Source organism: Anas platyrhynchos, chromosome 8, assembly GCF_047663525.1.
Source record: "Anas platyrhynchos isolate ZD024472 breed Pekin duck chromosome 8, IASCAAS_PekinDuck_T2T, whole genome shotgun sequence".
NCBI lineage: Eukaryota > Metazoa > Chordata > Aves > Anseriformes > Anatidae > Anas > Anas platyrhynchos.
Genome location: NC_092594.1, coordinates 891391 through 1035569, shown reverse-complemented (window position 1 = coordinate 1035569; position 144179 = coordinate 891391). Strand labels below are relative to the sequence as shown.

Sequence of the window (144179 nt, the reverse complement as noted above, 5' to 3'; positions counted from 1 at the left end):
CTGGGAATTTGTAAAGGAAAAGGGGAAACACAATGCAGGCTGGAAAAGTAATTAACTACATAAAAATGAACCAAACCCATCATCTCTATCATTGCTTCCGTTTTAGACAGTATTTATTTTAGGTAGAGACAGCATGATATGGAGAAAAAAAGAGCAAATATTAGCATAGTAAAATCAGTTCTAGGGGAAGATTAATAAAATCTCTGTATCTATCTCCAGACCTCACCTCTGTGACAGGATTAATTTAAACATTACAGCTTAGCAGTGCTATTTGCTTGATGACAACAATCACAGATGTCTCCAGGGCTAAATATAGTAGTAGAACTAGTTATTTTCATTTATTTACTGAAATCATAATAAAACTATGTTTTTATTAACTTTTTATTTATTTATTTATTTATTTTTCCTACAGGGAAGCTCACATAAGTTTCTCTAACCAGTTCTTGTATACAGGTGCTTTGGAATTCTTTGAAGGAACTTAACATAACAAAGCATATCTACTGTTGACATTGTTTCGTTTGGTTTGCTTACAGACATGAGACAGATAGCAGCATAAAAGCTAGCACATCTTTAATAATTAACTTGACTGCCCAATTAGGAAATCTCTTTCACAAGACTGCTACTAATACTTTGTATTGTACTATTTTAGAGACTAGAAATCACCCATTAGATTATATAGTTATACAAATTCTGTAATCTACCCAAAGTGCAGCTGGGTACCAGAGCCATAATGCATAGCTGCACACACAAAAGCCTTGAATTAATTCAATGTGTAGCATTTCAGCTCAATATATCCTAATGCAGATTTGAATTTTCAGGGAAATAAAACTTGATTTTCAAAGTAATGCCTGGCTGCTTGACATGTCGATACATTTTTTTTAAAAGTATTCATATTTAGAGTTTAGAGTGTATTTTAATTAACATTGCATCTGTATTCACTGCAGCTTTATTTTTCTCCAGGGTTTGCAATTGTTATTAAAAACAACAACCACAACAACAAAAACACAAAAACGACAAGGTATTCTGACAAACCCATCTGCAAGAAGTCCTAAGGTGCAGGAGAAAGAACAGTTAGAAAAGCTCAGGTGCACAGTCTGCATTGTTTCTTGGCTTAGATGCATGAAGGACTTTACACATTTATGTAAAAAACACAGCATCATTATTGAACAGCTGTGAGACTATCACTAGAGACACAAATTTCAGCAAGGAATATCCTCCAAGATTACAAACATCCTTAGATTTTGTTCTTAGAAGAGAACAGTCATTCTGGGCACTTTTCTAACTGTGCATCTGAAATAAGGAGCCTAGTATTCCAAATAAAGAGTAGAAATGTACCTTTCCTCCTCTTTTTGAAAACAAAAACAAAAACAGAAACATAATTATTTTGTTTATGAATAATAAAGAAAAAAAATGTTTTTGAATATAAGAGAAATTTCCAAATCATATGGCAAATTCAAGGTTAGAATGGGATGATTAGAATGATGATGCCAGACAGATCATTGAGCTTTACTTTAAATTTTGAAAATATAATCTACTACACAGTAAATAAATTTAAGACCAAATGTACTAAGTAGATCTGGATAATTCATTGTTGAGAATATTCTGAGGTGGTGATATTTTGTAATTGCTTCTAAGGCATGTAATTAACTGTGCCAGTTACAAAATGGTACATTAATCAGTCCCCAGATACGAGGTCTGTGCCACCAGCCAGCAGAGCTACCATATGTTGATGAGATGGGCAGCCAAGCAGTAACTGGAAGACATAAATTAAAAATATGTGGATAAGGAGGAGATATGTGTATAAGGAGAAAGGATTTAAAGGCAACATGGAAGAAATAGGCACAGAAATAACATGAGATAATAGTATTGCTTATGGACACGTTTGTGCACATAGGGAATGGATATGGTCATTGAATTCTGAGTCTGGTTAATACAGATCCTGTTTTCTTGTTTTATAGTGAAATTGCCACAATTCAAGTATTCTTTCTGAGATTCCAGTCAACAAACATGGGAAAATCCCAATGCAAGGAAAGGATTATTGCTACATATGTGGTGCCTTTGATATTAACCAGTTAGACAAGCGGAACCATAAATCTCCAGATTTTAGAAATATGAACCATTACAGCCTGAGCCAATTCTTCTCACACCAAAAATGAGTCTTTTGCTGTAGTTGAAACTGCAGTGGACTCATGATTTATTTATTCATTAAAGAGGTAGAGCATTCTTCTAAGCTGGTTGCACATGTGCCTATGAGGGAAGAAAGCTGAATTTCATGCAAGGGTTCTCTCTACCAAGTCTGCATTAAGGTGTGCTCTCAGGTAGACAGAATTAAGTATCAGTTTCTTGGCCGCTGGCAGTACAACATTGACACAACTATTAGAGAAGAATTTAATAACTATTAAAATTTTACTTGCAGAACAGACGGGCTGTCCAACCAGTTACAAACCCTGTCAGCTTAAAAATTTTAATACAATGTCTTAATATAAAGGGTGCTGTAATGAGAGAAGTAAAAGAAATGTTCTTGTTATAATTTAAAGGATTGAAGTTGAAATTCTAGGGAGGAAAATCCCCAAAGGATAATATCTTTAAAAGAATTGTATTACATCAAATTACCACACAGATTATAAAATTACATTATTATTTTTGAAAAGGAAATTACAGTTGATGCAGGGAGCCTTTTTGAAATACTCAACCTTTGCGCAGAGTTTTGCTGTGATAAAGTAAATATATCCCACTTCTTTTAAGGTGACTTGTAAGGAAAAAAAGGTATGGGTCTCCTTTTTTTCCATTAAGTATGTATAATTCAATGGAAATGCTGAAATTGTAAAGAAGGTTGAGGATTGCATATGTTTTCTTACTTGAATCCACCCCCCCCCCCCCCCCCCCGTTTTTTTTCCGTTTTTGTTTGTTTGTTTTGTTTTATCCTGTATTTTGGGGGCTGTGCATTATTTACACCTTTTTATCAGCACCCTATAATCTATTTGGTTGGATGATTCTTGCTTAATTTCAGCAGTGCAGTAGGGGGTCACTGAATCACAGACTTGTAAGGAACCTCTGGGAATCATCAAGTCCAGGCCCCTCCTTGAGGTAGGATGGTAGAACTATTACTAGGTTGGTCAGGTTAACCCTGCTTTGTGTTGCTGAGAATACCTCCAGGTGAGCAACCTGTCCCTGTGTGGCATTACCTGCCTAGAAAAAAATTTCCAAGTAACTGTTCTCCAGCTTGTTTTTCTGCTTTCAATCTCATGTTAAGCTTGAGCTTTTGAAGGGGAAAAATTCTTGCTGCTTAAATTTCAATTCTGTTGATCTGCTACCAAAAAGCCAACAAAATATTGTTTTGGTTTGGTTTTCTTTCAGTGAATATCACAATATAATCAAGGAAGAAAACATTATTCGTAATAACTCTGTTATTTTATACAGACCTCAAACATTATTTATTTATTTATTTATTTATTTATTTATTTATTTATTTAGGGAATAAATAAAGTGAGGTTTGGGGGTTGGGGAGAGGAAAATGAACAGATTTTCGGGATCCTTTAAACATTGAAAACAAGCTTTTGTTTCCTTATATGCAAGAGACATTCTTGATCAAATCTTTTATTTTATGTTTTCAAGTAATAGATGAGATAATTAAATAGTTGTTAAGAAAAACAAAACAAACAAACAAAAAACTTCCAAATTGGTATGAATATCTGTTTATCACTTTATATTTAGAGTGAAATAGCTGAAAATAGTAATACAGAAGTCCTATAATCTAGTACCAATTAGCTCTTTGGAATCTTTTTACATCTTCAAAGAGCAATGTATAAACTAATCCTAGCTGTATCCCATGGGTACAGTGTTCTTATGGGAACTGATTACTGGTGGCCTAAGGACTCCTGCTTGCAGTATGTGTTCTCTCCCCAAACTTAAGTACTTCAACAAAGGACTGTAGCTACCCGAGTTTTTTCATGACAATGAATGCAAGTGTATTAAGGCATCTGAATGACTTCAGAGACCCTCCCCCCCCCCCCTTACCTGTCTTCACAACAACCTAATCTCAATGATATTTATGGCTTTGTAGTACTCTGGGTTTAAATTAATTTCATATGTTAGAATCCCTACCATCTCAACATGGAGTTTAAGATAATTTCGTTTTACAAATTCTCAATCATTTTATATCCATAAAGACAAATCAAGAGAACCTTCTACTCAAGACTCAAATCTTTTAACACATTAGAACCAAGATGAGCTTCACCAAATGGTGGCAAGTCACTCAGGTGCTTGTTTTGCAGCTGAGTTAAGTCTCTGGCCAGGAGTTTCTGTCACTGGTTTCGTTTTCTTGAAGCTGAGACCCCCATATAATCTGAAATCTCCTGTGAGTTTCCCCCACAGAGAACCTAACGGTCAATCTGTAACTAATGTCAACTCTGAACATTCAACGAAACATGATAAACAGATGATTTCTACATATGAAGCCTGTAAATCCAAATAACTGTTTAAATGATTTAGTGACTGATATTTAAAAAAAAATCAGCTCCCTGTCTAATAACAAATGTGACTTTATTATGAATACTGTAGTGTACCTTTGAGCAATGAAATTATTACTCATGCAAACAGCTTGTAAACTTGCAGTTCTTTCAAAAAGAGAATTTTGAGAACAGGTACATTGGAAACTAGTTGCATGTATTTATTTTTTGTTGTTATCTGAGGGTTCTTATTTATAATAACAAGCAAATTCTATTTGACTGGTGAAACAGAATGAGAAATACAGGTCTGGATAATACATTCATCTAGTTTGTCAGGCTGAAGGCTGATATGAAGGTCAGTCATATGTGTTTTTTCATCTATAAAATTACTATTATTACTATAAAGTCTGTAATCTAATTTGGAAAGAAAAAGGGTTTTCAGATTTCTGGTTATAACTTAAAGGTTTTAAAATAAGTATGTGTTTTTGTTTGTTTGTTTGTTTTAAGTGATAGAAACAATGTTTTATATATTAGTGTCCTTGCACCATTTTTGATCAAAGTCATCAGAGCCAGCTCCATTTTTGCCTTCAGTGTAAATGCTGACAGAATCAGAGCATGCTGTCCTACATGAGCTTGTCCCTGGTTTGGAGAGATTACAAGGGTAGTGGGATAGAAATCTCACTATATCTGGTTGATGCTTTTATTCTCTCCACCGAGAATGGAATAGGCCAAGATAGTCAAGGCATGTAGATTCAATGCCAAAACTGGAATGAGTCATCAATAAAATTAATTGTTCAAGGAATCTAAAATAGCATGTATGTATATAGAAGAAGCAGATTAATTTAGCAGTTAGCAGTGTAGGAGATTAGGTCTGATTTATGTATTTTCATTTTGGGTTCAGAACTGTAAGTATAAATAGTTAACCTGGGAATATATTTCTTCAGAAGGGTGTGTGTAGGGGGGAAGCTCTCCAAAATGGTGTCTAGATTTATTTTATTTTATTTTATTTTATTTTATTTTATTTTATTTTATTTTATTTTATTTTATTTTATTTTGAGAGCTTCTTTTGGAGAAGGTCTCCAAAATGGTGTCTGGATGTTTTTCTGGATAAAACCAGGTTTTCATGGAAAATAGGTACAGGTTTTCAAGGAAATAGATACAGGTATATCATCCACTGGACAATGTTGCTTACTCACAAAAGCTCAGTTTGTGGTGGTTGTGGCTAGAACTAGTTGGGTGCTAGTTGGGTGCTATTTGTAATTTGATCCAGATGGTGGATTGAGGTATTCTGAGTCTGGGTAACATCAACTGTTATTTCCAGTTCTATGTCTGTGGTTGTCTCCCTGTACAGATATGTGACTACTATGCCAATAAGAAATTAATAATTTCTAGGCTACTAGTTCCTTATGCATTTTGTTGCAGAGTTCACTTTGAGCATTGTATTAACTCCTCTGTGGCTAATGCAGAAGAGAGTAAGGTATACAGAAAGGAAGGAGTGCATATAGGCATCCATCTTCAATGAAGATGTTTCTTGTTATGTGGACATTTTTAATCTTAAATGTATTTCAGTGAAAAATGAAAATGACAAATGTTTCTAAAACATGCCCACATCTGGTCTGATCTCAGCAAGTCCTTCGATTCCTCAAGTCCATCTGCTGCTGCATGGTGACGAAGCACTTTTTAGCTATGCACAGACCGCATGAGTTCTTATATACGTGAGCTGAGAAGCAAATCTGAGATACTGATAAAAGTTGGTTCTTTACTGAAGGGAGGAATATTTAGTCAAATTAGCATATTTCCTTAGGTGTGCATTTTTGAATTTATGAAGTTCAGTTCTGTAAAAAGCAAAACTATCTTCTTCCATTCATACCCTTAGGCCTCAGTAGTTACGTTATCTTCCATTATGAAAGGTTGGAAGCCAAGTATTCATAGTAAAAAATGCTGTAATGCCAAAAGAAGCAATGGATATGTTCACTATAATCAGTATTGGGGACAAATTTAATATATGGACTTTATAATGCTGAAGGGGATTAGGTTAGTCTAGGATCCTGACTCCTCAATGACTGACACGAGCTGCTTCAGAGTATAAAAACAGCGGCTGGTACTTCTGTGAGACAGTATCTTCAAGAAAAGTTTTCCTCTTTGATCACAGTGGCTAGACATTTTAAAGTTGCTTCCAGTGGCCTAGTGTTTAGATGTTTTGTTGCATCTTTCCAAGAACAGAATATCTTGAACATCTATGAGATATTCAGATACAATTCAAATGTGGTCTCAAAAAAGAATCTATGTTTTGTAAATATGGTCAACTTCTACAATAATCACTGAATACCAGTGCCAGTATTAATGAGAAAAACAGAAGGTGTCAAAATGATCTAGAAAGCTTTTAGGCCTACTAGTCTCTTTAGCAAATTAACAGTTTTAAAACAGAACCTTTTCTGATGCTCATGCAGTTAACACAGTATGTTATATGATGCTGGTCTTGTCAGAGAAATATAAGGATTTCATTATAACAGAACCACTTTTACTGAGAATATCTGATATTTTCTGATTGCTTAATAACTCAGATTTCTTCTGATTTTCAATCCTGTAACAAGAATTACAAGTGAAATGACATGTTTCTCATGTGTTATTTTTTTTTTTTCCTCTTTCTTTTGATTACTATGCAGCTGCTTCAGAAATTGTTTGTCTGCAATGGCACATTTGTTTTCCATCTGAGTGTTCCCTTAAATTGCATTTCATCCCTCATTTATATTTCTCATCTACATAATGTTAATGATAATGTTGCACACACTGATGCATTTTCTCTTGTTATCATCCACATGACTCTTTCTGATTTCATTTGACACTATATTAAGGTAGACCACAGTCTTGTTAACAGTAATAAGGACCAGAGATGGTTGAGTGCTGCTCTGAATGAAGACAAATGACCAGAGGGAAATGTAACGAATATCTACACTGCAAAGCAAAAGGTCTGTCTTAATGGCCTGAAATCAACTTGTGAGGATAAGATGTTTTCACTAACATATCATTGAGATGGATTTGATTGATTCAGCCAATAGCTTGCTAAAGGTACTTGTTTATTGTAGAGAATATATTTAGGCATAACATTTGTCCCTTCAAAACTTTGAAATAAATAAAAAAAACCTACCAGCGCATCCTACGAGAACAGATAGACATAGAAACATAGAACATAGAAAGTGGGCAGTTCAGAGAATTGTTTACAGTGAAACTGGCTGTGAAATCACAATAAGATTTTCTCTAGTCTAATATTTATGTGTTGCATAACTTAAAATGTCATCTGCTAGATAGCACAATACACTTTCCAGTTGCAACAAGCATTTATACAAACACTATATTACACACAAAGAAAAAAAGAATGATAATGATTTTATCATGGTTAATGGAGCTATAGATTTCAGCATGATTGTTCAGCATTTCTGTACAGAGTTTTTTTTTTTAAGTTACTAAGACAGGTGATGATTTGGAAGGAATACTAGTAGCAAATAAATTTAATGCTTGAGAGATGGTTGGAAAAAATACTTTAAATCCAAGGCAGCATTAAAAAAGGTGGGAATTCTCAAATATTTATTTTATACTTCTGCTAAAATACAAAAGCATCACTGACTTTATATTTTCAAATATATTTTCCTTATTATATTATTACTATGTTGTGTGTTTAGCAAGTGATATCACTGTCTACATGGACAATTTCATCCAACATTTTTACACAGAAGACTCGAGAGAGGTGTAGCATTAATGTATCAAGTGTTTTTATTCTGTGCCTCAAGAACTTTCTTAAGAAAGTTGGGCCACATATTTTCCAAGAATTCAATGGCAACACAGGATATCATTGCTGTGACTCATTTTTGACAACTTGTATGTGTTGGCCAAGGATTGATACAACCAAGAAGCAGACTTAAAAAACAAAACAAAGCAAAACAACAACAAAACAGTTTGTTTAGTTTTGTGTTAACAGAAAGAAGATATACTGAAAATCTCTTTGTATATCTTTCAGGATGGGCAAATCACTTTAGGCAACAAAGTCTAGTTGGATGACTTCCTATGGCACACACACATTGACTGTACTTGCTATTAGATTAAATGGATTCTTGTATCATGTATAAGTGCAAATACCAGAAATTTTAAGACCCCACTACTGGAACTTCCTGTCAGTTTGAAAGTGAACAGGGAACTGATTCACATTCAGATGCTGAGAATGTCAGTAATTTAAAACAAATGGTGTTAAAGGTGGAACATCTACTCATGTTCAGCTCAGTCACAACATTACTTTCTAGGATTGCTATGGTAGTGTAGCACGATGAAGTGTATACACACTACTAGAGTTCAGGTTATCTGTGACTAGTGGTTATAAGACCCTATTGGTCCAAAGCAGCTTGTGTGTGCTATGTTATATGCAAAGAGACAACACACTAAAAAGAGAAGTGCAGTAAGGGATTGATAGTACTGAACAAGAAACTCTTGATTGATCTGAAAATAAAGACATTGTATAAAAAGTAGAAGCGCGCTTGAGAAGGAGCAGAGAGGAATGGCATAAATATGTGCAACAGACCCAGGAAATATGAAGTCACAAGTTTAATTGCATCTGGAACTTAAGGACAATGAGAATTTCTTAATAATTCCATTAAAAAAGAAAGAGGAAAAAAGAAAATATAAATCTGATGCTGAACAGAGAATGGGAGGAGTAGCAGATAACAGGGAGTAGACTCATGCATTTTTATGTCATTCCATATAAAAGTGAATTATGAAGTTCAGTTTTTCGTTTTATTTAACAGGGGAAAAGCAGACCAGAAGCAGAAAAGAACCTTTTGTTGTTGTTGCTGTTGATACTTTAGACAGTGGGGTGGGTTTGGCGTGAAGGCTGTAAAACAGAATTCAACAATAAGTGAAGTCCTACTCCTGGAAGAAGACATTCCCTGTGCAATACAGATAGTCTCATTGTCTGTGCGTTAGCAAGGCAGAAAAAGATCAGCACTTAAAATGAGTCGTAAACTCAATATTGGCTCGGAATGAGAGGCTGTTTCAAGAAAGAGGTTGTCGTATATAAATCCTATGATATAATTATTCTCTGTTGTTACAGCTGAGATTTCAGCTGTCTAATTCTCTAATTCTAGCACCTCCTTTTTTTTTTTTTTTTTTTTTTTTTTTTTTTTTTTTTTTTTCTTCAAAAAGAGGTGTGGATTAACTGAAGAGATAACCAGAAAAAAAATAAAGAGAAACGTAACAAGATCAGGAACATTTCCTATAAGGAAATCACTTAAACATTGGTAGATATTCAAACCTCAGAAGAACCCAAAGTAATAGACACAAATGTTTTTGAGTATGGTGCAAGCAAATCTTTAAAAATACTTACATAAATTACATAAATTAAACTATTATGTTAATTTCCATTGCAAAAATAAATAAATAAATAAATACAGGTCTCAATCCTAGTAGAAATCACCTAAATCTGACATGTTGACAGAAAAACAACCACAGATACAGACAGTACTGAGTGAACACTGCTCAGACTGTGAATAACAGATGAGCATGACAAGCTCAGGGACAACAAGGACTTCACAACAATTGTCACTCTGCTGCACAACATGGACAACAAACTTCATGGAGGCAGTTGGAAATGAGCTCGTGTTCCCACCCCAGCAAGTTTTTCACTGCTGTAGCACACGCTGTGTCTGCACACAGGCTGGCAGCGTGTCAGCTCCTGCCTTAGGATGAGAAGAAAAATCTCTGATTAAATGTAGAGATGCCAGGAAGCAGGCAATTCTCTGTCCATTCTGTCAGCACAGGTCTGCAATTTAATGACATAAATTCCTACCCTGCAAATTTCTGTTAAAAAGGTATTTAGAGAATCTTTGCTTTCCCACTCAACTATCTCCCCATTAACACTCTTTGCTCATGCCCAAATGTGTCCCTTTTGCAATCAGGCAGGACCCATTAAATGTGTGGAAAGAGGGAGAAAAGAAGGGCCCCTGCATGCCAAAATGGATCTGCTCAGGGAGAGGAAAGTCTCTAAAAACAGCATTTCTATGCCCCAAAATTCAGTCCCACCTGCCTCTTCAGAGAGACTTTGGACTTGGCCTGTCTTTATTTCTGACCCTCTCTGAAGTTAATTTCTTCAGGTTCCCCATTCCCATTCCCCTGTTATCCCCTGATTTTGAGGTATCACCTATGCTTTTTTCCATAAAAATGAGAAACATAAGCTTGTATAGATGATTTTTCCTTAAAAAAAAAAAAAACAGAACTCACTATTTTATTTTTATTTTATTTTATTTTATTTTATTTTATTTTATTTTATTTTATTTTATTTTATTTTATTTTATTTTATTTTTCTATAAAATCAATCATAATGCTAGTCAGATCAGAAGCTCTGGAAACCTTCACAAGTTTTCCTGGCAGGTCATAACTCAAAATAATTTATATTAGCAACAATTTATGATGATTATTACAGAATCATAGAATGGTTTGGGTTGGAAGGGACCTTAAAGATCATCTAATTCCAACCCTCTATGTTTAACATTTCTATAGAGTTGTGTTCTAATTTTTACTGACCCTGATCCAGTGGGAAAGTGTCAGCCACTAATGAGGAAATTTTCTTATGAAATATTTGTTGCTTTTAATCAGAAACAATAAATGGTTGTATTTCAGTTCATGGCTAACAGTTTCTATTCTGCAACTCCTTGATAAACTGATGCAAAAGAAAATCAATAGTAGCAAGATAGGAAGTATAAAGAATGGTGTTCATAAATGTCTTAATAAACAGAAGATTGCCAGTTACATTCAAATTATTCCTCTAATTGATGTAGATTTGAGAATGGGAAATCTCTATACAACTCCTGTGGTTTGTGTCATAGTGAAAATAAGGGTGAGCTTTGTAAAAAATTTAAATAAATTTTGATATTTTTGTTGTGTTTATGCATCAGATGCTACTGTGAATTCATTTTAAAAATGGTCCATGTAACATACTACATTCAGAGACCTATTCATAAAGTAACTGCCACGCTATTTCAAATTTTGCTAAATATCCCCCTGTTCCTGCTAATGATTCTGAGCAAGCAGGCTGCTTTACCCAGAGAATAAATATCAGAGACCTTAACTACCCAATGCTGTTCTGCTGTTTATCATTTGAAGTGATTTTTATTCCCCCTTCCCCCCTCCGGGACCACAGTCTTTGAAAATTTATTCTCCTTAGTCTACCTTTAAATCTCTAAATAAAACAGGTGATGTAGAGAGCTGCTTGCTGATTCTCCTTGGTACATAGCATTCCTTTGTTTGCTGAACACATCTGAAACGCTGAACTGCTGTTTGGGAATGTACATTTTTAGCAGATTTTCTTCTCCAAAACCTTAGGCCAGTAATGAGCAAGTAGTGGAGTAAATAAGCAGGTACTTGACTAGCCAGTAAGTGCAGCTACTGGTCTTTATGCTAGGGATGATTACACTGTTTCCAGCAAGTGTCGATTTTGAAAGTTATTGAGGGGGATTTGGACTTCCAGGCCACTGCAAAATGATCACTGAACAGTCATTTGCTGGAGACAGTCACTGTTATTATGACACTAATCCCACATCCCTTGAAAGCACTGAAGGATTGGTATTGATTTTTCAGTAGAATTTGCAAAGGGCCTGTGCACCTGACAGCAACTGGACCGTATCATTAGACTATCCAAGGGACTTTTCATCAAATATATTTCCAAAGGTAATGCTAATAGGAGAACTCTTAACCTCTGAATCAGAAGAAATATGTGCGAGGGGTTAGTATTTTAATGGAAAAAAACTCCAAGAAACAGCTGCTAAAAGGCTGTTTGAAGTTATGGATCATAAATTAATCCTCTGATTTGTTAAGGAAGCACAGTGACAGTTTCCTAATTAATTGATCTGATTGTTCCGAAGGGTGCTGGATTCCTTGTATTCACAAGAGTCTCTGAATAGGAAAAACCTAATTCCTGGCTCTAAAAGAGAGTGGACTCCCAACAAAAAGAAAAGCTCCTTTACTTGTGGCACCTGTGGCAGCTGATGACACAGCATGCCAAGTTGATAATCACAGACTGATTAAAGAAAGCATTCCCAGGGTTCTATAATGAGAATCAAGTGAAAACATCAGAAAACAGTTTTGAGTTTTAGAACTTTCCTTTCCTAATACAATCTGGTAGTTATCTTGACCACCTTCTAGCTATTAAGTTTACTCAAATGCTAGTCACCTATTGTAACTGCTACTGAAAAAACGCTGATGAATAACTTCTACAAATTTGTGATATTTCTTGGCAAGTGAAAAATGTTAACATGAAAAAGCTGACAAATTTTTATGAGTCTAGAAATGCATTTCTGAAGAAAAGGATCAAAGTTTTCCCAGAAGTTTGCCTTTAAGAAGTCAAAAAGTTTAAAGATATTTACTTAAACCAGAAAGCTTTGCATGTGTTTTGCTTGTAAATAAAGGATAGTATAGCACAAAAGAAGTTTATTTAAACTATGCATACAAATTTGTATGAATGCCAGTTGGATTCAATTTATTCTGAGTTAATTTGAATTAACTTGATGGGTCTTTTGACACAAGCTGTACTGACTAATTGTTGCTTATTTGGGTAAGCTGTATCACTGAGCATGGCAATCAAAAGCTCAGCCAGATGTTCATATTTTCTTTGATTGCCCACAGACTTACGTTTGAAGAAAAGTCAATCAGCAAAATGATTCTTCTTAGCATCTGTCAAGGTATGGATCGCATTACTGTAATGGCATTTGAAATAAGCAGAATGTCTCTGATTCCCCTTTCACTTACCTTGGCATCAGCCTTCAGCAGTTCTCTGAAGTCTTGGTTTAATATTATCATAAAACATGGAAATAATGTGATATTAGACCAGATTTCTTTATCTTTATAAGTAGCTGATATCAGTACAGTGAAGAGTGAATATACTTTTATTCTTGTATGTACTCCTTGTGAATCACTCCTATAAAAGTATCTTTTATATGTTTTACACCGGTATGTATTTATGATGAGTTACTAACTATGTTTTCCAAACATCAACTAAAATCTTTTAATAAGCTGAAAAAAATGAAATGTATTACATCATTGTGTAGGAAACCTAAGCTTGCTGAAGTAGTTTCTTTAGATTTACATTGAAAGTTTTGGAGAAATATACACCAAGCTTTATATTTATAACACAAGCAATATTTTCAATTCAATAATGTTTTCATGAGAGCATACTAGAGAATTGTGTTTTTGTTTGTTTGTTTTTTCCTCCTTCTTGCATATTTTTTTCAGTAATTCTGAAAGCACCTAACCAATGTAGATTTTGCATTTTTAGGAGGGATACAGCTCAAAGCTATCTTAACTTTTTTCTTCTTTCCTTCCTAGGTGCTTAAAATGTGTGCTTGCATTTTCTGAATAACTAGATTCTAGTTCATTAAGAGTAAGATTTTTTTTTTTCTGCAGTTCATGTAAGAACAGTTGTAATATGTAACACGTAACAGGAATTCATGTTTTACAAATGTGTTAATGTAAATTATGCATGGTCTGGAGTCCTCTCCTGCTCTGTCATGTTTTAATTTACAATCCCTACCTGCCTTTCTGGCAGCCAGATACTTTAAGCAAGAATTATCATTTCGTGTCTCTCTTCAGGATAACCTTCACCTAAGACAATTCATAGCTAAGGGAAATGAGAGTCCAGAGCATACCATATCCATTAATTTATTGCTTGTCTATGGGTAGAACTGGTGCAGATCTCTTACTTTGTTGTATGTGTTACACCGAAATGTCCTAAAAGTGTGAATTTAGAAGAATCCTTGTCATGATCCTTAAAGTTGAGGGACGGTGGACAGATGATTGCTTATTCTCAAACATCTCTCTTAAAAGCTGTGATGAAATGTCATTTGATTTCAGAAGTGCAAAAGCAGACCTGTGAACAATAACTGGACTGTGTGCTTTTTCTTCCGTTTGAGTAATGAATTCTGTACTTCTATTTCACACTGTTTAATGGTGTCATGTCAAAAAGATGAATTTAACACGACAGGTCAAGATAATAGGGGAAGGATTCTGGAAGCATTATAATGGGTTATGAGCTCCAGCAGCAATTAATTTTGGGGTTGAGTTTACTGAAGGAAGCTCCCAGGCTATCACAAAACCCTGAATGTAGCTTAGTTTTCAATCAAAGCTTTCAGAGGAAGAGATTACATGAAACAGGAGCTACCACATTCACCACAAAACTGATTAATCTGATTCATGTCTCCATGGAGGACTTTTCAGTGGAAACGTCTTTAAACTGTTTCAAAACTAATGACACAACTTCCTGTTGAGTTTATGCAGAGTTGTTTAAATACTTGTTAGTATTTGCATACCTGCTGTCAGAGGTCACACAGCTACGGAGGCTTTGCAGAAGTGTGCAGCCTTTTCTACCACAGAAAGACCTAGGTAAAGGATTAATCTTAAAATTACTAATTACTCCTTTTTTTTTTTTTTTTTTTTTTTTCCACCTTTACTTTTAAAAAAGGTTTCTTGTGTTCATAGACAAGCCACAGATAGATGCTAACTCATGGGCTGCATGTCATTTGTTTGACGTGATAGGGGAGAAAACACAAGTGTGAGAGGTGCCACTGACCTCTGTGTGCCATGGGCAGCAAAGTAAGACTTGAAGGGAGGAAAAGAACCCTGCGAAATAACATCAGGATCACGGGTAAGAGGGAATTGGGGTGCATCTCTTTTACTCACACACCCCTGCACGCGCGGGGGCTCAGAAATTACCTCACAAGCCTTAAAGCTGTCGCCCCTGAGGCGAGCCCAGCCCCTTGCCGTGAAGCGGTGCAGACGAGGAGCCGGTAGGCGCCCTCTGGCGGCGGCTAACGGCCCTAACGGCCCCGGCTAACGGTCCTAACGGTCCCAACGGTCCCGCGGTTTTTACCTCCACGTAAAGTGAATTTTTTAGGAGTTCTATCCGAGTTACCGAAGCCTTGCTGTGAACAGGCTTTGCAAAAGTACCTCGGTGTCTTTGCTTCCTCAGAGTTGTGTGTCTCGTTAGGGTTAAACGTATCATTTCAGATACCATCGCAGCTGAGTTCTGCTTGGGTACTGTGTATCCAAATTTGCTGTATATCTATATGAAGTATTTATCGTTGTGCATATTAAGAAGGTTTTAACTAACTGCATGTGTATGTTTCAGCCTTCAGCTTGGCTTTCAGATTTGTGATTTTGCTTTCATTTTACTTTTATAGTAGATAATTCTAACTTACTCATTAAATTTAATGAGTAATCACAGTGGCTAGCTGCTGTTTCTCCATGGTACGCTTGTGCATACAGTCATCAGAAAGATTATGCAAAACATGAGAAATGAATGCACACATGCAGAACTCATAATGATTTGAAATAGTAAAGAATCATTTAATCGGGAAATTTTTCAGGTTCATGTGTACTTTTTCTTTTTTTTTTTTTTTTTTTAATTATAATTTACTGCTTTCTCCAGGGAAATTTTCACACAAAGATGCGACACTAGATCAAATGTGGTTCCTCAAGATATTACGGCTTTGTTTTGAAGCTGATGTGGTTCCATGTGGTTAAATGGACCAACTTTTAGGAGGAGGTTTCACAGTCATCAGCATGAACCCTGTTGTTTTCATCTGACTTTGTTGCAGAGACAGTTCTCAGATAGAGTAGCCCTGCCTGACCCACCTGCATCTCTGGTAAAACACAGGCAATGAAAAAGGCTGCTTAATTTCTGTTCCTAATGTAGATATGTGGATTACTCAGATTAGTTTTATGCTTTATGTGTCTGGTAGCACGTTAATGTCGCTCTGCGTAGATTTCCAAGTCTTCTCTTCCTCCCTTATTTTCCTCTCTTCCAAGTACCTGACCTTAAAAGTTAAGCCTCTCGTCCTCCATTTTAGATGCCCTGTGCTTTTCAGTAACACCATAAAATTGGCTGCTCCATGGGAATAAAGAGCTCTGACGAGGGAAAAAGCTGAGGGAATGCTAGAGGTGAACTTAGAAAGGGAAGGAGAGGAAAGCAAGGGACAGACAGGCTCCTGCAGACATTTGTGACACCATGTTTCCCACAGAGGTCTGTGATGGTTGCTACTCCTTTTAGGTGTGGTTGTTATGTATCAGTTTTGCTGCTACCTCCTAACTAGGTGGCAGGTGCACCTTTCTGCTTCATAATGACTGCGAGAAGCAAACCTTGACCGCTGCTGTACACCAGAAATCACATAAGATGCTCCCAGATAGGGCCATGATTTCTCACCCTGTAACCCAGGTTTGAGGAGAGGAGGGAGCCAAGTCCTGCTAACATCATTCATTCTGTTGTACATGGAGAACTATTTTTGCTTGGTTTTGTTGTACCTTTTATATAGACCCTTATTTAACTGTCAATACTGTACTCCTGTCCCCTTGTGACAATATTTGAGAGAAGGAAGCTCTTATGTCAGTAAAAATAATTCTAAACCTTTCTACTTTTCATGCACTTACCTTAGCTGTTTTAATGAATGGTGCCTGCTACAGAAGTCATTCAAGTCAGTGCTAATGATCTGCGTGACTTCACTTGCCTTTCTGTATAAGATTCTGAGTAAAGTAACAAATAGTAAATCAGTATGTTGGTTTCAGAAACAGTAACTATTAGAATGGTGTCTGTGATCCTGAGCTCTGTTGACAATCTCAACGTTTAGTAAATATTTCCCAGTTAAAAACTCAGGTTTGTGGCTCTACTCTATATTTATTTTGCTCTGGGAGGTACAGAGTTTGGAGGCTGGGCCCCTGCAAGCCACGCACACAGCATCAGGGCCTAGTGCTGTTACAGAACTTGCTGTGCTGTGACTTGAGTATCTCTGTGTATGAAGTATTTTAGAGTGAGATGGGAACTGAACAGGAGTCTTTGGTGTTCTTACCTTGTCACTGGGATGGCCTTGGGGCTCTGGACAGCTTTGTTGTTCCAGCCCTGTGGACTTGGAAAGATTCTTTTAATTATCTGTTACCTCCTCACTACAGTGAAAACACAGCAGAAGATCTAGTTTAGAGAACTGAGACTAGAGCAAAAATGTTTTTCTTCTTGCAAAGAATTTTGCTGACCATCACATAAGGCACATAGCGAACACAGAATCAGTAGATGGCTTTGCATGCTGTAAAATAATTCTGACGAGTACTTACATTTTTCATCTTTGATGTATGCAGAGGGAGACATGATAAATGTTCCAGCAGCTATTCTGTTTACTGTATCATTTGAAGAGTGCTTAATTTCCCATTTTCTTGTTATCTGTTGAGGGCTTGTTGACAGTGTTTATGGCAGATATTTTTTGTTTCAGAATCATGGAGGAGGTTGAGTCTCCATGCTGAGTCTTCAGTTGCTCTGAAAATACGAGCTGAGTATGAGAAAAAGTGGTAACATTAGTCACTTGGGTGTATAAGGACTGAGAATCAGAAAATTGGAAGCTACTACCCTTATTAGATTGTAATATCTCATGAAATATATATTAGACGTTGAAAGGCAAAGAAGTGGTCAGCATTATCCACCATAATGCAAATTAACAAAAAGTGATGAAAGGAAATCTGATAACAGGATTGAGGTTTTTACTGGAGAATGAGCTCTGGTCTGAACAGAACAAATGGCATGAATAAATGATGGCATGGCACAACCAGGAGAGGGAAAACATACATTGACTGCTTATTTGCATACTTTATCATAACCAATTGACTGGTCCTTGATTTCTTGGTCATCTGCAATTTATAGAAATTATGTTTTAGTAGTGCATAATGTAATTGAGGCAAATTGGATCAACCAAATTTTAATTTTCATCTGTGGTTTAATCACTGGACTAGTTCGGTTTTGTTATGCTTCAGCAAGATTTAGCTATGATGTCATTGTGATGTTTTTGTTTAAAATAAATAAATAAATAAATCTTAGACCATACCAGGAATCAGTGAAGACAGTTAGATCCCAGTCCTGATGCTGAATCCTTAATCCTGTCTGTCTTACTGAAGTTAGCTGTGTTTTGATGAGGATAATGTCTCTCCACCTTTGGGAAACTGGAAACAAAGTCAGGGTCTGGCAAAAGTCTTGACAGAACCTAGACAAAATATGTCCATGGTAGTATTGTGGGCTTTGGTGGCAAAAGTCTTGACAGAACCTAGACAAAATATGTCCATGGTAGTATTGTGGGCTTTGGCTTCATCCTGTCATTAGAACAGAGCCTTCATTCTCATAGCTGAGAAGAAAAAAAAAGCCCAATTTTGGCTAAAGCAGCACATCTGCATGTCTATATGTTTGCAGCCTTCTTCACTGTAATAATCTTTGATGTCCTTACTGAAAAAAAAAAAAAAAAAGGAAAAAGAAAGAGTGTATAGCTTTAGAGCAGCCTACTTCTTTGCAGTATTCTTGGCATTGCTTTTTACCAAATCAACAATGAGACTTTTTGATAATTTATATGCCTAGAAATGGAGCACAAATATTAATGGTTTGGGGTAAATATAGTAGATATGACATTCAATATCCTGTCTTTTTCATTTTCAAGTTATTTTTGGTGTCTCATATCATAGTGGATGTTCATTCACAAGAAAATGTGTGTGTATAATAGAAAATCAGTTGCTATCATGGCATCTCCTACTAGTCATTAGCACATGAAGCTCTATTTTGTAATTAACAAGGTTGTCTCTGGGGGGAGGAGTCTTAAGTAAATAATTGTGCTCGCTTTTTAAGAGAGATTATAGCTTTTTATTTCACAAGATGATTATTGGTCTTAGGCATAATGACTGCCTGTTTAGAGTGAAAAGATTAATTGAATTTTAGGAAGTTTTACAGGAGATGTGCTGATCATGATGAGTTGATATTTTCCTATTCTGGATAAGGAAGAAGAAAGAGAGAGAAAGAGAAGCAGCTTTACGTCTAAATACAGGACAGTTTATACTTCTACAGGCATGGCTTGTCTTTTAGATCTCCATCATGTGTCAATGTTATGCTGGACAGAACATTGCCCCCGTCCGTAATTTTGTTTGTTGGCTTGAGGGTGCTGTGTGTCTACTTGCTGCATTTCCATGCAACATTACAGTGACATACTTGTTTGCAGTGAGGAAAATGTATGCCGTCTCCACTATGGCTTTTCTCTGTTTAAAGAGAGGCTCAAAGCAGCCTAAAGCAATACGTTCCAGTCTGGTCTGCGGTAGCATGAAACCTCAAGATCACAGAACATCCAATTTCTGTTTAGTTAGCTTCTAGAGGTAAAGTCCAGCTGTCATGTATTTCTGTGATTAAACAGGTTTTTCACTTGAAGTGTGAAAAAAATTGATCCTTATTTTCTTATAGGCTTGCTTGAAAACGGAATTTAACTTGTGTAGTCCCAGGTGACATAAGTCATGTCTCTACCTTGGACTCCTCACCAGTTCTGCTTGAGCTAGCTAAAAGAAAGTACAGGAGATGTGTTGCAGTATGTTCTAGGTCATGGTCTAGTTCTTGTCTTCTGTTTCCCATCAATAAATAGGGTCATTGGTCTACCGTGTGGGAGCCTATAGGGATAAGAATAAGATGATGAAGCACTCAGACACTGTAGCTTGCAAGACAGTGTCTGGGTAAAGAAGTTCAGGATTCGGTCTTGCATAAGACTTTTGATAGTACTGCATGGATTTGTAGCTGCAGCGGTCAGCATTAAGTAAATGTGAAGTTAGATAGATCAGCCCCTGCTGTGTACTGCCAATAAATAGCAGGATCAGTATCTCCTCTGGTAACATTTCTTGTCCTAGCACTATTGCTCGGTACCTGGCAGGATATGCAGTAAGATTGTTTTTTTTGAGGCTGGATGGTCTGGAAGCAGAGTGAAGTTACAGTAACGAGAGTGGGTGAGGTCTGGACAATGAAAAGAAAAAGAATGGCCAATCCAGGTAGACAAGACTTGATTTTATTAATAAAATTTGTATTTTCCTCTTTGAGGTGACAGTTACAAACTTTGGTTCAAAAATAAAAGAAAATATGAACAGCAAGAAGTTGACCTTTGAAATCTCACTTTTACATGTATAAACGTGCATGAGAAAGAACCAGTTGGAAATGAGCCAGCAGAAGCTAGTACTATTTAATTTAACAATTTATAAGAAATAGAAACAAACATTTATTTTCAAGTCTTACATATATTATGAAAAATAATTACAAAAGGATTTGTGTTGCAAAGTTAAAATGTAATTTCTACTTACAGCTACCTGAATAAAATATTCAGAGGGAAGGCCAAACCAACTTTTTGGGTGAGATTTAAGAGCTAATGGTAGCAGTTCGGGTCAAAGACAGCTTTGTAGGAAGCAGTCCCCTATGTGTTGCTTAGCAACTATGTAGAATCACATGACCTAGACATATTGCATCCCTGGTCCTCAGTTGAAATAACAGGAAAAAATAATTCATATTAATGGGACAGGCAAATATTGTATAGGACCATTCTGTGGAACTTCTAGTATCCAGTTCAAGAAGCAAACATCCATTATTGCTTACATAAAAATCTAAGTAAACACTGCAAGAAATCCATAAATAACTGTTTTGAATCCAGTTTTAATACTTATGCAGACCAAATAAGCACAATGGAAACAAAATCAGATGAGAAACGTTAAGAAAAAAAAAAAAAAAAAAGAAAGCTATATGAATGATTTAATTGATACAGATTTTAACAGAAATTTTTTGTTTATTTTTTTTTCTTACTTGTTTCCCCTACCCAAAAATATAAACTTGTTTATTTTAGGTATATACAGGATTCTTCTGAAATTCTGGAATTAGAAAAGAAAAAAACGTCTGAGGTATAGCACCATGGAACACAGCACCTTTGAGAGTGCTTTCATTATTGAAATTCATCATCACGGAGTAATATCAGCAGAAAAGGGATTTGAGTGTGCTGCTCAAGATCTTCCAGTTTTGCCACCTTAAGTTTTTTTGGCGACTTCAAATAACAAAGCTCTTCAACAAAAATATATACAAAGGGATTTTATTATTAATCAAAAATGGAATTGGCTTCACTGGCAATTACATCTTTATTTTTTCAGAATACATACACGGTATTGACAATGTAGTTTTGTAATTATAAAATAAGAGCCAGATGCAATTCAGAGACACATGCAAGTTTTGGAAATGGACAGAGAAATAACAGTATAGTACTGTACATAGAATAATTACAGTTTATTAAACACTTTCATAACACCTCTGTTGTAATCGAAGGAGCACCATGTCTTTTTTTTTTTTTTTTTTTTTTACAGCACCAAAAGAATTCAAAGGGTGGTGTTGATAAAGTGAGCTCTATGTTGTCTGTCTGTGCCACAGCATTCTTGCAAAGTTAGTTTAAGTCATGTGATTCTGGCCCTACGAGGGCAACAATAACTTTCTAGATGAGACACACATATACAGCAAGACATTTTCTATGCCATCCTTATTCAAAACTTGCATGTGGCAGGAAGTGGGTTGGTAGCACCAAAGTGCAACATTTTTGTTGATTTGATCTTTGTCTTAAGTTTAACCAAGGAAGCAGACAGGACCAACCTCAAATCCAAACTTTTGGTTCTGATCACCAAAGTCATTGATCATCACATCAACTATAGGCACTTGGTCTATTTTGGGTGTGTTGATTTCAATCACGGTCTTTCCTTTCTTGACTGTTAAAAAAAAAAAAGTAAAAAAAAAAAAAAAAGCAAATGGTTATATATCAGAGGAGTAAACATGCTGTAGCTCTCCACACTGTACCTCTGTAGTGTGGAATTAATAAACGATTACCTTTCATGCATCAGATGATACAAACTGTAAAGTTTATATTTTCATAGGATTTTATTTATAACGTAAATATATTTTCCTCATGGACTGCCCCCTCTTGTTATGCTAGTTTGCTTTTAATATTGTGGTCATACTAGCAAATAGTCTAGTTTCAGCACATTGGTGCTGACAGCCTGTATTCATGCCAGGTTTGTTCCATTTCTGTTGCTTGGCTTACAAAAATAATAATGACTTTTGTTCATATATAAAAATTGAATAAGTGAACTGCAATTAAAAACTACTAAAAGGTAGTCTATTAAAAATAAAGCCTTTAGAAAGCTTTTTGTCAGGGGAAAGCTGTAAAATAAATGAATGTTTGATTTCTATTTTAATCAAAAGGTTGGTTTTGTAAAGAATATTCTGAACGTCTACTTACTGCACAGCCATCATGAAGCGCTTTGATGTACGGATTGTTGTCGTAAGGCATCTCTTCATCATTTGATCCTAAGAACCTTAGTGCTTTGTCATAGCTGTCAGAAGATGCATCATGCCAAGCTACGGACTGATGACAATTGTAAGTGAAGTTTTGTCTGGCAGAGGCACTCAGTAGTTTAAGGAATGTCATTTGGACCATATTAATGGAATTGCCTTCAACATCCAAATAGGAAAGCTGGAAAATAGAAGAATTCACATGAACATTTATTTGTTCCCTTTGTTAAAATGCAAAACAAAATTATTTTTGACAGAAGAACCACATAACTGTCCTTAATAAAAAGTAAACCGACACATATCATTTTATGGGGTTTTTAAGTTCAATGAAGCTATGACTCTGTAGTTCATGTCATAGCAATATATTTAGGACGAAGAACTATATATTTTAGCTTTGTTCTAATGGGCAAGACAGAGAACTACCCCTATATAGCGAAAAACAGCAGAATCTCTTTGGGAATCTGTTTTTAGTTAATTATAAATTTATGTCAGCCTGCAGGCTCATTTTTGCATATTCAGTATATTTCCAGTTATTTAGACTGAAGCACGGGATTTGTGCTGCAGCTGCTTTACTTAGGTTCAGTGGTAATGTGTGGTCTGCCAGAAGCCAGATCACACTGTCAGCTGGGTGGGTGAGTACCGGGATTGTTGTGTGTTTGCTGCACAGTGGCAGGTGCCTGCTGTCCAGTGGCAAGAGGCCATGTAACTGCTACAATATCTAGGGCAAAAGAGCTGGAGCTGAGAAGTATTAAGTTTCTTATTGTTTATATTTGATCCTGCCATTGATTTTGAAGGATTTTTGATACTTGATTTGTGAAAAACTGGATGCTGTAATGGCCACTTACAAGTTTGCCCCGCTTAAATTCACTAAACCAAGATCCTGGATTCTCCTTTGGCCATGATGAAATTCTAACCTGTGTGGTAAAACAGTGGAAATATAGATATTTAGAACATATGTTAACAGATAAGTTTTTAAATTACCTGGGACAAATTTCACATAAGATAGTAAAGAATGGTTCTTTCTGAGTTCTCAGCCTCTGTAAAAACACTAAAATAGGATGTTTTTCTGGTATAGAATGCCTTCAGATTAGTGACTTTAAATGGAATCCAAGGTGATAGCTTATAAAGAGGGAGAATTCTGTTTAAAGGAGACACTGTTGTCATCTGATAAGATTCAGGTAAATTGTTAGTGTAAATTGTTCCTGTGAAGAGTGTCTACAGTAGAGTTTTCACTGGTGTTGATTCTGATAGATCTATCTCATTTGGATAAGCTTTTAGAAAGCCTTCCTCTATACCATATACCACTCAGGGGTAATTTATACCAATGACAGAGGACACTGTTTATATACAGCGTTCTACATATACTTATAAATGAATAGATATAAATGAACTCACAAAAGAAACATAGTAAGAGTTTAACTTTTATGTGACAAACTCTAGATTATGCATTTCAACCTGTCACCCAGCTAGGCTACATTATGTAATGCAGCGGAAGGTTAGCAAACAGGTGCACAAAAGCTCTATTTAAGCAAAAGAGTAGAAATGCTGTTTGTCAACTCAGTGTACCATTTTACTGCTTCATTCAAATTTATGCAAATTTAAATGTAATCAGAAAGACAGTTATATGAAAATGTGACAATGTAATTATCCTGTTTAGTTCAACATTGCAATAGTATAGTAGGATATGTCAACAGCCAACTGAAAACACAGATTGGTACTTACTCCTTCAGATTTCTTATCTGGGTAGATGCAAGTTTCCCCACCTGCTGTGAAATTGCAGTACACTTTGAAGGAGTCTCCAGAACAGCCCTGGTTAGGATCAATCCAGTATTCCCCTAAAACATAAAGAGAAGATTTGCCTTTGATCATAAAAATGGTATTTGGAAGATTGTAGTCAGATTTTACTACCTAATAGCCCTCCAGAGAATATGGTGAAGTTATCTGAATGATGTGAAAGCAACCTGTTCTTTTCAAAGAATCACAGAATGGTTGAAGTTCGAAGGGACCTTTGGAGGTCATCTGATCCAAACCCCTGTTCAAGCAGGCTGCCCAGGAACGCATCCAGGTGGCTTTATAATATCTCTAAGGAGGGACACTCCACAATCTTCCTGAGCAAGTCACCTTCAGTATTGGTCAGTCATCATCACAGGAAAGAAGTGCTTCGTGATTCTTTGATGGAACCTCCTACATTTGTGGTTTGTTGCTGCTGCTGTTTATGGAATATAACACCAGGATCAAAGTCTACTTTTATCTAACTCCTTTTGTTTCCTTCCTTCCCTTTCATTCCTTCTGTTCCCTTCCTTCTTTTCCCTTTCCTTCTCTCTCTCTGCTTCTCTCTTATTAACTGTTTTTGTCTCAAGCCACAGGTTTTCTGATTTTTGCCCTTTCAATTCTCATCTAGCCAGGTGGAAGGGGGCAGTGAGCAATCTGCTGTGTGGTTCATAGCTGCTTGCAAGGGTTAAACCACAACAGATTGGTATGATTGAGGATTCCGGCCCTAGAATGCTAGGGCAAGTAAAGGCTGGGGATGAAAGAGAGGTGCAGTCAATCTGAGGTCCATTTAAAATCAGCACATTTTAAAATCCACTATTCTAATTATAACGATGATTTCTGTGATGTGGATCCTTATCTCCAGATAGTTTCACAGCAGGAAAGCAAAGATTTTCTGACACTAATGTTCTAATCGACTTTCAGGCAAATAGTAGAGGTTTTGAAGAGGCATGACAAATCCTTTTACTGGTTCTGTATTCTGAATACAGAGCATAGAAAAATCATTTATCATATTTTTAAAATTCTATTTATTCAGGCTGTATTTATTGAAAACAGTCTTTCCTACATGCAAGCCTTGCCCATGCAGAATTTTGTATTTTAATGACTGCATTTACTTTTATTTTAACCAGAATAAAATTCCTTTGATTTGAAGAAAGCTCCAAACAATAAGCAAATACTGTTAAATGAAGAAGACAAACGTGTTTTATAAAAACCATTCATTATTACAGAGGTATTGAATTGTAAAATATTTACTTTTTATATAGCGCACACACTGCTTAACTACTCCTCAAGGCAACCATCTGTTTTTATCTATCTAGAGTGAAAACAACAGAGTATTATTAAGCTGTCAAAATCTATTTTTTCTCCCATTTAAAAACAGAAAAATATTGCTCTGAACTGGGAAAAAATATCCATTGCAATAGAAAAAAAGTATGAAAGCTTGAAAATTGTGTGAAGGTTGGCTTTCATTGAAAACTTTTCCAAAGGGGGTAAATTCAGTTATAAAAAAAAGAAAACAGAATATAATGAAAAACAGTCCTTCAGAGCACAGTGAATTCACACTATTCTGCATTTTTTTATGCTAGTGCTTAGTAGCATTAAACAGTACTAGAGAAACTTGAATGTCCATTTGCTGAATGACATGGAACTAACAGAGGCCATTCTGGACTGAATTATTGTTTCTAAGGATAAAAGAGTAGTAACTTCTTGAGAGTATAATATCTGTGCTGCTTCCTATATTATACTAAGCAGTTGCTAAAATAATTGTCATTTCTTTTAAAAACTAGAATCTATGCAGTATGTCAGTATGCTGACATTTGTGATTTTACTTTCATTGATCTAAATGGCATCAATCTTTTATTCCTCTCCCGTTTAGATAATTCTGGAAATGCAAGGCCTACCTTCCTGAACAATCTTTTTTTTTTTTTTTTCTGGTTTTGTATTTAAAGAATAACGGCTGTTACCAACAGAACATATCTATACTCACATTTTATAAACAGAACCCTTTTATACCTGCAAAAATGGATTTAGTGACACTGTATTTATTGAGCAACTATATTAACCATCTATCAATAATTAATAATTCTGCCAAAGTATCATAGCAGATCATAACTTCAGCCTTGTTTGCCTTCATCATGCAATATTAACATACCGTCTGGGAAGTCTGGGTGGCAGAGTTGCAAGTCTTTGCAAGTTCGGGCTGGGTTGTTCTGAGTGCCCATTGGATACTTCATGTGTTCAATGTCTTGTTTCAGTGAATTCAATGAACCAAATATCTCTTCCATGCCATCGGAATAATCCAGAATGTTATCACCAGCATCAGACACCATATAATCAGGAGATCTTCTAGTCTTTTTAGGTGACTGGATTGGCAGTGGCTGGATTACCTCACCTGGAGGACCCTGAATGGAAAACATATGTTTACCGTTTCTGTTGGTTTTCCAGATGTGTAAATACACAGAGGAAGACGAAAGAACATGACATGAAGATGCTTTGAACAGAGCTTCTACAATTTATTTATTTTACTTATTTCATTCATATTTATGCCAAAACAGATCGTGGCAGACCAAAACATTGTTTTGCTCTAAACTCATCCCACTCCATTGCTGTTTGGGGAAGAGTATGTTGCCCTCATGCAAGTGAAGAACTCATTTGTGATTGCCTTTTCATCCCCAGCAATTACCTGAAGCAGAGGCATAGCCTATAGCGAACAAAACTGTGGGTGTTCCCTATGATAAAATTTTAAAATTCCACTTGGGGTCTATAAAGCAGTACTTCATTTCAGAAAATTGAAACAATTCATTCAGATTTTGACTGTTTTCATTTTAGATTTTTATGCTATGGAGAAGAAGTAGTAGAAACAGGAGAGTATTAACAGCAGGAAACTGAAATCATTCTGTTTTCTGTGCTTCCATATGATACATTAAATCATCATTGCATTTTTTATTATTTCTAATGGATTTTTTTCAGAGCAGACAATGTATTTATATGTGTGGTGGATTTCTGTTTCCTGACAAATTTATTTTCAAACAATCATTAATATGTTCCTTATCTGCAAGTTCACAAGTGTTGTTTTCAAAGCCTGTCAAAACAGGTCATGTCAGTACAATGTGCTTTTATGTCAAGTAAGAGTTCTTACTGGAGGACCAGGTGGACCAGGTAAACCACTGTCACCCTTTTGACCAGCAGGGCCCTATAAAGGAATGAAAGAAATGTAATATTAACCATATTACATAATGTTAAAAAATAACACATGGAAATTAAGTACAAAGACAGAAAATATGGAGGAGAATTACTCACACTGGATCCTTTGGAACCTTTTGGACCTTGAGGACCCTATGGGGAAGAACATAGGCACATAGTTGGAGTATCTTCCACACAACATGTGAGTGTTTTGAACAGGAGGACTGGATGAAGTAACTTACAGGTAAACCAGGAGGACCAGGGGGTCCAAGTGGACCAGCAGGACCAGAAATTCCCTAAGAAAGAATAAGAGAATAAGTCCAGAAATACATTTTACATAGTAGACTGGATTCAGAAATGCATATGTATCAAAAAGGTAGTCCTAGTAAGTGTCCAGCCCTGGTGAGTTTTAATTTAGGCTATTCGCTAGTGTCCAAAATAGTCTTTGAAATATGATCTGACAGTTTGAGTTGCATATATTTGTTCTCATGCTCCAACATTTATAGTCACAACTCTGTTCACGTTCAGATCATCTTTGAAGCCTCAATTTTTACATAGAGGCTTAAAACATGACTTTATAACTAGGAGAAGAGAGGCTATTCTGGGTAGTACATAACAAGATTGGTGCTGTTAGTGTTATCTCATCCCTAACTTAGGTGTATGTTTCCTCCTCCTGAAATGCTCTATGACCTGGTTTTAAGTTGTATAGCTTCACTGTGTTTGTCCATTGTCTAGGAAAGCTTTAACCTCTAGGAGGAAAGTCTGGTGTTAAGTGTTTATAGTAACTTTATATGTCTCTTTCAAAAAAGACATGCATATAACTTGAATGAAAGCACATGTTTTACTTACTGCGTCACCCTTGGCTCCAGGAGACCCCTGTGGGCCAGGAAGACCCCTATCACCCTTTTCACCCTGTTCTCCTGGAGGTCCAATCAGGCCAATCAAACCAGGATGTCCCTAAACAAGATAGAAGAAAGAGTGAGAACTCAATATATATAAAGTAGATGTGCTTTGCAAACACACAAATTAAAACTTTCAAATGACATCACAGTTGCTAGTTATCAATTAACTTGAAAAAATTACTCTGTGAGCATATTAAATGTTAGTTGGCTTTTTAAGATTATTTGCAAGCTGTGAATGCTTATTCAGTGAAAGAGATCAAAGTGCACCATAGTCCTTTCTGAAACGGATGCAGAAATAATAATACCTATAGATACAGATTACATACCACCTTTTATATTTTGATACTTATAAGCATATTACAGAGTTGCACATTGGATTCCACAGGTAATAGAGCTGTATAAACAGCTGACCTAACCATATAAACAAAAATCATAATTCACAAGATATATTCATATCCTTTTCTCTATACGGTTCTTCCCTGATGAACAAGCAATCAATAAATTGTTGGGACTCTATTAGAAAATGGTATTCCAGATCTCTCGATCCATTATTTCAAAAAGAAAATATAGCTGAAAAATATTTGCATTTTGTTGTTATAAAATTAAATTCTCTAATAATTTTAATTTCCATTTATTTATTTATTTATTGTGAAACCAAAGGTTCTCTTTACATCAGTTTTTGGAGTTTTCATTGAAAGGAAAAAAATTTGTATGGTCATTAGATTACCATACAGGCAGTAATGTTTTTCTTTCTACATATCTCCAGGATATCAGATGTTACTGAAAACTTCACAATTACCACGAAAGCTATGGAAAGCTGATTGATAGATAGCTAAGGTTGTCTTGCTTTCTGATACAAAACAACAACAAGTAAAACAACAAACAAACAAACAAAACACCACAGCATTTCTTTCTCCTAATTTTATAGTCCTTTAGACTGGGCCAAAACAACAAAGGTACAAACAATGAATAAAAATATAGACATTCTCATATACCTTCTCTCCTTTAGAACCTGGATCTCCTTTCAGGCCAGGTAAGCCAGGTGGACCCTAAATAAAACAAGGGAAGAAATGTAAAAGTAAGTTTTTACATACTGCACAAATCATGTTTTCTTGAAATATTTTAAAGGCAGAGTAATTCAAACTGTGGAGGCATTCAGTGGTTGATGGCTGTGATTTAGGGCTCAAGATAATATTGATGTGTATGTTTAAAAAGGCATAAAGATGCTGCTGTAGCATTTAAATTTCTCTATAATTAAAAATCTATAAAGAAGGAAAAGGTCAATTAAATTTTTGAACTGCACTGAAAGCATTCAGTAAGCTATATGATATTCAAACATTTCAACTGAATTTTTGTTGATTAGCTTAATTTTGCTTGTGTTTACATGATATGCTTTATTTTTACTTCCACCTTAGTTGATGTACCTATCCAGACAGTAGTATGTATCTTCTCCAGTTTCTTATTTTAGCCCTTTATATCATAAGACAGTATAAAATATCCCTTGTTTTCTACCAGTTTACTACAGCTCAAAAATATTATTGCAGAATAAAAATCAGATTGTTTATAGTAACTGCTCCTCAACATTTTTTTTTGTTGGAGAACTACTTCATAGTTTGATTCCATACTTAAGGTATGGAATCATACCTTAAGAGGCTGAGAGTCTGATTAACAGGAAAAAAAAAAAAAAAGATTAAAAGTGAGAGTAATCCAGTTGACATTGGTGGTTTTATTTCTTTCAGATTTACAAGGGTTTTGACTTAACTGGTCCTGAGAAGGTAGACATGCTGTGGAACTATCAACATACTTAAATTAATCAATGATAATGGATCTGTAGACTACAAACTCTTCTAAAACACATGCTTAAGTAGAGTTCATCTATTTCCCCAATCATATGAGAATATTCGGCTACATAGTATGCACTTGTAGGGTATCCTGGAAGGATAGAAATGAATAAAATATTCACAGAGCAGTATTTCAGTAGGCTTTCAGAAGTTCAGAATTTCTACCAGTCATTAGTTTGAATTAATGTTTTGAATATGATGTTCAGAATTGCAATCAGTATTTCTGACGTTTTAGCCTCAGCTAACTTAAGGGGTCTTAATATTTTCCTGTCTCTAATAGCAATCCAACCTATGACCATATTAGATTTTTAATTCCTTGACACTGTTTAGGAATTTTAATTCAATATTCTAAAAACTTTTTATGTGGTGGAATATAAGAGAAACATTATGCCCTATTTTGCTACAACCATTTTCTAATTTTTAAAAAGTTAGACCCCTTGGAAGTTAGAAGATACCTAGAAAAAAATTAAAACTGATGACATAAAATTATAAGAGAATTATAAAATTTTATAAAATTTATAAAATTCACATAAAATTATAAGAGAATTTGATAGACAGTGTGTCATAAGCATGTACTTATATATATATATATTTATAGATCTTATAAATGATACAATAATATTGAATTTTGAATATTCTTGAATTACTGCTATACAGACACCATTCCAAGATATTTTCTGAGGTTCATATGAATAGCAATGATAGCTTTCTACAATTTGAACAGAATGAGGTGAAAAATTCAGGCTATGCAACGTATATGCAAGTACCAAAAAGATATTCATTTCTCAGAGGCTATTAATCTCACACTGAACATGTATGCATTAGGAGCTGAGCGCTAAACTAAGTCAGTATCTCATCACTATTAGTCTCCTGCTGGCAGTGGACATCTGTGAAGTTATGATATGGATAGCAGTAATAAGTGACCTTTTCAACCTGGCACAAACTCAAAAGTGCCATAACACTTCATGTACAAAATATTATTCAGTGTGTATCCTTTCCATCTCTACTTCAGAATATCATTAGATGCAAAAGCCCAGACAAATACATAATTCATGAATAAAAGGTGAAATTTTAAAGCCTCTGGAATACAGAATCAGGCATTCTCACCTGCAGTGTATTGTGCTCTACTGTAAATCTACTCTCATGCTCTTCTCCTGATAGCAAACTGCTGGGGAGGAAGGAGACCTCATCTCAACAACATTTATGTTATAAATTTTACTTACTTAAAAAAAAAAAAAAAGTTTAAGTTGCAGCAGTACATCTAAAAAAGTTCTTGCTGAGCTGACAAGAAGCCAGTGCATTTGGGATAGATAATACGCTCAGCTTCATATTTGAATTGAATGTTAAAAGGGAGATTTTGATTTTGATGATGTATTTGGAGGCTTTTGGTGACTGACGTGAGAAATGGATGTTTCTTACTGCCGAATAATGTTTTATTGGACTCTAACTTCTTACTGGGGAATGCTCTCTGGAAAGATTTTCAGTTTGTGTATATGGCATAAGAGCAAAAACTTTCAGTGTTACTGCTACCCAAAGACCTGTATCCTCTTAAGGCCATACAGGAAAAGAAACATGGGATTTCCTTCACATTTCATACACACAACCTTTCCTTTTGCCTTTAAGAATCATATCATATCTGAAATAGAGGATAGGCCCTTAACACCTAGTATCCTAAGGTAATCTTATTATCCATGTTAGCATAGTTAATCTTCAAAATAACAAAGAGTATATTTTACTAAAATTTAGTAAAATTTAATGTGATAGCACTGCTCGCAGACTGTAAGATGTCTTCAGAGCGTAACTTTATTTTTTTTCCACCTAACTTTAACAGTTTATGTTTTGTTTTGAAGTTACTTATTCCCTGTGTGTCATTCAACTGTGATAATATAGGTAAATTCTACTTCAGTGAATTTGGAGAGAAAGAGAGATAAGAACTTTTCACTAAATTGGATCACCTTTGTTTGACCTGTGAAGAAATAAAATGCTGGCCATATAGTTTGGATCTGAATTTCTACACATAATGATATCAATATTTTGTAATTCAAAATATTTTTTGAATATCATCAATATTTTGTAATTTGTGCTCACAGTGCTTTTTTTTTTTTTTTTAGTTTTGTAGAAAAATGTACTAAAATAGCAAGTGAAAATAGAAATAATGATATAATTTTATAGTATGTTATGTCATCTAAAAGCTTTCCTTGCTTTAATCATATTAATAACACATAGCAAAATATACTTGGCTAGTTTGCCATACAATGTTCAAGGCAACCTAACAAGAAGGTATTTTGTCCAAGTTTTACAGCAATTAGGTCAGTGCGTAGAAGTAATTTACAAAGCTACCAATAACTTGCCTTACAGTATAAACAGTTCTCTAAAAACATCTCAATATGCTTTTTAGGACTAACAGGTTGCTATCAAATTTATTAACCAGAAATCATATAAACTCAATTCTAGCTGAAATAACAGAAAAATTCCTCATGAAAGGTGACTTTGATTTTATCTAACAGCATGGTTAAAATTGGAGTTGCATTATTTTGCTCATAGGAACAGCCAATGCAGATAACTATTTTGTCTGATATCTTCCTATTTGATCTATACTGCTTATGTATCAGCAACGATATTTTATGAGTCTCACAGCTGCACCACTCAGTACCTTCTGCTACATTATAAAACAATGTTAATGTAAAGAGCATTAATATAAATGCTTGAGAGCATAAAGAAAACGAGAATGGCCAACAAAGTGTATGTCATTCTACTGGCATTGCTGTAAGCAAAGGGGGTTGAATCCAAGAGAAATGGGGTATCCAGCTCTAGCCAATGCTCTAGAAACCGGGAGCTTGGTTCATTCAGACTCTTTTAAATGCTTTGCTCATGAATTTTATTTCCTGGGTCTGCCACAATGAAAAACAGACTGGATGCTGCTGTTCATTTTTATAAAACTAGCATGTTTTCTTCTTAGGTAGAAGTATCTTTTTGGCCTTACTTCAGAATTAATCTTTTTCTTTCTCTAAAGAATAGATATGATCTAATCTTTTCCCTAGGAATAATGCTTTCATACACTGGCAGTCGTTAAAATCAATGGATGTATAGAATTTATCACTGTTAAGGAAACAAAATGATTTAATATATTAAGCTTTGCTGATGTGGACACTAAAGTAGATTTTTTTGATAGTAAGCTTCACTGGTTTTATTCTGAATTCTACTGCGGGGATTTCAGGAATTTGGTTTTATACTGCCTTATTTCACTCTTTAGCTGGTATAAATCAATATAGCTACCTACTGAAGTAGAGCACTAGAATGAAGGAAGTCATATGCATCAGTTTCTAACACGACAGAAGAATAGAAACTTTGTGCTAAGAACTGACTTATAAATTATTTTTTCTGTAATATACACAGACATCTTAATGATGTCCTTTAAAAGTTTCCTTTTCTGTTCTGATACTGAATGGAAAGGTACTCACCAGAGGCCCAGGAGGGCCATCCTGACCTGGTGCTCCAGGTAGACCTTGCTCTCCCTAGAGAGAACATAATATTTGTGTTACTGGAGAATATACGAGAAATACAACATTTAAAATATTATTATATGTTCAGTTTACTCACCACAGGGCCAGGAATACCTCGAAGACCTTCCGGGCCAGGTTTTCCTGCAGGTCCCTGAGGACCAACTGGACCCGTTTTTCCAGGAGCCCCTTCTGCACCAGGTTCACCCTAGAAAGAACATAAGCAAGAGGTCAGAAAGGAAAATTGGACTAAGATTGGCACAGTAGCTGCAAAGTGAGAACAAAGTTTCCTCAATCCATTTTTCAAAAGATATTCCAAAACAGTGTTCCAAAACATTTTTCTGAATGAAATTATGATAGCCTCATATAAGCAGGGGGGTTTCAGCAAAGCATGCTTATCCTTCTTTTCCACAGGGGTGAGCTAAGTTGGGCCTGTACTGGTCAGAGTCCACCATGGGCTCTGTTATGTACTGCTACTAATTCTGGATCCTAATTTGGATTTTACAGTTTACATATTATTACTTCAATAAGTTTCACACTCAGTGAATGATAAGCAACTTACTTTTCATTTATATATAATTTATATTTTCATGCTCCTACTAAAAAAATAAAATGTATGTGTTACCTTTGCACCTTTTTCACCTTGTCTGCCTTCAGCGCCAGTTGCTCCAGGAGGTCCCTGTGAAAGATAAAGACTGAGCTCATAATCTGTTTTCTAAGATATTTCTACAGTGAAAAAGGGCCATTTCCACTGTATTAATGAGTAATAAATGCTAAAAAATACCCACAAAATTATATTTCTTTCTAAAAGAATATGTATCACCTAATATCTCTGACAGGTAAGGTTAAAAACAAAGAAATATCTCGGAAAAAAATCAAAACAGGTTATAAAAGTAAAAGTATAAGAACAATGCTTCTTATACATATACAATTACAGTTTCAAATTTGCTTTGCATTGTATTATATCTATTCACTGTAATCTATCCACTGATTTCAAAAATCTTGCATTATACAATGCCCAGAATGGCACATACTTCTTTATTCTCAAAGTCAGTTATACGCCTTTTAAATGTGTTTGGAGAGCCAAAAGTTGATACATGCCTCAATATTATCCAGTAAATGTGAAAGAGAAAAAAATAAATCACATGACTAGTGGTTGTAAGGAATGAATAAAATACACAGCAAACAAGCAGTTCCTGGTAGTAGGTTTCCTGCTATTGCTCTACAAAAGCTCTATTTTACTAAGAAAGTAGAACTTGGTACTGAAGGAGGATGTAATAATGGGTTACATGTAAGTTTCAGGTGAAGGCCATAAGACAGGAGTTGCTGGACAGTAGTCCAGCAGCACTGTGTCTACCTATTGCTGATGTCACCCATCTTTAATTTTCTTAAGGTTTCAATGAAAAATAAAAAAGCATTTTTTTTTTCTGCCAGAACATCACAGTTTAATTTTCAGGTTGGGGGATTAATACTCATAGCCTCAATTACGAAAAGAGGCAGTATCTAGAATCTAATGTACTGTTCTTAAAATGGCTCTCTTACATATACTTAGTTTAGAAAGATGCACTCAAGGTTATGGACCAAATATTTTCCTACAAGGTTAATTTTTAGCCTGGGAAATGTTTTTACTACAAATAGTTATTTCTTGCCATCCAATGAACAGCTTAAAGCAAAGGGATAGAAAAGGGACCATAATCAAACACAAAGTGATTTTCTGAATTTATAAACTAACCCTCTAAGAATAATCTATTCATTAATTCAACAGTTTGTAATGTAGAAATATTAAAAAAATGTTCTAAGCTAAGCAACAGAAAAAAAGGAAAGCCAGCTATTTCCATTTACTTAGTCCTTTTAATTTCATAATAGACAAAAAAAAAAAAAAAAAGTGAACTCAAGGCTTTGGATCTCAGTTTGATCTAATAGCTTTATTTATTTATTTATTTATTTATTTTTGGCTCAATTTAGACCAAAGCTTTTATAACCTGTTATAAATCACTGCCCACTATTATTTCCACATACCTTGAACAACTCCACCAGTTTTTCTTTCTACACATATTTCTTCTTTTTACATACGTTATTCCAGAAGAAAAATTTGCATCAACATTGTTACAATAATAAGTCTCTGATGTGTAGGTTGTGATAGGTTGGGTGGATCACAATTTGCCGTGATAATTTGAAAAACGATTATCAGGTTATAAAAAAAAAACACACAGGAATATTTTAGAAGTAGAGTGTATCTTTCTTACATGAATTAATTTACATGACCATTGTCTTTACTTCTAGGAAATTCCTTTAACTCAAGTTCACGTATCAGTTATAACCTATCTTGCCTAAGAAACTAAAAAAAAGTGTGATAGTTTGTACTTAAGAAACGTCTCTACATAATCTAGAAACGCAGCTGCAGCTTGAATTAACAGAGTTCAAAACACTGTGATCACTAAATTGCGAATACAATGAATCATGATTGCTAAACAAAGAGGGTACATTCATTATCAAACAGTGCCAGTGCTGCACCAAGCGCAAAGCAGCTAAATGAACTGCACTTTCTAACAGGCTGTGATTGCTGGCATGGCACAGATGGTGCTTCTACATTGAAACACTGCTAATTGTTATTTAATTTACCTTCCTACACTTGAGTTGTTGGAGTGTCTGGTAAATTTAAGGTGACAAAAGATCTCGATAGCAATAATTTACATCAATGCATGGCTCCCCAACCTCACCACCCAGCTACCATAGTGATTGTTACACTTTAGTTTGGATGTATTGCCTTATACAGAACTGAGAAGACAAAAGAATTTATATAAAAACAAACCTGTTCACAATTTTTGTTACTTGAACCTACTGGACATTTCTGTCTGTTCTTCCATATCTATGATTTTCATTAAAATAATTTCAACTTTTTTTTTTTTTTTTTTTATAGCTATCTGTCCTCTAACCGAAACCATGATTTCCAACACAGAAAAACATGATCACATTTCATCAGTCTGCTAAGATAGCAACCTAGTCTGCCATATTTTTAGGTATTTCATGTATTTTCAATCACAAAATGGCTTAATTTTTAAGTGGTGTGTGCATTCTGCTGAGAGAGTATGATATTATAGAACAAATATATGCAGAACTTCATAGAAATGCTTATTATTTTTTCTAAATTCTTCAACATAGTACATAAAGGGAACTAACCAAATAAGTTTCTAGTTCTCCAATTTTAGGAGTTGGTTATGGTGCAGTATTGACATCTGTTCCTTTATTGAAAGCAGGCAGTGCATGCTCCACATTAGAATAACGATGTATCTAAGACTTGAAATTCTTTAAATTCTAACTTCTTAGAGTAATATATGAACCTTAGGTGTATGTGATCTAGACATATAATTGAGTCTAATAAAATGGCCAAGCAGCTAATTACACAGCTGAATGGCCTAGCACACCGAAAGGCTGAGAGAAACGTAAGCAAAGCCTTCCTGTGTCGACTTTTATCAACTGGGTATGTTATTTGTTGTAAGAATGGATAAGAAAATGAATATTGTTTTATGGTGCCTTTTCCTCATGCTGTTTTTGTCATTTGTCAGATAGAAATCAAAGCATTCAAACTATGCTACCCATACTATGTTACCCAGTACTCTACAGCAAAACAAAAAAAGTGCGAAGAGTAGGTGCAAAGAATTAAGTTCCAGAAAAAAAAATAACAGCATCATGTTAACTGTAGAGTGATTTAGGTTTTGTGTCTACATTTCTAGACAAGCAGACATTGGATCAGGAAATATAGACCTACGGAAGCCTTTTCAGATGTTCCACTTTTCAGAGATGAGAACTCACTTATCTCCCACATTGAAAGCAGAAACTGAAAAACATTCTACCTCTCCAGAAATTCAGTCTTCATACATTGTGCTGTTGGCCAATGCTGATGCTGTTATCAGCAACAAGAATACAGCAGAGAACTCTTACTGCAATTTGTGAATTCCTTGGCTGATTCAGATTGCTCCAGGAACACAGTTAACTTTAATGCAGTTTTTGCCTTCAGAGCACTTAACAACACTTTCAGAATTACCCCATCCTTCTGTGGGGCAAGTTTCAGTCTTCTTTTTTTGGCAGACAGAGAAATTCAGACAGCAATACTACAAATGCTTAACACACATAATCGGAAAACAGTTGGAAAAGGGGTTCCTAGTACCAAACCTATAATAGACTACTTGTCTGTTCAGCTTGGAAGGTAATATGCATATATGCAAATGCCTCGAGTTTTCTAGAGAATCTAGGCTGACTTCCATCAGTGGAGAACTTAAGAGATTTGATGGTGTGTCTGACTTCAATAATAATTATGGCATGCTTTTACTTCAACACTACTTTCATTCACATTCTGCAATCGGTATTCCAGTAGCTGACTATTTTTAACTAATAAAGATCAGTAAATGTTTCTGAGTACATCCCTTTTATTTTAGATCTATATCCTTTGAGGTTATATATATATATATACAAGACAACATTTTTAAACCAAAGAATATACATTTTCTCCAAATACTTCCAACATTTACTCCTGAACTTTCATTGTTAGAACTATCTCTTCTTAGAAGTTATAAACCAAGATAGAACCTACATAGAAGAAAACCTGTCTTGACTATCCAGTTAAAGCGAGGTGTGTATATATGTAGCTATATTTTTTTTCTTGTGCATTCAAAATATTGAGTAAAGCCTTTTGTTTCATTGACAAGATGCTCCTTAAAAGAATTACTATTTCGGAATTCTCCTATCATTACAGTTAATGGGAGTTTTATCGCTGAATTCAAAATCAGAGTTTAGTCAATACTAAAGTAGTTCCTGAAAGTCTGATCAAATTAAAATGTATTTTAAAATCTGTCACTATTTTGTTGCATTGATCCTCTCTTCTGTTGAACTGGAGAATATGGCCTTTTGGTTGTTAATGATAAAATCGATTTGGTTGAGTGTTTCCCTTGATGGATTTATGATCTAATTTTCTAAACAGTATGTGCACAAATCCATGGTAGATTTGCATGCACAATTGCTATAGTTACTTGCACCATAACTAGTTAGATGTATAAAACCTTCTGAACATGTATTTATCTGATTTGGTCATAGCACCTTCATTAAAATGGTGTGTCCTTCAAATCTGGATGAAAGGACACTGCCTGAGGTTTTTTTTGAAACTGATTCTACCATGCTGTTGTGAAATGAGTTCATCTGATTCGTGTCAATATGGAACAATGCTAGGGCCACAAGGTATGCTGGATGTGACCTTCTGTCTTACATACCCTTGTATAACCACAAGTCTAAGCAAAACAGAGTGGTTAATGTATACAGTTCTTGTATCTTGCAAAGGAATAGTCCAGCAATTTGTGTCAATAAGAGAACAAAGGGGTTTCAGAATAACTGCTAACTATTATGACTATTGCATGGAACATGATATCTGGCCAAGAGATTAAGGTGAAGGGGAAACCTGAAGGATGACTAAAAGACAAAGCTTGCAGGGGACGCTGCACAAGTTTCTGACATCTGGCCAAGATGGACAAAGGAGAAGGACAAGAAAAAAAGCCTGGGAGGAAGACTACGAGCCTTCAGCACAAGAGACCCCCAGAGGGACCACCAGAGACTGATACGCATGCACCAGTAGGAGGGTTTGGATTCTGGGAACTAATTATAATAACCCTGCCTTTTCTAGAAGTAATAATGAATATGTAGTAGCCTAGGAGCATAAAAACCAGCTGCCTGATGTAACTTGTGTGTGTCTTGGTGGAGCAGAGACTCCCGGTGCACCCAGCGCTGTTTGCTTACCTCTATTCATTTAATAAATTGTAAACTTTGATTGCAATCCTATTTGGGACTTAGCCATTTATTACACTACTGATGAAAAATAATGAAGAACATTTTTTACTGTTCATTCTGCTAGCAAAGTATGAAGCCTTCAGTTATTCACTGTTTATCTCTAATATGACATCAATACCATACAGACTCTCTACAAGCTTGAAATGTTCGGGTAGTCAAGTAATGTAGAATGTGATTCTAAAAACTTCAGAATTTTCTTCAGAATACAGGAGTGAGATTACTTGGCAATATTTAGATGGAATCATAGAACAGTTTGGGTTGGAAGAGACCTCAAAGATCATATAATTCCAACCCCCCTGCCATGGGCAGGAACACCTACCACTATAGCAGGTATCTTACCGTACATTTTTCTTTTTTTTCTTCACAGTATTCATAAATTGGAATTGTGTCAAAGCCCAGGTGACAGATGCATTTGCATTTCTGAAGTGTTTTTTACCTAGCTAGAAATAGCAATATATCCTATCTACTAGGAATGAACTACTGCCTTCCATATAATAAAGTAGGAAGTTCTAATCTGATGTAGAACAAACATACTAATTGAATTATGGCTCAACTGAATATTAGCAGTTCTAGTGATAAGGTTGTTAATGCTACCAAAATAATTTATAATATTTTAAATGTTTTGCAAGCTTGTGGAGCAAATAGATTATTGTGTAAAATAGATAAAACTAATTAGGCATGTCAGTTCACTCAAGCCCATTAAATAGAGCAATTTAACACATTTTGTTAAATAGCTCTCAGCTTACATTTAATGATGCTCCCCCTATCTTTTTTTAAAGTGTAAAAACTGCATCTAATTGCTGCCTGAGAGAGATCTAAAGGTTGATACATCTACTACAGTTCTGTAAGTATAACATTATTTAGTGGTTTTGATTAACTGTATTTGTAAAGCCTGTGAAGCTTCAAAGATTTTAGAAATAATGAAATAGCTTCATAAGCTATAGAAATGTCTGCTTGTTAATTCTGCATGTGGAGGGGATGACATAGATTTGTGCAGAAGTTGTGTTCAAATTATTTTATTTCATAAGTGAAAGACACCAAAACAGGCACTTTCTTTCTGTTCTCTGCCAGCAGTCATATGTCTAAAGATGATGTCTAATATTACTCTCATTGTCACACTCCTATTAGCAAACCAGGAAAAATGCTAGTTTCTTACCCTTGCAGACACTGAATTCACTTGGGTGAAAAAAAACATGTTATTATAGACAAGTATAGACACTTCCCCATGTGTTTTTGTTCTGCTTGATGTTGGCAAATAAGGGCATTTGTGCTGATGGATATATACCTCTCGTGATTTGTCATGATCTAAATGCAGCTCTAAATGTAACAAAATTTACTTCTGACAATGCTTCTAGACCACCTTAAATTTACTTAATATTACAAGTAAACAAGTAGCTGAAGTACTCTAGAACATGTCTCAGAAAGGGAAATGTACAGGAGACAATGAGAAATGACTTACCCTCTTTCCAGGTGGACCAGGTGGGCCGGCTTCACCTGAAGGACCTGGTGGACCCTGCAGTGGAAAGTGGTAGGCTTAGTGGTAACGAAAGATAAAAGTTATAGTCCTTCTTAAATTCAACATACGTCTGCAATATGTTGATCCCCTTCAATAGACAGAAAGTCTGTTGAAGTTTATGTAGTCCATAAATATACATACAGAAATGATACTTGCTTAATCAGCAAATACTTTCTTAGGGTAGTTTTTGGAGATTTTAAAAGGTTTTGTTAGTGTACAAAATGCAACCACTCTTTTCTTTTCCTGCTTAAAACAAATCATTTCAGCCCAGAATGTGGCTGCACAGAAGTAGCATATGATCTTAGACTACTGCCTACCTCTATTAAGAAGTGTTTCTTGTGTTTTCAGGTGCTCAAGTTGCTACTTTTGCTACAGTTTTCACTAACATCTGTAAAATAAATGCCCCTATGTGGTCTTCTATTGAAAATCTTTTGTGCACTGATAAGCCATTTGCCTACTTCATTTAGGTTAACCTGTAATAATCTTTTAAATATTTTGGGGTTGCTGAACAGTTTTTTTTTCTTCATGAACACAACACTCTAAAAGTACTTATTCTTGAGTAAGACATACAGATGCTCATCCTGAAGTTTGCAGGTTAAACCCCAGTTTATAACTTAGTTGCAACCATATGTCCAATGTACTAACATTTTTCTTTCAAGCTGTACTGTATTGTACTGTATTTCCCTGATAACTAGAAATTCCAGAGCTGTTAAGAGACTTTCCAAAATGGAAGCCCTAGCTTTTTGCAACAGAAAATGAAATTCATAATGCTTTAACATAGAAATCTCCAGAAAGGTAAGAGCTTTTATGATTAATATGGGTATTACTCAGATAGCTTTAACATGAAATACAGCAGAAATTCCTAGATTTTGCTTCATTTCAACAAGTGGGCTAATGAAGACTATTTTGCTGCAGCATTACTTTCTTATGCTCAGAGTTGCTCTATTTTTAGTGCTTCTCAGCAGCTCCAGCACAAATTCTTAACACATCGTTTGTTTCTACTTCTAAAAGAAATTGACCTCTTGCTTTTGATTGTGTGTATTATATAGATACTTCTATCTCTACAAGGAAAGAATGAGATATTTTTTCAGTACGATACAAAAAAAGGAATCCATTTAGAAAATATTTTTTAAGAGCATGAATTTATAGAAACCACTGATTCAGCAAAAAGTACTTTCTTAGCGTAGGAGAGAACATGCAGCCAAAACAAAATGAATGAAACAACTCACAGGTTGACCAGGATCACCATCTTCACCCTTCTCTCCACCAACACCATCTTGACCCTACAGAAATCATGTGAAAATAAACAAAAGACAAAATTCAGACAAAATAAGTAATTTACTTTCATATATCAAGATAAGAATACAGTTTTTCTATAAGGAATTTTTCTAAGGACAGTCATTTTCAAAACTTTTTAAAGATTTCCAAACCTTTTGTTAGATTTAAGAAATATATGAACAGCCAGAACAACTGCTCTGACAAGAAAGACCTCATTCTCAAACAGAGAAGAGGTGAGAGTAACTAGAATTCAGTGAAAACTAAGACCAGGACCTAAAACTGTTCTTAAAATATACTTACAGCTGGACCAGGTTCCCCAGGGGGACCAGGATCTCCAGGAAAACCAACCGGACCCTAAATAAGTCAGGAAAAAAAAAACACACAGGAATATGTCATCCATTGAGAAGCAGACAGCAGTCAATAGAAATGTTTTGTGAAGAATATAATGAAGTTAATTCAAATGTAGAATTTAATTTGTAGCTCTGTATTTAGCAGAACTTCAGCAGTGCTTCACAATGCTTTCTGTTAAAATTATTAAGCTTACTTACTGGGTTACCCTTAGGGCCATCATCACCTGGAGGTCCTTTAGCACCTGGTGGTCCGGCTGCTCCGGGTGGACCAGCCTCACCTTTTTCTCCCCTTTCACCTTTTGGACCCTGTAGAAATCATGTGAACACAAAAAATATTGTCTAGGAATTGAATGCCTAAAAACACATTAGTGGCAAAACTGTTTTTCAGATCTGGACAATGTTATTCAATAAATGGTTTGCATGTGAATGGGAAATCAGGCCCTCAGCCTCAGATTGGAAAACCTGTGTATCTCAGGTCTGACTGCCAACATCTGCACCCAGATGCGAGTCTGAACCTATTCTGCATCAGTGAACTGTTTCCAGAGAGATAAATACGTATATAAAAGTTAATACTTTGGGAAGAACAAATAGGTACTCTTTTACGAAATCTTCACAGCTTTATTGTCTAATTGTTAGTTGTGGAGGAATCGTTAAGTGAGGCAGGACATGTGGATGTTGAGCAGTTTGGAGGCAGGACATGTGGATGTTGAGCAGTTTGGAGACAATGGGCTAGTGAAGCACCGAACTCAACTCACATGAGCCTTGGCACGTATGCAGCTGGCTGAGAGCCAATCAGGCTCAAGGACACGATGCCCTTGGGCCATCGGGAAAGTCCCTAAGGCGGGACAGGTAGCCAAAAGAAGGAGGACCAGACTGAAAAGCCCGGGAAGTGTTAACCAATCCTGAGCTTAGTTTCTGCAATATGTATGAGTTGATTATGTTCAAACTAGATAAAAGACGACTGAGCTATCCATTAGAGTTGAAGTTCACTGTTCACTCATATTGATGTGCTGGGTCTTCCTTCCGTCGGCAACAAATTGGCGCCCGAACAGGGACAATTCTGAACGGGATTTGGACACTGCTGGCAGTGATCCAGGGCCACGGTTGGACGGAATAAAGGAGAAGCCGGTCCTGCAACGCAGCCCAGGAGGTGAAAAGCACAAGAATCCCCGCACCCGCGCCGGGAAGGTGAAAAGGACGTGGAGTCCCCCGCACCCGGGAGTGGATCCCGCCGGTTGCGCGTCGCCGAGATCTGCAGGTCGGAAGGTGGAAGGGAGTCCCCGCACCCGGGATGAGCCTATTTAGGGTCCCACCGGAAAAGCGCCGCCGAGGTCTTTGCAAAGGCTGCAATCGACGTATATAAAGGTATGAAAAGATAAGCGGCGTATTATTTGCTCAAATGCTTTTTAGAAAAGCGGAGCATTTTAGATACAGATTGTAGAAAAAGATTTGCCAGGGTTATTAGTATATGGGATAGCTAAAGGTTGTTTTACAAGTCCTGATACAGTTTTTTGAACAAACAGAGTGGCGTAAATTTGGAAATAAATTGTTTGATGATGTTAGGAACGATGTTAAGTTTACTGGGAGATTTGATGAGGCCATGGAGAATAGTGGCTAATGCATTAGCCACACATAAAGATGAACAAAGAGTTGCCGCTGCTGCAACAGAGTGGTCAGGACCACCAAGAAGGGTTAATAATGTTAATCCACAGCAAATAAATATGGAAGGAACAGATTGCCCGTTGCCACCTTCCGTTAGAACTTCTACTATTGCACAGGGGGCCTCGGGAAAATTGGAGGTGCCTGTGACAATGTCCTCTGATACAGAGGAGGAGCTTTCATTACCAGCAGCTCCAACCGCTCCAATAGAAAGTGAGGAAGGAGCAAGTGAAAGGACCAGTGCTAACTCATTTCTATCAAATATAAATCCCTTCACAACGGGGGAGCAGGGAAGAGAAGGTCTGCAGCCATCGAAGGCCTTTGCTGTTACGCCCCCTGTTGACCTGAACGTGCCTTTTGACCCAGGCCCTATTGGCCTTGAAAAGGAGCGATGGAGGCAAATAGCAAATGAGGCAGTGCGTGGAGGAAATGATGAAACGGCAGCACAGTTAACACAAGCTTTTCCGGTAGTATACTCGCCACCAGATGCACAGGGGAATGTGACCATTAATACGACAAATTTATACTGGAAACTATTAACTCAATTACGATCTACAGTAAATGATTCTGGTTTAAAGGGGGAACCTACTCGGCAAATGTTAGATTATATTTGGGGAACTAATATATTGCTCCCTGGGGACATACGTGGTATAATGAAGCTGATCCTAACACAACATCAACAGCTTCTTTTTAATGTGCATTGGCAAAGTGCTTGTCAAGAGGCAGTAGCTGTGATAAGGGCACCTGGAGATCCGTTGTATGGTGTCACGTTGGAGGAATTGATGGGACTCGGACCATATTATAGATTAGAGACACAAGCGTTGCTGGGTCCAGACAAAGCCAAAGAATCAATGAGATTGGCTCGAAGAGCCTTGGACCAAATTAGAGAGCCAGGGGGGATACCATCCTATATGGGCATCAAGCAAGGAAGGGAGGAACCATTTGGGTTGTTTATTGATCGAGTAGCAAACGCAATACAAGCGGCTGGGGTACCTGATTATCTAAAGGGCACTATTCTAAAGCAGTGTGCAATTCAAAACTGCAACCCTTCAACTCGTAGTATATTAGCTACGTTACCGGGAACTTGGACAATTGAGGAGGGTTTAGAAAGGATGGCTCAGGTACCCGTGGGTCCGCAGGCTATGTTGGTAGATGTAATAAAACAACTAGGGAATAGCATGAAAGAACAGGCACAGGTATTCAGACAGACTGCACAGCAATCGCAGAATCAAGTATTCGCTGCCCTTGCTCCTTTGCAAACGCCCGGAGGCCGTCCTACTGGCCGAGGGTCTTCACTGCAACCGCGTTGTTTTCGCTGTGGGATCACCGGACATAGGAAATGAGAGTGCAAAACGAGATCAGTGTGGTGTCATCTGTCGGTATGGTGCGTCGGGAAACAGCCAGAGCAGCAGGAAGGACCGCCCCGCGATGACACAAAAAGCGGCCTTTACCACAGCGGCCGGAACAACACCGTTTACCTCCGACCAGTCACCAGAGGGAGTCTCGGCTTGGATTTGGCAACAGCAGTAGATGTAACGCTATTGGACTCTAAACCCACCAGGGTAGGAACAGGAGTTATGGGACCAGTTACTGTCAATGGTGATCCTGTAGGAGCTTTATTGATCGGAAGATCGTCTGCTACCTTGAATGGATTACAAATATTGGTTGGACTTATAGATAAAGACTATTGTGGGGAAATACAGATTATAGTTTCTGCAATGTTTCCTCCAATGCATGTGCCACGGAATACAAAGATAGCTCAATTAATTCCGTTGCCACACCTTGCGGCATCTCTACCACCGATGGTCAATAAGGACCGAGGACTTGGAGCATTTGGCTCCACAGGAAAAATAGCGTTATTAACGCTTGGCATGCAGCAGAGACCACGACAAAAAATCACAGTATGTTTAAAGGATGAGAAACTGCAAACTGAGGCATTGTTGGACACTGGCGCAGATGTGACAATAATCAGTGCGCAAAGTTGGCCACCACATTGGCCTACATTCGAATCAAGTCTACAACAGAAAAATGACTTAACACTGACCTTAAAACAAATGGGACTCATACTTGCACCGGAAAAGGTTCAGGAGACAAGTCCCTGGAAGTTTTTGGTTTGGAAAATTACAGATTCCACCATTCAGCCTCAAAAACTTACAATCCAATCAAATATCAAAACTCTTAATGATGCTCAAAAACTGCTGGGAGATTTACAATGGATCAGGCCAGTAGTCGGGATTCCGAATGAACTGTTAAATCCCCTTCGGCCGTTATTAAAAGGAACTGATCCTGCTTCAAAAGTGACACTATCAGAAAAACAACAAGAAATACTACAACAAATTGCATCTTTGATCACAACGAGTGTCACGCATCGACGTGTATCTGACAAGCCACTCGATCTTACCATTCTATGTGGCTCAAAATGCCTGATGGGTGCCATAACACAGCAAAAAATAAAAACGGGGGAGAAGGGAGGAGAAACTGTGGTATTAGAATGGATAGCTCCTCCGTTACAACCTCGATGAACAATTCAAGAAAAAATTGCAACATTAGCAGAATTAGTAAAGAAGGGGAGGAATCGAATATTGCAAGTGGATGGGGTTCCTCCAAATATTATCTGGTTACCCATGAAGCCAGGCGATTTGGAATGGTATATACAAAACTCTGAAGAGTTACAAGCTGCACTACTACAGGATGGCGCTACTATAGTAGCAAAAACGTTACAATCAACTGCTCTGACATGGATGGAAAACCAGAGATGGATAACTAAGCCAAAACGATCGTCTATCCCACTTAAGAATGCAGTGACAGTTTTCACTGACGCAGGAAAACGTTCTGGAACTGCTGCAGTGACTTGGAAGGATGAGCATGGTTGGAAACATCAAATTTTACAAGCCCAAGATAAAGACTCATTACAGGCACTAGAACTTCTTGTAGTAGTATGGGCATTTATAAAATGGAGAGATGTTCCGTTAAATGTGGTATCCGATTCCTTATATGTAGTAGGCATAGCAAATCGTATAGAAGACTCAGCCTTGAGAGACTTAAAAAATGAACGGCTGTCAGAATTAATAATCAGTCTACAGATCGCCATAGCTCAAAGAAGTGAACTGTATGCAGTAATACACATAAGGAGTCATCAGTGGGAAGAAGGCCTGGGAGAAGGCAACGCTCGAGCGGACCGACTAGTCGCCGCAACAGCCACTGAAGCACCACTGTCACCCTTTTGCAGAGCTCGGGAGGCTCATGCTATTTTTCACCAGAACGCTAAAGGACTTGCGCGGGCTTACAAACTGTCTAGAGCTGATGCGCAGGCGACAGTAAAAGCTTGCCCAACGTGTAGTCACTACAATTCGGGTGTGGGAATCGGAATCAGAACAAACCCGAGAGGGATTAAAACCAACGAAGTGTGGCAAATGGACGTCACTCATGTCACAGCATTTGGCAGATTGAGATATCTGCATGTAACGATAGACACTTCTAGTCACATGATTTGGGCTACACCGCAGCCTGGGGAAAAAGTTCGGGATGTACGACGTCATCTTGCCAGTTGTTTTGCAGTAATGGGAGTACCACAAACCATAAAGACAGATAATGGTCCAGCCTATGTTAGTGGGCCACTTAAGCGATTTATGGAACTGTGGGACATTAAGCATATAACTGGTATTCCACATTCACCAACTGGTCAAGCTATAGTAGAAAGAGCTAATGGAACAGTTAAGCAGTATTTGGAAAAGTTTAAAGACATTACAGATATTAGAGAGAGGGTGGATAAAACCTTATTTGTTCTCAATCATTTGTGTGTATTTGGAGATGATGAGGAACCACCCGTGACACGTCACTACATTAAGTCTGAAAATGATAATAAATGTATTATGAGAGTACTGTACCGAGATACGAAAACGGGACAATGGCTGGGGCCTGCTGATGTGATTTATATGGGGCGAGGTTATGTGTGTATCTCTTCCCCTACAGGGCCAACCTGGGTGCCTAGTCGGTGTGTTAAACCAGCCATTGAAGAAAAGTCATCAAGTACGAATAACAGCAACCATGGCTGATCTAACGGCACAAGGGATTCTGGTTGCGTTATCTTTGACAATGACGGTTGGACGTAATAGTGCCATCCTAAGCAAAATCGATCCTCAAACCAATATGTGGGTCACTTGGGCAAATTAAACCAGACAAAGTTCATTTTGCCTATTCCTCGCTTCTGCGTCTGATCCTTTTGTTGATGAGTTGATTATGTTTGAAATGGTTAAGGGATCATACGCAAAAAATTGTAGTACAAGATAGTTGGTTTGAAGGTTGGTTTAAATCTGTTTTTGGGAACATGGGTGGATGGTTTTTTCTTCGTCAAAGAGGAACTTCGTTTTCTACTTACAGTTATATTGATTATAGTTGCTGCAAAATAAAAACGGGGGAATTGTGGAGGAATCGTTAAGTGAGGAAGGACATGTGAATGTTGAGCAGTTGGGAGACAATGGGCTGGTGAAGCACCGAACTCAACTCACATGAGCCTTGGCACGTATGCAGCTGGCTGAGAGCCAATCAGGCTCAAGGACACGATGCCCTTGGGCCATCGGGAAAGTCCCTAAGGCGGGACAGGTAGCCAAAAGAAGGAGGACCAGACTGAAAAGCCCGGGAAGTGTTAACCAATCCTGAGCTTAGTTTCTGCAATATGTATGAGTTGATTATGTTCAAACTAGATAAAAGACGACTGAGCTATCCATTAAAGTTGAAGTTCACTGTTCACTCATATTGATGTGCTGGGTCTTCCTTCCGTCGGCAACAGTTAGTACAAGATGTGGCTATAATTATAAGGATACAAACTGCATTTCAAGTTCTTCACTGAAAATTTAAAGACAACATACACAATTAATCTGATTAAATGCTTTCTAAAGCAAGCACTACCAGATACCTTTGTTAACCATGATACAGGTTAGTAAGACAAAATCAAAGTACTCACGGATGTTCCAGATTCTCCAGGAGGTCCAGGGTTACCAGCTTCTCCAGGTTCACCCTGTACATGTGTAAAGATAAATTAATGAGTCATCAGGTAGAATATTTCTATGAATTTATTCTGTTACTACATACTGTTGCATGCTTATTCATGTTAACAGCTTATAGGAACTGTCTTTTATTGAGACTACCTAAAGGCAGTTGTTACATGTGTTTTTGCAGAACTGGAATCTGAAATTTTTGAAAGAATCTGTCAAACTAAGCTTTTAGTGAGACAGGAAGACAAACTTTCCCTGTGGGCTTTGGAAGTTCTTCCCTTTTATTATCCCATACATTACAAATTTCCTGTTTGTCTTCTTCTTTTCTAGTCACAAAAAAGCCAAAGAAGTATATTGACTATGTATATATGTATATTTTCCCTTTAAGATATATTTTTGCCTGGAAGTAAGTCCCTACAAATAAGAAAATACTATTTGGAGATTAATTTCAATTGAGTAGAGACATTATTGCTGAAGCTACTGTTAAAATAAATAATTACATAAAGAAAATCTATTAGGATAAAGTAATAGCATAATCGTTAGTAAAACTTTTACCACAGGCCATAAAATTTTTTTTTTTTTTTTTTGAGCCAATACAAAATATTATACATGTAAAAGATTCTTTGTCATGGTTCATTTTCAAATTTAGTTATGACTGATTATTTTCTAGCTCAGTGGACTGATAAATAAACCTTTATATAAACTACTCTGTTAGTAGAATGTTTAGCTAATAGTGTCACAGATACACAAATCTGTGAAAGGATAACAGAACTTGCTTTCCAATTGTCATGGAGTGCTGCGGTAACAAATAGATTTTTATTCCAGAGGATTTTTTTCAATTTGTGGTTGTTAATAGGGGATTTTTCCCCTCATTTTCTCATTAAACTTGTGTATCCTTCATATCCTGTATGACCTGCATGCCCCTGTGACAGTTCAATTAATGCAGTGTGCATCTTTCTCATTTCTATGCAATGGAAAAGTATAAATCATAAAACATGAAATTTAAACAAACCTCATACTGTAGATACCATTTTTTTTTTTCTTATAGAAGCTAACGTCAACGTGATGACCTCACTAGGACCAAAACTTGGCCAAATGTAAATATTAAGTTAGATAAATGAAATAAGATATGACTACCCAGGTGAATTCCAGAATAAGGTAATTAACAGATTATCAGAATTTTAGGGGCAATATTAACATACCCTTTAGAAAGGACACTTCTAAAGGGTAAAGTTGCCTTTAGAAACTGTGGTATGTTTAATTAGACACACTTAATTTTACAGTGATCTTAATGAATGATCCCTCTTAGTACTTAAAATTGTTTATGTGATAAAGCATATTTTAAAATATGTCTGGTGGATGGATACTTCAGGTCAATAAGCACTGAGTATTCTTTGTAAGAAAATTCATAATCTTCATTTCCTTATTATTTTCTGAACAGTAGTTTTGCTTTCAACTGACGTAAACATCCAAGGCCCAGCTTTGCAAAGTTTTGAGCAATTTACTGGATATTTAGAATATCTTTATGTTAGGCTTTTGATATCAAATTAGAGATCAGCGTGTGCTGGTACATTCTGTTTTTCCCCTTTTTCTTAATTATAAGCAGAACAAAGAGAATAATGGCTGGGCGGAAGCTGGTTTTAGGTGGTTCTGGTTGAGTGTAAGTCTCAAAACTTCTAGACTGCTCCATGGAGGATACAGGCATTAATAATGCAAGGCTACATGCATGTTTGTGCTTCAGATTTCTTTGAACATTTAAACCTTCGTGTGTACAGCAGGTGAACAAACAAGCTAGCTAAAAATACATGGCACTAAATGTGTCAAAAAGTGTTTATAATTTGACAGAAGGGGTCTTTGTATTAATGATAAAAGATCTTCTGCTACTCCTCAACAATGACAGGAAGGATGCCAAAATATTTTTCCAATCAGCACTGCATTATATTATCTACAGTATGATATATCTCCTGAGGGGGGGCACAGGCCAAAGTATGCCGACATAATAAATAATAACAACAACAATAATAATAATACATTGGGGGAAAAAAGTATGTGGGAAGAGGAGGAAAAGGGAAAAGGCTTTGGTTTTGTTTAAAAGCGTGAACAGTCCTCCTATTGCAGTAACACAATGTGATAAAAACAAAACTCCTCCTGACAAAAACAACTCTCCATTATTTCTCAGCTTGCAGAACTCATTAAATGGAACTGAAATTAAGAGGAAAGGAGTCTTAACTAGGAAAACAAACAGTCATATGCTACAACTCGAGAAGGAGGAAGGAAGTAATTAGAAGAAATAAAACCTCCAAAATAATATATGTGGAAGCTTCTCTGTATGAATGCAGACAACACAGGAAATAAGCAAGAGGAAATAAAAATGACAACTAGGGATACACAAATCTGAATGTCATGTTGAATTAAATTTAGTGGGATGATTGTTGGGATTCTAAATCTGTTTCCAGATTTTCAACTAGCTTAAATCATCTTCAAACCTTTAACTTTATTGGAACTATATCTATTTCTATGGGGAACAAACACATATTGATGTGACTTTTGCTTCACCTCACAGATATGTTTACCACAGTATCTTATATTCTTAACCTTCCAGGTAGAAGGCTACATGATATTCTAAGCCACAGCAGTATAAAATAATACTGTTGAAGCCAATTATGTTACTTTAAACTGTGTAACCAAGGAAATCACCATAGCCTTATACTTACTAATCATTCCAAAAACTACATCTTCTCCCCCAAAGCTCTTGCCTAATACTTAAATAATTTTGTGATGTAAAATGTGAAAGAAAAAAAAAACAAACAACAAAACAAACAACAATAGTAAATCAGCCATTAGAAGTATTGGTTGATTACTATTAATAATTATTAATGAAAGATATTTTGGAACTGTAACATATCTGTATAGCACCAAAGAAGAATCAAAATATATATTCCTATTCCAACGTTTTCTCCTTCTAGGTATGACATAATCAACATTCTCACCTTTTCACCAACACCTCCAACAGAGCCAATTGAGCCTGGTGGGCCTTGGGGACCCTGCAATGATACAAGATGTTATTTCAAGTACAGTTACCCCAAATATATTGCTTATTACTGAATTTCAAAAGGAATTTAAAGAGAAAAATAGATTAATTCTTACATCAGCTCCATTAGGACCTTGGGGACCTCTTGGACCTGGAGGACCAGGTGGACCCTGTATCAAAGAGACAATTTGGTATATTTAAAATCATAGAATAAAAGTCCAGTGGGGCTTCTTTGGCCAACTATAAATCATATCTTCAATCTGTAAGAGACTTTTAATCTTCACAGTGCTACAACAACAGCAGGGCTAGATTGCAGCCCACTGCATGAGTTCACAAAAATATCCAAGATACATAGTACATGAGCTGAAAATGATATAATGATTGTGAATCATGAGGACTTGTTTCCCTGTGCATTACCTACATATCCCTTCCACTGCACAAAGACCTCAGAGTAGCTTATCTGTCTGGTAGCACCCATATGGCCGTAGTGTACCATGGTGACTACAGATGGGCAGTAAAAAAGCAGGCAGCCTTGGCATAAGGTGTTGGAGGCACACACAAAATGTAGATAGCTTGCAATTCTGTCAAGACCAGCACAGAAGGCATTGTGACAACAGCATAAACAGTTGAAGAATGTAGTCTCAAGATGACCCAGAGAAACAAAACCAAATAATGTTTACCATCTTTTGTCATACAATTACAGTCCAATGGAAAATGTGCCATTGATCCCTGATGCTATGGTACAATGCCCTGAAGTTCCTATTTCAGAAAAGCAGTTCCAAATTCTTCAGTGCAGTGGTGTCTTTTCTCTTTCTTTCCTGACCCTGCTTGCCACTATCCTGTCAGGCAAACTTGGTTGCTTTGCTACCTACTTTTCAGAGTATTTTCTGAAGTTATATAAATCTTTATCTTAGAGTTAAGATGGATGCAGGAAAGCAAAATAAATCCCAGAGGCAGTTCAAAATGCACAAATGTTTCATGCTCAGGCAACAAATTCAGGAGTAAATTATCAAATTGTGAGCTACAGAGAAAATACAATAATATAAAGATGATACTCATTGCCCCCAGAGTGACCGATGGGGACAAAGTCTTACCATTGGGCCCACATCACCATTTTCACCTTTTTCACCTGGTGGGCCAGGCAGACCCTAAAACACAGGGAAGATATATGAAAACTATTAGTGGGTTATCTGGAATGATGAGATATAAATCAATATAAAACAATATATATATACATGTGAAACTTGGGCAGGGAAGGGGGGAACAAAAGAAAACCAAACCAAAACAAACCTATTTGTAATAAATAAATAAAATTAATTTTTCATATTACAGCAAATGTATATGTAGTCCTGGGATGTATAAACAAGGTGAATCAGAAAATTAAAAAAAAAAAAATAATGGACACACATAAATGCTAGGGTGGCTGACTTGAAAAACAGTGTCATCATTATCCAAAACCCAAGTGGGCGTTTGGATAATTTGATTTATGCTATGATACATATATATGTCAACAAAACATGATCAATGCAGCACAGTGAAGTGGCATGCAAAGATGTCTAAGCTACCTCAGTATTGGAAGCCGTAAAACTGCTTTAGCAAGGTGTCCACTGGAGGTAATGAATCCTGCTGAGAGGCATTGCATTGCGTTATGCAAACATTCTTACAAGCAAAGTGTCCAAGTTTGTCTAGTAACAAACATCAAGAGAAGGAAACTGTAGATGATGCTAATACTGATACCTAGCATAATGTTCCCCCAGCTAGAAACACTATCACCACTAAGCTGGGCAATCCTAAATGTAGGTTACTTGGCTTCTGCATCAAGCCAAGGAGTCCAATAGCATTGTAGTGATTTACGTTATATTAAGGTCTGGTTTTAAGTTTCATCTCCAGTGTTCTGCTACTTCCAAAGTATGTATCAAAATATTACCCACCAGATTGGAAAGGGCAACTTGTCATCTTAGCTACAAAGCTGTATAAAAATTAGGAAGTACGAACATAGCCAACACCATATCTATTTCTCAGCTGCCCTCCTACTTTGACACAATCTGAACAACAGAAAGACTTGTTAAAATTCAGAGGTATACCTTTTCTAAAAATGATGTATGTCTCTGTTGTCTATTACAGTGAAAACTTGGCTGACCTGTCAGTGCCTTGTGGTTGTTGTGAAAACTTATTTATTATTAAACATTCAACATGAAAAAGCCAATGTTAACTCATCAGATACTGCTGTTTTTTTGTTTGTTTGTTGTTTGTTTATCTATCTATCTATATGTATGTAGGTATATCCATTGCTTGTTTTAAAAGTTGCAATCTCAGGTACTGATTCTTCTAATTGTTTCTGTAAATATTAAATTTAAAGCACATTTTACACTGCTTGCAGAGGCCATATTTATGAAACCTCAAAGGCAATTAAACATTCAATTGATATTTATGTCTTTGAAAATATTATCAAAAGCCATTCAATGAACACTTAATTGTAACACTGAAAATTTCCTACTGATTTCACTGAATTGCTATTTCATTCATTATTGGACATGGCATTTTGGGAGTCTTTTCAGTTCCTTTTGGCAAGATGTTGTTGAGGTGCTTGCTATTTTTATATTTCAATATTTAAGTAAAATTGCCATAAACTGTGAGGTAACTTAAATATGTTAGTAGAGTTTTTCAGATTTTCTTGATTTTCTACTCCTTTTGTCAGAAATACCCTTCTTTAAAAATACTATAAAATATATTTTGAACAGCAACGAAATTCATAATTAAGGTAATAAATATTCAAAATAACACATTTTCACTTTTATGAACAAAAATACTTTTCCTTAATGACCAATTTAAGTATTATCACTAGAATTTAATTGAAATAAGTGTAATAGAATTACCATGGAATATTATATATAAGAAAGAAAAAATTACTCCTCGATAGTTCATTATTACCATGAGAACTGCATTACTTGATAAAAGAAATTCCTAATTTCTCAGTGATACTTCATACAATTAGCATTTTGGTCCACATACATAAAAGACAATCAGAATCAGAAAAATAATTCCTCTCTTTAAGCTAATTTATTTTTATCAGGTTTCTCAAAGTCAGTGCGTGCATTCTGAGGGCAGACTTTGCATCATGGCTGCAAAGTGGGTGGGTACCAATTACCCTGCTTGCGTAATGGAAGTTAAGGTTGACACTTAACGATACTTCAGACTTTTAGTTTTGGTAGCTAATACTGAGCTAGTGCTGATTTTTGGAGATGCTGAACATCAACTTTTTCTAACAAAAGCCAGCAACATGAGCAATAAAGATGGAGGCTGCCTGATGTAAATCTAGTGCAGTGCTCATGATGGATTTTTGCTGTGTTTTCAAAAAAAAAAATCATGCTTCACTCCACTAAATTAGATATAATGCTAATTTTGTTGTGTTCCAGATGGGAAAGTGGCATATCTGTCTTAATGCTGGTATTACAGGTCTAAAGACAGTGCAGTTGGAGTGGGCTCTCAGGTGTCATAGCAAGATTTGTATCATGGACAGTGCCAAACTGATTCCAGTCTACTTCTGACTATTGTTTTTTTCACACTGATTAACCAAAAATGACTTAAATAGAAAAGCCCGTCTGAACTTTTTAGAAAGAACCTTTGTATCTCCCCAATGAGTTGTAAGTCTCTTAGATTTAAAGTTGCTATCTTTTATAATTTTCCATCTCAGTTCCTTTTGTATAAAGTAGGGTAGGTAATTATCTAAAATACGTTGGCGCAAATTTTGAGGGGTATGACTAACCTTAAGAGGAGTTACTCTTGACATTTTTTAGGGTAGCACAGATCAGAGTATGGAATTAGAGAGTCATTGAGATTGGAAAAGCCCTCTAAGATCATCTAGTCTAACCTTTTACCTAGCACTACCAAGTCCACCGTTAAACCATGCCAGTAAGCACCACATCTACACATTTTTTGAATACCTTCAGGGATGGTGACTCAACTACTACCCTGGCCAGCATGTTCCAATGCTTCACAACCCTTTTGGTGAAGAATTTTTTCCTAAATGTTTTCTTAATTTTCCTGAATATAGCTCAGACTTTCATCAAAAAAGAAAACTTCATCCTGCTATAGAGAAAACCAAAAATGTACAGCTGTGGGATCAAATCTGACAAGAAACAGTAAACTTACTGAGCTTTTTCATGCAGTCTCGAAGCCTGGTTTCTAAACTGAGCACCCGCTGGTGTAGTTCCTCATAGTCATAAGCACCAATCTCTTCTTGAATCCCAGTGAGTACAGTAGACAGATTCCTAATTTCTTCCTTGAACTGGGTGATTAGTTTGGCATCAGTTTTGTATTGTTCCAGAACTGGGATCAGTGGCAGGAGCTCATCCATCTTTTCTTTCAACTCCTGTTAAAGGTAATCAAATGCGTATTAGAGCAGTTTAAAGGAATTAAATCCTCTTATTCCCTGTTATGTAATATTTATGCCTGATTATTAAAATGACTCAAAAATGACTATTGATTTTAGTTAGAGCTATTATTTCAGTGTACTGTGAAAGTCTTAGAAATCTCAGAATTAATGGCAGTAAGCAGTAGACAAAATGTGTGAGATGATAGTTTATTTCTACTGAGGTATATGATTACCTTCCAGTGATCTGAACCAGACCTGTTGAGGGTCTGACTTTCCATCCAGAGGATATAAACCCCCATGGACTGTATCTTCCTGAGAAAAGGCGATTAGACCTGAACACCTGGTGACAGTCAAAAACATCACACCTGATCTATAGTGGGTAAGCTGTTCATTTTTATTTCACTCCTTAGAAATACTGAGTTCATTTTTTCCTAAATATCTGTTGGACCCTGTTTAGTTCTGATCTGGACACAGTGATATATACCTCTTTCTTCTGAAGTGAAAAATCCATGGTTCTTAAACTGTTTTGTACTTGTGGTACTTCTACATCACTAGGTGCCTTTGAACTTCCTCAGGCGTTCTTTGTTCTGGACTGTAGCAAATCATTTTATTGCTATGTGCAATTGGTATTTTGTCACCACTCCTGTTCCTAAATATCAATTAAGGAAAGCAAGGCTCCACTTGGGAATTCTTGGTTGCCCCTTTCTCAGACTTTTGTCATGTACATTGAGAATTTCTCTTTGTAACTTATAAAGACTGCTTATATTTTGTTTTTGTAATAATTCTTTTAAATGCAGTAAACTTAATCTTTACTAAATTAGTCTAGATTTAGGTTATTTTTTTCTTTCTTTTTATTTTTATTTTATTATTATTTTTTTTCTGTAGATAACCTCAATAATCCTTGCAATCAAAAGGTTTTGCTTTATGAAAAGCTTGTAGGTTTGCCCTTGATTTGCATATCTGTTTATATTTTGAGAAAACAGCAGGACTTCTGTGAGCAAATGCCAGAGGCATGAGGAGATGCAAGCCTGGACAAAACAAGAAAAAGGGTGGAAATAGAGACTTGTTAGGCACTAATATTAGGTGATAGTAGAGACTGAGAATGGATGAGGACACACAGGGAGAGGCTATTGAAGAGATTAGAAAATGGAGTCCTGAAGGAATAGATGGAATAGTCAGCAGATTAAAAGGGAAAGCAGAAGAGAACTAAATGGATGCCCAAGCACAAAGAAGAGGTGCAGAAGCAAATGTGGTCATTAGTTAGTATAGTCAATGAGATGCACGGAGATACGTACAGTTTGTTACATCACTCGTATAAATGGATGCAATAAGCATGGTAAAACATTTTCAAAATAAATAACATAATGTCAAACAGAATGCTTTTCTACTGAGGAGATGTGAAAGAAGCTGATAGTCAGGGTTGGCATTAGATTTGCTTGAAGATCTGCCTCTGAGTTTTTACCTCTCAAACGTGTTCTAGAACAGCTTGAGAGTTTTACGTCTCTTCAGTGCTCAGCTCATCCATGCAGTTTTAACAATGGTTTTCATATTGGAATTATTATTTGCTCAAAATAAAGGCCTATATGTGGAGTTGGAAAGAATAGTTTGCATGCAGGTTATCTTAATATCTAGGAAGTGGCATTTTAAATTACAAAGAGATATGTTGTTATAAATGGATTAGAAACCATCAGAAGTTTTCTTTGTATCTTTGGCTCTGTTCTCAAAGGGTCTTCCAATTATAGAATATTAGCAGAATTATTGAGGTGGACAGGAAGAAATGAAGAGTTTTTGTCTACAGTTAAAACTATTTTTTATTTGACTATCCTTATTAAAAATTCATCTTGAGCCTAATATATCTGTAAAAAACAAACAGTTGTGTCTTTCTTGATAACGAGACTAGGTTTTGTGATGTGGAATGCACAAAAAGCCAAAAGTTTATATTTGATTTTGAAATGATGAACTTAGGCTTTGGTTCTAGGGGCAGTAAGCAGTCAAAAATCATGGGTAAATCATGGATGGAAAAACAAAACTCAGCAAGATGATGAGTTTAGGAGAATTAGTGGAGGTAACTTATTCCTGACAGAATTTATGTCAGATGAGGTATCATTTGAGCAAACTGCTGTAACTTTTTTGGGGGGGACCAAATATCTTTTGCCTGGCATGAATGCTGATTTGACAGAAATATGACCATATTCTCAAGTGTGACCTGGATCAAATTTGTTCTATTTGGCTCTCAGAAACATGGAACCATAGCATAAAACATCCCGCTTCAGTAAATGATATAAAGATGTTTTTGGCGTTTTCATGAAAAACAAAACAAAACCAAAACCATAGTGTTTGCTGACGTTCCTAACTTGTTGCTGTGATCCGTGGCACAGGAACTAAATTGTACTGCAAAATGAATGGGTGGTAGGCATATTCTGGTGCTTTGCACCTGCTGGTGTGAGGGGTTTTGTTATATCAAGAAGTTCCTGTGTCTCAGGTAAGATAAAGCACTGGAATTTTAGTAGGCTGAATTTCAGAAAGCCAGCAGCATGTTGTGTGATGTTGACCTTCTAAATTCCTCTATCATTTGATTGGCTGGAAATCTGCTTTATGCTCCTGGCAAACTATCAAACTGAGGTTAAATGTCTGACCAATATAAATGCTGAATATTTAAAAGGTTAGAATACTGCAGGAGTCTGCTACCTTTGACATCACATATCAGACAGTCAAATTTTGATATTTTGTTCAAGAAAAACTATTATGAGGATAAAGAATATATAATGGCATTATAGAAATGTGTTGTAGCAATGAGTGATAAAAGGAAAAATTGCAGAGCTTTACTACCTGAAAATTACTAGAAGAATGTGTTCAGCCTCCTATATGAAGAGTGATGACAAAGAATAATGTTTGGTAGTCAGATCATTAAAGTATTTAATTCCTGATGCTATTAAGTCCAGAATATTCAGTGTCTCTGGAAAATAAATTAGCTATGTAATTGTTTAGGTATGTAACTTTAATGCTGATTAGAAAAGTATGTCCATTTTGTGTTTCATGAAGGGTTTAAATATAAATTTTGTTAATGTAAGCTTTGTAATATATTTTTTAGATTCTACCTTGCTGTCTTGCAACCTGAAATACTGTTTATCAGACTTGATATTTGAAGAACTTAACTATGTTTTTGTAAATTTTTCTCCTTAAAAGTACTTCAAATAGGTGTTTTGTTTTTTTTTTTTTTTCCTCTCAGAATACACAAAGCTGTTTTGTAATCTTTGCAACTCTCCTTCCTCACAAAAAGATTGGCTTGTGTTTTTTTCTTGTCATTAAAATTCCTTAGAAGTCTTTTTTTAATCATACAGATGCGACTGGGAATGATTGCCCTCCTCCCCTATCCCAAACTCAGAATAGCAAACCTTCAGACACGAAATTAGATCTTAATTCTACTGGATAAAAATTACAACAACCTGATTTATTATAGGCTTTCTTCCCTTCAACTGCAGTGAATGTCAGGCAGCAGTAAAAGTGCAGAACTCTCTAGTTACTTGCTATTAATTCCATTGGATCTGCCCATTTATCACTGGAGCTTGAATGAATATAAATTTCTCAGTATGACATGCACAATGATACAGGAAAAACAGGAATCTGTTTCTAGTGACATATCTCCAATATCTTAATAATTAATGGTTACTTCCTAGTACAATTAAATTGAACAGAGCAAAAGATTATTATCATAAAGGAAATCTTATTACGCTTTTCATTTTAATGTTGCTCTTGTATGAACATTTCAAGCTGAGATCTTAGCAGTCCATGCATTGCTGCTTAGTACATCGCTTCCAGCAGGCTTTCAAAGTTATTGTTAAAATAAAACCTACTTGAAAATGCTTTGTCATTAATGTCTTCCGATCATCTTCAATTTGCCGAAACTTGGCCTTCAGCCCTTTCATTTGTGTTTCCATTTTTAAAACATACTGGAAATCCCTCTGAGTCCGTAGATTTAAAACTTCAATAGATTGGGACATATTCTGAACCTGTTAAAGAAGAACACTCTCTAAATGCACTTTTTGTTGCTTTACTTTTTTTTTTTTTTTTTTTTCCCTGCTCAGATAGTTAAATGTCAGGCAATAAAATGTACTTATGTCAAGGCTTTAGCTGTGAGCCATTTATACCACAGTATAGGTTTTAAATTCCATAACTGCATGACAGTACAAAAATTGGGGAACAGCGCTAACAGAGGGCTAGCGGGACTGAGATCTTAGAGCCACAGAGTATTTGGATAGTTTCTTTGAGGTAGAGAGGGGGATCCTTTCAGCACCATTTTCAATGGGCTGGAAAAATGCTGTTAATTGTTAGAGGCTACTTTGTCTTTTGTAGTAGATGCTGCCTGTTCTTCAGGATGCTCCATGCACCATGTGTTTCCTCCTCCACTTGAGGAACAGGACTAAGATTAGGAGAAAATTTCTGGGCTGTTACGAAGAGTGTGATTTTCATACCTAGTAGGCATTGGTATAATAATTCACTATAAGGAATACATGAGACTGTCCAGAGATAAGCTGGGATGGGGCCATCATTAAATTGGGATTTGCTTGTGGTTTTACAAGTATAAAATTAGAAACTTCAGCCAATTGTTTTAATAGTAGAAAATCATTTTTTATAGATAAGTGACTGTTCAGGAAACTGTAGTACTGCAAGTGACCTCATTTAGCACTTTCACTAAAATGAGGCAAGGACTTTTCATCTGGAGTTAATTATATATCTATATAATATATATGGATATATATATCTATATATAGATAATTATAATTATCTAGCAGTGCCTATTATAAAAGCAATGTTTTTCCCAGTCATAAACATGACACATTTTGCAAATGCAGTTATTATTTGACAGTAAGTGTTCCGTCCACTAAAACGGGAAAAAAGTGGACTATGAAAAAAAAAAAAAAGAATATTAAGTGCTGTATTGAAGTTTTGTCTCAAAAAAAAAAATTGACCTTCCTAATAAACCACAAAAGTAGCAGTACTCCTGTTGTCTGCAAGAGCATGTAAAATTTAAACTAATATTTGTATTTGAAATTAATATGTTGTAACCTACAGACTGCGGGGATTCAGAAAAATATATACTTAAAATAGTACAAATCAGCTTTTGGACGGTTACCATTGGCAGTTCCTAGAAGTATTTTTAAGTGAAAAAGTAACGTTTTTATTTCTTCTTTGCTTTCCAACTGTTGAGCAAGCAAGTAGTTCTTCGGTTTTGTGGTGACACACATGGTCCACAGGTCTGTAGGTATTTTTGTTGACACATAAAGCCACAGGTTTTTCTCTGTGACTTCATTTTGTACCTGTTCTCAAGCTGCATCTGCTGAGTACCATGAAATCTGTAGGAATGGTGAGTAAGAGGGCAGGCTTGTTGTTAAAGATGAAAAACATTAATTAGGCTTAAAAATTACTGGCTGTTTGGCGGTCATAGCTAACACGTTTACTGAATTAGGTCTTATCCTGAATTTTGATCGTTCCTACCTCCTGTCATAGATGGTAAGTGGAAAGCCAACTAATTGAGTTTGGCTGGGATTTTTATCAGTTTTGGAACAATATGAAGGTGGTGTGAACCCCATTCTAGGAGACTCTACCCTCACCAACGTATTTAGCTTGGAAAAATTCTGATGTTTTATTTCCTTGGGACCCTGAGATGGAAAAATAGCTCATTAAAACCTGTTAATATATTCTGTGGAGGAGAGGGCAAGGAGAAATAACTGAAGATGGGTATCAGGAGCAAACATGACTGCCTGTCCTCCCATCTCCTTTACATTTCTACTTTCTACATTTCTACTTTTCTCCTTTACATTTTACATAAGTTGAAAAACTTTCTTCTGAGAAAGGGATTGTTTTTGGGAAGTTTCTAAAACTACTTAGTTACATGTCATGCTATGGACTCTGTCAAAAACTGAAATTAAGTCCCTCCTGAAGTTCATGGAGGTTTATGAAGGGAACATCTGCTGGATTTAGCATTGGAGTGATTTTTCTATAGCTGAAAAAATACTGAAAATTGTATGCTGAAAAATGCATTTTTTTGGGGGGGGTCTACATTTTATGTTGCTTTCTGCTGTTGCTGTTCAAATGCTCTGTCTCAGTCCCTCAGGGTATGAACTACTAGCTGTTACACAGTAACTATAAACTTGGTTACCTACACAGGGAATGCAGAATAATAGTTTGTGTTTTCATGGTTGCAGTGTTTTTTTCGGTTCATACAAAATAACAGTTTACCAATTTTAATATATAAACAAGAGTGGATAATAGTGGGAATAAGAATTGGGTTGTTTAGACAAAATTTGCACCACCGGAGAATGAAATAAATAGTATTAACTGAGGAAATAAGAAATAAAAATAACTTAGAATTGTTTCTCATCTGTACGGTCTGCTTTGATGGTGCTGTCATGTCTGTATCTCATTATTTGCTGATAAGAGACAAGGAATGACCTTCAAGAGACTTACATGTTTGAAGCAGGAGCTGTAGTTTAAATCCCACAACAACGAGGAAGTTTAAGGTGGGATTTGTAACTGTTTTGACACAGGGAAAGTCAGTCCTGTATGTGTGTAAGAAAGGGTTTGGGGAATGAGCAAGAGAAAACGCAACTTCAGTTTGCTAGATAAGTGGCTTGGGTTGACAGAGGTGTGCTATGAGGGAAACAGACAAATTACGATAAGTGGTGAAAACACAGGTAGGGGATATACCCTGAAGGAATGTTTTTATAGATAACGCTTCAGGGCACCATTATATATTAAACTTAGAGAGGCAGGAGTGGATTTCCAGGGAAGTTCAGTGATCAAAAGGAGAAATTCATTGGGAAGACTTACCTTCTCTAGCAGCTGTCTAAGTTGTCTGCTCTTGGCATCTCTTGAACATAGGTTTTGTTCAGGTGCAACAACAGTACAAATGCAACGGCCATCAGGATCCTGGGCTGAACTATAAACTTGCCACCCTTCCTTGGGGCTAATCTGAGTCTGTAACACAACAACAACAATAAAAATAAAGGGAACAGAATAGATTTAATTGCTGTTTGAAAACACCACCTATTTTTCTTTATTGTTTGCATTATATATTTGCAGTGAGGTTCCTCCTAGTCATCACTCATTATCCTCTTAACTAATTAGGCTAGTGATTTTGCACAGTTTTGCCATGTTGCACATCTGCAGCAGAGTCTCTGAGCATTGTTTCCAGTGTGGGTGAGAGCAGTTTCCTGTTAGTGATTCAGCACAAGTGGTTGATGTAATTCTTTGCAGAGGGACGGTAAGGCTTTTCATTAACAGAGAACAAATATGTCCTTTCAGCTTGAATGACTTTTACTTTAGACTAATGGAAACAACAAAGACAGAAAAGAACAAATACAAAATCCCAAAGAGAAAGCACAGTCTGTGTGACTCACGCAATAGGGAATTGGCTGGGAAGCGGTTCTGGAGGTGTGTTAGCAGGTTTGCAGCACAGAAAACTCTTCTTGGTTGACTTCAGCTACACGTACACCAAAGGGAAGACAGGGGCAGTACTGAAAAGTACTAGGTTAGTTTAGATGATCGGGGGTGATGGCAGGCATGGCACAGGGCAGGAAAGGCATCACACTGTCCTTTACTGGCACAGAATTTTAGGAATTCCGAACCTGTTCTTTTTCAGCAACCACCACCACAAACAAGAGCAAAGTAAAAAACTGTATTTCAGAGCAGGCCAACACTACACTGCCTTTAAAACTCATGTGATACCTTGCAAGAGTAGGTAACTGTCTGCTTAATGGGATTTATAGAAATGCACAAGATCAGAACGAGACAAAGCACCATAATCAGATGATCGAACAAATTCAGGTGAGGGAATGAAAACTAATTGGCACCAGAAATATTTTGACTGTTTTCAGGCTGTAATTTCAAGCTAATATTCTGCATTATTCTTTTCTAATAATACTATATTGGCTGCTGAATTTTACAGTGCAGTTGCTAATGGATGACACTGAAATATTTTTGGTCTGGATAAAGTTGGAATAAATTAATTTTATTCTGAAATTCTACTCGGTGTCAGCACAAAGAGTGATTGTTAAAATTGGCAAGCTTTGATATTGATGCTTAGTGAGGAGTAAGTTGCATAGTTCCGTGCCTCAGAAAAGGTGCAGTATCTCTGTAGACTGAGGTCAGACGGGAAGGTAGCAATATTTTTCTGAGTATCAGCGCAATGTTAGAGAAGAGCATAGACTTTTTGTCCCCCACAGTGTCTATTTTGAAGAAGTCATTGAAGACAGCAGTGACCTCTTTTACTGTGGAGTTAACTAAAACAATTCAGAACTGTATTGTTCCCTTGTTTTGGAAGGAAGAATAAGGTATCATAGCGTAGATGACTAAACAGAGGACAGTCAAACCTGGGTTTGACAGAAAGGCATATCCAAAGGTCAGTGCTAAATTGTTGTGCTCTTGCAGCCTTAATTTTTAGGGCACAGGTGATCTAGTTTAACACATGGAGAAGAATAAAATCTAACCAAACTTACAACTGGAGAGATAATTTAAATTAGATTTGAGCAGCTACTAAAATGGCAAGCTAGAACAATTGAAACCTTATAGCTGGTGACCCTTTGAAGAGTAAGCTCTGTTCACAAGTTTCCATGCTGCTCTGTAGAAAGGCTGCCCAGTGTGCCCATACAAGAGCAACCTCTTGTTGAAGTTCAGGAGCCTAAAGCTTGCAATTATAATTCCTACAGAACAGAAATACTCCGTATAGTTTATGAATAAACTGTGATATTTGCGATACCTGCTATTTTTGGTTGATAGCAACAGATTTTACTGCATTCAAGTGAATAGAGTTCTCTGCAGTTGAGAATGGATGCGATAGCAGGATTGTGCATGGTCTGTAGTAAAGCAATTACAGTCCACGCTGTGTTGTCAAAGGTATTTGTATATGCTAACAATATGTATTGGTGTGTTTTGTCTGAGAAAATAATGTTTATTGATTAATTTGGCTGATATTTTCTTATGGCACTTAACGTATATCTTGATTTAAAAAAAAATAAAAAATGCAGTAGCTATTTGGGAAAATATTTTTCACAGTGAAAGACCTTCAGGCATAATATGAATGCGTTGTGATGGGCTGCCCATGCAGAAATGAGTGCTGAGACACCAGCTCCAGTGTGGGCTACATTTTTTTTTCTGGTATTCTTTGTTACCTGTGTGCATGCTATTGGGGTACCTTTGTTAACTAGGATGGGTAATACGAATAATTACAGAGAAAAATAAGCATGTGCAGGTAGGTGCACTTAGCTTTTTTTTTCTCTCTCTCTTTTTTTTTTTTTTTTTAATTTTCTTTGTCATTTAATGCCTATCTCAAGCAGAAACTGCTGTGCCACATGGAAAGAGCTAGAATGCATCAAAACCTTTTGAAAGCTGCTGAATCTAGTCTCCAAACGCAGGCTTACTGCTGACAGGCCTTAGTCAACAAACGAGAAAAGAAATAACGAGTGGTGAACAGCAGCAATGAAGACAAATCATTCTAGTTCTTGGAAATCTGGGGAAAACAGAAGAGTCTCTACAAAGAGCCATATTAATCTGCCTTGGCAGGCTGCTGAGTTACAGTCACTTTACTTACCTTACAAAGATTAATTTTTTTCACTTGCACTCACATTCTGATAAAGCTGCTATAGCTGCCTCCATTGTTACTAGTAATTGGGCAAATGGAAACACGTATACTCAGTATCAGTGCTTAAATAGAACAATACTTGTCAGTCGTAGGATTTTGGTCCTGGGAGTGAAACGTTGCTGAAGAGGGGGGTCTTTCCCCTGACCCTACATTTCTTCCAGCAAGGGGAGGAGAAAATGTTAATAAAGATGGGGAGGTTTTGCTCTTTTTTCCTGGTGCAAGATGTGCAATTTTTGAGCTGTGTATAGGAGAGAACTTCTGGAGAACCGCTTGCGCAGCACTGTTCACTAGAGAAGCTGCCAGGGGATGACACTAACTTGACAGCTAACTTTAATTGACTGCTGCCAATTAAAAAACAGGTAGTGATGACCACAGCATCGCTGAGCACCTGGGCCATAAAGTCTCAGCTAGAAGCTGAAGTTTAGAAAAAGGCAGCAGAGTTGTGGTGCTAGTTCTATAACAACACGCCACCTGATTGAAGATGGTATTTTTTCCACTTGGCAGATGTTGCCAAGCTCAGATAATCGGGTTTTTGTGCTTGTGTCCCCAGCTCTCCAGGCACTCCTGCTAGCCCTCTTGAAACCCAAAATGTGCATATAACTCCAATGTTTGAGTTTGAAGAGCATTACTAAAATAATACTCAGGAGGCATTTGTAACATCAGTGTTCCGATGAAGCCAAGGGAGGCATGGCAGTTTACACTACCTGGAATTTGAAAATGACAATATATATAATCATATATTAGTGTGTAAATATACATATGCCTACATGTTGCAACAACAAGTGTGCACCTCTTTGCCACTCAATTGCAACCTTAAACTTGGATTTAAATTAGATAGGGAACCTTATTTCTTATAATATCACATTGCCACAAGAACTAGCAAACTGTATTGTAGGTCAGTGGGCATAAACTCCATTTATAGAAAACAAACTGGAGCTTTTCCTTGTCTTTTCACCTTGATGCTCTAAAACTTATAAGAATTGTTTCTTACAATATAATTAAATTTAAAGTAGTGGTATTTAAAGTCTAAACGAAGTGACTTTCTGCAGTAATGCTTTTCCTGTGTGCATATATTCAATTAATTAAATGTTGATTAGTTAATGCATTTTTATTTACAACTGAAAAATTAAGTTCTGTATATTGTGCTCTACTGTACAAACAGTTAACTATATCTTTTACATAACACACTATCATACAAACATCTGACTGCAGTTATAATAAAATTGTTTTACTAACCATCTAGAAAAAATGTGTTCTAGTTTAACTTACAGATAACTTATAACTAGGATAGTGTTCCTAGCTAAACTATTACTTTAATTTTTACACTTTTCATTAATAGCTAATCACAGCTTTTCTGTAGGTCTTAATTAACAGAGGCTGTTGGATATGAGCATCAAACATACAAGCTGATATTTGTTATTTGTACAATTACCTTTCTAAAGTTCTGATACCCAGCTTCCTAGTACCAATTTTATTTTATCAGCTATTTATTTGCTTAACCATGCTCCAATAAAGGAAAAAATAAGAAAGGATCAGGCTCCTTGAATATTGTAGTCAATAGCTTATGTATAGCACTAATCAGACAAAAATTAAAAAGAAATCTTCTGATACCTGTTTTCCTTAATAATGCAGTACATTTTTTTTTTTTCTGGAGCAGTAAACAGGCAAAATATCGAAGCAAAAGAAATGGCATTGCTGTGCTATTTTTAGCATTTCACCCTCAAGATGAAGGCATTTGTTCTTAAATATTTAAGGATGCTATTTTAAAATCTTTTCTTTCATAGTAAGACCACAACATGCTCACCAATGTGCAGATTTATGATGCCCAAAAAGAAGCATGCATTAAGTGATGATAGGAAGATTAGTACTCTAAAAAGATTCACAGAGAGGCAACAGAGTAAAGCTTTTGCTGGCACTTATATTTGCTCAGCATTCAGATGGATTGCAACACATCACAGCTACTTACTGAAGTGGGTAGTCTGGTGGTATTTAGTCCTACCAGAGATGGGAGAGTTTGGGACATCCAGTTAGAGATCATTGCCACGGTACTAAGAACAGCACCAAGCTTCAGCAGTGGAGGGCTCATTGCTGTGGAGCTAATGAGTTTTCATAGTGACTGATTATCATCCCAGTGCAGGCTGGCGCTGAGAGGAGCACACGACAGCCTCAGCGGGGAAGGAGAGCAAGGTACCCAGATTGAATCATCTGTTAAGAACACTCTTATCTTTATTTGGTCTCTTTCTTTGCTCTTACTAACAATGCTTATCAGTATTTATTTGCTATTTATGACTGTAACACTTATTATAGGACTTGGCAGTCCTTTACATGCTAATAGCCATTGCAGTTTACAGTGGGAGATGGGATGAGTGAATTACCTCTTTATAGGTGCTGGAAAGTTAATTAGCACTTCATTAGTTTAGTCCTTGCAGAATGGACTAAAACAGTACATTTAGTCATCCTGTCTGAAATTCAAAAGCACAATCACAAAACTGAAACAAAGAAAACAAAACAACAAACAAAAAACTCCCTACTCCCCATCGCTGTTTTGGTAGAAATATGCTCAGGTATACTTCAAAAGATGATACAGGAACTATACTTGTCCCGGGGGACAGGGGAAGGGTGAGAGCTGTAAGCATGCCCATGAAAAGACAAAGGCAGGCATTCCCAGAAACCTCCCCAAATACCCCTTGATTTGTTGATCTCACATAAACTACAAACATCGGCAACTTTATAATTTGCAAGGCATGTTAAGATACATGTTAAGATAGTATTTAGTGTTTTGTTTTTATTTTTTTTTACTGTGCATGTTTTACACTGAAAATTTTTGCATTACAGGGCTGGCAGACTCAGTGTGTATTCACTGTTGTTAGGAATAGAAAATAAGTTGTGGGTTGCTCATATAGCATTTGGAGGCTTCTCTTGGCTCTATCTGCTGTTAAATCTGATGTTCTCTAGTGCTGTAGACTGATCTCCAGGTTCAGTAGCAATTAATCTTTTTCAGAAACTTAGTAACTGTGGGGGAAAAAAGTATATAAATCATTGTGTTGAGGTAGCTTTCCTTTTCTTTCTTTTTTTTTTTTTTTTTAAAGAGTTATTTTAAAAAGAAGAAATGCTGAGCAGGGATTTCTAATGGCAATTATTTTAGAAAGAACTTGCTTAAAAATTTGCAGAGATGGACTACTGTGTGTGCTTCCTGAGGCAATTATGGATTTAGTTTGTTTCTGAAGTTGTGTCCAAAGGAGTATATTTTTCTTAAAGAACTTTTAAAGTTTGTATGAAGGAAACCTGTAATAAAATGGAAAGGGTTGCATTTTAGAGCAGTGTGCCATCACAAATGCAAACTTCCTATACTTACTGTAAGTATAAACTTATAGTTTACGTGTAAACTTAAACTTGTAGTATCAGTCCTGCAAACAATATTTCAGATTCTTAGGTCTTGTACACCGAAGTCAGGCTAAATTTTCTCTTCCAACATTCATTTGGGATGATTTCAATCTCTTGTTTAACAAAGACACACGGAAAACTAGTTTTTAAAAAAGAAACAGAAAACCACGTGGAGGGCTATTATCTAATCTTACAAGGGGTCTTCAGGCACAAGGATTCAGCAATGGAATGAATTCACAGAGAAATTTCTCGCATCCCAACGTTATATATTTTCTGGGAGTCACACAGTAAGGTGAGCTGCAAAATGTTTCAGGTACTCAAAACAAAAACACGCTGAATTCACTGAAGAGGTGCACTTGAAAACTGAAAGAATGAGTTTATTTGTTTATATGCAGATTCTACACAGAAAAATAAGCTCTTTGCTAATTTCCATATACATATATAGACATGAAAGTAAAAGATCTATCTGAAAAGGATAAGTTAAAGTGTTAAACCTGTTGTAGTTTTAATTATCTGATGCATGTTGAATGCACACACTTGTGTGCATTTTGACTTATTTCACATATTTTGGCAAAACTTTTGGGACAAAATAATGTACAAGGGCCATTTTCTCCAAAGAATTCAAATTGCTTTCAGATTATGAGTCAATAGCAAATAATTCTGATGTTTGAATAAGAAAGCGTTGTGATTCTTTTGTTCAGTTTGAAATAAACAAAATCCCAGGGAAAAAAAAAAAAAGAAAAGAGTTGCACTGGATCAGTCTCCTTGATTCATTTAGTTCCTTTTTTTAGCAACAGCCAGCAGCAGATGCTTAATAGAGGAGCGTAAGAGAGCAAACATACTGCAATACTTTTCTTGCTGTAGCCTTCCAGCAAAGTGTGGTGCTTACAAGGCCTGAGGTTGTAACTGTGTTCAGTGGCCTTTCCAGGAAGCTTTCCTCCGTGAATTTCTCATCACTTTTTAACTCATCGGTAACTTGGGGTGGCACATCATCTACTGATATGGAGTTCTGCGGTTTAATTATGTCCTTTGTGAAAAGTATACTTACCAAAAGTTGTGATTAGACTGCAATTTTAAGAAATGCTGTGTTTAATTCCAGTCTGCTATTTTCCAATGAAAAATGCATTTTTGGTAAGCATAACCTTGATCTAATAGCCAGAACATCTTTTGGTTACTTAGTAGAAACGAAAAAAAAATCATCAATGAGACTGAAAGGCTGGTCAGGCGTTACCTCAGCAGAAGGGCAGAGTGAGTGGAGGTGTTTGAGTGTCCAAAATAGAGTTCCTGTACCTATGGAGATACTTTGTGGCTCAAAGTTGGGTTTTGTCCTGTGGAGCAGATGGGCTTGTGTTCAGGCTCCGTTTTTCCCCTCTGAGCATGAGGTTGCTGTGCAAAGTAGTATGGCAGAAGTACAAATAAGATCTTTTTAACATGACTTGAAGGATCAAGCATAACATTTTCTTAGAGCAGCAAGAGACAGAAAATGTAATGGAACATCACTGAATTCAACCTTCAGCATTGACTTTTTTTTTTTCTCTTTCCCATTTTAGGGTGTAGTTACATAAAATGTAAATCACAAATACAGAAAACTAAGGCTATAGAGCAGATATGTGAGTGCCATGTCATCAGAATGTTGAAGACCAGAACAGCAGCGATGTTGGACCTTTAACACCTCTAAAGTTCTACGTAAGATTAGAAGGGAGTGAATTTCAGTCAAGTGCAATTGCCCAGGGCCATGATTTCAGTCAGCCTACAACATAGCATACAATGTAGTATCATGAAGAAATGTAGACAGAAACATAATAATCATTTTTTCTCTAATATGATTATAGGTGCAGAATTCAGATTACAATATCCAGGCCCTAAAAACGGAGAGAAAACATCTGAGACAGTTTTCTTCAACAAGAAAACTTAATGGTCCATGAGAAATCATTAAGACTACTGGATGAAGGAACAAGAAAGATCTGCTCTCAAGAGGCCCCTGCATTGTGTAAAGGTATTTACAAACTTTGCAGTGTTAAAACTGTTAGAGCAGCTTGTCAGAGGCTGGGCATTGAGCAGACGGTAGGACACACATTCTAAATGCCTGATAATCCAAGATATGTGTACCAAGTGCATAAGAGAAAAGTAGAGTAAAGCCCTTATGGTATATTAACATGTGCACACCATAGTTATGTAGACATATTATCATGTCCCTATACTTATACATACAATTTATATTTATTCAATAATTTCAATGGTTACTTTTATCTCTGAAATAATGAATGTCCTATAAATTTCTTCCCCTTTCCTGTATCCCCATTTGTTCTGAATGACATCGAGAGTCAGTCTCTTTGCTGAATTCTTGCAATTACTTGCCAGCCTGACAATTTCACAAGTAATTATTTTATTTTATTATTATTTTTTTAATTCAGAGCTGAATTATCATTTCTCCATGTTGTATAATTTTCTCATATAGGTTCTTCTGAAGCACTTCAGCATTCTCTCTAGATCTGACTAACCGCAAAAGATTCTGCTGTTCACCAGTTTTATCACCTTTTTTGTTCCCGTGTTCTTTAGAGGTTTAATATGCACACGAATACCCCCAGTTCCAACACATTTCCTAGAACAGTCATGCTACATTTATACCACATTGAGCTGCAGCTGTTTATAGTTTTGTTTTTCTTTTAAACATTTTCTGATCCACAAAAGACCATAGTCTGTCCCTTCCTGACTTAAACCTTTGACGAACTACATTGCAAAGACAGTAACTTTTCTGAAGTTCAGATGAGTAATTACTGCTAATTATCCTTAATCCCATGTATTGTCAGCTCCCACAAAGAATGCTGTTTGTTTGGGGGCACATGATTTTTTCTACAGATGATATGCTGCTTGGCTTTTGTGTATATTCATTATATTCATTACATACAGAATATTCATTAACATATTTTAGAATTTTATTTTCTTCCAACTAGTCTGCCTGCTGAAGTGAAAACCTGCTGATGTGTGGTTCACAGTATTGCTGCTAGATATGTCTTTAAAGGTAGCATACCAGGAGATTCTCCTCTAGTATTCTTTCTGGTTCTATAATTGCAAATTACCATGCAGGTGATATCTGGATTCCCCACGGTGCTGAAGTTAGATCTGCTGTAAGTGCATAAGGGCTTTAAAGCACATTTGCACTGCGGTGCAGTGACGTGATTGCAGATTGTAGAGAGATACGAGTCTCCTAAAGCAACCCTAGCCCAGGGATTGATGGTAGTGTAGCTTACACTGGAAAGCTGCAAAAATGCTTTTCTAGGACCTTAAGTATTTAGAAGCTGTGTCCTATGCTGCTGCTAGACTTTTTTTTTTTTTACATAGGCTACACCTTTCCCCTAAACATGGACTTGACTTGTGCAGCATCAGCATAGGCAATATTTCTTATGCCATGCACCCATTTGTCAAATAGCTACTCCAGAGTGGTATGCAAAGGAACCCATCCATGGGAACAATTAAAATATCATTTTTCCTAAACAGTGGAAGTGCTCACTGGAACTACATTTTATTTGTGTTCTTATTAGAACTGGAGGAATGCTTTAAAAAACCTTTCTGTTAAAGAACAGAAACTTTGAAATAATTTTAGCTTTATTTTGCCATAAACGTTTGGGGAAATTAAAAAATGGCAAGCAAATAGAAAATTTTCATGAGAAACATACTTGCAATCATATATACAAAGACCTTTTCAGAAACCATAGAAAAACTGAAGGGTTGTTCTCATCTAGTTAGATCATAAGTTTTTGTTTTATTTCCTATGTTTCACGGAAGCTCTGTTTTAAAGAAAAAAAAGTGCAATTTCACATTTCCAGTTCTTGATATGCTACTAAGAAATAGTCTTATGAACAAGAGCTAGAAAGCAATAATGCTTCTAAAATCTAAGCACTATTCTTTTAAAACAAGTTACTGGGATTTATTATTATTATTTTACTGGCATAGTAATTTTCTCTTTTTGGAGCCAAATTATCTTAGAGTGAAAGCTAAATTATTTATACAGAATGACTGCACGTGCCATATTTTTATCTTATATGGAACTGTCTAAATCTAACAATTTCAGTGTTGTCAGCTGAGATACTTGTATGCCAGCTTGGTACTATTCATTTATAAATTATTTGCAGTGTAAAAGGTATTACTAAGGATAGCATATGAATGCCCCAATTTATTGCTATTAAATAAGAGGTATAAGGCTTTTCTAGTCTATGATATTCAATTTACTTTGAGTTCCTGTTAGATTTTCATATGGTTTAAACAGGGTCTAATATAAACGAGAATACAGCCCTACTTTATGTTGTCACGTTGAAGTATGATAAACTCTGTATAATAAAAGTAATTAACATCAGTATTAGGAATATTAACAAAGTAAATGTTCTGAGAGTCATAAATATGGGAACACACACACAAATGCATAAAAATGTCTAATTATATCCTGGATGGAGGAAGAGGAATAGTGACTGTAAGAAAGAGGAAATAGCTAATTCAGTAGCAGTCACTTAACCCTCATATCATCTTATAAATGTGTGTGAAAAAATATGTTAGCCTCCCAAACAGTTCTTAGAATTGAAAGCTGTATTCATGGGTAAATGCTACAAAAAAAAAGTTTTATTTGGTATGAAAATATATGACTTCTGTATAAAAGCTTTGCCTAAAACTGCATTTTATGTAGACAGAGATCAAAGTGATTGCACAGTCACGTCTCAGATTTCTTAAATAGTTTCCTTTGAAGCAGAGCAAAGTCAGGAAACTTAAGCCACTCTAAGTTAGTACTTTGACAGGTTAGGTTTAGGAATTAAGCTCATGCATGGAAGTCACAGCTTCCCATGGTACCGTGGTGTTGTTCTGTAGCGTGTACTTTCTTTTTCTTCATGTAATGTATTCTGGTGGTGGCTCAGCAATATGTGGATTTAAAAAAAAAAAGTGCATTAGTCATGTTCCTGAGCACTGGTAATTATTCAAGTGAGGCTAATGTGTGTATAAACCCAAATTCTCAAAATTTGAATAGCAATTACAGTTCTTAGTCCACCTTCAGCTCAGTGAAAGCACATCTTTGCCCTTTCAGTTCAATTCTAGTTCTCTGAATTTAGAAACCCGGGGGAATCCCGAGCTGCTTCATCTAACTCCATTTATGTTCAACAAAAACCTCTGGCTCGGCAGTGTGACTTGTAAGTAGTAATGTCCAGGCTCTTTGCAAGAGTGGATCGAGAGGCGTGTGGCCTTTCTGGAGAACATTCTTACACCAGCCTTGTCTTTGCCTACATACATGGTAGTTACTCTGGTCAGGCATCTCCACTGACGGGAGGAGTATGAGGGGAGGGCTTATGAGAAGTCTGTTCTATCCTTATCCTTATACTGGTGCTCGAGGTGACATTCTTTTTAAAGTAAGTGGCCTTTGTTATCTGTTTGTTTATTTTTCAGGATGCTCTTAGTCCCTTTGAATGAAGGGACATTGTTCTTGGAGAGCATTTTCATTTTCTTTCTCACCTATTCCCTTGTGTTGTGCAGTTAGCAACCCCCAAGTGCACAGAGTAACGAAGCAGTGCGTCTGCAGGGGGCTTAGTGGGTGGTGTGAATTGCTAGAAGTGAGGACTAACATCTACCTAGTCGAGAATGATGAAAGATTGTGCAGAGTCCTTTCCCCCCAGCAAAGGCTGAGAATCTGCATGCTTTGGAAAACCTTGAGGTCCCTCCTCTTGTCGTGAGCGACAGGACACAGGACAACTGGGTGCGATGTGATATGCTCCTGGACCTGGCGTTGCTTGGGCTCAACACAGTACTGCAGTTTAATTCTTTTGAAAACCGCTATGGCTGCATATAAGGATTTATGCATAATCCCTCCTGCGGTAATCCTCTTGCTTAAGGCTTTTAACCACTTGTAATTTTTCCCGTTCTCAAAATACGTGTTATTCTGCTGGGGAGTGAACAAAGCCTCAGTGATGTTGGCAGCTGAGGAAGCTGGCTTTCACAGAAGGTAAATTTAAAAAGGAACTTGGCTCTTCTCAGATATTCAAAGGCTGAAATTCGCTGTGCAGGTAGATCATATAATTCTGGAGTAGGGCTTGTGCCATGAAAATGAGTGAATTTGTTATAATTTAGTAAATTCAGTGTTTTAGATGGTTCTGAATTCACCTGCATGTCAGAAAACAGAGGGAAGGTATTTTCTAAGAACAGCAGTCCATCCCTGTGAAAGTGGCTGGTATAACTGAACCTTCTTCAGGTCGATGTGTGCTTGCAGTGTTTGGCAGTCGGTGATTACAGGGAGCTGGCACTGTTTGCTCAAAGGCAGGAGTGTGGTGGCTAGGGGATCAAAATGGCAAATGTTTAAAGCTTCTATAATCCTATGTACTACAGGATTACAAACATTCGGACTATGAAAATAGTTTAACTGCAAAGAAGGATGGATACAAAGAGGGAATAGATATTTATACTCTATTTTAAGGGAACTCAAAAACCCTGTGTACATTGCAATTTGTGGGTAAGGCACTCTTCCAGTAAAGAGGTCTGACTTGCCATTCTGCAGTTTAATAAGCATAATGTAGAAATGATTGCAACTATACCGTTCTTTTCTGTATTTTACAATAGTCTGTCCTGGCCAAGCAAAAATTCTGTTCTGAGCTTTTGCCTTGCGTTACTACATTCCAAGCCAAGGTTTACGTTTTCTGGCATTGAATACATCACCATATACAGAATAATTTTGTAAAGGCACCAAGAGGTTAAACAATAAATGTAAAGACTATTAAAATGAAACTGGAAAAAAAAATGCTATGTCTTAGCCAATTTGTCAAAGTGCTGGTGCTGTTAAAGCAATTAAATAGCAATAAGAAAGCAGTCATGTCCATCATTGTTAGTTCTGGAAATCACTTTTAGATTTATAACTATAATAAAATGATTTAAAATCTCTATAAAAAGAGTTGGTTTGACAGAAATAGGAAGAAGCTGAAGAAAATATTGCAGTGGTTGAGTGGGAAGTGGGAACCTGAAGAAACTACATTTCACAGATGCTTCTTTTCTTACTGACTTTTCACTTTTGATGGACTAGCAAATTATTGTTCATTGGTTTTCTTATGAATATAACCCATAGTCAGTCTGTCACAAATAAGGACAGATGGAGGCCACCTCAGCTAGTGCTTTGGGATGATGATGTTCATCATTTTCACACTAGATGAATGTCATTGGACCATTTGCAAGAAGTAGGGTTTTTTCTTTAATGAAACATAATGTAGGGGGGGAAAAAAGATGAAAGTACTTTCTCCAACTTGAAAACATGTTTGCTCTAGGAAAACTTTTGCTGCCTGTGTACTTCTCATAAGGTTTCTTGCAGTTAGGGGAAGAAAAGAGTAAAAGGAGCAAGGAAAGTAGAAATATTAATACATTACTTAAGTGATCAGTCAGTAATAACAAGAAAAGTTGCATGATGCATAGACAGTACGTAATTTTAAAGAAATTTGCTCTGTGAATAGTAATAAAATAAACAAATACTTAGCTGTTGCAGTTTCTCTATGTTAGATTATTTAGCAAACAAAGTTCTGCAGACTTTAAATTTGCAGTGGGCAATTTTTTTTTCAGGCTGAAGGCTGTTATTAATATTTTAATAAATTATCTCCATCAAGAGCTCTGTTTCTTTTACTACAACATGCATGTTTTACAGATAATAAAAGTCATTTCCTGAAAAGCACTTCAGCAAAACCCAGCTTGAATTTATGCCAGGTTTTCATGGAAGAATTTAAATGAAGTTTTAAAATGTGCTAAATTTTAGCTCTGGAGTAACTTAATTAAATGACAGTCACTTTGCAAATAGCTTTTGCTCATTATAGTCAAATAATCACAGTCAGTTTAAAGGAAAAGCGTGACTTGCATGATTTGCACAAGAGATACATGACAGTTCTTTTGGCTTGGATGAATTACTTAATTACTTTTTTAAGCTGTGCCTCTGGACACTGAGATCTTTGATTTGTTGTTCAGTGTGCTCAGGATGCAGATGACTTATCGCATGAAATGAGTTAAAGGGAAACTCAGTAGATAAAGTTAGCAACATGCACATTTTTTCATTTATAGTATGATGAATTAAAAATATTTTGGATTGGTACAGCCCAAAGCTGTTCATCTCTGTAAGCTGTTGAATGGCTATAATACTATCTGCTGGAGGTGGACAAACATCAGCATCATAAATGTAACATGGAGTTCCTGAGCCTTCCCAAAAGGTAAAAAGAGCTTTGGGTGGCCTGAGCTATATTAGTAATAGCTCAGTAATAGTTTATTAATTAGCAGTAGCTCATTAGTAATGTTGGTGCTGAAATTCTCCTGAATGAAGTAGTAGCTACCTTTGATGATGTATCTGTATTTAAACATATGAAGTGTAATGTTGTTCTTAGTTTCTGAAAATCTCAGGGAAAAAAAAGAAAAAAAGATTGAACAACCTTTTTTTAAAAAAGCTATTATATCTAAACTATTGGATGTTTAAAATGTTTAACTTCTGTTTTTTTGTTTTTTTTTTTTTTTTTTTTTTTTTGCATTTAACCAAATAATTTTTCAGAATATTGAATAACTCAGAATTGCACAAGGTCATTCAAATAACTGTTGTGACTTTCAAGTTGTTTTGGTGAGAATAATTTTGAGGAATCCAAGTAGGTGGTATGCAGAGGCTTAGATTAAGTGCTGGTAACATTCATTAGAAAATTATTATGTTCTTTATTAGACGAGCTGATACAATTAGGAGAAGCAGTCAAGTTTGTTTTTTTTTTTCTTTTTTTGTTTTTTTTTTAGGCGAGTAGCTGAAGCAGTAGCAGAAGTTGTCTCAGAAGCAAGAGCAATCTTCAAACTTCTCAACTGTTTTTAATTTTTGGAGTGGTTCTTGCTACTTTGGACTGGAAACTGAGCTTGTGTTCCCAAGAACTCCTTGAACACTTTTTTTTTTTTTTTTTTTTCTTAGTGAAATAGTTACTTTGCAAAGACTACAGAAACATTAGAGCACATAGAAGGACAAAGCTCAGCCATTTGAAAATGCATTGAAACAGAAGTGCGCTTTATTGGGACTGGGTAAATGATTTCTATTATCAAAGAGTGGGAACACCAGATTTCCTCACAAAGTCTGTCATGCTTATTATGCTGTGATGGCTACAGCAACAGTACTGCTACAACATGGAAGCCAGAGTGGTGCTCGCTGCTGTTCCTTACTCATGACTTTGGTGGGCTTCAAGTACTTTCTCTGAAGTCACAAAATGCAAGTGACTTTAAATAGTGATATTTGGAAAATAGGCTGCTTTGAAATTACAGTACATGTTTACAAAGGAATCATCAGCTTAATATTTTAAGGCAGAATCAGAAGGAAGACTGTTACTTCCATGACCCTGTGATGAATATTGCTTCTTAATAGAAGAGACTGAGAAGTTGAGATCCCCTACTATAGAACATCGAGTAGCTTTGCTCACCAAGTTTAGCACAAGTAAAAATATCGTATTTCTTTATGCTGTCTGAAGGATTAAACAGAATTCTTCAGAGAACTGTCACCCAGTGTAACACCCAGCAGAATTTCATAGTGATTAGAGGTTAAAAAATAAAAATTCTGATCTTAAAAACACATATATGGCAGCCTATAAAGTCCTGGAGCAGTGTGTTTAGTTAACATAAATCAGGTGCTGTTCTCTAAATACCATATGTATCAACCGTACCAACTTGTAAGAGTTGCTTTAGGAAAAGGATAATCGCTACATGGTCACTATGTGCATCTATACTTTATAAAGAATAGCTAAAACTATACCACAATGGTATAGCCACCGTGGTGCCACCTCTGTGCTTTTACTTAAACCATTCCATCATTTCTCTCCAGCAATGCGAAGTTAGAAAAAAAAAAATCTCATCAGGTAATAGTTACTTTGCAAAGACTACAGAAGCATTAGAGCACACAGAAGCACAAAGCTCAGCCATTTGAAAATGCACTGAAACAGAAGTGCACTTTATTGGGACTGGGTAAATGATTTCTATTATGCAAATAGAGATAGTAATTAAATAAGGACTGTATATCAAATTAATAGAGGAGCACAGAAAAAATGGAATTTCAGGAGCAGTATAAATATAATTTGCAAAGATACACAGATCATTTAAAAAATATGTAAAAACAAATCTCTTATGGATCACTAAACAAGAAAAGCTGTGTTATCATGGTGACACAAAAGCAAATCTGTTCTACTTGATTTTTTTCCAGGCAAGGGGAACTGCAAGAATAAAGTGACGTGGGCAAATGCCATATGCATAGATGTGAAAAGGGATGATGAGTTACAGTTATTAGAATACAAAACAAAAAAAACTAGCAACAAGAGGAGAAAAACTAGTGGAGATGGTCAAAAACTAGTAGGGTGAAATACCAGATTGTGTGGCAAATATTCAAGTGATAGCTGGTCACATGGAATGTGGCATGAGGTTTATTCAAAACAATCAGTGAAGATCTTGTTAAACAAGTTTGATATAAAAACAAACATTTTGGAATGCTACCTTTGAATTAATTGCTAATACATTAAAGAAGCCAGTCCCTAGGTTACAAATGGCAATGATCTGGGGAAGGCTTTCAAATCAGGTCATTACACATACATTTAATGGTTTATTAATAATATGAATAGATATTTTGGGCTGAAAAACTTTCTCATTTCAAAGGGATGAGAATAAATATCAGTTTAGACACTTCTGTTCTTTTGACAAATAGGTAGAGACTTGAAAAATTCTTTGGTCATTGTACAACAGGATACTGGATATAGCCACACTATAAACACAAAAGTGAGTCTATGGGAATGGGTTAGTGCCTGGGAAAGCAGACCACAAACACACACTTACTGGTGACACTCAAGCAATCTTGTTTTATCCTGAAATCTAACTGAATGTTTTGCTGCTGGCAGTCTTTCATGTTTGCTTATTTTTAAAATACATGCTTGAGCTGCATAGAAGCTGATTGCAGTATGCGTGCTTCTTGATTCTTCAGAACTTGTGGTTATGGTTTCCTAAGCAATATAAGTTGCCAGATTTTTTTCCCTTAGCAAATTGTTTTATCCAACTCTATCAGTTAGTTTAATGAATTATATGACTTTTTGTTCGTTTTTTGCTTGGCTCATTTACATGCTCCTGTAACATGGATTAATTTTCTGTGCTGCAGTTTGCTTTGTGCTTAGAACAATTGATTTCGGAATCAGATTCCCAGGTCTAGATCTCTTTTCACATGACTCTCCAATTTCAAATCTGTCTCCAGATTTCCCAACTTTCCTAGCAAAATCCAATATGTTAATAAGGTGTTGTAGCTTGAGGATACCCGTATTAAGAAAGCATAGACTTAGATTTCCTAAAGCCCAAGCCTTCCTTATGTGGACTTCCCTAGTAGTTCCTTGAGGGTATGATTAATTACCTAAAAATGATTCTTGGACTGTGCAGTATGTTTAGAATAACAAAACATAAAGCAGAATCCCAAGCAGTGTGCCTTGATGACTTTCATTCCTGCTACAAATTTCCAGATGTTTACAGGAAAATGTCATGGCTCTAAATCCCTTGAGATGATTGTCAGTCCTAGAAGGAAATAAAACATGTAGAATTTGTAAGTATTTATTCTGAAATACAATAAGATATTGTATTTTAATGGAGCTCATGTGTTTGATGCTATCCCTTCTCAATGCGTATAGTTAACTTGAAACTTTTAGGAAATGAAATGTTAGTAAAAGTAAGGCTGAGGTAAACTGCTTTTAGTGGGCTGAAATAACAATGACTTGATTATGAGTATAGAAGAAAGTATGTCTGACTCCTGCAGCCTTAAATGGAGTATTTTCCTGAGCCTGAATTGTGGGATCACAGGCAATTCTATACCTGAAAATATCAGAGCAAGGAGGTAGAGTGGAGGAGGTAGAAAAGGACTGGTTTATACAGAAGATGAGAGGAACTTCAGCACCATTTCTCTCCGTTCTGTTCTACTTTAGGGATAAAGTTGTAAAGCCAGAGTTACAAATATAAATATAAAGGTTACAAATACTGTCTAGCTACAAAAGCCAGTTATTGTTTTTGTTCTTTCTTTTTGTACTTTGTGCCTTTGAGGAATTAGCGTTTAATTCAGAAGACTTTGTTCCTGTGTTGCTGCAAGTTTATGTTGTCCTGGACTTGGTAAGCAGGCCAGAGCCAAACGACACCAATACAGGAGTGAATGCTGGGAATCAGGAGATCAAATAGATTCGTCACAGGAATGGCTGGATCTCTTGATTTGACTTAGAAGTGAGGTATTAGAAGTCAGATGCATTAAGTATGCATTTAAGAGGGAATGAATGGAGTCTCTAGTGCAGCTCGCTTGGCAGTCACAAGAATGTAATTATAATGGCTTTTTAGTAGGGTGGAAATATCCAATTTCCCCAAAGACCAATCTGTCTTAGCAATGCAGACTTTCTGACCTCACAGTCTAATGCTTACTTCACAAGATGCCTCATTTCTCCTTATGTAATGAATTGGAAATAACATTGTTTCAGAGCACAAAATGCAAGTACTGCTTCATTAGACAAAACAATTCTTCAGGAGCTTGCTAAACAGAAGAAGAGAGAAAACTGGCCCTGCAGTCTACCCATGGACTTAAAATTTTAAGTATTAGATAATTGTAGAGAAGATAATTAAACATATTACCCAGCACTGAGATAATCCGGAGAAAATTGGCTAAAATGACCACACAGACCCTTTACAAATGAAATAGAAACTGAAAGGATTGACAGTGGCAAATATCAGTGTTTTGGAAAAGAAAAGCATCCCTGAAGGAGAATATGGCTTATCAGATGTTGAAGGACAGATGATAAACCCCATATTACTTACAGCCAAAGGCATATGAACTGCAATGCAACTGTAACACGGTTTGCTGTTTCATGCATTGTGCATGTAGCTATTAGGATAAAAGCCTTCCAGCATTCTGTATGGACAGTTACATTAATGCACAAAGTCAGTCTTCAGTAATTTTGAAGAAACTAAGAAAATTCACAGGCTGTATTTGTACTTCAGTTTTAGCCTTCTGGGTCTGGGACACAGTCTGCCATCTATTGTAAAAGGGGAAAAAATATACTACGTAGGCAAAGACTTACAAGATTACATGAAAAATAGGGAAGAAGGAAAACAGAGCTATCCCAATAAAATAGCAAATTAAAATGGAAGGAGATGTATGCAGTAATAGAATAACCTGAGATTTAATGGATAATTCCCTCTTTTCATCTAGAGGCAGTCAGGGTAAAGAAACAAGAGAGGCAGTAGGTGTATGGGCTTAGAGCAATTGGTGGAATGTAATTATGGAAAGCCAAATGAGGTAATATTCTTTATTCGTTATTATAGTGACCCTTTTTAATAAGATTTTTCCTCAGTCTGGCATAATATTCCCACTAGGTAATATATTAACAATCTACGAAAAGAAAACTACTGTAGCTGAAAATTGAACCCTTTCACATTGAGGCAGAATGAAACAGAAGAGTAAGAACTGGGGCTGACATAATTCAAGAAACAGACACCTTCTGGTTTGTTTGGATGCTTTGGGACTCTCAGGCTGTCCTGAGCCGGCTGAGGAAGGATGTCTCTGCATGAAGAGGTCTCTAGGCTATAATAATGTGACTCTTTTGCTCACTGTTTTCCTGGACCTCTAAGATGATCATTTGTTGGTGTTGTGTGCTTCAGTCAGCTCTGATTTATGTTATGACAAGCAGGTTCTCCTGGCAACACCAAGACTTCAGTAGTGCAAGTGATTTATTATTATGTTAGTCCTCCTCCTCTGGTCTTTTATTGGATATGTGTCAATGGTTCGTGAAAAAGCTGTAATCTTTAGGAAACTGCAGCGCAAATGCCAGGTTCTAGTGCTAAAATACAGTTTAGAAGGAAAAGGAACAGTGTTACCATTTCTTCTGAGTTCCTTATCAATAGTAAAGGAGTGTGCATGTGTCACTAAAAAGTCTTGTGTATAGTGTTGTTTTTTGATGTTTTTTATTCCATGCATAAAACAAACAACCCAAGTTAGATTTAGTTTTACTGAAGCATAAATTTAAATGTGAATAACATTTCCTACAACCAGTACCCAGTGAAACCTCTTTCACTCCTACGAAAAACTGGGGAGAGTTTCCTGCTACAAGTTGACTGTATTTCAAGAATCAAATTATGGCAGAAAACCTCTTATTTCACCATACAGAGCCATGACTATTATTGCTTTTTTTTTTTTTTTTCCCTGCTTGTGATACAGTCTTTGATATCTTCTAATTAACAGAATATGCTCCAGAATGTGAAATACAAATTCTGCCTCTGCTCATAAACATAAATTATGGGTTACTCACAGGAACTGAAAAGAATACTTAGAATTGAGGAAACTGTGTATGGAACTTCCCAAAGCGTTTTGTAAAACACAATATGAATTTCTAAAAATATAGGACATTATTATCATCACTCAATATATTGGTATTTCAATGTCACATGATCAAATAACATTGGTTTCAAAGATGTGTACTTGTGTTTAGTGAAACAGAAGCACTGAGGTAGACCTTTCCAGGCACATGTGTTTCCTGTGCTGTGCAGGTGAGAAGAGCACTTCCAGAGGGCAGCAACACCCCAGCTTCTTGCCCTAGACCTTCCACGGTGCCGTAAGAGGGAGGATGCATCTGTGAGAGTGGCTGAGGTTGTTTTAATACAAGTAGCTTCATATCAATTGAAATATAAGTGCTCTAAGAAACTGTTGTGGGAAACAAATGGAGAGTCACTACTGTATTTAAAATAGAGTCATAGGATAAAGTATAACTATAAATATGGTATATCTTCTTTTATAATTCAGGCAACACTAATGAAGAAAATAATGAACTGGAAGTAACTTAAAGCCTAAAGGGAGCACAGGGTGTGCCAGCTGTGTGTTCAGAATAAAGTTTGTGAACTTCAGGCCACACACAATTTACAGCACTGACTGCATGACTGTTTTTCCTCTCTCTTCCATAGCACCAGCTTTTAGATCTGCTCATTCCCAGTGGCACATTCCATCACATACCCCAGTGCATAGTTACAAGTTGCAAGTGACAACTCTGTAACTCGTAGATGATAAATTCCATCAGGTGATTTCAGAGACTTCAGAGCAAAAGGAAAGATCTGCATGGCCTGAAGTCTTTGTTAGTTTGAGGCAGATTTGCTCATTTCCAATTTAAGGAAAAAGGTCTTATGACAGCCTCTGTCAGCATAAAGCACTCAAAGATAATTCAGTTCAGTTGTATTTCTAGGATGATGCAGGGCTCAGAGTTTAAGAGAAAATGTACCTGAAAAAGTCAAATAGAAAGACTGTGTTATCTTAGTATATGTAAGTTAGCCATGCCTCTTAGCTTCTCGTCAAACCAGTTGTTACATTTTTATCCCTTTAAGACTTTCTGGCTTGTGTTCATCTTTTCTTTGTGTTTGCATGTGTGCTCAGGCTATGAGCTGCAGAGATGGCATAATGAAGGTTAATGGAGCTCTCAGATTCATGTAACTCATATGAATTAGAAATAACTACTAAAACAGAGAAGGCTCAACAAAATCAATTCTAAAAATACTTCATGCAGAGCTCATAATGGACTAAATAACACTTCTAAACAGCTGCATTGTGATTTTGCCAAACTGAGATAAAATAAATGCCAAAGAAGTGTCAGAGTGAACAAAGGAAGGATTCCTCCTGTTTCCCTTTACAAATATTTTTTCCACATTACTCCTTTAGTTGTCAGAGATGGAGTAAGAATAGAAACAGGAAGAAACACTCAAATCCAAGCAGCTCTGGATGATTCCCTCCTTCCTCCAGTTGATAAAGGAATATATATTCCTGAAAACTCTCATCTGAAATCAAACAGTATTCTCTTCCTTATTTTGTTAAACACTGCAAGCATTAAAAACTCAGCCTTATATTATGAAATCAGCTATGTGCCTGCTGAAGGAAATAAGGAAGAATGAGTCCTGTTCTTCCCACAGAGAGCTATACAGAATTACAGAGCAGGGAGGGATTCAAGAACAGATATAGCTTTGCCTTTTCTCTCCCCAAGATACCTGCCCTTGCAGATGAGCCAGTGTGACAAGAATAATAAATTTTCTTATCACTAATAGCTATAATTAATGCCATTGAAAGGAAAGGGGGAAACAATTATTTCTTTGTGCTGTTCATGTAATAGTAAAACAACGTAATGCTCATTAAGAACTGCATCCTGACAGTGTAATTTAGATATAGATGACCTATATAGTTTCCAAAGGCTTAATCTTATAATGACAGGAAGAGTGCTCTTAGATCATCCGGAAATGAATTGTGCCCTACACACTAGAAAAGCTTGAAGGGTTTGGAACACAAATTTCATTAAGGATAAGGGATCAATTTGTGCCACTTGGAAAATAATTCTACTGCACTTTCAACTTCTCAGGTTCAGTCAGTAAAGAGCAGACTAATTTTACAGTAGGATTTCATGATAGGCATGCTGTGGGAACTCCAGGGAGGTGGAAGCTGGCCCAGCAGCCCAGTTAATGAGCCAACCTCCCCAGTACCATGGGATTTCCTCAAAGGGACTCCACAGAGCTACCGCATATGGGTTACTTGTAGGTTATCCAATCTCAGGTTCTTTGTTCAGCGAAATTTTAATTCACAGAAAGACATTAAGCATTTAAGACCAGAATAAGTTGGACTGAACTCTTACCATTTCATTGACTTTCACTTACAAATTACTCCTTAATTTCTCTTTGGTAGTAACAATAATTTTAATTTAAATATCAACTTTAACCTAAGGATGTCATAGTATTTCAAAATGGTCAGTCCAGCCACCCCCCCCCCCTCCGCCCTTCCCCCCCAAAAAAAAAGCAGTTCTAAAAGCCTCCAATATGACATGAACATTGTGACAATGTGTTCTTGTCATGGGGATGGAGCTACAGTTAAATTCCTGAAGCATGGGAGTGACTGCAATAGTGATAGAACTATATGTCAAGTTTGTTGGTTGTACTGGAGTACTCCTGTGATGAAATCTAGCCCATAAGCTGTAGGTTTGGGATAGAAGGAGTGCCCTAAACATGATAAAAATGTATGCTCTGTGTGACTCTCAGCATGTCTATACACTACTTCATAGTGTATGAAGAATATATGGGCATGTGTGAGACATCACCTAAATGCGCTTTGTTTCTTAATTATGCAAATACTAGTCACTAATGACACCATTACCTTATTAAATGTGGTAAAGGCAGTCAGATATTAATAATGTGAAACAATTGTTATGGAGAGCTAAATCTCTAAACTCTTATTCAGTTAAGGATTGAGGATTTTGCTCCATATTGTCTCTCACTAAATGTACTTTCTTGACTGCAAGTGTGCCTGGTAGGAGAAATGGTGTTGCCTGTCACTGTGTAGAGAGACAAAAGATCCCATTCCATTTTTCTCATCCTGCTATTGCACTGTTCTCCAAATAGTCTTTGAAAATTGAGATTCAAAACCACCATATTTGTATTTCATGGATTTTCAGTCCTAGTGTTAGCAGATAGGGAAACAGTGCCTGCATGATAACTGACAGGAAAAAAGGAAGAGCAAAATCTTCAGTATCAACGAGCCTAGCATTGTAGGCTTTTCTGTGTATGAAACACAACTCTGAGCTTACCTTAAGGTGATCATCAGTGGTGCCTCTGAGTATTAAATGAATGCAGATTATGTAAGTTCATCTGTCTTTAAAAACAGAGCCCTGCTGTGTCTTTAGCTATTTGGGAGCAAACCTGAGAGCTGTCATCAGAATACTGCCTTGTTTACACACCCGTTTATGGGATGTTAGAATTTTGTTCTCTTGGACATTGCTTTTGCTTGTTGGCTCACCAGATACACAGAATGAAAACACTCTGGGTGATTTATCCCTTCCAAAGCATAACAATTCTGTTTACTGTCTAGGGGAAGAAAATCTTTATACATGTCTGGTCAGCTCAGAGCAACCTGTAATAATGGACAACTGTTTGTCACAAATGGTAGCATTGTTTTCTTTGTTAAAAATCTTTCAAGCAGAAGAGAAAAGATGATCAAGAATTTTGCCGCACATGAAACAGTCAGACTGCTCTTTAGTGCTAGAATGGGTGACAGAAATGCCTCCCAGAACATCGTTTTATTTCAGTGTAGTATTACTTTACTGAGGAGAAGGGAATGTGGGCTGGGAGGTTAAATGGTGGCCTGATTCTGTACCATTCCCTGAGCTTTTTAGTGATGGGTAGGTGTCATTCCACGTATAACCAGTAATTACTGGCTTGGGGATGGCAGGATCACCTTAGGACTTGGTAGCACCACAAAATTATGGCAGAGGTTGGTTAGGGTCAGACCCTCAACTGGTACAATTCTGCCTGCCTGACTGCTAACAGGGCTTTTGGGCTGGAGCACCTTCCAGCTAGAAGCAGAGGCCGGAGAGAAGAGAAGATGATTTTATGTTATTCTCTTGTACCACATACAACCTGAACGGCCAAAGCAAAAGGGCTTATCAGAAGGGTTACAGCTTCTGGCATCCTTAGTAAAATTCTGGTCTGTTCTTGGAAATATCCAAAGTCACAGAATGATTCAAGCAGTATGCTGTCTGCATTGATCTGCTGTGCCTGGCTTCTTCCCTTTGGGCACAGTCACTTCATCTGGTGTTAATGAAGGAATTAATTTCCATTCTCCCTTTCCTGCAGCACTCATATGTTGGCTTTTACAGTTCTCAGTGTAAGAGGGCTTCCCCGTCAGTCCCCCTTTTGAATCTTCAGAAATCCCAGAGCAAAAGTAACTAAGCAATCTGAAGTTTGAGAAACTTTCAAAAAGTTTTATTTTTTCAGGCACTAAAAGAAAAAGAGCTCTGAAATAGGAAAATAAAATCATTCTTTCCCCCAAGGACTTGCTTTGGAGTGCAGTGTGATTGTATTTTTCTGATACAATGTCTTTATAACTTTCCAGCATAAATAAATAAAAGCTGTAAAACAGCTCAGGCCTTTGCCTCCCTTGGGTAAACAGAACTTTTAGAATCAGATGCCTGTCTGATGTTCTGTGGTCATAAGTCAATCCCTGGTCTTTGCCTCTATTTGCCTGCTGCAGTGCAGATACTGTTTGCAACTATCGATCCTCAAGCAGAAACATTGGCCTAGGTGTTCTAATGCTTTTCAACTGTACCTCAGACTAACTTAACTCCAACGCACGCCTTTTGTAGCTACAGCATAAGGAAACTTATGACTTTGAAATTGTGCTATATGCATCCCCCATGGATCCCAAAATAGCAGTCTTCTTTACACTTTCTCATATGGAAGTTATCTGTAGTTTATTCTGCCTACTGTAGGATTTCCTCAGGAGGAAAAAAAAATTGGACAGACACAGAAGAGGATGGGTTAGCATCTCCCAGGAACATGATTAAAGATTTGGTTCAAGTTCTTTTAGCTTAAAGATTGAGTTCAAGACAAATCTACACACCGTATCCATTCATAATTATATATTCACTTACATATCCCATATAATAGTTATATAATAATATTACATATAATAATAATACATAAATATATGTTATATAGTAAGTCCATGGTATGGTATTTGTTTCCTAGATGGATGAGAAAACATAGAAGTTGCCTTCTTGCTTTTCTGCGAGTACTGAAGCTCACAACTTTGAAATTGTATGTATACATATTTTAGTGAAAATCTAATAGAAAAATGGTCTTGAAATAAACAAAATGAGTAAGATATAAAATAAGTAAGAATTTTATATATATATATATTATATATATATAAATTATATATATTAAATATTAATATTAATATTAAATATTAATATTAAATTATATATATATAAATTATATATATATATATATATATTATATATATTTTGTAAATATTGGTGGTATTAAGGTATTACCTTAATGTTTGCTTAAGTCAGTGCAATGTGAGAGAATACTAAGACTTAGAAATGCTATTTCATGTCTTGGTAGCAGCAAAGAAAATGCCATTTCATCTTAAAGTAGTGTTTTCATTTATGACAACACCTAATGAGACTTTTTTCCTTCTGTTCATGAATATCCAGCTATCTATCCGTATAGACACTTCTTTCAAAGATCTATATAATTACAGAAGAAAAAAATAAGCAAATAAAAGTGAAAAAAAAATAAATTTAAGCAGCTAATTATTTCCACTTATCCTTGTAAACATATTTATGTAATTGTGCACATTATTTAAAGGTTTGAATAAATGACTTCAAAGTCTATTGTGGCATGAAAGTAGAAAAGTAGCAGGAAAGAACATTTTTTTCCTTGTTGCAAGGTACTTTAAAGTGATGGCTAAAGAGAATGATAAAAACTTGGGAGCAGCTGTAAATCATACTGTGTAAGATTCTATTTCAAATAGATTGTAGCTTGTTCCTTGCTTTGTTTGTTTTTTGACACACTTCTCAGATATATTTTGAAGAAAAAGCAGTTACCCCTTACTCGTTCACTCTTCCCTGCCACTGAATAGTACTTGATATTTTCCTGCAAGGTTTCAGTGACTGTACCTTTTCTATCCCTTTTTATCCTTGAGTCTACGCAATGAGTCAGAGACCCCTTGCCTATTTTCTCTGCTGTCTTCCATAATGGTATGGAAATACTTTTTAGCAAGAACTTTAGGAGAATACATTTCCCTTCCCAGCAGTGAGTAAAAACAGATATTGCTTTGTAAGTGTTACTTAAGTGATACTTACAGGTTCTGATTTTGAAACGTTAGATAGTGGAATGAGAGAGAGGTAATTGTTTCCACATAAACTTTGGGTGGTTCTGCTACAAACAGTAGTAGGGAATATTGAGTATTTATACTCAATACCTGAGTATGAATAACTGGGAAATAAAAATTGCAGTAGTAGAAGTGTTGTTGTATCATAGGCTTCTAAGAAGTGCTGAGAAACACACTGCCAGCAGAGTTAAAAATAGACTGCACTATATACTCAAAATAAATATAAAGATACTGTGATCTAAACAATTTAACAAAATTAGCTTCCTTTTTAACTAGAGTCAGTCTAAACATAGAGTACTATTTTCAGCAACATTTCCATAAATAGTTCCTGATGTGTAGCTTCTATGAATAATTCACAAATCTGAATACTAAAGTTTGAGTTACTCTGGGTTGATAAGCCATAAAATGTATTGATATTTCTTTAATGAGCAGGCAAAACTGTACATATGCAAGTACAAATTATAAACTCGTTGTCAAAAATATTTTACAATATTCACATAACGTTCTCCTCTGTCATTAATTTTGCTTGCTAAAAAAGGAGCACAAATATTTTTAAGCTATGCTTGTTTAAAACTGGAATGAGTATTTGTGGAAGATTTTATTTCTGGTTTTCTTCCTATCTACTGTGGACACTGCATTAGGAAAGGAAAACATTGAATCACTTCATCTTGTTCATCCTCATTTTCTTTTATAGGCATCTTGCACTGATGTGCTCGTCCAGTAGGAGATCATCTTTGATGGGCATGGGCTGGCTGACTAGTAATAGACACAGTAACATATTCTAACTCAGGATTGATTGATCTGGAAGTGAGAAGTGAACCTAGCTTTGCTACTGTGGCTATTTGCTGGCCAAACAGTAACGTATTTTTAAATTAAATAAATCCCAGTTCCAATTTACTTTGGTACTGTATAGACCTATTTTTAATATGCTCTTTTATTAATAGATGAGTACCTTTATGAAAGACAAAACAGTCCTGAAGATACGTTTTTTCAGATACTTAAAATTTCAGTGTTTCCAGCAGAATTATTTACTTTAATCTCACACTATGTCATTTGGCAGGACTATTCTTTCCACTGTTCAGTGTACTTAGTGCCTTTTTCACAGTGTGCCCACTGTTCAGAACAGTGTGCTAACTTATACCTGCCATCCTTCTTCCCATCACCAGCTATCACTGCATCACAGCCTGCTATTTAAGATTGATCTTGTAGTCTGCCCTATAGGATAGTCAGATATCTCATATATTTGGCATTTATAATGCAGGCATTGTTCCAACAACATGCTTCAGAAGAAAAAATTTCTATGTGCCATGTGACAACTGAAGTAGCAAAGAAGTGTTTGAATGCATTTTTCTGCTAAACTGACTTCCTAAGCTTGGGTTTTTGAGAGTGCTTGCAAGCTGTGAGCCTTGGGTATGTGCTATGGCTACAATGCCACATTGGAACAGTTACGGGCATTTCATCAGGCTGCCCTTGGACCTTGGTTTCAGTGGGTGACAAACCTGAGGGGAGCTGCAAAGATGTCTCACTGCTCACAGGCCAGGTCGTCTCTGACTGATCAATGAGCAAGTCAATCCTTTGGTGGAACCCTAAGCACTATTTAAAATAATCAAGGAGATTATTTAAGACATTTGTTAAGCTCGTGTTTAAACGGGTGGTGGTAGGTATGCTGATCATAAGTTCCTCCTCCTACGGTCACTGCTATTTTAAGCAGGCTTGTGTTAAAGCATGGCCTCCTCACAGCAACAAATATATATATTGGGGGCAGCGATACCCCGCCTGTCATGAGACATTTTAGTTTAACTGATATTAATTGGAGTAACAGTTTCAGAGTTTGGATACATGCCCTTGCAAGGATAGCTGAATGTCCTTCCAGTCCAAGGAACAAGTTATCAGATCAGTCTGTTTTGTCCTTTTTAAGTAAAATTAGACAAGTATGGTGCATGAACCAGAATCAACATGAATTCTTGACATCTTGGGATGTCTTTCTTAGCTGCACTTACATGTAGCTCAGAAGATTTGGTTTTAATTTTTATTAAAATAAATTTATTAAATAAATTAAGCACATTAAGTGACTTGGAGACAACTGGAGGAATTTGTCAAAACAAAATGCTTAGGGGTCTCCTAAAACTGAAAAAGATCAAAAAGATTCCTAGAAAATGAGGCCATTCTTTGAAGGCAACTGAATATAGCAGAAGCAAATGCTTAGCAGCTAAAAGGGCTTATAAGGAACACAGCTGGTCAGAAAACATCCCGATTGCAAACAAGGAGTATAACAGCATTCTGAAAGGTGAAGAAAGGAGAAAACTAAGGGCTTTGGTATGAAATTAACTAATAATAGCATATTTTGCACAGAAGAAGAAGAAAAAAAAAAGATAGAAAAGAAGGATATCACTTGTAGTAGTAGTTTATATTCCTAAAAACTATGAATGTTTGGGAAACCAAAGATGAGATGATATGGCAAGTCTTCAGAACCTGAACTGAAATACACGACAGTGGATAAGAAAACAATGATATTTTAACAAGAAAAATATTGCCTAAGAGACTAATTTCTGGAGAGAGCGAAAATAATTAGCAAGTGAAAAGATAACATTAGTGCTTAAGAGTTAGGGTCAATTAAAACAGTCAAATCACACAGTGCAAATGTTTTATGTCCAAGAATACTAATGAGAAGGAGAAAGTAAGCATTAGACAATACTTAATTGCATGTGCTTCAGGAAAATCCCCAAAGAGAAAAAACATGACTGTTTCTATTTAACAGAAGAATTGGGCAGTTAGGTCATATCAGGATTTTATCTTATTTATTCTTATTATTATTATTATTATTATTATTATTATTATTATTATTATTATTATTATTATTATTATTATTATTATTATTATTAAATTTTAATTTATTTTTATTTTTTATTATCTACCACTATTGTTACATTCATTTGGAAACCGATTTGTGGAAGCATTTGAGAAAACATTAACTGGTTGTTCATTTCCACTGTATGGAGATGAACTCAGTAACTTAACCTGCTTAACCTTATGTCTTCATTTCTGCAGCATCCAGCCTCTCATAGGAACATGGTCAGCTAGAGCAGGTTGCTCAGGGCTCTGTCCAGTCAGGATGGACATCTTCAAGGATGGTGACTCCACAGCCTTCCTGGACAGCCTGTTCCAGTATTTGATCACCCTCACAAATAAAAAGGAAATATTTTTTTGATGGAGCACCAGATTGAATTTAAAGTGTAGCTGCTGAAAGGCATGTTAAACATCATACCCGTGGGTATTAAAAAGGAACAGGGTTTATCCCTCAGATACTAGCCAGGAGATGGATTCCAAGTCTTAATACTGATTTCCTACTTCTGGTGTGTGTCAGAATTATCTTCTATTGAATGAGTCAGAATGTTCAGTAAGAAATCTAAGATCTTTTTTTTAGCTCAAGATTTTATAGGAATGTTAGTAAAAAAAGGGAGTTTTCAAAGTTGAATGAATCATTCAAAATTGTTTAGAAATAAACATATAGAGATATAGCTTCAACTGCATACTCCTAAATAAATCTCATTTCTAAATGGAAGAGAGCTATAAGCAAGAGCAATTTATTCTATTTTTGACAGTCACCTGTGGATATAATCTGAATACCAGTAGCATCTGGTAATTTTTTTCTTCTGTATACACAACAGAGGTGAACCTTACCATTAGCGTAGCTTTCTGACTTGTCAAATCTAAAGCTTAGCAAATCCGAATACTACAGCTACTGCCAGTATTACATCAAGATCCTTCTTTCATTTCCCCCAAAATTTCAAGGCTCTCACTATTGCCTAGTCGCTTCTTGTACAGTGGTTGTATCAGAGACTTCTGCAGGGGTTTCTTTTTGCCCGGTGCAGAATTCCACGAACTATTTCCCGGTGACACCCACAAAAGCAAAGTTACTGGTCTGAAAGCACGTTGAGTAACTGCTGTTCAATATAAATCAGTTACCAGAATAGCAACGATGCCCAAACTGAATAAAGTGAATATAACGTTGTAACTGACACTTTGAACAAGGTTTTTTGTGTATCTGAATAATAGACACTGATTTAAAAAGTAAATCAATGTGTGTATTAGGAAGGGTAATTCAAAAGAAAAGTATGTCGAATGATGCTGATTCCATAGGACATGTAATTTTACCTAGAAGCCAACAACCACAATTTTGAACATTCTTTGAACAATGAAACTTATATTTTAAAATAATTCCTTGGCTAAGCTGAGGTGTCAGACTCAACTCTATTTTGCAGAAATCTTTTCTCCGAATAAGGTGTTTCCAACAAGCTCTCCATTTGTTGTCAGTTTGAGGACTATTTGTGCAGGGAGCGTTGTAAATAATGCACAAGGTCACAGTTCTCCAGGAATGTCAAAGCTTAGCAGTTCTGATTTTGTTGACTTTTTTTTTTTTTTTTTGCCATTCATTTCTGCAGTAATCTTAATGATAGACTAATGTGATTATTACTTAATAACATTTTTTTCTTTATTAATTTAGTTGAAGCTTTTTGTCATGTCTGAGCTTATGTGACTTTTGTAATAGGATACCAGACTTAATTGGTTGTTGATTTCTCCTGATCTGAATTACCTATTAGATATGAAAAGTTCCCTACTTTATGCTTGGGAAGGATCTTGTTCGTTACTCTGCCTGATATGCATCTCAGGCATAAATACCTGCGATGACAGCAAATAATATTGATCTGAAATCTCATTATAAAGGCAAACCAGTCACCTGAATTTTTCATACCATCATCTATATGATAATTCATATCACACTCAAAAGTTAAGATACTTACCTTCAGGGCACAGAGCTGAAAGGACCTTTACTGTAAAAACTAGAGGACAGCAGGATCTGTGGTCATGTTTAGTACAAGTACTATATATGTACTCTTGCAGTGGCAAGGTTGAAGAATTAGCCAGCTCTTGCTAATATGCAAGAAAAGAAGAAAAGCAAAGAACAAAACAAAAAAAAAAAAAGGAAAAAAACACCCTCCAGCATTACATGGCTTAGTAAATTATGATATGTAAGAGAGATCTTGCCTTTAAGACAATTTCTTTGTAATTTTTCTGCCAAGCTCACATGCCATAGCCTCTGGAAATTTTATGACCATGCAAACAGAATGAATGTCATAAGTACGATCCTGTGTATCTTTAGAATTATTAAAAAGTTGAGAATAGTGCAGAATAGTGAAAAAGAAGACCATATCTCCCTTCTAAAAAGGGCAGTGCTGTGTAGATTTAGTGCCTTAAAATGGACAGTGAAAGGTCTAATGAGTTTGGTGAAGCAGAGGTGGAACAGGGATGGGTCAGGAGGTGATGCTGGGCCTGGGGCAATTTGCAGTGTGGTGTTGCTGGGGAACTTCAGCTCTTAAGAACTTGGATTCAATGATGTTAACAATAGATAATTTGAAAATAATGATCTGCCACTAAGCTACAACTAATGGGCTGTCTTTACCTCTACAAAATAAGAACGATGAAATGCCTATTCAGTTCAGGGGGTTCACTTCAGCTCTGGTTCACTTAGACCCAGAGCAGCCAAAAATGAAAGCAAATTACTGATAGCTCACATTGAAAAGCAGGTAAGTTTCACTACAAAATTACATCTAATCTGAGAAAGCTAATGCAGTTGTTGGAATCGCAGTCTGTACTCCATGTATTGTTTGTTTCTTGGTAAAGTATCTTGGTGTTACAGCTACACTGTTTACTTCATATTTTCTTGGAGAAGTCTCAATACCGTATATTGAAAATGCTCAGAATCTTATTAGAAGGTGGATTTGTTAGAATACTGTGTAAAAGGCTATATGAAAAAATGAATAAGAAAAAAATAATTGCAGTACTGAGGCTAGGACTTGCACAGAACAGTTTAATTTGAGTAAATAATGATGTAGTAATATATTCTAAATACATTGAAGTTTGTATATCTATAAAACCAATTTTAAGACTAATGGCCAAACTCAAATAGCATTTACAATTTCGGATGTGGAAAATGATTTAAATGCTTAGTTATCACCTTGAAAGCAATACACTGAAACACATTTTATAGTATTTTCCTAAAGCAGGAGTTCTAAACAAACAAACAAACAAACAAAGAAGCAATGGGTTCATTAAAATATCTTTAAACTGCATTTTTTAATAACATGCACCAATAGTTTAACATTATTTACAATGTAGTGATAGGCACTTAATTGTAGAGCTCACGAAGATGCAGTCCTCTGAACAGAATCTTTTCCACTTGTTCTACCTGTTCCCCTTCCCTTATGAGTTACTTAACAGCTGCAGGAGGATGTTAACAGTATTTCCCCAAACCACAGGAGTGAAGTGGGTTACTTGCTTCCAGCATTTGCTTAAGCTATTGTTCTGCTGATGAACATACGTTTTTCAGTGAAATAATAAATAGAAGGAATAAAAAGATTAAATCTGCATTCCACAGTTGCAAGGATTTGTTTGTTTAGATGGCAGTGCAGCAGGCAGATGACTTTGTTCTTGAAGGAACTGAAGGATGAAAAAATTACATTTGTGTTATTTGGGGCTGCTTGAAGTGGTTTAATTTAAGTGAGAAAGGCTCAGAAGGGGGTCAGAATATTAAAATTATTTTATTTTTTTTCTTGAGGAAGAAGTTTTAATAAATACTGGATGTTTTGTGAATAATTTCATATTACATTTTTATTTTCTGTGGGGAAAAAAAAAAGTACATAAAGTGCATACAGAAGCAGCTAGGTAAGAGTTTACAAAATTCCTACCTGCAGGCCTGGTATTTCCTATGCAGCCTCCTTTTGGCTATAACTGAAGTTCCAAGTTATGATTGTTTAGTGAGTTATGACAAATATGCCTGGCTGTTTCTTTTGCTTTTGTGATAGGTCAGCTTCTGTCATGAAATTGAAGAGGGTATAGGATGGTATGGAAAAGCATATAGTACGTGTGATACCACAATGAAACTTCAAGGAATCAAATTGCTGGGTATACCCTATATACCTATACCCTATACATCATTAACAGAGTTCTGTCCTTAATGTTAACTGCTTATACCACCAACATTTTGTGTTCACTGTCACCTCCTCTAAGTATGGAAGTTGCGTGGTATGTTGAGTTCATTAATATGAATCACTCGTATTGTGAGAAAAAATATTAGGAAACTATTTCTAGAAGGTGGTCAGTAAAAATGAAGGCCACGGGTCATTTAGTTTTAGTCTACACAGAGCTAGCTAGACAAATGGTAACGATTTCCTTTGTCCGGTACACACAACACACGGTATTTCCCTGTTAATAAAAAATCTTTTAGAACTGCTCCCAACAGGGATAAAATAATCTGTGTTACTGTAAACAAGGTTACATGCCTCTTTTATTTGCATATTAAACAAGTTATCTGCTGGCCAGTAGTCCAGTTTGCCACAAAACAAGTTTAAAAATACTGAGAAGTGAGTAATAAAAGCAGGACACAGTAACAAAGGGCCTTATAATTTAGTATTCTGGTGTCCTTTCAGGCAGAGACATGAATTCTCTAATTTCAGATAAACCAAGGTTAGACCTTAAACACCTTTAATGACAGGAATAAAACAAAGACACTAAAAACAGTAACATTTTGGAAATAGTTTCAAGTGTTCTGATAAATTATGCTGCTGACAGGAGTGCAATTACCTTTAAGATTGGAACCACTTAATGAAAATAACTGAAGCTGCAGTCCATGCTCGGAGTGAAGTGTCTCTGATTTCTCTATGCTCCGACATAACAGGTAACATCTGAGTTCACTCCTTTTTTTCTGAGATACATCTCTCAACACTGTGCTCAACTTTAAGAAACAATCTAAGAATTGTCCTAGGCTTCACCATCACCCAGACATTGTAATGTGAATTTTAAATTCCCAGAGGCAAATGCTCCCTTAACTTGTCATGCTGAATTCCTTCATTTTGAATTAATTTTATCTCAGCCTGTGAAAGGTATAAAGTGGCCATCAGTGGTGGATCAGTGTCCTTCAGATAAATAATGTGTCATAATCAGAATTGTTAAAGTTGCAACTTTTTATCAATTTCTGAATAAGAGTTCTCCACAAAGTTGTACACCTTTGCACTTTTGTTTTACTAATATTCTTACTTCTTGGGTAAGATGTGCCATTCTTTGCAGTTAATAGGCAGTGTGTCCCAGAGCAAATATGATGAACAGAAGAATCGACTTTCTGAATGGCTGGTAAAGATAATTTAGTACTGAAGTAAGAGGAGTTATGTCCTCTAGAAAACGTATTTCTTTCTAGTATTAGGAAAAATTCCCAGTTGACTGAATAAAGGAATGGCTAAGATATTTATCATCCATTTTTTCTTCTTAGCAAACTCACCAAAAACATCATTAATGCCAAGACTAAGTATATGAAGATTGATGTTGTGCACTTCAAGGGTTCTTAAGAGATCCCCTTGTGAACACATTAAGATCGTTACCTCTTAGAAAAATAAAAAGTCAGTAAAAAAAAGCTGAAGGAGGCAGATTCGGAGCTGTCATATTTTGAAAAAGATTTTTTTGAAAAATGACGGTCAGATCGATCAGGTGAACAGCAAATTGTTCTGTTCTGCAGGTGCACCAAGTGCACATTTATTAGCTGACCATGTGGAAAGTAGTACACATGACCTCATTATGCTAAACAAGTACAACATAAGCTCTTTGATCTTCTTTGGGCATTCTTGAAGTACATAAAAACATCTAACTCTTGAATGTTTTTCTATCTGTAAAGCTATCTGTGTGTTCCTGCATGCTGGCATTCTCCTTTGTGGAAAGAGTTCTGTATTTATACCCAGGCATACAAAGTCCTCACTTCTCTCAATTTCATCTTAGACAAGAAATCTACTGCCCTGTGAAGTGAAGCAGTACAATAGATTGACGTTTTGGTGAAAGATGGTCTTCAAAATACTATTGCTGCAAAGATTTACACAAGGATTTTTAAATTTTACTTGGTTTTCAGTGAAGATCCAGTAAGAACGCTGAAGTGATGCCCTGAAGCATTTGTGTCATACTAAAGTATTGAAAAAGGGTATTTCAGTGCCCAAAGTAAACTGGGGCTTCTCTGAGGATTTCCTGTTCATTTCTTAATAGGTCTCTTACGAATTGCAAGGATTTGAACTGGAAATTTATAATTGCTCAATCTGTAGGCAACTAGAAACACATTTTTAGAGTTATAGCTGGGTGTTGTTTCGACAGCTATTAAACTGCATTTCTGCAAACTGTTACCCATTGACTGAAGTTACTGGACTGAGAGTAACGTATCTGGGAGAAGACACGGGACACAGACAGCTCTGGACTGCTCTTCACTGGGTTTTGAATCACATTGCTCAGAAATGTTAAGGCAAGAGTTGACCATATATATTCAGCAATTCTTTATTTAGAGCATTCTTAAATCCTGTAGGTTAAATAATTCTATACGATTTTCATATTGACTAATGACTAATACTGTGGAAAACAGTGTCAATTAATTTCCAAAAAGATAATGAGATTTCCACACAATTTTGTGCTGTATTATAGTACTATGACTCAGTATTTCCAACAAAAATTGTGTATTACGGTAACCCTTGTTTGTACATAATATCCTTGTTATACACTCTCACAGTAGAGATGAATTAAATTATACTCTGAAGCAGTGTTAAAGTAATGCACTCTTCCTACAAACAAGTTCTGTTGGTCTCTGGGAAAAAGAAGGATTTTAGCAGCTAGTTGCGTAGTCTGCTGATGTGTGAAAATTGTGGATTTTTGAAATCTAGAAACATGGCTGTTCCAAAGATCAAACTGCAGAAGGTACGAATGCACTCAAAAACAGTTAACTTTTCAAATTTGCTTTTTTTTTTTTTTTTTATGTTAATGCTCCCAAAGATCCTATTATCGCAAGCAATGAACATAGACAACAGATGCTTTTTGCAACTGTCCTTAATGATACTACACATAGCTCCTGTTTGGGACTGGACCCACCAGTCTTCCTTTGAAACACTTCTTTTGGCAAAGTTCAAAGAATAGAAACCCACCAGGTGTAGGATATACAACCATTATAAAAATTAAAGACATAAATTTTATTGACTGCATTGAAAAATACCTATTTTCAGATCTGTTTAAATCTTCAAAAATCAAACTTAAAAAACAGCATCTAGACCTGCTGAGCTTGTTCCCTGTCTGGTGCAGCATTACATTACTCTAAAATGCTCACTTGGTTATACTGCTGTGGTTATTTGGATATAGCGATCAAATGATGGCCACCAAAATAACACTTACAAAAGAAATCCACTTTGTATACTATGAAGGTCATTTCAGAAAACTCCAGGCTTGCAGAAAAGCAGCACAGAGATGCCATCTAGCAGTAACTCTTAGAAATTTCCTAGTACTTAATAGATCATTCTTTCAAGATACTGCTTTTGCATGTAGGAGAAAGGAAAGATTTTATATTCCAAGTCTTTTTATATAGTTGGCTTCCTGCTGAATATCTAATCATCCTGCTGGAAATAAAACTTTACTGAAACACATTATAATGAATAGTTTCCTTGTATTTTTCAGTATAAATACAGAGCAAAATTAGAATCAAATTAACAGATGTGACATTTTAATAAGTGTCTTAAAATTGATATTCTACAATTAGCATTAAGAGTATTTAAAATTAATCATTAGTGAGCTGTCTTCCATTTGTTAAAGGCTAATTTCCAGAGCAGGTCAATATTCTACATCAAGCTTAGCAGAAAAAAAGACATAAAAATACAACATGGGCAATAAGTTACTGCAATTGAAATAAAATTTTAATGTGCCAGAAATTTAAGAATAAACTATACATATTTTTAGCATATATTACCATAAGATGGCAATACTTAAATACTTTACAATGAGTAGATAACACAGTAAGTTTAGCATAAAACCCCTGTCATAGTAAGAGTGCCTGTGGACAACAGTCTTTAAAGTCAGTGATAGCTAGTTCTAAATCAAAGCTTTTTTTTTCTTATTTTTTTTCTTGGAAATATTTAAAAGTAATAGATGAGTTACAGAAATTATTTCTTTATTACTTAGATATTATGCAGAACATTAATAGGAATGTACTGTGGCATGCTTTGAAACATCTGTCATGATTTATTTTCATTTGTGTGTGTCAAGGGCATCTAAAAAGTTGTGTCTAGTCATGAGCATGTTGCACAATTATTTGTAAAAGAAGGAAATAATCACCTCATTGTTTCCTAATACTAATTTCACGTAATATATTTGCTTCCAAACCTGCAGGGCAGAACATTGTTATTCCATTTAGCATAAAGTAAGCTAAATACCTGAGGATTGCTTCCATTTTTAAAGTGATTTCAATCATAACTTGTATTTATTTGCTGAAAACAAACAAACAAAACCAAACCCACAGACCTTGTAGTCATTTTGCATACATCATTTTTCACAGAAATACATCAACAAAACTCAACTATCATCTGTCATCTATATGTGGCACCTTTTCATATGCTTAAAGTGGAGCAGTATCTTAATCAAGGATCTGAATAACCATTTGTTCTCCTGTTTTAATTTCTGAAAACCCAATTTATCTCTGATAAAAAGCAGACTTGGATTAAGGGGCTCTTGTTTTTACATATTCTTAAGGACTTTAGAGCTTCTGGCTCATGACCTCTTCACGGAGTTAAAAGGGCCTGCAATGAACATTTTAATATCCCTGAAAATGTCACACACAGCAATGACTAAAAGGCCATTTTTCTGCCCTCTGCACAGTGTGCCACAGCACAAAGGACTAGAAGCAAAGTTTCAGAGATAATTTATGCAGTTCCATTCCAGTGGTGCATCCTGCTTTTCAGTGCTCGATGGTAACAGACACCTATGATGGAACATTTCTTCCCAGTGTTGTTATGGGGCATATCTCTGACACCTAAACTAAGCAAAATTCTGCCAGCTGAAGGTCATCCACTTCATTAGTGGTTTTACTCTTCTGTGGATAGACAGTGATACAAATTGTGTTTATCCTGTCTTCAGGCAGCCTCTTTGCCTGCAACAGATCTAAGTGTACCAGAAGACAGAGCAATGACTGGAAACCTGTGATTGCGATGTGGCCATGTGCTCGGGCTCACACAGCTGAGGAACTCCTGTTCCCCGCCTGATACGAGTCTCTGCAGAACACAGCGATAGCGATGCTGTCAAATAGCTGCTATTTAATATCAGATGGCTATAATTCATTATTAGCTAATGTTATTAATCATATATCATCTCCTTTTATGTTGTCACCGTATCTTATGATTACTGCAGCTGTAAATCTGTTTTTCACCGAATTGCTTATTAAGTTCTGTCTTTATATTTTCGTAGGAGGAATACCCTTTTCACGCTGTTGGAAATTCCGTGCGTATTTTATACGACTATGTCAATTATTTAAAAGGGAAAAGCAAACTGTCAGAAGAGCCAAATCCTGTCTCGCGGGGCTGCCTGGCACCCGAGCGGTGCCGCGGGGGGGACATTCACCCGCACAGCGGAGCGGGCTGCTGGGGGGCTGCCCGCAGTGCCCCGCGATCCTCTCCCTCTCCTCACTTTGCCGGGTAGGAGGCGGCACGGCACCAGGAGGCGGCTGGCAAGGTGTGAGCTCCCGCAGCGCCGCAGGCCCGCCGGGTTCAGCCCACCGCGGCGATTTCAGCGGCGCAGCGCGGTGCTGCTCCTCAGCCACCTCCTCCAGACCCGCACCGCCGCGGCTTCGGCACCTGCCCCGGGGGAGCCCCGGGGGAGCCCGGGGCCGCTCCTGCTGCCGCGATCCCCCCCGCCCCGGCCCGCCGAGCCCCGTCGGCCGCGGCACCCGGCCGGCTCCTACCTGGGCAGGGTGCAGGGCGGCCAGCAGGGACAGCAGCAGGAGCCTGGGGACGCTGCCGGGCGCCCGCATCCTGGCGCCGGGGCCGCCTCGCCTCGCCTCTCGCCTCGCCTCACGCCGCTCCCCCCGCGGGCACCGCGCCTCCCGCCGCAGCCCGAGTGGAAGCGGCGGCGGCAGCGGCAGCCGCCCGGGGGCCGCTCATTCCGCGGGCGAGCGAGGACGGCGCTGCCCGTGGTGCCGGAGCGGCTCCGCTGCCCTGCCCCGGCCCGCCTCCGGCCCGCCCCGGCCCGCCCCTCCGCCAAACTTCGGGCCCGGGAGGCGGTGGCAAGGATGCGACATCATGGCTGCCGCCCGTCCGCTGCCCGCCCGCCCTCAGGCGCCCCCTCGCGGGGCAGCTCCTGCGCGGAGGAGCTTGTGGCGGCTCCGTCCTGTAACAAAGCGCTGGTAAAATGGGTTACGGCTTTAATTAGTTGCCCTTACAGCGCTCGAGTTCACGACCCATAGTCAGCATAACCTTAGGTTTCATGCGTTAGTGGTTCTCAGACGGGCTGGGGCACGCCTGAGGTGCAGCTGGAGAGCAGCCGCCCGAGCCCGCGCTCCGCTTCACCCGGGGGCTGCCTGAGGTGGCTGCCAGAGCCCCAAGGGGCTGCAGAGCCCCGGTACCAAGCGGCCCCAGCGGGGTGCCCAGAGGCCTTGGGGTGTCCCCTTCCGTGCTTTCTCAAGGGCTTCTCTCCTACAACTGTTACTGGTATTCGTTAATTTTAAATACCTGTTTTATATGCATACAATACTGAGTTCCTTTTTTTTTTTTTTTTTTTTTTTTTTTAATCTGATAATCTGATTTGGCCAGAGAACTTAAGCCTAGCTGGTCATCAGAAAAAGCGAGTCTTCCTGCTCGCTTCATCCTAGTAGTTGATGACCAGGAAACATTTCTTCATTCTCTCCGCACAGCTCTATCCTATAGCAGCAATTCTAAATGCTGTTGTGAACTTAACAGTATTTGCTGTTCTGTTTGAAAGAGCCCCGGGTCCTGGATGCGGTGTAAGATTTACTAGCTTTTATTAAAACACATACAGCAGTTCCAGTATTCAGTGGTAGCAGACATCCTTCTCTTCACCAAAACCAACCTGAGGGTAATTTAAGTACTCACAGAGAGGAAATAAACTTGGAACTGATGAAAAGATGTCATCTCATGAAAAGATGTCATCTTTTCTGAGGGATTGGCACATTTTTACTACTTGGGGCTGATTGAAAAGGAAAAGTTTCCATATTTTCCTATTACAGTGTGATTGGAGCACCATTCCTCTCTCTTTAGGAACCTGCAGGAGGCTTCCTTTTCATCTTCCCATGAAAGTAGAGGAAGAAACAGCTGCTAACTGGGGACTGAGCTCCTGTGTGCAGGCAGTAGAAACAGTAAGTAGGTAGAGGATTATTTGTCTGCGTCCCCATTGTTTTGGTTTGATTTGGTTTTATGGGTTGGGGTCGTAGGAAGTGAAACGAAAAGAAGCTCCTTTTGTATCAGGCTTGGTATTAGGATTAAAGAGGAGAGAAGGGAATTGATTCAGGGAAACTAATAAGACAGACCAGTCGCTTCTGTTGTGAGATACAAATAAGTTTTCCAGTTTTGCATGGCAAAATGTATCAGCTTTACTGTTGGCATGTGTTTGTTGTTTTTGGTTGGTTGGTTGGTTTGGTTTGGTTTTGGTCTTGATTAGATGTTAACTTTTCTGGGGTCTACATTTTCCCTTTGTACTTTTTCAGCAGCTACCACAGAAAAGCTAATGCTGTCATGGATTTTCAGGTGCTGTGTAATCTTAACAAAGAAAATAGGATCAAAAATATTCTTAAAGAAAGAAGAAAAACATCACAATAAAAAACAAAATAGCAGTGCAAAATATTATTTAAGGATGTTTTTAGGTACAGTATGTTGGTGAGTTCTCAAGCCCAGGAGAGTGTTTTGGTTAAGTGCTCATTAGAATGAGTATGAAAATGGCACTGTTTTCTAACCTGTTTCCAAATCTACAAGATTGGTGTCTTATGTCTTCAGGAGTTCTGCTGAAAGATACATGTAACAGAATCTGTTCTGCCCACATGCTATCTGAAAGGATTGTATATCAGTGGCATAATAATTGGATCAAGGATGCCAGTTTTCCCTACAGTGATTTATTATCTTTCTGCGTTCTGAATTTTTTACAGGATAAAAATAATCAGGTTTGCTTTTGTGAGTGAATCAAAATGTATGTTTTATGGTAAGATGACTTAGAGAAGACTTCTTTCAGTCATAATTGTCTTTTTCAAAGATATGGTCTTAAATTTCTATGTAAGGTAGATCTGCAAAGTGTGGATCAAAATAATAATAAACTGCAGAATTTATGAATGAGTTTCTATTGAAATTCTATGAATTTACAATGGAAAGAGAATACCCTCTGATACATACCCTATTTTAGAGTTTCCATCTATAAAGAAAGTACAAAAAGATACAGAAAGGAGACTGGTTTCAGCCATTTCTATTCTCTATGAAATAAGGATAAGAGCCGATCAAGGGGATAGCTGCGTATATGTGGCTTCAAGCAAAGGTAAAGTAACAGTACCAAAACACCAAAACTCTGACAGTTCTCCAAAGGATGAAGTGAATGGTGTTTTCAAAATAGCCCATTTCTTACAAAAACAAAACAAAACAAAGAAAAAACACACATAGATTCTAAAACCACAAAGGTAGATATAAAGGTATTTAGAATTTTACTAGAATATGTCAGTGACTAGTTCTTTAATTTTCCCTTCTCTTTCTTCCTCTACACTTTATCACTTTACACTCTTCTTTTCCTTCCTTCCTTCCTCCCTTCCTTCTTTTTTTTTTTTTTTTTATTGTAGATGAAATTGGCAAAACGTATGAACTATTAATCATGGCATGCAAACTTTCTGAGGAGCTTCAGAAAAGCTCTATGTTTGCCCACTTCCTCATGCTGCTTGGAACATCTGTCTATGAAATCAGTAAAATATTGAAGAGTACAAGTTAAAAATAAAACAAAAGCTTCCCAAGGCCCCCGAAAAAAAGTGAGACATCAGATCTCCTGAACTCTTCAGATACTTTTCACCTGTTATAGAAACTAATTTGTTTGGTACATGCAAAAGCACCAAAATGTGTTTTAAAAGAATACATAAGGATGACATAAAGAGACCCCATTCTATTCTGTTTGATTTTAATGGTTCATTACAGAGAAAAAGAAACTACCTAATAGACTAACTCGTCCATCCTCCTGCAACCTGACAAGTAATTTCTGAGTCAGAAAAGACTGCAATCAGACTAATGAAAATTACTGACAATTGCTACCTGTAATTGAGTAATAATTGAGTTTGTTAAAACATATCTGAAAAATTAAACAAAATTCAAGCTAATATGAGAAGGTTTTGTTTTTGCTGTGTCTCCTATAGTGGCAAGGGAATACCTCATTCTGAGCATTTCCTTCTAACAAAGCTTTTACTCATATCCTTAAAACCTATCAAATTCTATCTGTATGGCATTTCTTCTTGAATTCTTTGTATGGAGACAGTTGGCAGTCAGGGTAAAATACTCAGTCTTGAGAAAGAAGAAAAAGAGATATCAAAAGCTTTCCTGCAGGCATCAATGACGGCGTATTAGCAAATTGGTGGCAAGCTGAATACAGCTTGTCTAGACAGTGAAGGATATTCTCAGTGTGTGGCTAGAGTTATAACAACTTCTTTTTGACACCGTATTGCAAGAAGCATTGCTAGCACTTGGAATAAAGACAGATACTTGTTCACTTGGGTACACTGGAAACTGAAGTTGATAAATTGGAGGTAGGTACTGAATTATATATAAATATGTTCCAAGTTCTGCAATCTGAATTTGACAGCTCAAAAGTACTGACTGGAACTATGATAAAAGACGGCATATATACACATACCTAGAAAGATACTACTAAAATTATTTATGGCAGGTCATGTCTGAAAGCTGGTTTTAATTGCAGTGCTATCAAAGGTTTTTCTAGAAAAGAAAATATTTTATAAAATCTGTCTATCTTACACTCTCACTGATTATTTTGTGGGTGTTGAATATTCCACCAATTCAGGAAGGTAGTCCAAAATTGGAATTTGAGGCATTCTCTATGTTTATGATAAGGATGAAGAATTTAGGAAATTGGGAAGAGAGGGGTTAAATACTGACCCTGTTGACTTTAATGAAGGTGAAATGTCCTTGGAGAGCATTATTACATCTCACATTAAAGAAAAGATTTTGATTCGAAGAGCTGAAAATGAGATAAAAATGAAAACAAAAACTACTATCGATGCAGAAGCTGAACTTCTGTGATAGGTGACTACATTTGTAATAAACATTAGAGACACAGATTGCTTAAAGTGTTGTAAACTTGGGTGAGTAGAGGATTCAGTAAAGCACTAATTCATTGAGTTTAGTGAAGAGTACATAGATGTTAAATGAAATAGAGAGACATTGTAGGTCTCTGGACAGAATTCTGGACTACTGTAAATCATTAAATTTGCCTGTGTAGATTTTACCATCATATATATATATGTATGTATGTATTATGTATTGACCAGCTCATAATTATTTAAAAGCACACATACTTAGAAGAAATATTCAGTCATAATTATAAATTATAATGCAAACATTCAGATGAATTTTGTGTTCTGATCTGTTTTCAGGTTATGTGTGTTATCTTCATACCTGTTATATTTCCCCCAAAAGAAGAGTCAGTGCATCTAGTGTCCTATGTATCTCTTCAGTGCAGAGATTTCTGCTGGACTGGAGAAAGAATAGTTTGAACAGGACTTGCCACAAAGACAAATGAGCTTAAGATTTTTTTTTTTTTTTTTTTCTGTAAGACAGTAAGCCATTGCTTTGATTTTTAATCAGTTTCTGTTTTAAAAAGAATATAGCAGTACAGAACTCTCTGCGGTACTATTGCAGTATTTGTGGTTCTGTCCCATATAGCCAAGGATGCTTGTTATAGCTGATGACATAAACTCAGGTACTGTAAGGTACTCTAATGATAATTTTTTAGTTGACATGTATTAGATATTTTAATTCCAGCTGAATGCTAGAATGTAACTGATCTAGAAAAAAATCATTGTGTAAGCTGATGCTTAACAGGCATTCCCCTGGTGCTTCTGTAGAGCTTGATTTTGAATACTGATGTAGGAAAGGTATATATTGGTGTTCTTTTTGAGATCAGTTTAAGAAGGAAGACAGCTTTTTAAAGATAAATGTGAGGAAAAGAATTAAGAGAAATATTTAAAAAAAGGTCTTTCAGTTTACTTCGTACAACATTTGTCAGGTTCTAGTGCAAGTCTCTCTGTAAAGTGAGTTGATATGTCTCCTGGCAGTTATCAAATGGTATCTACTATTCTTCATCTGTGAGGTTATCCAGGTGATACACTTTGTTGTGAATGAAGACATCTGCAAACTGGTGCCAGGCAAGTCTCAAGGCAGTGTTTGCTGTGCTCACTGACAGATGTACTGGGTTGTCTGAACAGCTCAGCAAATTCAGCGTCCCACAATGTACGGTGTTATTTGTTTTCTGTTTTCTTATTACAATACAAAATTTAGGAAACCATAACTTTTACTTTTTTGTTTGTTTGTTTGTTTGTTTCATTCATCCAGTGTTACCCCAAATACATCTTTACTGTTGGCTCTAGTTTTGTTTTGATTTTACTCCTACCCAGTTTCACAGCAGGAACAGAGGAACAAATTAAATGATTCTATTCATTTCAATGAATATATTCTGAGTATATTTTTATGGATCAATATAATATGTGCTATATAGCTTTAAACAGTTTTACCTACATACAGTTTTATGTATAAATAGTTTGGGGCCATTTTGAGGTATAATATTATTTACAGGAATAGTAGGGTACAAATCACTCAGTTTTCTAATCTGATGTGGTTTTGTTGAAAATCAAAAAGAAAAAAGATTATGGAAATAAAAAAAAAAATGGTGATAAGAGATATCTAATTTTTTTCTTGAAAAAATGGTAGCCTGTAAAAATGGTAACAAGTTTTCTCATAATTACTTTTTTTTTTAAGTCAAGCCAGAGGACAGCTTTTTAAATCAGGGTGACACTGAAGCTTGACAAGTGAGGTGTATAAACTATGAACCCCTTATGAACATCTGCACTGCATGAGTGTTCCCGTAAATCTCATGAGCTTTTTGAATATACCCTAGCTCTTGCTGTTAAGCTGTGGGCTCAAAACCAAAGTTTTAATGAATACTCTAAGATAGTTTCCTTTTCCATTTTAAACATGTAGGTCAAAAAATCCTAAGATACTACCAGTTCTCTTTCAGAACCAGAAGACTGTCTTTATTTGACTTGTTAAATAAGCTGTGAATGAGGGGTTTGGTAGCATATTTCTTGGAAGGCTCTACACTACTTGTCTTCCAGAGTAGTACAAATCCCTGGCTGTCATATTCAGCAGATGGCAGCATGCATGTTAGTCGGCTGGGTATCTGCTCGTATCTTTAAGCTGCCATGCCATATTGACTAGCAAAGTAATTAATTTGTCAGTGTCTTTGAGGTCAATCGCACTGGAAGCTTCCTGTCTGTTAATGTAAAAATATCATCTTTACCCTGAGGGGGCACTGTCACAGCAGGTAGGAATTAATTGTGGAATTATATCAGTTTATTCCTAGGGTAGAACTGTACTGGGAGAAGGAAAACATATCAAACCACAGGAGTGCAATTCAGGACTGCAGCATTTAAAACATTAAAACAAGGGTTTCATGTTTGCACTTGTGCATATCAGAATCAGGGCCTGAGGATTATGCAAAGCTCATGCAAAGCCATGCAAAATACATATGTCGTGACCAAACAAATGTCTGTGTGGGACTTTTTAAGAGCAATGCCTGTGTGCTTTGAATTCGGCCAGGTTTTTTGTGTCCTGCCAGATCAAGTGTGGTGTAGTTGCCATACTGTCAACCCCTGAATAAGATCAACGAAAGCATATGATAACTGTTTAAGACAAACTGCCAGGTAAAACAAACAAACAAACTTGTCTTTCTGATACAGACAGGGCATTGAGAGGCTTTGCATATTAGTGTTCATAGCCTTGCAGAGACAGGAATAATGAGATACTGAACAGAAAATCTGGAACAACATGTGAATTTTTCAGCTACGGTGAATTTTGGACAGTGGCCAGTGCAATGTGGGCATTTTATCACTTAAATATCCTTTTTGTAAATAGCACCATTTCTAGCCTCAGTATTTGCAATCATTATTAAAAATGAATCTTAGAAATGGGAGACATAATGTTGTTTTTTTTTTTTTTTTTAACATAAATTTTTCATCTGTCAGTAACCTCATAGAAGTTTTGTGAAGAAAAGGCAATGGGGAGTTATGAATCTCTCTCTGTAAGTTACTGCATTGCAGCTATTGCTATAGAATAAATATTTACATTTAAAGAGAACAAGCTGAAACTTGGAATTTCAATTTCATAGGGAATTGACATTTGTTTCTTCCTGAAATAATCAAAATATATACAAAACATTTCATTCAAAAGTACATTTCAACAAACAGGTACAATTTTGTACTATTACTGAGTTTGGGAAGTTGTTTTACAAGTAGCTCTTATGGACTTTCTATTACTATGCACTTCCTTTTAATTCCTTAAATTTTTAATGAAGTTTTTAATTCTAATAATGCTTTTCATATATATATTACATATTATTTTCCCAGCCAATTGATTTCTGTAGTTAATATGGAGCGTGAGCTTAGCTGAATTTTCTGTAAAAGTCAAGAGCAAACTATTATGGTATCTTTGACAGCATTTAGTTTATACAAGGGAAAAATCAGTGTTCCTGTTTTTATACAAGTGTAATAGTTTCTTAACCAATTAAAGAATACTGGAGGGGAAGGAAAGCTTTATTTAAATAATAGCTTCAATTTTCCTTATACTTAAAAGCAAATATTTGCTTTCTCATGTTTGAGCCTGTTACAAAATAAATGCTACAGTTCAGAATATTAATGTAGCATTAGAAGAATAACATGAAGAAAAAAAAAACAACAAACAACAATTGCCTATAGACTAGGAATTGCTTAAGTCTGTTCACAGTTTTGGTTAAATCATTTGGCTAAAAAAAAAACCCACAACAAAACAAACAACAGTGTGGACCACTGCAAGCTTTCAGTTAGATTCTGTTAATACCTGTCCCTCAGAAATGCTGAGATGCTTACAATCAATAGGTTCTTGGCACTGATCAGTATTACTGAATATTTTGCTTATAAACCCCATTGTAATGGAAATTCTGTTTACATTATACAAATGGTTAAAACTGTCCTAATTCTTATAGTCAGTTTTTGTGCATAGACATTTGATACTTATACGCAATTAAGCTTAATAGGGAAAGAGGAAAAATTCCTGATTGGGCAGAACTGTGAGTTGAGTCAGGAAGAGAATGATAAAAGGCTATAAATTTATAATGTCCTAAAATTCTGTAAGTGAATTAGTTATTTGGAAAGTTACTGAAGTACCTGATGTGTTAATAGAATATTTTCTATGTGTATATATTATTTATTAAATATCTCAGTGCTATATATTACAGAGGAGACACACAATGGTTACAGAGAAATAAACTTCTAATAAGTATGACAAAGGTTAAGATAACCCTGAATCTTTAGTTGAGAAGATGCTGTTCCCATCTGCCAAGGAACATAGGACTTATGCTATTAAGGTATAAGGCTTATGCTTAATAGAACACAAAATACTTATAAATTATTGTCCAGAGAAAAAGTGATGCTTTTTAAAGAAAAAATTTATAACTATATAAGTATTCTAACTATATTAGAATGTAGTATTCAGTTGCATTTAAACACTTTTGAATTATGATTCAGATAGTGGAGTAACAGTACTTTTGAAACAGTAGCCTGACTGGGCTAGAACATATTTTTTTTTTCTTAGTTAGATGCTGTAAGAATGTGGTTAGGTATATTCTGAAACATAATTTCACAAAAAAAAAGTCTTCACCTAGATGAAATTGGTGGGCATTCTACGTATTTTAATTGTTTGAAAACAATGAAGTAGAGGCTCTTGATTTTATTATTCAGTCTTCTAAACTGAGAAGATGTTTTGTCTACATAGATTTAGAAAATTAATTATTTGAAACATTATTCTAAAAACTAAAACTACTTGAGACTACCCTCTTTCAATAAAAGCTCTGCAGATATCATGCTAAAAGTTTTATAATAGTCTTTCTTTTTTTCCCAAAGTGTTAAATTGTAGCTTTTGAAAACATACTCAGGATTTTAATGCAGCTTGAATATTAAGTTCATTGAGACTTGACTAAAACAAGAAGGTCAAAACAGGATCAAAGACACATATAAGATAAAAATCAGGTATAAGCAGTGTAGGTGCTTTCTCAAGAAGTTCTGCATAGGACAACAAAGATTAGTAAAGATGTCATAGCTATCCAGGCTAGCAAGGGGAGATATTAGAAGCACTTATGTAACATTTTGCTGTTAATATTTCAGTAGACTTCAGATTATAGACTCGGGCTGATTGAACACTTTCTATAAAAATTATTGTTTTGTGTGTATATATATGTATAACTTATGTACACACATAAAAGACCAAATGAAACAGTTTTCATAGTTTTGGTAAAGGACTTTCAACCTTTGTTAGGAAAAATATTGTTTGTTTGGTAATTAAGAGCACATCACATAGAAGGAAATTTTTCCTGATATTTTCTGACCTGGTCACTTAAAGATATTTTTTTTTCTTTAAAAAAAAAAAAAAAAAAAAAAAACACACCTTTGAATAGAAATGTAGAAGATGTTTACACTGCAGATACTTATTAATTTTATATGTAGCAGTGGTAGTAGCAGTATTTATATGTGTAGTGTTAGACATTGGAACGGGCTGCCCAGGGAAGTGGTGGAGTCACCATCCGTGGAGGTCTTTAAAAGACGTTTAGATGTAGAGCTTGGTGATATGGTTTAGTGGAGGACTTGTTAGTGTTAGGTCAGAGGCTGGACTCGATGATCTTGAGATCTCTTCCAACCTAGAAATTCTGTGATTCTGGAAGTAGAATTAAGGTACGAGAAGGGGTGGGACTGTGAATGGTATAAAAAGAGGGAATGTGACTGAAGCAAAAGGTTTGAGTGATAAAAAAAAATCTGAGCCATAGTCAGAATAGTGTAAAGAATTGTGTACTGTTAGGGTACAAAAGCTGTTCAAGATGTCTTGGAGAAAGAAGCAGTTGCTCTGCATGAACACACATCCCCTGTATTACTATCGTAAAATAGCCTCAGAAAATACATGCAAGCTAAACTGTCAAAGATGTAGCCTCAGGTGTAGGTTTACTTAAATCTTGCTTTTTACCTGTGGTGCCAAGCTGATAAGTGCATAAGCCTCCCCATTTTTAATTGGTTTACATAATAGCTAATGCACTCTTGTCTTCTGGATTCTTTCCTAGGCTAACAGGCTCAGACTAACAGTTATAAAGTTAGTAAATTGGGAACAATGGGACTGAGTCTAACCATTTGCAAGAAGTTGAGGATAGTTTTTAGCAAGTGAGAAACAGTGCTATGCACAGATCCTGGGCATTATTACTATTATTATTGCTGTTGTTTTCCTATTCATTTCAGAGGGATAATTGCTGGAAAAATGTTCATTTCCTATCAGTCTTGCAATGAGCTGTCCATACTGTGTACTGTCCATTCACAGTTCAGATGTGTGCAAGGTCAGGCACGATCTAGTTGTAGTGGTCTCTGCACTCTTCTTCCAATTGTATATGTTGGTGGTGGTTTGGTACTCCTTCAAATCACAGTGGTCTAGATCACTGCAAATTAAATAAAAGATTAAATGAGAGCTCCTTATTTGTATTTGCTCTGCTCTCTAAGTGTGTCATGTTGACTTGTACAGACTAGGTAGTAATTTTTATGTCAGATTAAATACCCTAAATACAGACAGTATATGAAAACTAATCTAAAAGAGGCTTATAATCACTAGCAAAATGGAAAGCACAAAAGGTACTCATAAGCCTAAGTATATATCATTAGGACCTTTGCATTAGCAGACATGAGAATTCATATACTTGCTCTTTTATAGATGTTTAATGGCCCTAAGGGAGCCAAATTTTACCTTCCAAATTTGCTTGCAACTATGAAGTTCAGATTTCTTGCCTTTTCCAGCTGTGTTGTATATGAATCACCACAGGGCTATGTTAGTGTGGGATTTGCTAAATATCATGAATTCCTACGGGGAAAAAAATTAGGAGAAGGTGGTGATTTCATCAGCCCCACCTTTGACTATCTATAGCCTGCTCTTGTTGGGAGGGTGCTGGGGTCCTTTGGAAGGCATGTCCTCTCTTGCTTGGGAACCTGCCCAGGGGCTTTTGTGATTTCAGATCTACAAAGACGTGGCATGCACTTGCAGGGTTAGGAAGAAGAAATAAAAGTCATTGATCTAAGGGGTAGATAAGGAACATTCCTTCCACTTTTTTTCCTCTGAGTTGTCTGAGTGAGGAAGCAGATTAACGGGTTGCTAATATAGGGAGTAAGTTTCTGCACACAAGGTGGAGTATGTACAAAGCTTGTTTCTCCATCTTGAGAGAAGGGTGTAGCTTCCACCCTTACACCTTGTGATTTAGAGGTTGGCTGTTTTTTGTTTTTTTTTTTTGTCAGCTGTGTTGTGTTGGACTCTTTGGGGAACAGGAAGCTTATACCCTCATGTCCAGTTTCGTGCAGGTTGGCCACTTTGCACCACCTTGTCTGGTAGGAAGATAGTTCAAAATGTCTGTTTATCAGGCTGTCCCAGCTCGGCCAGAAGGGATCCAGAGCATTAATAAGCTATAGAACATGGCGTTAAAGAAGAGAAGTAGAGTTATCACACTGTAGTCAGAGGACTGTGCAGTCTTAGCAGTGGGTAAAGGGACCAATGACAATTCTTTAGCCAAGGGAAACAATCGAATAATAATCCACAACCTTTGCTGTATGAGGCAGTGATGAGTAGTTCCCTGATGAATTAACAATGTTTCTGCTTAGTTAACCATATCCCTTGCATGTTGTCTTTCTTTCCTCCTGTTTGGCCAACAATTTAACCCTAACTACCTTTTCTTGAAACTAGTGCTTATAGAAGAGGAAAAATTTTCAGCTACAAAAATAGCCATGGAATAAATGTAAATGTAATTTGAATTTTGGAGGAATACTTCAGGAGCTCTATCAAACATTTCAGACAAAAGTACCAGAGTCAAGGCCCACACCAAAATATGATAGAAATGGGTTCTTCATAATTTAACAAGAATACTTTTGTCTTTATTGTTATTTATACATAGGTTTGAGTGTATGTGAATGCACGAGTACAGGAATATCCAGGAATTTATTTCTGCTAAATGTAAATATTATAAACAATTATTTTGTACTCTTAAGTGAACATGGTAGTATAGTAAATCAAAACATAGACTTTAGTTCTGAAGGCATGCGATGAAGTGCAGTTCAGTTCATGAGTTGAATGTGTTGGATAAACTAGGATTCCTCAGTCCATTACTGAGCTGAGAGATCCAAGTTTTAGTATTATGTAGGACAGTACCTGATACATTTTCTGATCCTGTACTATGCACATTAGCATTTTAATTCTAAACAGAAAATTGTAATTTAAATTGATTTTTTTTTCTGATGCTCAATGGACCAAACATTTCCACCATTGCTTGTACGTGGAAAAAAAATCTCAGTCTTTCAGCTTAGAGACGGTGGCAACAATGATGAAAAGACTGTATATATTCCAGCAAAAGCATTTACATGTTTAAATCTGGTAAATATTTTTTTATGATGAAATCGAGTTAAAAATTAAAGTAGAGAAACACTAAAAGGGGATATAAAATGTTTCCTCTCTGAAAACAGTGAAGTGTGTGCCACTGAAGAAAATTCAGTGGTTTTGATCTATAATTCAATTGTTGCTGCGTCATTGTTTCATGTGCATTTGTAAAAATAAACCAAAAGTCTTACAAATCAACTCAGAACTAAAATCTCATTGTTTAGATATACATGACAATGCCCACTATCTAATTGCTGTATATTCAAAAGGATGGTGGGGCCATGGAGAGAGAGAGAAACAAAACAACTTCATTATTTAGTGAAAACAATAACCTATAAGCAAGTCTGGTTTTTGTTTATTGACCGTCCATCTTAACAGCTACATAGCCACAAAGGAAATATCTTTCATTTAAGGCACTATAGAGAGAGTTCTGTTTGAACAGGGCTTATTGCTTACTATCCTTCATGAAAAAATGTGGCTTTTAATGAAATATGCATAAAAGTCATTTCTGATATATAACCTACATAATTATACCTGTCCTGAGAGGCTAGGTTCAAAAATTATTCTATTCAGAATAATTAAACTCCCCCTTTGTATTATTTCTCATTAATTCAATATTCTTCTGAAAAATAAAGCTCCCACAACAGTTTTAGTAATCAGCCTTTCAGATTTATGAGCTATTTTTATGCTGGTATTGTTCTATAAGACAAGGCTCCTTGATCAATTGCTAGGTAACTGTTTCAGTCTTTTCCCAACACCCTGCTAATCCAACACATTGACTTGTTTTTAATTGAGTAACTTCAATATGCAGAAAATCCCCTTTGTCATAATTCCAGAAACATGAACGGTATTTTATAAAAACAATTATATAAACTTAATAATTTTGCACCTCTTAGTCCCCAACTTTTTCCTGTGCAGAAAAAAAAAAAAGTCCAAAACATAGAAGGGAAAAATTAAAGCTTATGGTCATTAAAACTATTGACCGAAGTGCAAGAGTAATTTTAATCAGAGGTCCACAAATCGGAAAGCTGTGAGATAACTTTTTGAGAAACCTAAAAGTGATTCCAGTATATTCTTATGAAAACATAAAAATACAGATGTTTTTCTCATCTGCAAGGAAGTGTTACGTCTGAAAGATCATAAATGCACATACAATGTGAATGTAATAATAATAGCTAAAGAGAAGTGATTCAGGCAGTAACATTTTCAGGTTGAAATATGGAAGAGACTGCAATATATCTTACGTATAATTTAAATATTGACTTAAAAGTGCTCTCTAATCTGTCAGGTTTGAATGCAGCTAAAAATGTATGGAAATGTAAGTAATTTTGCAAGAAAAGAGAACTATTTCACATTCTGCCTCTGTTAACTAAAGTACTGTTACACTTATTTCACTAATACTGAAATGAATCTGACACTTGTTTACCCTTTCATCCAGTTAGTCTAAGGAGGACTGTAGATACCTCTGAAAATTTACTATTCATTACTGTCAATTTTTGCAGGAATTTCTTATGTTGTGTTTTTGTGTGTATGTGAAAGAGAGAGAGCGTAGCCTTTATTAATGAATTCTGGATCCCTTTCCACTCTTGTTTATATTATCTGGCATATTTGTATTTCTTTTAAAGTGAGAAAAAATTCATAGATGCTTAGAATATTAATCTTCCATAATCAGCTGAGAAATTTCATATTCTATACTGTTAGCTGTGTGTTGAGAGATGATGAACAGCTGCAGATAAAAGGCTTTACCTTTTTTAAGTGTAATATTCTTCCAGGCCTATAAATTAAGATTATTATTCATAAAAAGTAGTTCTCAATCTGTTCTTTTTTCAGCTGGCAGGCTTGGTGTATGCCCATACTTAATAGGTCTTAGCAGCTGTCTGTATCTGTGTAACAAGCTTAAATTCCCTACACATAACACCACTTACATGGTAATCCATGTAATGAATCCAGTTATTTATAACTATTTTTTTCTAAATCAAGCTTTTTTTTTTTTTTTTTTTTTTTTTTTTTTTTTTAAGCATGATAAACAGAAACATTTCAGACCTGGACAAGACAAGATGTATTCTTTGGTTGACGTTTTCTTCAGTGTATGTATCAAAGCTTTAAATGTTTTGCCTGTTGCTCAGTTTTAAATGAAAGCTTGTCTTAGATGCAATGCCTATTAAAGTGGATGTTTTAGTGCATCCTGATTTTTTCCATGCTTTCCCCAAAACTGCAACATTTCCCATATACACAGTGTAGTATGGCTTCCTGTGCTGTTGTTAAGTTGAAACTACTCCCTCTTCCAAGTACAGTTTCTATCTAGTATGTTTGGCATTCTTGTCACATGCTACTCATCTTTCCTGAATGATGTTGAGGTGGTATTAGGTGATTTTGTGTTTGCTGTATGTTACCATATGTTGCATTTTATTTTGAAAAGACTGGCAGATTAGTAGGAATGAAGTCTTCTGATTATTTTTTAATGGATGGATACTGTATTCTATGTCAGTTGGAATGCTTTGGAGGGAACAGAGTGCATTTCCCTTGATGCTACTGATATCTCAGCTGGGAAACTTTTTGAGGTGTAAATTGTTTCAAAGTTCTCCTTTTCTCCCATCATCATTGACAATTATTAAAAGAATTGTTGATCATCGAAAGGAAGAAGTAAAGTAAGAAATATAGCAGAAAACAAACAATAAAAGAAGATGGGGATAAAATCATATGTCATTTCTTTGTACTTAGTGGGAAAATAGGAACTAGAAGGAGCATCAAGTCCAGTGCCCACAGATGTAGGCATAGGCACAGTCTGAAGGCCTGGTTGGAAGATTCACAAAATACTTATGCTGCAGGCTCTAAACCAGCTCCCTGTAACAATGACAGTGCTGTGGTAGAGATGAAAGAATGTAACTCTAGTGTGCTACGAGTAGAGAATGTGAAGACTAAGTGAGCTTTGTAATTTTCTGAAAATACAGTAAATACCCTAAAAAGCTGTCAGATATGCTCATGCCCCATTTTGTGGAGGATGATGAAAAAAATTACTATTCTGATATGGAGACGGAAAAAAAAAACAACAACCTTTGACTGTAGCTGGCAAAAAGAATGCAAATGGGTATTCTATAGGATGTTATTGAAAGTAGTGATTAAGGAGGTATTGGGGAGGCAAGGACAAGGGGACACTGTGTAAGCTTTTGACATGCTGCCAAGGAGTACAAAGGGGAAGGACAAGAAAAAAAAAAACAAACTGAGAGGAAGACAATGTGCCTTCAGCATGAAAGAGCCCCAGAGACCGCCAGGGGGGACCACTGGAGACTGATACGCATGCTCCAGTAGGAGGGTTTGGATCCCGGAAGTTAATTATAATAACCCGTTTTTTTTAGAAGTAGTAATGAATATGTATTAGCCTAGGAGCATAAAAATCAGCTACTGGATGTAACTGGTGTGCGTCCTGGTGGAACGGAGACTCCCGGCGCACCCAGCGCTGTTTGCTTACCTCTATTCCTTTAATAAATTGTAAACTTTGATTAGAATCCTACTTTGAAGACTGAGCCATTTATAACACCCCCACTCTTATATGACCCCCTTTCCCCTCACCAGTTCAACTCCTGTGTGCCCGCCAGACCCCCACTGTCACTCACATGTGCCCCCCAATGTGCAGCCCCATGTCCCCCACCCCAAGCTGCTCCCCCCACGTCTCCCCCACAGTTTGCAGAATCACAGAGTTGTAGGGGTTGGAAGGGACCTCGAGAGCTCATTGGGACCAACCCCCCTGCCAAAGCAGTTCCCTACAGCAGGATGCCCAGGTAGGCCTCCAGACGGGCCTTGAATATCTCCAGAGAAGGAGACCCCACAGCCTCCCTGGGCAGCCTGTCCCAGCACTCCGGCACCCTCTCTGTGAAGAATTTCTTTTGCCTGTTGGTGTGGAGCTGCCTGGGCTCCATTTTGTGGCCGTTGCCTCTTGTCCTGTCCCCACAGACCTCTGAAAAGAGGTTGGCCAAATCCCTGTCTCCCACGCTTCACATATTTAAGCACATTGATGAGATCCCCCCTCAGTCTTCTCTTCCCAAGGCTGAACAGCCCCAGGTCTCTCAGCCTCTCCTCCTAGGGAAGATGCTCGAGGCCCCGTATCACCTTTGTGGTCTCCGCCGGACCCTTTCCAGGAGATCCCGGTCTGTTTTGTACTGGGGAGCCCAGAGCTGGACCCAGAACTCACGAACTGGATTCAGTCCTCAGCACTGGATACAGTACAGTTCTCCCTGACTGTGTGCTCCAGGTGCCCCCAGCCCCATGTGTCCCCTTAGCTCTGTGGTGTTCCTCCCCCAGAACCCCTACATCATGCCCCCAGCACAGAACCTTCCAGAGTGGCCCTGCCCACCCAGCCCGGCCCTGCCTCAGCTCTTCCTCGCACCTGAGGGTGATGAAGGCTCTGCACCCCCACAAAGGGAGGAAGGCTTGTAGCTCCCGGGCCTTCCTTTTTCCCTTTTTAAAAATGGGGGCTATATTTTCCCTCCTGCAGTCAGTGGGAACTCCTTAAATGCACTTCCACAACTTCTCAGGTATGAGGGACAGTGGCTTAGCAAGTCCACCGGTTCCCTCAGGACCCGTGGATGTACGTTGAAGACATGATCGTGTGGGGCAACACAGGAGAGGATGCTTTTGAGAAAGGGGAGAAAATAATAAAAATGGGATGGGTGCCTTTTTCACATCAAACAGAGTAAGGCGAAAGGATGTGCACTGGAAATGCATTGTTTTAGGAATAAATTGGCAAGATGGAGGTCATCAGCTCCCTACGGATGTGATCAGTAAAGGAGCAGCTATGCCCATGCCCGAAGCCTCGCAGACAGGTTCTCGTTGCGCACCTGCGTGGGGGCTGCCACCCCCTCACCTCCCTCCTCTGCACCCCTTGTGCTGAGGCTGTCGGGGCGTATTTGGGGCCAGCACATGCCATATAAGGGCATGTGACGTCATCCCCCCTTTATGACGTCACAACCAGGCACAGTATATAAGGCCGCGCTCGCGCCCGCAGAGTTTGCAGAGTTTGCTGCTGTGCAGTGCTGGTGTTTGCTGAGGGCTCAGAGCCTGCTGTCCCTCTCAGGCCCAGGCCGTGCGATTGCCGGTAGCTTTTGCTGGCAGTGTTTGGTGACTGTTCGCCAATTTGTAATTCTTTCAACGATGTCCCGGGGTGGTGTTGGCCAGGGACCCATGGTGTCTGGTCACTCCTCATCCCGTCGGGGCCCAGCGCGACGCCCCAGCAGCCCTGTGCAGCAGAAGGAGCACGGGCAGGAGCTGGAGGAACTGCGGGCCCAGCTGGAGGCCGAGCGTCTCCAGACCCAGGAGCTGCAGCGCCGCTTTGCTGATGAAGCCCGTGACATAAAGAAGCGGGCAGAGCAGGAGCGGCAGCTCCTGGCTGACAAGCTACGCTCCAAATGGGAGCAGGAGCGGGTGCGCGAGCTGCAGCGGCTCAAGGAGCAGAGGTACGAGGACCTGAAAGTGCGTCTAGCAGAGATGACAAATGAAAATGCCAGACGTGCAGAAGAAAATTCTCAGCTCCGCGGGCAGAAGGATCGGATAGAGGAGGTCCAATCTGAAAACGCTGCTCTGAAGGCGAAACTTGTGCAAGTGACAGAGCAGCGAAATGCTGCCATTGGAGAGGTCAAACGTCTTCAAACACAACTGAAAGATGTGGGTTGTGAACTGAATGCCATGCGGCAACTGGCAGAAAAAAGGCAACAAGAGGAGAAAGACCTTGAGGAAACAAAGCGACTGCTGCACAACAAAGCAGAGGAAGTTGAGCATTTCCAGAGGGCTTGGGCAGAGCAAAGAAGGACACATGAGGAAGACATGCAAGTGGCTCAGGCGCAGCTGAGAGAATTCGAGAAGCAGTATCAGCAGCAAAGTCAACAATGTGAGCTGCTCTCTCAGCAACTTGAGCAAGAAAAAAGAAAAAAATCCAACCTTATCACCTCAGAACTGCTCCAGGTGACATCTCCTGCCACAGCACAGGCCTCTGCAGAGCAGTCCCATGACCTTTGCAACCATGAAGACTGCTATGATACTTCTGAGAAGGCAGCCGAAGCGTTGGCATCCCACACAAGTACCTCAACATCGGATGCCGCACACAACAGCCCTGGTTGCAGCCTTCTTTCAGACGAGGGCCCTGTGGATGAGACCGGAGACTCAGGAGTGGAGCATGTGTCCTTCGAACTCCCGTCCCTGGGACAAGGACTGCTAAAACTTCGAAGATTTTTAGCTCGCTTTAGCTACAATCCTTTTGAGGGTCCTAATGAGCACCCCGAAGCAGAGCTTCCTCTGACTGCAGGAGAATACGTTTATGTACTTGGAGACATGGATGAGGACGGCTGGTTTGTGGGAGAGCTGACGGATGGCAAACGAGGATTTATCCCCTCTAATTTTGTAGAAGAAGTTTCAGACGACGAGCCAGTGACAAACGTGCCTCCAGAGCTACGTGATCTCCTGCAGGATAGCGACGATGAAGAGAGGTTCTGCAGCAGAAGTAGAAGGAAGAAACGAAACAAAAATAAAGAGTCTTAACCAAGGAGTCTGTGTCTCTTTTGTCTCCCCCCTTCTCCCTCCCCTTCCACAGCTTTTATTGCTGAGTGTGACGTTGCCGTATGCACTATCCCTTTGGTCTTTTGGGGTCAGCTGTCCCGGCAACGCCCCCTCCCCACCTCCTGCCCACGGCCAGCCGACTGGATTTGGGGCTTGGGGGGTGGCAGAGGGAGGGCGCTGTGGGAGTCCTGGTGCTGTGCTCAGCAGCAGACAAAACACATGGGTGCAGTATCAAGTCAGTTCTAGCTACAAGTACAGAGCACAGTGCTGTATGGGCTGCTGTGGAGAAGGTTGAGTCCATCCCAGGCAGACCCAGAACACCAAACCCACCATGGTGGGGATGGGATGAGCAGGCAGGGTCTAGAGGGGTGGTTGGATCCCAACCAAAACAGTCGCCAGGGGGGCTGGGAATGCTGGGGAAGGTGCTGGATGCTGTGGTGGGAGCTCCTACGCTCACCCACCGAGGAGCTCAGAGGGACGGCGGTGTCAGGGGGAGCCCAGACAAGTCCCTGCCGGGCTCCTGCCAGGCCCATCGCAGGGGCCATCTGCCCAGCAAAGGCCCATCCACCCAAGTCCAGGGGGGCACAGGAAGGCACCATGGCAGCGGGAACCCAAACCAAGGACTCCAGCGGAACGGGCACCTTGTCCCGGTCCCTCCCGGGGCTATCCCAGCAGAGCCACCAGCCCCACTGCCAGGAACCCATCGCCGTGGGCCCTTGGGTCACCCTTCCGACTGGGGGGTGTAGTACACAATAAGTGTTTGTTCACTGTCTTTTGTATTATAAAAACAAGGAGTTCCCTTTGAGGAGCTGGAGTTGCGAAAGCTCCCTGCTGAAGTAAGGAGCTGTATAATGCTTGGCTAGACACTATGAAAATTCTTTTGCTTAATGTAACAAAAAAGAGAACCCCCTCCCCTTCTCTCCTTCTGCATCTCAGTTGCCTCTTTTGTTCAAAGACCCTGCTGCAAAGCTCATGTAACCATCTCCTGATAAGTTGCTAACCTAGTGTATCAACATCCTGCCTTCCTGTCTCACACTGGGCCAACATGACCAAATAAAAAAAGAAGTTGAACCACAAAGCTGAGGAAGACTACGGCCTTCATCTTCACGACCACCAGAGGGACAGAGACGACCCCCTAGCAACAGTGCGCGCAGTCGCAGAATATACCAGGATGTGCTGCGTAATCCCGGAATTACCAAGATATAAGAAGGGACCCTGGCGGGGGTGAGATGCGCGCCGTTGGCGGAGCCAAGACTCCCCGGCTGCCCATCGCATTTCTCCTCCTTGGGAGGTTGTAGAAAGCAATGAGGTGGCCTCTTGGCCTTCTCTTCTCCAGCCTCGACAACGCAGGTGCCCTCAGCCTCTCCTCACAGGACATGGCCTCCAGCCCTTTCACCAGCTTTGTTGAAGCCCGTGACATAAAGAAGCGGGCAGAGCAGGAGCGGCAGCTCCTGGCTGACAAGCTACGCTCCAAATGGGAGCAGGAGCGGGTGCGCGAGCTGCAGCGGCTCAAGGAGCAGAGGTACGAGGACCTGAAAGTGCGTCTAGCAGAGATGACAAATGAAAATGCCAGACGTGCAGAAGAAAATTCTCAGCTCCGCGGGCAGAAGGATCGGATAGAGGAGGTCCAATCTGAAAACGCTGCTCTGAAGGCGAAACTTGTGCAAGTGACAGAGCAGCGAAATGCTGCCATTGGAGAGGTCAAACGTCTTCAAACACAACTGAAAGATGTGGGTTGTGAACTGAATGCCATGCGGCAACTGGCAGAAAAAAGGCAACAAGAGGAGAAAGACCTTGAGGAAACAAAGCGACTGCTGCACAACAAAGCAGAGGAAGTTGAGCATTTCCAGAGGGCTTGGGCAGAGCAAAGAAGGACACATGAGGAAGACATGCAAGTGGCTCAGGCGCAGCTGAGAGAATTCGAGAAGCAGTATCAGCAGCAAAGTCAACAATGTGAGCTGCTCTCTCAGCAACTTGAGCAAGAAAAAAGAAAAAAATCCAACCTTATCACCTCAGAACTGCTCCAGGTGACATCTCCTGCCACAGCACAGGCCTCTGCAGAGCAGTCCCATGACCTTTGCAACCATGAAGACTGCTATGATACTTCTGAGAAGGCAGCCGAAGTGTTGGCATCCCACACAAGTACCTCAACATCGGATGCTGCACACAACAGTCCTGGTTGCAGCCTTCTTTCAGACGAGGGCCCTGTGGATGAGACCAGAGACTCAGGAGTGGAGCATGTGTCCTTCGAACTCCCGTCCCTGGGACAAGGACTGCTAAAACTTCGAAGATTTTTAGCTCGCTTTAGCTACAATCCTTTTGAGGGTCCTAATGAGCACCCCGAAGCAGAGCTTCCTCTGACTGCAGGAGAATACGTTTATGTACTTGGAGACATGGATGAGGACGGCTGGTTTGTGGGAGAGCTGACGGATGGCAAACGAGGATTTATCCCCTCTAATTTTGTAGAAGAAGTTTCAGACGACGAGCCAGTGACAAACGTGCCTCCAGAGCTACGTGATCTCCTGCAGGATAGCGACGATGAAGAGAGGTTCTGCAGCAGAAGTAGAAGGAAGAAACGAAACAAAAATAAAGAGTCTTAACCAAGGAGTCTGTGTCTCTTTTGTCTCCCCCCTTCTCCCTCCCCTTCCACAGCTTTTATTGCTGAGTGTGACGTTGCCGTATGCACTATCCCTTTGGTCTTTTGGGGTCAGCTGTCCCGGCAACGCCCCCTCCCCACCTCCTGCCCACGGCCAGCCGACTGGATTTGGGGCTTGGGGGGTGGCAGAGGGAGGGCGCTGTGGGAGTCCTGGTGCTGTGCTCAGCAGCAGACAAAACACATGGGTGCAGTATCAAGTCAGTTCTAGCTACAAGTACAGAGCACAGTGCTGTATGGGCTGCTGTGGAGAAGGTTGAGTCCATCCCAGGCAGACCCAGAACACCAAACCCACCATGGTGGGGATGGGATGAGCAGGCAGGGTCTAGAGGGGTGGTTGGATCCCAACCAAAACAGTCGCCAGGGGGGCTGGGAATGCTGGGGAAGGTGCTGGATGCTGTGGTGGGAGCTCCTACGCTCACCCACCGAGGAGCTCAGAGGGACGGCGGTGTCAGGGGGAGCCCAGACAAGTCCCTGCCGGGCTCCTGCCAGGCCCATCGCAGGGGCCATCTGCCCAGCAAAGGCCCATCCACCCAAGTCCAGGGGGGCACAGGAAGGCACCATGGCAGCGGGAACCCAAACCAAGGACTCCAGCGGAATGGGCACCTTGTCCCGGTCCCTCCCGGGGCTATCCCAGCAGAGCCACCAGCCCCACTGCCAGGAACCCATCGCCGTGGGCCCTTGGGTCACCCTTCCGACTGGGGGGTGTAGTACACAATAAGTGTTTGTTCACTGTCTTTTGTATTATAAAAACAAGGAGTTCCCTTTGAGGAGCTGGAGTTGCGAAAGCTCCCTGCTGAAGTAAGGAGCTGTATAATGCTTGGCTAGACACTATGAAAATTCTTTTGCTTAATGTAACAAAAAAGAGAACCCCCTCCCCTTCTCTCCTTCTGCATCTCAGTTGCCTCTTTTGTTCAAAGACCCTGCTGCAAAGCTCATGTAACCATCTCCTGATAAGTTGCTAACCTAGTGTATCAACATCCTGCCTTCCTGTCTCACACTGGGCCAACATGACCAAATAAAAAAAGAAGTTGAACCACAAAGCTGAGGAAGACTACGGCCTTCATCTTCACGACCACCAGAGGGACAGAGACGACCCCCTAGCAACAGTGCGCGCAGTCGCAGAATATACCAGGATGTGCTGCGTAATCCTGGAATTACCAAGATATAAGAAGGGACCCTGGCGGGGGTGAGATGCGCGCCGTTGGCGGAGCCAAGACTCCCCGGCTGCCCATCGCATTTCTCCTCCTTGGGAGGTTGTAGAAAGCAATGAGGTGGCCTCTTGGCCTTCTCTTCTCCAGCCTCGACAACGCAGGTGCCCTCAGCCTCTCCTCACAGGACATGGCCTCCAGCCCTTTCACCAGCTTTGTTGCCCTCCTCTGGATGCTTTCAAAGACGTTCACATCCCTTTTATATCGTGGAGCCCAGAAGTGCACACAACACTCAAGGTGAGGCGGCACACATAGTAAATACCACAAGATAATTAGTTATTAATTAATTAGTTAATATAATTAAATGCAGCAAGATAATTAACAGCTGGCTTTACTGGGTTGAATGCACTCCAGAGCAACGTGAGGGACAAGGAAGGGGGATGCTGGGGACAGTGGCGTGGTGTGACAAGGGAGATCCTGGGGTCTGGGGGCTCTCCCGTGCTGAGTTTTCACCTCCTTCCCAGCCACACAGTTTGGGCAGGTCCTTGTGCACATGGACACCACACAGCAGGAGATAGCTGGTGCTCTCAAGGACAACACCGTGCTGCTGGCAGAGGTGAGTCTCAGCAGCATGTGCTAGGGTGGGAGGGGTCCCCATCCTGTCCCCCCTGCTCACTCCTTTCCCCACTGACCCCCCTGCAGGTCCAGAAGACGATGAAGGAGAACCTGGCCATTGCAGAGGACAACCTTGCTGACATAGAAGCCCGCATCAAGCGGCTGCAAAAGTGAGAGCACCCTGGAGCACCTCCCTGAGCATCTGCATCCCCCCCCAGCATCGTGGTCCCCTGCCTGCAAGTAGCTGTCCCTGTTTGTGTGTACCTGGCAGTGCTCCCCTGCACAGAACGGGGCTGTGGAGGGGCCCTTCCCAGCCCTCCATTAGCACCCAGGGGTGGGTCACTGCCCCCATAGCTGTGGTCACACTGAGGTCTGTTTGATGCCCTTTGCTAGCCCCACACACTGGTAAGCTGCCAAGCAGACATTCAGCCGGCGTATTTGGCTTTGCTCCATCACTGTTTTCAGCAATAAATATATTGCTGCTTCTCTCTTACAAGGAAAGTGCACGATTCCTTTTGCAACACACAGAGAAGCACAGATTTCTGAGCTGGGATTCTTGTTGTTGTCTGATATTGCTCACTGTGGGGTGCATCAAACACCCAGCAGGCCACCAACTGCTCGGCAGCATCATGCAGTCAGCACTGGCCATGCAGAATGTCTGCCCTTCCCTTCCCCACTAATAAAAGACCGCGGATTATTGGTAGGGTTATTGATAAAGGGCTGCAGTTTATTGGTAGGGTTAGAAGAGAAAGGGTCGTGGTGGATGGCTTCCAAGGGCAGATGCCAGCCCTGGAGGAAGGACCCAGTGGAGGATGTCCCTCTTCAGCAGGACCAGGATGAGGAAGGCGAGCTGCAGGCCGGCAAAGGACAGCAGAAATCTCCTGCAGAACAGAAGGTTCAGACAGAGCCAGCGAAAAATTTGTCCCAGCTCTTTCCAACCATCCTCTTTAAGCCCTGCCATGGGACCCTGTGCTGTGCTGGGAGCAACAGATGCTGCTCAGGAGTGGGGTGAGGAACCTGCCTATCCCTCTTGGCTCTGTGGTACTTTGAGGGCCAGGGGAGGCTGAAATCCACACCCCACCTGCTTCCCTGACCCAGGAAACAAAGAAATGCTGAAGCAGTTCATCTTGGAGAAGTCAAAAGCTGCCTAATGCCTTGGGAGTCACAACCTCCAAGAGCAACTCACCGCAGCCAAGTAGTGATTCTGTGCCTCCTTGATGCCAACTGTTCATCCTACAGGACAAGGCAAAGCAGGGCCACGTGTTGGGGCACGCAAAACTGGGAAGGCACTGGGGGCACTCAGACCCCCTCCCTCGTTCCCACTGAGATGAATGGCCCCATGTCCTCTGGGGCCGAGTCCAGACCGTCCCCCCCAGCCCCACAGCAGTGGTATCTCTCCTACCAGCTGCACAGCCACAATCTCCTGCATGCAAGTCTTGGGCAGCTTGGCTGCCTGCATCCTCTTCCCCCTGTTACAGACACCACAGAGTTTCTGGGCTGCGATAAGTGACCTCAGCCAGCATTAGGACTTCCCCCTTGACTAAGGTGGCCAGGAGGGGCACAGGGTGCTGCCCAGCCTCTGCTGGAGCAGGGACGAGACATCTCATTGTCCCAGCACCGCTAACAGAGGATGCACTGCATCCTCTGCTTCCTCCCTGCCCCAGGCCTTGGGGGTGGGGGGGCTCTGACAAGAGGCTGGGAGCTGCTCACAGTTGTGCAGCATTGCTAAAAGGAGTCAAGAGTTGCTCTGAGATGCTTGGAGCTGCTTAGGAGAAGGCAAAAGGCTCTCCAAAGCAGGTGTGAAGAGCTGAAAGGAGCCCTCAAACTGTGACACAGGTGCCTGGATGCTGTGCAGATCCTCCCCACTGTCTACCCCTGGTCGGGGTCAGGGCCCTGTCCTCACTCACGTGGCAGTTTGTGTTTCAACAACCTCCTTTCTCTCCTGGAGGTGCTTAATCTCCTCCCTCAGCGCCTGGAGAAACAAAGGACCAGGTTGTGAGTCCATCACCTGCTTAGAGGGGGCTTCCCCCCCCCCCAAACATGTTGATCTCCCCTCCCTCCTGCCCTCAGGACCTTGTTGATCCTGGCGCTTTCAGCAACAGCCTTTTCCAGCTCTGCATGCGTCCGTTTGCACTGCAAAGCAACCGGGACACATGGCATGGAGTCAGGGTGGGAAAGGGCATCCCCAGCCTATCCCCAGGGCTCTGCAAGGCCAGGCCAGAACCAGGGTGGCAAGCGCTAAGGCATTCAGGGGCTCGCAGCACTCCCCAGCAGCTCTGCCGTGCCCCTGTTGGATTTCTGCCTTTGGGTTACAGACCTTGAAGAACTCCTCCAGCGCTGTTTCCAGATCGGCCCTTGCCTGAGCGACCTGTGCCAACACCTCTGCCATGTTCTGGCTGCAGTGCAGAGAACCCTTCACACCCTCTGCCTCCATGGCTTCTTCACCTGCACGTCACAAGCCAGCACAGCATGAGGAACATGGCCATGGGCTCAGACTGAAGCACCAGCAGCTCCCTATCCTTCGAGTCCTGCATCTCCGTCAGCTCTTAATTGCGGGCCTACATGTGCTCCAAGACACCTTCATGAACCCCGGACCCTGCACCTGCACAGCGTGCACAGGGCTGCTCGACCCGTGGGCCTCCCTGAGGCCACCTCCAGTGTCCGCATCCCACCCTGTGATGTTACCAGTGCCCACAGCCCCTGGGACCCCTTTCCTTTGCCCCCCTGCCAGCCTCAGCTGCCCCACACGGCCCTCCCTTGTGGCCCCAAGACAGCTGGGGGGGCTCCTGCCCGCCCCTCACTGCTTGCAGCCTCACACACAGCCCTGTTCACCCCCTTGCCCGCCTGCGGGCTGTGCGGGCTCCGGGGAGGTCACTCTGCCCTCACCCTCTTCTCCCAGTTTGGCGGCCTCACCCTGCGTGGCAGACACTGTATGGCTTGTCAGAAGCACTCCCACAACCCAGACGCAGCAGATAACCTCACCAAGCAGCCCTCCCTCTGTGGGAATAGAAATGTTGTTTTTGCAGAGTTACATTGTTTAGAAGGAGGGAATGTGGTACTGAGATATGCTTACAGTGATAAGAAAGTTTAGCAGGCGACCTAGTAAAATGCAGACAACCAGTCTCCTTAGGACAATTAGGTGAAAATCACGGTGTCAAGTCAAGTCAGATAAGTGAAGAAACATTACCACTTCAAGCAGTAAAAATGTCAAAAGAAATTTGAAATTTAACAGGCCGGCAACTGAAGACTATGCATTGTTTGTGAAGCATCAGATAGATTGTGAACCTGGATTACCCACTCAGTGGGGAAACAGGGGAGGGTCCTGCCATCAAAAGGTATATAAACTGTGTTTTGGAACTAGTAGATGCTCTCTCTCCTGATTGTGGGGCGCCCGCCATTGCAATCGCGAATAAATTACTACTTCACTGAGATCCTCGCCTGAGCCTAAGTTATTGGCTACGGAGTGTTTCTCACACCTCTACCCTTGGAGGCCGCTGTTTCACAATGACACACCATGGTGACACCATGGTGACATGGCCACTGCTGCCCACTGGGACATGGCTGGCACTGAGGCCATGGGGGACAATGGGACATGGCTGTCACAGAGATCGTGGGGGACAGTGCAAGTGCTTTGCACAAGTCCATGAAGATGATGTCCGTTGCTCTTTCCCTACTCACCAAAGCTGTAACCCCATCATAGAAGGCCACCAGATTTGTCAGGTACGATCTGCCCCAAGTGAAGCCATGTTGTCTGTCACCATCCACCTCCTGATTTCCTATGGGCCTTACCAACAACTTCTCAGGTATGACGGCCAGTGGGTGGTGAAGGCTCTGCACCCCCACAGAGGGAGGAAGGCCATGGGGGGAGCTTTGTTCCCCTTTAACAGGGAGGAGGAGAAGTCCTCCATTTTCACTCGTGTGTGCCCCTGTGATATATGTTCATCTGATTCGTGTCAGCATGGAACAGTGTTAGGGCCGCATGGTATGATGAATGTGACCTTCTGTCTTACATACCCTTGTATAACCACAAGTCTAAGAAAAACAGAATGGTTAATGTATATAGTTCTTGTACCTTGCAAAGGAATATTTTAACAATTCGTGTCACTAGAGAGCAGTTCTGTCTGTCTCTGGGTCCTGCACTGGCAATTTAATTCTTCCACAGATGTAGTTTCTTCCCTTTCCTCCCAGTGTCCCAGTCTCCCCCTCATTATAGTCAAATGATCAAATCTTCAGAAATATTCCTCAAATCCATGAGCCTATTTGCTTTTGTTATTCCGAACTCTTATTTCTAACAGTTACAGCCTTTTTTGTCTTCTTTGTGGTTTATTTAGTACTGCTATAGGTGTGACTGTCCCTGTGAATGGCCTGTGAGGAATGTTTTAATTACTCGTGAAGTGTCAATAAGAGAACTATTTGTGTTTGTATGTTCTTTCTTTGAAGTCTCTGATGTCTGGGGGTTTCAGAACAACTGCTAACAACTAGTGACTGTTATGGCTTCTGAATGGGACACCATGCAAGCCCCTGATATCTGGCCAGGTGGCCAGGAGATTAAGGAGAAGAAAAAAGAAGCTGAAGGACAGCTAGGAGACAAAACTTGCAGGGGACGCTGTGTAAGCTTTTGACATGCTGCCAAGGAGTACAAAGGGGAAGGACAAGAAAAAAAAAAAAAACAAACTGAGAGGAAGACTATGAGCCTTCAGCATGAAAGACCCCCAGAGACCGCCAGAGGGACCACCGGAGACTGATACGCATACTCCAGTAGGAGGGTTTGGATCCCAGAAGTTAATTATAATGACCCATTTTTTTTAGAAGTAGTAATGAATATGTATTGGCCTAGGAGCATAAAAATCAGCTACTGGATGTAACTGGTGTGCGTCCTGGTGGAGCGGAGGCTCCTGGCACACCCAGCGCTGTTTGCTTACCTCTATTCCTTTAATAAATTGTAAACTTTGATTAGAATCCTACTTTGAAGACTGAGCCATTTATAACACCCCCACTCCTATATGACCCCCTTTCCCCTCACCAGTTCAACTCCTGTGTGCCCGCCAGACCCCCACTGTCACTCACATGTGCCCCCCAATGTGCAGCCCCATGTCCCCCACCCCAAGCTGCTCCCCCCACGTCTCCCCCACAGTTTGCAGAATCACAGAGTTGTAGGGGTTGGAAGGGACCTCGAGAGCTCATTGGGACCAACCCCCCTGCCAAAGCAGTTCCCTACAGCAGGATGCCCAGGTAGGCCTCCAGACGGGCCTTGAATATCTCCAGAGAAGGAGACCCCACAGCCTCCCTGGGCAGCCTGTCCCAGCACTCCGGCACCCTCTCTGTGAAGAATTTCTTTTGCCTGTTGGTGTGGAGCTGCCTGGGCTCCATTTTGTGGCCGTTGCCTCTTGTCCTGTCCCCACAGACCTCTGAAAAGAGGTTGGCCAAATCCCTGTCTCCCACGCTTCACATATTTAAGCACATTGATGAGATCCCCCCTCAGTCTTCTCTTCCCAAGGCTGAACAGCCCCAGGTCTCTCAGCCTCTCCTCCTAGGGAAGATGCTCGAGGCCCCGTATCACCTTTGTGGTCTCCGCCGGACCCTTTCCAGGAGATCCCGGTCTGTTTTGTACTGGGGAGCCCAGAGCTGGACCCAGAACTCACGAACTGGATTCAGTCCTCAGCACTGGATACAGTACAGTTCTCCCTGACTGTGTGCTCCAGGTGCCCCCAGCCCCATGTGTCCCCTTAGCTCTGTGGTGTTCCTCCCCCAGAACCCCTACATCATGCCCCCAGCACAGAACCTTCCAGAGTGGCCCTGCCCACCCAGCCCGGCCCTGCCTCAGCTCTTCCTCGCACCTGAGGGTGATGAAGGCTCTGCACCCCCACAAAGGGAGGAAGGCTTGTAGCTCCCGGGCCTTCCTTTTTCCCTTTTTAAAAATGGGGGCTATATTTTCCCTCCTGCAGTCAGTGGGAACTCCTTAAATGCACTTCCACAACTTCTCAGGTATGAGGGACAGTGGCTTAGCAAGTCCACCGGTTCCCTCAGGACCCGTGGATGTACGTTGAAGACATGATCGTGTGGGGCAACACAGGAGAGGATGCTTTTGAGAAAGGGGAGAAAATAATAAAAATGGGATGGGTGCCTTTTTCACATCAAACAGAGTAAGGCGAAAGGATGTGCACTGGAAATGCATTGTTTTAGGAATAAATTGGCAAGATGGAGGTCATCAGCTCCCTACGGATGTGATCAGTAAAGGAGCAGCTATGCCCATGCCCGAAGCCTCGCAGACAGGTTCTCGTTGCGCACCTGCGTGGGGGCTGCCACCCCCTCACCTCCCTCCTCTGCACCCCTTGTGCTGAGGCTGTCGGGGCGTATTTGGGGCCAGCACATGCCATATAAGGGCATGTGACGTCATCCCCCCTTTATGACGTCACAACCAGGCACAGTATATAAGGCCGCGCTCGCGCCCGCAGAGTTTGCAGAGTTTGCTGCTGTGCGGTGCTGGTGTTTGCTGAGGGCTCAGAGCCTGCTGTCCCTCTCAGGCCCAGGCCGTGCGATTGCCGGTAGCTTTTGCTGGCAGTGTTTGGTGACTGTTCGCCAATTTGTAATTCTTTCAACGATGTCCCGGGGTGGTGTTGGCCAGGGACCCATGGTGTCTGGTCACTCCTCATCCCGTCGGGGCCCAGCGCAACGCCCCAGCAGCCCTGTGCAGCAGAAGGAGCACGGGCAGGAGCTGGAGGAACTGCGGGCCCAGCTGGAGGCCGAGCGTCTCCAGACCCAGGAGCTGCAGCGCCGCTTTGCTGATGAAGCCCGTGACATAAAGAAGCGGGCAGAGCAGGAGCGGCAGCTCCTGGCTGACAAGCTACGCTCCAAATGGGAGCAGGAGCGGGTGCGCGAGCTGCAGCGGCTCAAGGAGCAGAGGTACGAGGACCTGAAAGTGCGTCTAGCAGAGATGACAAATGAAAATGCCTTTGCAACCATGAAGACTGCTATGATACTTCTGAGAAGGCAGCCGAAGTGTTGGCATCCCACACAAGTACCTCAACATCGGATGCCGCACACAACAGCCCTGGTTGCAGCCTTCTTTCAGACGAGGGCCCTGTGGATGAGACCGGAGACTCAGGAGTGGAGCATGTGTCCTTCGAACTCCCGTCCCTGGGACAAGGACTGCTAAAACTTCGAAGATTTTTAGCTCGCTTTAGCTACAATCCTTTTGAGGGTCCTAATGAGCACCCCGAAGCAGAGCTTCCTCTGACTGCAGGAGAATACGTTTATGTACTTGGAGACATGGATGAGGACGGCTGGTTTGTGGGAGAGCTGACGGATGGCAAACGAGGATTTATCCCCTCTAATTTTGTAGAAGAAGTTTCAGACGACGAGCCAGTGACAAACGTGCCTCCAGAGCTACGTGATCTCCTGCAGGATAGCGACGATGAAGAGAGGTTCTGCAGCAGAAGTAGAAGGAAGAAACGAAACAAAAATAAAGAGTCTTAACCAAGGAGTCTGTGTCTCTTTTGTCTCCCCCCTTCTCCCTCCCCTTCCACAGCTTTTATTGCTGAGTGTGACGTCGCCGTATGCACTATCCCTTTGGTCTTTTGGGGTCAGCTGTCCCGGCAACGCCCCCTCCCCACCTCCTGCCCACGGCCAGCCGACTGGATTTGGGGCTTGGGGGGTGGCAGAGGGAGGGCGCTGTGGGAGTCCTGGTGCTGTGCTCAGCAGCAGACAAAACACATGGGTGCAGTATCAAGTCAGTTCTAGCTACAAGTACAGAGCACAGTGCTGTATGGGCTGCTGTGGAGAAGGTTGAGTCCATCCCAGGCAGACCCAGAACACCAAACCCACCATGGTGGGGATGGGATGAGCAGGCAGGGTCTAGAGGGGTGGTTGGATCCCAACCAAAACAGTCGCCAGGGGGGCTGGGAATGCTGGGGAAGGTGCTGGATGCTGTGGTGGGAGCTCCTACGCTCACCCACCGAGGAGCTCAGAGGGACGGCGGTGTCAGGGGGAGCCCAGACAAGTCCCTGCCGGGCTCCTGCCAGGCCCATCGCAGGGGCCATCTGCCCAGCAAAGGCCCATCCACCCAAGTCCAGGGGGGCACAGGAAGGCACCATGGCAGCGGGAACCCAAACCAAGGACTCCAGCGGAACGGGCACCTTGTCCCGGTCCCTCCCGGGGCTATCCCAGCAGAGCCACCAGCCCCACTGCCAGGAACCCATCGCCGTGGGCCCTTGGGTCACCCTTCCGACTGGGGGGTGTAGTACACAATAAGTGTTTGTTCACTGTCTTTTGTATTATAAAAACAAGGAGTTCCCTTTGAGGAGCTGGAGTTGCGAAAGCTCCCTGCTGAAGTAAGGAGCTGTATAATGCTTGGCTAGACACTATGAAAATTCTTTTGCTTAATGTAACAAAAAAGAGAACCCCCTCCCCTTCTCTCCTTCTGCATCTCAGTTGCCTCTTTTGTTCAAAGACCCTGCTGCAAAGCTCATGTAACCATCTCCTGATAAGTTGCTAACCTAGTGTATCAACATCCTGCCTTCCTGTCTCACACTGGGCCAACATGACCAAATAAAAAAAGAAGTTGAACCACAAAGCCGAGGAAGACTACGGCCTTCATCTTCACGACCACCAGAGGGACAGAGACGACCCCCTAGCAACAGTGCGCGCAGTCGCAGAATATACCAGGATGTGCTGCGTAATCCCGGAATTACCAAGATATAAGAAGGGACCCTGGCGGGGGTGAGATGCGCGCCGTTGGCGGAGCCAAGACTCCCCGGCTGCCCATCGCATTTCTCCTCCTTGGGAGGTTGTAGAAAGCAATGAGGTGGCCTCTTGGCCTTCTCTTCTCCAGCCTCGACAACGCAGGTGCCCTCAGCCTCTCCTCACAGGACATGGCCTCCAGCCCTTTCACCAGCTTTGTTGAAGCCCGTGACATAAAGAAGCGGGCAGAGCAGGAGCGGCAGCTCCTGGCTGACAAGCTACGCTCCAAATGGGAGCAGGAGCGGGTGCGCGAGCTGCAGCGGCTCAAGGAGCAGAGGTACGAGGACCTGAAAGTGCGTCTAGCAGAGATGACAAATGAAAATGCCAGACGTGCAGAAGAAAATTCTCAGCTCCGCGGGCAGAAGGATCGGATAGAGGAGGTCCAATCTGAAAACGCTGCTCTGAAGGCGAAACTTGTGCAAGTGACAGAGCAGCGAAATGCTGCCATTGGAGAGGTCAAACGTCTTCAAACACAACTGAAAGATGTGGGTTGTGAACTGAATGCCATGCGGCAACTGGCAGAAAAAAGGCAACAAGAGGAGAAAGACCTTGAGGAAACAAAGCGACTGCTGCACAACAAAGCAGAGGAAGTTGAGCATTTCCAGAGGGCTTGGGCAGAGCAAAGAAGGACACATGAGGAAGACATGCAAGTGGCTCAGGCGCAGCTGAGAGAATTCGAGAAGCAGTATCAGCAGCAAAGTCAACAATGTGAGCTGCTCTCTCAGCAACTTGAGCAAGAAAAAAGAAAAAAATCCAACCTTATCACCTCAGAACTGCTCCAGGTGACATCTCCTGCCACAGCACAGGCCTCTGCAGAGCAGTCCCATGACCTTTGCAACCATGAAGACTGCTATGATACTTCTGAGAAGGCAGCCGAAGCGTTGGCATCCCACACAAGTACCTCAACATCGGATGCCGCACACAACAGCCCTGGTTGCAGCCTTCTTTCAGACGAGGGCCCTGTGGATGAGACCGGAGACTCAGGAGTGGAGCATGTGTCCTTCGAACTCCCGTCCCTGGGACAAGGACTGCTAAAACTTCGAAGATTTTTAGCTCGCTTTAGCTACAATCCTTTTGAGGGTCCTAATGAGCACCCCGAAGCAGAGCTTCCTCTGACTGCAGGAGAATACGTTTATGTACTTGGAGACATGGATGAGGACGGCTGGTTTGTGGGAGAGCTGACGGATGGCAAACGAGGATTTATCCCCTCTAATTTTGTAGAAGAAGTTTCAGACGACGAGCCAGTGACAAACGTGCCTCCAGAGCTACGTGATCTCCTGCAGGATAGTGACGATGAAGAGAGGTTCTGCAGCAGAAGTAGAAGGAAGAAACGAAACAAAAATAAAGAGTCTTAACCAAGGAGTCTGTGTCTCTTTTGTCTCCCCCCTTCTCCCTCCCCTTCCACAGCTTTTATTGCTGAGTGTGACGTCGCCGTATGCACTATCCCTTTGGTCTTTTGGGGTCAGCTGTCCCGGCAACGCCCCCTCCCCACCTCCTGCCCACGGCCAGCCGACTGGATTTGGGGCTTGGGGGGTGGCAGAGGGAGGGCGCTGTGGGAGTCCTGGTGCTGTGCTCAGCAGCAGACAAAACACATGGGTGCAGTATCAAGTCAGTTCTAGCTACAAGTACAGAGCACAGTGCTGTATGGGCTGCTGTGGAGAAGGTTGAGTCCATCCCAGGCAGACCCAGAACACCAAACCCACCATGGTGGGGATGGGATGAGCAGGCAGGGTCTAGAGGGGTGGTTGGATCCCAACCAAAACAGTCGCCAGGGGGGCTGGGAATGCTGGGGAAGGTGCTGGATGCTGTGGTGGGAGCTCCTACGCTCACCCACCGAGGAGCTCAGAGGGACGGCGGTGTCAGGGGGAGCCCAGACAAGTCCCTGCCGGGCTCCTGCCAGGCCCATCGCAGGGGCCATCTGCCCAGCAAAGGCCCATCCACCCAAGTCCAGGGGGGCACAGGAAGGCACCATGGCAGCGGGAACCCAAACCAAGGACTCCAGCGGAATGGGCACCTTGTCCCGGTCCCTCCCGGGGCTATCCCAGCAGAGCCACCAGCCCCACTGCCAGGAACCCATCGCCGTGGGCCCTTGGGTCACCCTTCCGACTGGGGGGTGTAGTACACAATAAGTGTTTGTTCACTGTCTTTTGTATTATAAAAACAAGGAGTTCCCTTTGAGGAGCTGGAGTTGCGAAAGCTCCCTGCTGAAGTAAGGAGCTGTATAATGCTTGGCTAGACACTATGAAAATTCTTTTGCTTAATGTAACAAAAAAGAGAACCCCCTCCCCTTCTCTCCTTCTGCATCTCAGTTGCCTCTTTTGTTCAAAGACCCTGCTGCAAAGCTCATGTAACCATCTCCTGATAAGTTGCTAACCTAGTGTATCAACATCCTGCCTTCCTGTCTCACACTGGGCCAACATGACCAAATAAAAAAAGAAGTTGAACCACAAAGCTGAGGAAGACTACGGCCTTCATCTTCACGACCACCAGAGGGACAGAGACGACCCCCTAGCAACAGTGCGCGCAGTCGCAGAATATACCAGGATGTGCTGCGTAATCCTGGAATTACCAAGATATAAGAAGGGACCCTGGCGGGGGTGAGATGCGCGCCGTTGGCGGAGCCAAGACTCCCCGGCTGCCCATCGCATTTCTCCTCCTTGGGAGGTTGTAGAAAGCAATGAGGTGGCCTCTTGGCCTTCTCTTCTCCAGCCTCGACAACGCAGGTGCCCTCAGCCTCTCCTCACAGGACATGGCCTCCAGCCCTTTCACCAGCTTTGTTGCCCTCCTCTGGATGCTTTCAAAGACGTTCACATCCCTTTTATATCGTGGAGCCCAGAAGTGCACACAACACTCAAGGTGAGGCGGCACACATAGTAAATACCACAAGATAATTAGTTATTAATTAATTAGTTAATATAATTAAATGCAGCAAGATAATTAACAGCTGGCTTTACTGGGTTGAATGCACTCCAGAGCAACGTGAGGGACAAGGAAGGGGGATGCTGGGGACAGTGGCGTGGTGTGACAAGGGAGATCCTGGGGTCTGGGGGCTCTCCCGTGCTGAGTTTTCACCTCCTTCCCAGCCACACAGTTTGGGCAGGTCCTTGTGCACATGGACACCACACAGCAGGAGATAGCTGGTGCTCTCAAGGACAACACCGTGCTGCTGGCAGAGGTGAGTCTCAGCAGCATGTGCTAGGGTGGGAGGGGTCCCCATCCTGTCCCCCCTGCTCACTCCTTTCCCCACTGACCCCCCTGCAGGTCCAGAAGACGATGAAGGAGAACCTGGCCATTGCAGAGGACAACCTTGCTGACATAGAAGCCCGCATCAAGCGGCTGCAAAAGTGAGAGCACCCTGGAGCACCTCCCTGAGCATCTGCATCCCCCCCCAGCATCGTGGTCCCCTGCCTGCAAGTAGCTGTCCCTGTTTGTGTGTACCTGGCAGTGCTCCCCTGCACAGAACGGGGCTGTGGAGGGGCCCTTCCCAGCCCTCCATTAGCACCCAGGGGTGGGTCACTGCCCCCATAGCTGTGGTCACACTGAGGTCTGTTTGATGCCCTTTGCTAGCCCCACACACTGGTAAGCTGCCAAGCAGACATTCAGCCGGCGTATTTGGCTTTGCTCCATCACTGTTTTCAGCAATAAATATATTGCTGCTTCTCTCTTACAAGGAAAGTGCACGATTCCTTTTGCAACACACAGAGAAGCACAGATTTCTGAGCTGGGATTCTTGTTGTTGTCTGATATTGCTCACTGTGGGGTGCATCAAACACCCAGCAGGCCACCAACTGCTCGGCAGCATCATGCAGTCAGCACTGGCCATGCAGAATGTCTGCCCTTCCCTTCCCCACTAATAAAAGACCGCGGATTATTGGTAGGGTTATTGATAAAGGGCTGCAGTTTATTGGTAGGGTTAGAAGAGAAAGGGTCGTGGTGGATGGCTTCCAAGGGCAGATGCCAGCCCTGGAGGAAGGACCCAGTGGAGGATGTCCCTCTTCAGCAGGACCAGGATGAGGAAGGCGAGCTGCAGGCCGGCAAAGGACAGCAGAAATCTCCTGCAGAACAGAAGGTTCAGACAGAGCCAGCGAAAAATTTGTCCCAGCTCTTTCCAACCATCCTCTTTAAGCCCTGCCATGGGACCCTGTGCCGTGCTGGGAGCAACAGATGCTGCTCAGGAGTGGGGTGAGGAACCTGCCTATCCCTCTTGGCTCTGTGGTACTTTGAGGGCCAGGGGAGGCTGAAATCCACACCCCACCTGCTTCCCTGACCCAGGAAACAAAGAAATGCTGAAGCAGTTCATCTTGGAGAAGTCAAAAGCTGCCTAATGCCTTGGGAGTCACAACCTCCAAGAGCAACTCACCGCAGCCAAGTAGTGATTCTGTGCCTCCTTGATGCCAACTGTTCATCCTACAGGACAAGGCAAAGCAGGGCCACGTGTTGGGGCACGCAAAACTGGGAAGGCACTGGGGGCACTCAGACCCCCTCCCTCGTTCCCACTGAGATGAATGGCCCCATGTCCTCTGGGGCCGAGTCCAGACCGTCCCCCCCAGCCCCACAGCAGTGGTATCTCTCCTACCAGCTGCACAGCCACAATCTCCTGCATGCAAGTCTTGGGCAGCTTGGCTGCCTGCATCCTCTTCCCCCTGTTACAGACACCACAGAGTTTCTGGGCTGCGATAAGTGACCTCAGCCAGCATTAGGACTTCCCCCTTGACTAAGGTGGCCAGGAGGGGCACAGGGTGCTGCCCAGCCTCTGCTGGAGCAGGGACGAGACATCTCATTGTCCCAGCACCGCTAACAGAGGATGCACTGCATCCTCTGCTTCCTCCCTGCCCCAGGCCTTGGGGGTGGGGGGGCTCTGACAAGAGGCTGGGAGCTGCTCACAGTTGTGCAGCATTGCTAAAAGGAGTCAAGAGTTGCTCTGAGATGCTTGGAGCTGCTTAGGAGAAGGCAAAAGGCTCTCCAAAGCAGGTGTGAAGAGCTGAAAGGAGCCCTCAAACTGTGACACAGGTGCCTGGATGCTGTGCAGATCCTCCCCACTGTCTACCCCTGGTCGGGGTCAGGGCCCTGTCCTCACTCACGTGGCAGTTTGTGTTTCAACAACCTCCTTTCTCTCCTGGAGGTGCTTAATCTCCTCCCTCAGCGCCTGGAGAAACAAAGGACCAGGTTGTGAGTCCATCACCTGCTTAGAGGGGGCTTCCCCCCCCCCCAAACATGTTGATCTCCCCTCCCTCCTGCCCTCAGGACCTTGTTGATCCTGGCGCTTTCAGCAACAGCCTTTTCCAGCTCTGCATGCGTCCGTTTGCACTGCAAAGCAACCGGGACACATGGCATGGAGTCAGGGTGGGAAAGGGCATCCCCAGCCTATCCCCAGGGCTCTGCAAGGCCAGGCCAGAACCAGGGTGGCAAGCGCTAAGGCATTCAGGGGCTCGCAGCACTCCCCAGCAGCTCTGCCGTGCCCCTGTTGGATTTCTGCCTTTGGGTTACAGACCTTGAAGAACTCCTCCAGCGCTGTTTCCAGATCGGCCCTTGCCTGAGCGACCTGTGCCAACACCTCTGCCATGTTCTGGCTGCAGTGCAGAGAACCCTTCACACCCTCTGCCTCCATGGCTTCTTCACCTGCACGTCACAAGCCAGCACAGCATGAGGAACATGGCCATGGGCTCAGACTGAAGCACCAGCAGCTCCCTATCCTTCGAGTCCTGCATCTCCGTCAGCTCTTAATTGCGGGCCTACATGTGCTCCAAGACACCTTCATGAACCCCGGACCCTGCACCTGCACAGCGTGCACAGGGCTGCTCGACCCGTGGGCCTCCCTGAGGCCACCTCCAGTGTCCGCATCCCACCCTGTGATGTTACCAGTGCCCACAGCCCCTGGGACCCCTTTCCTTTGCCCCCCTGCCAGCCTCAGCTGCCCCACACGGCCCTCCCTTGTGGCCCCAAGACAGCTGGGGGGGCTCCTGCCCGCCCCTCACTGCTTGCAGCCTCACACACAGCCCTGTTCACCCCCTTGCCCGCCTGCGGGCTGTGCGGGCTCCGGGGAGGTCACTCTGCCCTCACCCTCTTCTCCCAGTTTGGCGGCCTCACCCTGCGTGGCAGACACTGTATGGCTTGTCAGAAGCACTCCCACAACCCAGACGCAGCAGATAACCTCACCAAGCAGCCCTCCCTCTGTGGGAATAGAAATGTTGTTTTTGCAGAGTTACATTGTTTAGAAGGAGGGAATGTGGTACTGAGATATGCTTACAGTGATAAGAAAGTTTAGCAGGCGACCTAGTAAAATGCAGACAACCAGTCTCCTTAGGACAATTAGGTGAAAATCACGGTGTCAAGTCAAGTCAGATAAGTGAAGAAACATTACCACTTCAAGCAGTAAAAATGTCAAAAGAAATTTGAAATTTAACAGGCCGGCAACTGAAGACTATGCATTGTTTGTGAAGCATCAGATAGATTGTGAACCTGGATTACCCACTCAGTGGGGAAACAGGGGAGGGTCCTGCCATCAAAAGGTATATAAACTGTGTTTTGGAACTAGTAGATGCTCTCTCTCCTGATTGTGGGGCGCCCGCCATTGCAATCGCGAATAAATTACTACTTCACTGAGATCCTCGCCTGAGCCTAAGTTATTGGCTACGGAGTGTTTCTCACACCTCTACCCTTGGAGGCCGCTGTTTCACAATGACACACCATGGTGACACCATGGTGACATGGCCACTGCTGCCCACTGGGACATGGCTGGCACTGAGGCCATGGGGGACAATGGGACATGGCTGTCACAGAGATCGTGGGGGACAGTGCAAGTGCTTTGCACAAGTCCATGAAGATGATGTCCGTTGCTCTTTCCCTACTCACCAAAGCTGTAACCCCATCATAGAAGGCCACCAGATTTGTCAGGTACGATCTGCCCCAAGTGAAGCCATGTTGTCTGTCACCATCCACCTCCTGATTTCCTATGGGCCTTACCAACAACTTCTCAGGTATGACGGCCAGTGGGTGGTGAAGGCTCTGCACCCCCACAGAGGGAGGAAGGCCATGGGGGGAGCTTTGTTCCCCTTTAACAGGGAGGAGGAGAAGTCCTCCATTTTCACTCGTGTGTGCCCCTGTGATATATGTTCATCTGATTCGTGTCAGCATGGAACAGTGTTAGGGCCGCATGGTATGATGAATGTGACCTTCTGTCTTACATACCCTTGTATAACCACAAGTCTAAGAAAAACAGAATGGTTAATGTATATAGTTCTTGTACCTTGCAAAGGAATATTTTAACAATTCGTGTCACTAGAGAGCAGTTCTGTCTGTCTCTGGGTCCTGCACTGGCAATTTAATTCTTCCACAGATGTAGTTTCTTCCCTTTCCTCCCAGTGTCCCAGTCTCCCCCTCATTATAGTCAAATGATCAAATCTTCAGAAATATTCCTCAAATCCATGAGCCTATTTGCTTTTGTTATTCCGAACTCTTATTTCTAACAGTTACAGCCTTTTTTGTCTTCTTTGTGGTTTATTTAGTACTGCTATAGGTGTGACTGTCCCTGTGAATGGCCTGTGAGGAATGTTTTAATTACTCGTGAAGTGTCAATAAGAGAACTATTTGTGTTTGTATGTTCTTTCTTTGAAGTCTCTGATGTCTGGGGGTTTCAGAACAACTGCTAACAACTAGTGACTGTTATGGCTTCTGAATGGGACACCATGCAAGCCCCTGATATCTGGCCAGGTGGCCAGGAGATTAAGGAGAAGAAAAAAGAAGCTGAAGGACAGCTAGGAGACAAAACTTGCAGGGGACGCTGTGTAAGCTTTTGACATGCTGCCAAGGAGTACAAAGGGGAAGGACAAGAAAAAAAAAAAAAACAAACTGAGAGGAAGACTATGAGCCTTCAGCATGAAAGACCCCCAGAGACCGCCAGAGGGACCACCGGAGACTGATACGCATACTCCAGTAGGAGGGTTTGGATCCCAGAAGTTAATTATAATGACCCATTTTTTTTAGAAGTAGTAATGAATATGTATTGGCCTAGGAGCATAAAAATCAGCTACTGGATGTAACTGGTGTGCGTCCTGGTGGAGCGGAGGCTCCTGGCACACCCAGCGCTGTTTGCTTACCTCTATTCCTTTAATAAATTGTAAACTTTGATTAGAATCCTACTTTGAAGACTGAGCCATTTATAACACCCCCACTCCTATATGACCCCCTTTCCCCTCACCAGTTCAACTCCTGTGTGCCCGCCAGACCCCCACTGTCACTCACATGTGCCCCCCAATGTGCAGCCCCATGTCCCCCACCCCAAGCTGCTCCCCCCACGTCTCCCCCACA

The 144179-nt window shown here is 39.4% G+C and overlaps 2 protein-coding genes and 1 long non-coding RNA gene across 5 annotated transcripts; 1 reads left to right on the top strand and 2 right to left on the bottom strand.

The window, feature by feature from the left end:
• Positions 1–21903: 21903 nt before the first annotated feature.
• On the bottom strand, positions 21904–53639 carry LOC140003084 (uncharacterized). The gene is made up of 21 exons (XM_072041883.1): positions 53580–53639; positions 52602–52655; positions 52445–52498; positions 49424–49477; positions 43000–43107; positions 42752–42805; positions 42403–42456; positions 41117–41170; positions 34448–34501; positions 33923–34030; positions 33784–33837; positions 29477–29530; positions 28429–28536; positions 27822–27875; positions 27697–27732; positions 27536–27589; positions 26549–26798; positions 24349–24461; positions 23472–23540; positions 22570–22807; positions 21904–22043 (listed from the first exon to the last, which is right to left on the bottom strand). Exons 1-21 carry the CDS (start codon positions 53580–53582, stop codon positions 21904–21906), a joined length of 1767 nt encoding a protein of 588 aa, XP_071897984.1. The 5' UTR covers positions 53583–53639.
• A 2053-nt stretch (positions 53640–55692) lies between these two features.
• On the bottom strand, positions 55693–103619 carry LOC140003107 (noelin-3-like). Of its 3 annotated transcripts, none has more exons than XM_072041921.1 (4): positions 68467–68612; positions 63692–63838; positions 60715–60870; positions 56067–56857 (listed from the first exon to the last, which is right to left on the bottom strand). In XM_072041921.1, the coding sequence occupies exons 1-4, from the start codon at positions 68584–68586 to the stop codon at positions 56609–56611; spliced, it is 672 nt and encodes a 223-aa protein (XP_071898022.1). In that variant the 5' UTR covers positions 68587–68612; the 3' UTR covers positions 56067–56608. The 3 variants fall into 3 exon arrangements, with proteins under 3 accessions (XP_071898024.1, XP_071898022.1, XP_071898023.1); XM_072041922.1 differs by lacking the exon at positions 68467–68612 and adding an exon at positions 103388–103619 and having other exon boundaries at positions 56079–56857; XM_072041923.1 differs by lacking the exon at positions 60715–60870 and having other exon boundaries at positions 55693–56857; positions 68467–68627.
• Positions 103620–103695: 76 nt separating this feature from the next.
• On the top strand, positions 103696–109130 carry LOC140003108 (uncharacterized). The gene is made up of 3 exons (XR_011811088.1): positions 103696–103828; positions 104700–104797; positions 108068–109130. It is a non-coding gene; the product is annotated as an uncharacterized lncRNA (long non-coding RNA).
• Positions 109131–144179: the final 35049 nt, after the last annotated feature.

Bases quoted from the DNA above. Each gene is read 5' to 3' on its own strand.
- LOC140003084 (XM_072041883.1), bottom strand. The intron at 43,108-49,423 runs GTGAGTACTTTG...TGATTTCTACAG, and splicing joins CTGGAGAATCTGGAACATCC to GGTCCAAAAGGTGAAAGGGG. The intron at 22,808-23,471 runs GTAAGTGGCCAT...TCTATTTTCCAG, and splicing joins AATTTAAGCGGGGCAAACTT to CTTTCCTATTTGGATGTTGA.
- LOC140003107 (XM_072041921.1), bottom strand. From the start codon at position 68,586: ATGAGCCCTCCACTGCTGAAGCTTGGTGCTGTTCTTAGTACCGTGGCA. The intron at 63,839-68,466 runs GTAAGTAGCTGT...GTTGTGTTACAG, and splicing joins CCACCAGACTACCCACTTCA to ACTCAGATTAGCCCCAAGGA. The intron at 60,871-63,691 runs GTAAGTCTTCCC...CTTCTTTAACAG, and splicing joins TTAGACAGCTGCTAGAGAAG to GTTCAGAATATGTCCCAATC.